Here is a 144,179-nt window from a genome sequence, read left to right as displayed (position 1 = left end):
GACCATCATCCACCATGACCAAGTAGGCTTCATCCCAGAGATACAGGAATGGTTCAATATACAAAAATCTGTCAATGGAATCCACCATATAAGCAAACTGGAAAAAAAAACCACATGATAATCTCATTAGATGCTGAAAAGGCCTTCAACAAAATTCAACACCCCTTCATGATAAAGGTCTTGAAGAGAGCAGGGATACAAGGAACATACCTAAACATAATAAAGGCAATATACAACAAACTAACATCAAACTAAATGGAGAGAAACTCAAAGTAATCTCACTGAAATCAGGAACATGACAAGGCTGTCCATTCTTTCCATATCTACACAATATAATACATAAAGTTCAAGCTGGAGCATTAAGACAACAAAAGGATATCAAGGGGATACAAATTGGAAAAGAAGAAATCAAACTTTCACTCTTTGCATATGCTATCATAGTATATATAAGTGATCTCAAAAATTCTACCAGGGAACTACTACAACTGATAAACACCTTCATTAATATAGTGGATACAAGGTTAACTCAAAAAAAATCAGTAGCCCTTCTATATAAAGATGATAAATGAGCTGATAATGAAATCAGAGAAACATCACCCGTCACAATAGACCCAAATAGCATAAAATATCTTGGGGTAACACTAAACAAAAGAGTGAAAGACCTGTAAGACAAGAACTTTAAGTATTTGAAGAAAGAAACTGAAGAAGACATCAAAAAATTGAAAGATCTCCCATGATCTTGGATAGCTAGGATTAACATAGTAAAAATGGCAATCGTACAAAAACCAATGTACAGATTCAACACAATACCCCTCAAACTTCCAGCAAAATTTTTCACAGACCTTGAAAGAACAATACTCAACTTCATATGGAAAAACAAAAAAACCCAGGATAGCCAAAACAATTGAGCATAACAAAGAAACTTCTGGAAGCATCCCATCCCTGACATCAAGCCCTACTATAGAGCAATAGTAATGAGAACAGCTTAGTATTGGCACAAAAAAATGGACAATTGATCAAAGGAATCAAATTGATGACCCTGATATCAAGTCACACACATGTGAACACCTGATCTTTGACAAAGAAGCTAAAACTATAAAGTGGAAAAAAGAAAGAATCTTTAATAAATAGTTTTGGCATAACTGTATTTTGGCATGTAGAAAATGCAAATAGATTTGTATCTATCACCATGCACAAAACTCAAGTCCAAATGGATCAAAGACCTCAATATAAAATCAACTACACTGAACCTCATAGAAGAGAAAGTGGGAAGTAGCCTTGAATCCTTTGGCACAGGAGACCACTTCCTAAATATAACACTAGTAGCACAGACGCTGAGAACAACAATTAATAAATGAGACCTCCTGAAACTGGGAAGCTTCTGTAAAGCAAAGGACATGGTCAACAAGACAACATGGCAGCCTATAGAATGGGAAAAGATCTTTATTAACCCCACAGGTGACAGACAACTGATCTCCAAATTATACAAAAAACTCAAGAAACTAGACATCAAAAGACCAAATAATCCAATTAAAAAAAAAAAAAAACGGGGTGGAAAGCTAAACAGAATTCTCAGCAGAGGAATAGCAAATGACCAAAAGACACTTGAGGAAATGTTCATCTGAGCATTAGTCATCTGAGAAACACAATTCGAAACAACTCTGAGATACCATCTTACACCTGTCAGAATGGCCAAGAACAAAATATCTGATGACAGCTTATGCTGGAGAGGATGTGGAGTAAGGAAAACACCCCGCCATTGCAGGTCGGAATGCAAACTTGTACAGCTGCTTTGGAAATCAGTATGGCAGTTTCTCAGAAATTGTTAATCAATCTACCTCAAGACCCAGTTATACCACTTTTGGGCACATACACAAGAGATGCACACTCGCACCACAAGGATATTTGCTCAAATATGTTCACAGCAGCATTATTTGTAGTAGCCAGAACCTGGAAATAACACAGATGCCCCTCAACAGAAGAATGTTTAAGAAAAATGTGGTACATTTACACAATGGAATGCTACTCAGTTGTAAAAAACAATGACATTTTGAAATTTGCAGGCAAATAGACAGGACTAGAAAAAGCCATTCTGAGGGAGGTAACCCAGACCCTGAAAGACAAATATAATATGTAGTCATTCATAAGTAGATAATGGCCATAAAGCAAAGGACAACCAGCCTATAGACCACGATCCCAGAGAACCTAGGGAACAAAGAAGACCCTAAAAGAGACATACATGGATCTGCCTAGGAAGGGGATAAAAGACAAAAACTCCTGAGTAAATTTGGAGAGAGGAGGGCAGGAGTGAGGATGGAAGGGTAGTGAGGAGAGTGGAAGCAGAGTGGGAGAAAATGTATAGAACATTCCTATCCAAACAATTAAGATGAGAAGGAAGAAAGAAAGAAAGAAAGAAAGAAAGAAAGAAAGAAAGAAAGAAAGAAAGAAGAGGGAGGGAGGAAAAAAGAGAGAAAGGGGGAGGGGCATTCTATTATATAACAATAATACTGACAATACCACAATGTGGTGTGAGGGCCATGGCAGATGTGAATGAAATTCCATGGGCCACAGAAGGAGAGAGAAAATGACAACAGAACAACTCTCACTTTTCCAGAATATCAAGGGCCAAAATAGGTGCAAGGGTGTCAGGCTAAAGACCGAGGCAAGAAGTTCTCTCAACCAGATGTGGTGGCATGAGCCTGACATCCCAGCTATTTGAGCTGATGCAGGAGGATAGGAAGCTCTACCTGGACATCAGAATGTGTTTAAGGTCAGGCTGTGCAAACTAATGAGACTCTTGTCTCTAATTAAAGAAACGCAAAGGGTGTTTGAAGCACAGATCAGTGGTAGAGTGCTTGCCTAATATGCAAGAGGCCATTGGCCAACCAAATACCACTATGGAAAAAGAAAAACAATCCAATGGAGACAGAGAGAGGTTAAGATGAGAAGATACACTTGTGTGTCTAGAAATGATGAAAGAGTCCAATGAGGATGCAGTGTACTTGACTGTTCTTCCAACCCCAGCTCTATTGGCATCTGAGGCTGTGTGATTCCTATTGTGGGGTGGAGAGTACTTACCAGCATCCCTGGACTCTATCCCCTGGATGCCAAAGGACAGTATAACTCAGAAATCCTGGATTATAAGACCAATGCAAAGAGAGGGGAAGGCGAACAAAATAGGAGGCAGGTATGAAAAACCAAGGTACATTCAAATATCTCAGATGACTGCTGTAGTGTGTGCCTGTGATCCCAGCATGCAGAAGACAAAACGATTGTGAGTTAGAGGCCAAACTAGGTTATATTACATGATAAAAATATAAGGTGTGGTAGTTTAAATGTAATTGGCTCCCATAAGTTCATAGGGAATGGCACTATAGGGAGAAGTGGCTTTGTTGGAGTAGATAGAGCCTTGGTGGAGAAAATGTGTCACTGTGAAGGTGGGCTTTGGGGTCTCATATATGCTCAAGCCATGCCCAGTGTCTCAATTCACTCTCTGCTGCCTTTGGACCACGATGTGGAATTCTCAGCTCCTTCTCCAATAATTTGTCTGTCTAAACCCTGCCATGTTCCCCATCATGATGATAATAGACTAAACCTCTGAGCTATAAGCAATCCACTCCAATTAAATGTTTTCTTTTATAAGAGTTGTCATGGTCATGGTGTCTTTTCACAGCAATAGAATCCCTAAGACAGTAGGGCTGTGGGGTGGGGTACAGCATAACCCCATAATATGGGGTTACCATACATATGATCTTGGTTCCCATCCCCAGCCCCACAAAAGAATCTTTAAAACTTAACTTCTATTACACTTAAGCCTTTAGAAGACTGAAGCTCATATCTGTGGTTGCACTTGGTCTTTTCACAAGGTTTGGCAAGGTGACTTCAGGAACATAATTAATTATTCTGCTTAATGGAGATGCCTACTTTTGACTTTGCTTTGGTTTCTTCTTAAATACAGGTTTGGGAGCTAGAGGGACAACTCAGTATGTGGTCTTCACAGGTCACAGTGAAGAAGAACAAGCAACCCCAGTGAAGAGTTCCTCATGAGGGGCACTGACACCATGCAGCCACATGCCAGCTCAAAGTCTGCTAGGAGAACAGTTTTGGATCTTGTTTTAAAAGACCAATACAGGAAGAGGCTAGACAAGTGTCAATATATGTCACACCCATGATGAGTGACATTTCTGTCCCTCCTGGTCCCACAGCCGTTCTGTCTCAAAGAAATTCACAGAGGTCTACAATAATCATAAACTGGTTGACCTAGTAGCTCAGGCTTCTTATTAACTAATTCTTACATCTTAACCCATAATTCTTGCCTGTGTTAGCCATGTGGCTTGGTACCTTTTATCAGCGAGGCATTCTCATCTTGCTTCCTCTGTGTCTGGGTGATGACTGCAAACTGACTGTTTCCTCTTCCCAGAATTCTCCTGTTCTCATCACCCACCCAGCCTCTACTCCCTGCCTGGCTATTGGCCAAACAGCATTTTATTAAAATAATAAAAGTGGCAGAATAAAAGACCATTGTCCCACAGCACACCCTGCCCCCAAGAGGAGGCACTTTCTTCTAGCTATGCATCTTGACAACAGCCCTCTACTGACAACCCACTACTTCTATCTGTCTGTCTTGCATTCCCATGTCCACAGTCTTTTGTTGATCTTTGTGCTACTTCAAACTGTCTGCTATGTCTCCAAGACTGACCCCACTATCTGCTCACAGCAGCTTCTTTTCCCAATTGACTTATGCTTACCTCTTGTGTCTAAGATTATATTTTGCATTCTCTAGACAGCCTTCTTCACTCTCTGACCTGCTTGGTAATCAACTCAATGCTATTTTATGACTTACCCAGCTATGGATCTCTTGAACTAGAGAGGCAGTCAGAAAACCACAGTTGGAAACCAAATCTAGCCTGGAAAATCTATCCTGGTAAATCCCACCGTGGCCTCCAAATCTATCCTGAAAAATAAAACCATGCCCACCAAATCTATCCTGGTAAATACCAACATGCCCACTCTTCCACATATCTATCACACTTTCCAGATCTTATCAAAGTCCTCCCAGCCTGCAACATAAAAAGAAAAAATAAAGAAGTTTGTTTCCCAGCCCACTGCAGGGAAATCTGGCTAATCCTTGCAGTGGAATGGGGGCGTTCTAAGGATAAGCACCCTGTCTTGTTCCTTGCTGAACTGTCTTTTGCATCTAGCACTTCTATCTGAACGATTGAAGCCTAATGAATATTTGATGAATAAAATATTTGATGACTGTTGAGCACATGAGTGTCAAGTTCTTTGACAGTGTGACAATGGCAGCAACTAAGAGACACCTTTGGCAAGATAATTCCAAATGGAGCAATCCAGTTGTATGAAATAACATTAGCTCAGAAATGTATATACACACAGGCTGGCTTCTCTGCAGCATGAATAAGTGGACAGGATATTGAAGTCTGACTTGCACAGAATGTCATCCAGAGACAAGTTTGATTAAGGCAGCTTCCTGCTATGAGCTGCTACTTTTTTTTCTCTCTTTGAATATTTCTTTTTTTTTTCCATCCAGTGTTTTGAACAAGAACAATCAGTTGTTGAATTAAACCTGAATTTCATCAGGCTGGTGTCTGAGATGAATTATCTAGACTTTTTTTCGGCTTGGAAAGAGAAAGAAATGAAACCGGAGAATAGAACTAATATTGTCGACAAAGAGTAAACACAGAGTCAGACATGGTGGCATACACCAGGGATCCTCCAGGGACTGGGGCAGGAAAACAGTGATTTCAAGGCTAACCTAGGCTACATGGTGAAACCTTACCTTGAAAAATGAGAAAGAATAGATGTTGCTTCCATTCTTCAAACTAGAAACACCCCCAGGAAGCAAAGTCTTACCCCCACATCCAGTTCATGAACCTAAACCCCCCACCTTCGGGAGCTGGCTGGTAGAGCAGTGCCCCTTTGATCCCCCTCTCTATAGCTCTCTCTTCCAAAGCAGGAGCTTTGCTCCCTGAAGCCCCTTCCTCCTCTGTATTCCAGACAGAGGAGGGTGCAACAAAGGTTGATGAAACAACTGAGAGGCCAAGTAAATAAGAGGGAACATGGAAGATGAAGTAACTAGTTTGAGCCTGGTGGTGCATAGTTGCAGTCTCACCTACTCCTAGACTGAGGCAGAAGGATCACAAGTTCAAGGTCAACCTGAGCAACTTAGCAGGACCCCGCACAAGATGGAAGACTCCAGGTACAGTCCCCAGTATACAGGAGGGAGAGACTGGTTTAACTAAATGAGTGAATGCATGAATGACTCGAGGAGTGAGTAGATAAATTAATTCAAATCTATAGGCAGATGAGTGGATGGTGGATGACTAGGTAGATTGGGGAAAGATGCAGTGATAGGCCCATGAATGCATTAACGGGTGAGTGGATGGATGGATGGATGGATGGACGGACGGACAGACGAACGGATGGACAGACAGACTGACAGAACAGCTAAATGATTGGATGAGTGGCTAAGTGGATGATAAATGAACAAAGAAAGGAGTGAGGGTGGATGGATAGGTGAATGAATGGGATATCTAGACAGATGAATGGATAAGTGGGAAGGATGGCTGATTCTGAATGAAGAGCTGGATGCATGGATGGCGAACAGAGACCCACAATGAGTAGAAATGACTAAATGGAAGTAACAAAAAAAGCCATGAGCCAGTGTTGCCCAGAGTATCAGCCCACACATCTACCCACCTCTTTAGGACTCTGTCCTCCATATATGACCATTCCAAGACCTTGTGTTTCTCCACAAACCTTGTAGCATCCGTCCACTGTTTTCTCATTCCTCTTCTCTGAAAGCTTCCCCAGTTGTCTTGAATTCACCGAATCAGATTTATGCAAAGAAACAAGAGGACAAAGGGGACTTTGTCAACGGGGGGCCAGCAGATGGCCAATACCAGGAGAATGACGCCAAGGCCACCTGCTTGCCCAAGAGCCATCTAATGGCAGCAGATGTTTTTCTCAGTGACCTACAGAACTCAACGCCCTCCCTACCTCTGACTACAGCACAGAAGCAGTAGGACTGGGGTGGAAGGTGAGTGCCCTGGGCCAAGGCTGCGGGTATCTACATCTGGAGTTCTTTCTTGTCCTCTACTCGTCTTTGCCCCACAGACAAGTGATCCAAAGGACCTGGCCCTTTCCTCGGTGAAAACCCCTGGAGCCTCAGGCTCAACACAAATTGGAAACCTTTACCCCCAGCTAGGAGTACCACTTTGCAGATCAGAAAACTGAGGATCGGAGAGAGGAAATGGTGTTCCCAAATCCATCCACAGACTGGAAGCAGGAATGTAGGCTTCCTTCACAGACCAATGTACTTTCCTCTACAATACCTTATCATGGTACATTTGTGCGGCTGCCTGGAAGCGCCTAAATAAGACCCAACAGCAACAGTGAAGTCCTTGCCTCAGCTCACCGAGCACCATTCGGGGCTGACTGCGGCTCTGACCACGACCTGGAATCATTTGTTTCCAAACAATAATAATTTAGTGCTAGGGGGCACTGGTTACAAAGACTAAAATACAATGGGAGAGACCAGGGAGTTCAGTCAATAGTGTTTTATACAAGGGCTAGGAACAGAATTTAACCCTCAGCACACATATAAAGTCATCGGGTCTAACTGCCAGCCAGCCTATCCACGTCAGAAAACCCCAGGTCCCACCAGAAGAAATCTCTCAAAACAAGATAAATGGCTATAGAAGAACCACACCCAGCATTGACCTGCATATACAGACACCCACACCTACACACACACAGATTCACACATATCTTTCTTCTCTATTAACTAGGCTTAATAACTATTAAATGGAAAAGTCCCAGACTCAAAAATAATAGCTTTGTATGATTGTGAAAACTACTGGTTTTTATTCAAAAAGTGAAAATTTAGAGATAAATTGAAATAGTAATTGGAGTTCCCCTGGCAATAACAGGTAGGCAAAGACCTTTATTAAAATCAGAGGCAGTCATTGACAAGTGTGGTTCAGTTGGGAGAGTTCTTGCCTGGCACATTCAAAGCCTTGGGTTCCATTGCCAGCACCACACACACCAGACAAGGTGGCTCACGCCTGTAATCTTAGCACTGGAGAGAGAGGCAGAAGTGAAAAGGTCAGGAGTTCAAGGTCATCCTTTACACAAAAAAATCTGAGGATGCCCTGGGCCACATGAAACCCTGTCTTCAAAAGCAGTAGCAATAGTAGTAGTAATAATAATAACAGTAATAGTAATAACAACAACAACAATAATAAAAGAGAGAGCAACCGGTGTTGTTGAGACAAACAAGCACACATTCTAAATTCCATTGGGCTCCTCATTCCTTGGCTATGTCTCTTTAGGCAGTTTAACACCTTCTCTGAGTCTGCACACATATCCCACTCTGGTGGATTGAATAAGATGAGCCCCATGGGTTCACAAGGTTAAGTCCTCTGTCCCCAGTTAGTGGAACTGTTTAAGAAAAGATTAAAAGATGTGGCCTTGTAGGAGGAGATGTGCCACTAGGGCAAGCTTTGAGGTTTCAAAAGATTCCATTCATTAGGAGTCTCTCTCTCCCTCTCCTTCTCTCTCTCTCTCTCTCTCTCTCTCTCTCTCTCTCTCTCTCTCGGCTGCTCCTGCTGCCTTGCTTGCGCTCCACCACCATGGACTCTAACCCTCTGAAGGACTAAAGCCCAATTAAACGCTTCCTTTTCTCGTTGCCTTGGTTACGGTGTTTTGTCATAGGAACAGAAGCGACACCCACCTCATAACTCAGTTCTTGCTAAATAGCTAGATTTTTTTTTCCAAAATAAAACTCGATCTAGGAAGTCATCTGAGGGAAAGTCTTCAGCATCTTTCCATGTACATGAGAACAGGTCCCACACACCAGAACCCGATTGCCTGCCTTCTGCGTTATACAGTACAGGTTAGGATTTTGTTCTGTTGAGTATAACAGAAGCCGAGGGCTTATGACTATGTAATGGTGCTTGCCACCAGGCCTGACACCCGAGTTCAACCCCAATGACCCAATGCTGGAAAGGAAGAATCAGACTCTGAAAGCTGCCTCTGACCTCTGCAAGCACACGTGCACACATGCGCGCACACACGCACACACGTGCACATACAGAAAATGTAACTTTAAAAAATTTATAAGAAATATAAGTAACCAAACAGAAGGTTGTTTCCCTCACATAGAAAAACGCCACTGGCGAGCTGAACTGCTTCTATTGCTCTGGCCTACCCTAGTCAGAACCTCATGGTCACAAGATGGCATCCTACAACTCTGGACTTTGTGTCTAAGTACCATGTAGGAAGAAAGAAGAGAGGCCAAAGAAGAAGCACAGGCCAGCTGGGTCTGTTTCTTTTTATCAGAGCAGGACAAGGTTTCTTTGGACCGTACTTTCAGGTCATTGTATAGGAATTTATAGCAAGCTTCTTATCTGAATTCTTGGCTTCCATAGTGACAAGGAAAAGGTCACACATGGGACTGAAAGAAAAGGAGAGAAATGAAGAGACCTCTGTGGTCAGGATTTCAGGTCATCTAAACTGTGCTCTGCCCTGTGGATCTGACATAGCCAAGTGAACTCTCAAAGAGGGTGCTGGACTGCCTTAGCTTCCTTTCCTGGTGCTATGAAAAACACGCTGATCAAAGCAACTCAAACGAGAAAGGGTCTATCTGGATCACAGTTCCAGAGGGATTCAGTAGGTTGTGGTGCAGAAGGTATGGCAGCAGCAGGAAAGACATGGTGACAGGAACAAGAAGCCGACTGGTCACATTGCACCCACACTCAGGAAGCAGAGTGTGAACAGGAAGTGGGGGATGGACTAGCAGCCTCAAGTTCCCATGCCACTCCCCAGCCTCCTCTCCCATGATCCTCTCCTTCCAGATGAGCATGTTTCGACCTTCCCAAACAGCACAAGCAACTGGGGACCTAGTGTTCAGAGGGAGGTATGGTAGGACGGGGAGGCGGAGGGGACACATTTCCTATGGGATAGCCAGGAAACAGTGTACTGAGACAGTTTGCATGCCGAAGGACTATGGGAGAATTCTAGGAACTTCAAACTCTGGGGCCCAGCAGAGATCTATGGCTCTCAGTCATGTCCACAAGAACTACGACTGCAAACCAACAATCCAAAGGGGCTCCTCGCCAGGTGAGCCTTGAAGTGAAAACACCCTTGGGCTGACACCCAGCTTACAGTTCTGCGAGAGTCTGAAGCAGAGCCCCCAGCTAAATGTGTTCAGATTCTTGTCCCACAGAAGCTGAGGTAATAGGCATCGACAATTGTAAGCTGCTGCCGCACTTGGGATGGTAGCTTGTATGTGTACCTGGCTGGGGCAAGCACCACTCTCACTGATTCAGCCAGCTAGGTGGGGGTCAGCTTCCTTCCTCGGCACTCCCTAGGCTTCCCCAGTAGAAGAGGACCATTCTTCAATCAAGGACATGTGCTGACTGTTATGCCCAAATCCGTGGGTCCCCACAAAAGCCAACAAAGGAGACCTAGTCCCATATGCAAAAGCAAAGAGCCTTTATTTTAATCAAGTTTGCAAACTCAGTGTCTCCACACGTCCAACATATTGGAATATCCGGAGAGCCCCGAGCTCAATTAGAATTGGGTTTCATAGTAGTAAAGGTGGGGGTGACAGAGTCTCTGAGGTTCAGGACCCCTGATTGGCTGACATTTGTCTAGGGATGTCCTGATGAAGTGCTGGCAGCTGTTTCTATTTACAGTGCTTGGGATGCCAGAAATTTCCTTTGAGTGGTCTGCTCTTGGGTGGGGGTCTGGCAATCTCGGCCTGTCAGGCATTGTCTCAGGGTAAACTATTGAGACTCCAGATTCCATTTAAATTTATTGACGGCCAGAGTCCCAGGTGATAATGGTTGAAAGTAAAGAAACTTCTTTTGGATGACCTGCCCAGACTTAGCTTACCATGGCTGGCCCTCACTCTGACTGTCTGCCATACCCCTGACAGAACCTCCAGACAAGCTCTTCTTTCCCATACCCATCTCCTCGTGAGGAGGCGGCTCGAGAACAAGGGTCCAGCTGCCTCAGCCTTGTGCTTTGTGGATGTCTGTGAGCATCAGAAGAAGTTCCTGGGTGGTTCTATACCCTCCCCACGGCCCTTCCTCTCCACATGGAGATGTTTGCACTTCCAGAGCCTCTGTGGGATCTGCTCCTATGTCCACCCTTGCTGCAGGAGCCCTTCCTTACCCATGGTTTCACTTTCTACAGCATTCATTACCCATGGGTACCAACAGCCTGGAAATAGTAAATGGAAAATTCTAGGAAGAAATCATTCATAAATCTTATATTAAACATCATTCTAAGTAGCATAATGAAATCTCATGCCATCCTGTCCAGGGCGTGCACCATCCCTTTATCCAGCTTATCCATGCTGTATACACGACCCTCCCATCAGCTACTCAGCGTCCACCTCAGTTGTCAGGTCAACTGTCCTGGTATCCCAGAGCCTGTGTTTTAGTAACCCTTATTTTACCTAATAATAATGGCTCCAAATCACGAGAGTAGCAAAGCTGTCCATTTTGCTTCAGCATCGTCAACAATTATTGTTTTATTACTAGTTATTACTGATAATCTCTTATGGCCAGTTTATAAATTATGCTTTCTTATAGGTATATACAGACAAAATCAACATAGTCTATATCAGGTGCAGTGCAATCTGTGACCTCAGGCATCCACAGAGCCTTGGCACACGGCTGTAAGTGTAAGCGACTGTCTCTAGGGTCAGCAGGGATGCACTGTGGCCAACAGTCAGTGTAAATGTCTTAGAAGCACAGACAGTACTCACTCAGTACAGTTTGTCTACAAATTGTGCTCTATAAACAAGACAATCTACCAAAGGAAAGGGGGGAGGGCAGGACATCTTATGTATCTTAATGTGATCTGCAACATTTTAGACCTAATCTAGTCCTTCTAAAGATGAGGAGGAGAAAACACACAGCGGTGTTTGCCTGCAGCCACACAAATAATTTATTTGTGTGTGCACACAGTCATTAATATTCACACTGGTGACCCAAGAGAAATTTCGAAAACAATGAATTAAAATGTTAAAATGACAAATTCTCCCTGGAATAAAGAAAAAGGCCCCTAACAAACAGTCCCCTTTGGAGAAACAAAAATGCCTCCCAGGAGCTCAGCTCTCCCTGGAAGGGTGGCAAACAGGAGAGTTGTCCCCTGTTGTGCTCAGCAGCAAAATGTCAGCAAGCTATGGGGGAGGGGCAAACATCAAATCCGAGCTCATTTCAATGAGAATTGATCTAAGGCAGGCTTCATTATATCAAGTAATTTTACTAACAGAACTCTGAATGTGTCCCCCAAAGATGGTTAGAACCCCTTCTTTGGCAGCTGAGGTTGTGGGAGGAAATATGTATTTGGACAATACAATGATTGTTCTGACAGAGGAAGGGTAGAGAGGACTGGGACACAGATCTGGGCATTAGGGGTTATTTTTTTAATAAAGAATCTAGAATCTAAATCATTTGTTTCTGTGAGCTACATGGAGCCTTAAACACCTCCATTTCTTCATCAGCAAGAATTCCCGTTCTTTCATGTAATAAGTAAAAAAACAGATAGGAGTCACTTAGAAAAAGCGTCAAAAGCGTCAGTTCTTCCAGAGAGGTAGTGAACACACTCCAAACTTAGCCTAGCCTGCAACCCTAAGAGATTAGCACCTACTGGCCAGGTAGCTTTAGAAAGAAAGAAGGAATGAGCACATGGGAGGTGTGGTGCTTTTGGCTCCAATCCACACCCCTGTGAGCAGCTAAAAGGAAATCCTCTGTGTCTTGGCCCCTCTCCAGCCTGGCATCTGACTGACCCCTTCCCAGCCTGGCAACTGTCTGACCCTTCCCCAGTCTGGCATCTAAATGACCACAAGGAAAAACTTTCATCAAGAACTTTTTTAAAAAGTATTTATTTATTTGTTTATTTATTTATTTATTATGTATACAATATTCTGTCTGTGTGTATGCCTGCAAGCCAGAAGAGGTCATCAAGAACTTTAACATCTGCCAAGGGATGAACCAAAATATCCAAGTCTCTGAACACAAAAAGTCCCCAAAGAACAGGTCTCTGACCAAGTTTAGAAGTTCTCAACTCTACAATGTGATTATGTGGGATTAGAGTATTGAGGGCTTTAAAAAAAAAAAAAACCTATGCCTGGTGTTATGCCCAGTCCATGGGGACCCCAAAAGACTACCAAGGAGACTGACTCACCAAAATCAAAAAGCAAGGTTTATTGGGTGCACAGTACAAGCCAAATACTCGTCAAAGCAATTGGTGCAACAGTGGCAAGAAGAGATACCCACCCTTCTAGAGGCAAAAACCAGGAGAGTTACATTAGCAGGGCATGTGGTAACAGATTCAGTCCTGATTGATTCAAGTCTAGGGGTTTTTCAGAAATTTTATTTTTGAACCTCACCTCTTGCTTGTCAAGTTCTCTTATCTGCTGACCTTCAGGTGGGGACATTCTGCGGTTGTCTGTACTTTCCAGAAGACTGCCCTATTACTTTTGCCCCTAGCCATTTCTGAAAACTGGAATATTTTACGGGAAATAGCTTACACAAGACACAAGATAGAGGCAGAAAACAAAATGGAGGAACTTTGGTTCTCCCCGAGAGCAAAGGACTCACATTGTAATGTGACAAAACCCTGGGCACAGCTGAGAAATAAAAGAATGAAGGGAGACTTATTGCTTGCAGCAAATAAGGAGACCAGTGGTAATATTTTCCAAAGCAATGGAGAAAGCCTGGTATTTTTTTCATTCAAGGTCCACATCCATGTAGGAAAACACAAATGAGGGTGGGCACATTTCTGAACATATACAGCTTATGCTATGCCAAGATCATGAAGTCCCCCCAAAACCAACTAGAAGACCAAGTTCTATATGTAAAAGCAAAGAACCTTTATTCTTACACAAGTTTGCAAACTCAGACTCTCCATATGTCTATCATGGCTGGAGTCCCCCAAGCTCAGCTGGGACTGGGTTTTTGTAGTAGTACAATGGTTGGAACATTAGGAATTTTCTTTGGATGATCTGTTCCTAGGTGGAGCCTGGGTGGTCTAAGTTTGTGGTCTTTCTTGGAACCAGAGTAAACTACTAAGACTCAGGCCTCTATTGAGCTTGTCATGGCTGGGTCCTGCTCTTAAACTTGCACTTTTCTGGGCATGCTCAGTTACCCTAAACTGCACTTTTCTGGGCATGCTCAGTTACCCATCAAAAGTCACATGTTCAAAAAGATGATCAACAGAATCTGATAGGAGCAGACCTGTAATTTCATCACTGGGGAATCCGAAGCAGGAGGATTTTGGAGCTTGCTGAGAGTCAACCTACGTTGTAGAATGAGACCCTGTTTCTAAGGAGGAACAAGAAAATGGATGATACAAATTGCTTCTGGGTATGCTCAGGTCTATATTATAAGGAGTCGCGTCAGGACACCTAAAAGAATGAGTAACTCAGGAATGGGGTTTGGTGCCTCCTGAATTTATTCAAAGAATTTTAGCTGCAACAAGAAAGAATAATGTGGAAGGGCTTTAACGTTTTTTGACAAGGGTGACAGCTTTCTTTCCTGCAGATGTCAGAATTTGCCCCTAACAGCACCTATGCGCTGTTATTTCAAAGGTAGGGATGGGGGTGATGGTTGTGTTCTGTGATTTTTTTTCAGTGCTGAGGACCCAACATAGAGACATGGCTAATATAGGTGTGGGACCCAGGGCAGCTGCCATAGCAGACAGCACCAAGTTCCAGGAGAAGCCAAAAGCTGGTACCACCCAGGAACAGACCATCCAAAGAAAGTTCCAAATGTTCCAACCATTGTAGATGATAGGATCACCTGCCAGTACACACCCATCGCTTTTACCAGGACACCCCTAGACAAATGTCAGTCAATTGGGGTCCCAAACCTTAGAAATCCCTCACCCCCACCTTTGCCACTATGAAAACCCAACCCCAACTGTGTTCGGGGCTCTCCCATCACTCCAATACGTTGGACACAAAGACTCTCCGAGTTTGCAAACTTGTGTAAGAAGCTCTTTGCTTTTACATACAGAACTCCATCTCCTAGTTTGTTTTGGGGGGACTCCGTGATCTGGGCATAACAGCAGGCAATATTCAAAAGCAACTAAAACATAAAGGGGCATGGAACCCAGGGTAAAGTTTTTGTGTCCCGACAAGCCTCTCCACCAGTGAATAATTCAAATCAAACTGAATTAGAAAAAGTTCAGATTTAAAGGATGCCAGCATTCCCCGCTGGCCCTGCAGTCCCCACCCCACCCCTCACCAGGAGGAAGACCAGGAAACCAGGAGAGGTTGACCCTCCCTGGGGTCACGGTTTGGTGGGCTTTTTCGGAGGTGGCAACTTCCAGGGGAGGGGACCTGGAATGGAAAGTTCCATTCAAACATTCTAGAATGGATGATGTCAGGGTCTGGAGTGAAGCCCCACCCAAACATCCAAATGTCAGCTTTTTTTTTAAGTGCTCAGTTGCAACAATAGAAAAGAAAAGTAACTCAAGCAAAAGAGCTGGACATGGTAACATGGCCAGCAAGCACAGGCGCTGGACGTGGTGACGTGGCCAGCAAGTACAGGAGCTGGACGTGGTGACGTGGTCAGCAAGCACAGGAGCTGGACGTGGTGTCGTGGCCAGCAAGCACAGGAGCTGGACGTGGTGTCGTGGCCAGCAAGCACAGGAGCTGGACATGGTGACGTGGCCAGCAAGCACAGGAGCTGGACGTGGTGATGTGGCCAGCAAGCACAGCACCAGCACAGAGAAGGCTGAGTCAGGAGCACTGTAAGTTTCACGCCAGCCTGGACTACAAGAGCCTTTATGTGATGGAGGTCTACATGAACAGACAATCTTCCAAAGAACTTATAAAATAATCAAGTAAATAAAAACATGCTTAATATCACTAATCATTAGGGAAACGCAAATCAGCATCACAAGACACTACTCCACACCCATTAGGATGGCTACAGTTTAAAAACAAAAATTAATAAAAACAAGTGTTGTCAAAATGGTAGGATTATAAAATGGCACAGCCACTATGGACACTGTGTGCCACTTCCTCAAGAAAATTAAGGATTAAGTCATCATGGGATCCTCAGTTCCATCTGTGTAATGCTAGAGAAAGAGCTGCTGCCAGAGCCTCGGAGAGGAGCTTGTGTCCTGTATTCATTTACACAGCTGTGTAGGGGGGTTGCTTTTGCCTCTTGATAAGCCCAGCCAGCAGCTCCAATGGGAGCTCCCAAGAGCAAGGGCTTTTTCCCAGAGCATGACAAGCCAGACACTCTGGCTGGATGCTCCATCTAAGTTCGCTGAAGGTGGACTACAGGGGCCTTGGAGGGAGAGCTTCCACAGCGTGAAGAATCCCAGTGAAGCAGGCAAGAGCTTTGGGAATGAAGTAGCCTTCTTCACAAGAGCCTGGGGTAATAGCAGCCCACAGACCTGCCAACGGATGTACACATAAAGACACACAAAGTATGGCATGCTAGCTAGCAACTTAAGGGAGAAAATGTTTATATTGGCTTGCAATCCCAAAGGATAAATTCCAACATGCAAGGCATGGCGGTGGGGGGAAGGGGGGAGAAACAAAACAAAACAAAAAAAACAACCCTGGGAAGCTGGCTGGTCACATGGCATCTGCTCAGCAACTGAACAGGAAGCTTCTGCAACCCACTTCCTCCCGTGAGGCTCCACTTCCTAAAAGTTCTACAACCTTTCCAAGCGGCAACAGGAGCTAGGGTGCATAGTGTTCTGACACAGGAACCACTCCAGGCACTTCACATTTCATATTCCAGCATCAACGTGCAGTTTACTATCCAGCCTTTAAAAGGAAAGTTCCGGGAAGGCCTGGCCCAAGGCATGGAGCTGCCGCTGCCACTGCTTCAGCCACAGCTAGCACTGCTAGCCTCCTGGGGGAGGAGAGCACAGTGCTGTCTGCAGACGACAGGCCTGACAATCACACCACGGCTTTAATGGCTGGCGCCAAGTGCGGGGTGGTACACAGACTGCAGCCTGAAAGTCTCTCAGGCTTGCATTACCGTTTCAGAACCGTCAGTTGGACAAACCAGTCTGAGGCATTAATGATGCAAGGTCCACATGTGAAGGCCAGCAGGAAGAGGACCAAGGGCCCAGCCAAGGCCAACAGGAAAGGAATTAATCAGGTTGATCAATTGAGTAGAGATTCATACCTTCCCTCTTTGTTGTTGTTTCCTTCAGGTTTTTCTTTTTATCATGAGCCTTTTTCTGATCAGGTTCATGGAGTCTTTCATGACTTCTGAGTGGTTAACATGAAACCAGCATGGCTCTCCCAGAGGCAGACACAGATCCCCTGTTGACGGAGCAGTGAGTCTAGCCCCTCCTATCCCGGAGGACCACCTCAGCTGGAGAGGAGAGTGATTCCTCTAGATGAGTAATGGATTGTCTAGGGTGCCTATATCTGATCTATGGCCATGCTCAGAATCCTATAGTGCTGGCCTTGGAGGATGAGGGCTGAACATCTAACCAGAAGGTGGATAATATCCCTGGGTCTTTTCCCATTGGTCCTCTGATTTGGCCATATAGCCTTAAATCCCAGATTTTTCCTGATGCCCAACTGGATGTCTTTTTACCAGCATCAGTGAATTGAATACTGGGTTGTATGTCCCTTTTCCAGCAAATTTAGGCCATCAAGCATCCAGACATTCTGTTTCATTCTACCTCTTTTCCTTGGCAAAGTCTCCATCCTTTGGGGCCTTCCACCAGATATGACCTGTGGAGACACAGCTCCATGGAGCACAGAGATAGTCACTGACTCCCCATAGGTTTCTGTCTGTGCCTTATCTCTATCATGTCCAGGGCAAACATAAAAAGGGTGACTTCTTGTAACTTCACATCAGATACTTTAGTCCAACCATAACACATGGAGACCAGGTCCCTAAAGGGACTGCATGGGAAGGCTGGTTCAGGATCTTTCCAGAGTCAGTGTTGATGACCCTCCATGTGAGATTAAGAGGTAGGTAGGTGTCGTGATCGCCCATGGTGACCTGACAGGAAATTACCTGCCACGTGTTCTAAGGAAGCATAGGGACAAGCCCATCACTTAGCTGGGGCGGTGACTTTCTGGATTCTCAGTTTTAGAGGTTCCTGTGGCTGTGCAGTGGTTCTCCAAAGTCCAAGGATAACTTCCTCTGGGGCATAGTTCTAAGGATCAGCGTGTGGGTCTATGGGTTTCATCCGTGGGAATGGTGAGTCCAAGTGGGGACCCCATCCACTTTGACAGCCGTGTGTGTCAAGGTCCCTTCCTACCAGGTTCCGGGGTTTCTTTCCTGTTTCTCTTGATAATCGCCAGGTCCCCTGGCCAGAACCCTTGGGGTATAGGAGGCGGTGCCTTCTCAGAGACGGCACATGGCTGAGGCCAAAGCTGTTTCTACACCTGAGACAGAACTCGTAGAGAGGAGAGAAATCTTTGGTCAAGTTCAGCTAGTAGTTACGCCCTGAAGTTAGGCAGAATGGGTGATGGCCTGCCAAACATGACCTCAGTGGGACCAGGCCTAGGGTAAAGGGAGCTTCCCTTTGGCTCAGCATTTCAGCCTGTTAAGGGCAGGGACACAGGACAGTGTACTTGTCTCTCTTCTGTAACTACCTCCAGCTGACACTGGGCTGTTATGGTCAGGGCCCAGGAAGGCTGAAAAACCAGTCAAAGACTGGACAACAGGACATTCAGCAGAAGCATGTGATTGTCTGAGCCAGCTATAGAGACAGGAAACAATCACATTGTCTGAACTGGTCCACATCAGCTTTCAGCAAGTCCAGGGCTTATTATTTGGAACAGGTTGTAGTCAGCAGATGATGCTTGGATGTGTCTGTCAGCCAAGTGGAAGTCTGTTGAGGCAAGCATAGACTAGAGAAAGAAGTTAAGATTTAACTTTTGGATCCACAGTATTAGTGACTGAGGGAGGGGAGGATGCCCAGGACCAGGAGAGAGAGAGATCATCCTCAGAAGCAGACAGGTGGGGAAACTTAAGCTGTGCTTATCTGGAGTCCCTTTGACCTGTGAGAAGTGGATCCAAATTGTATGACTCTCAATTCTCTACAAATCTTTGAGTCCCAGCAAAAGTTATAGATTTGGGTTAAAATCGTGTACATTTTCCTTCTGTTCAGAGAGTCAGGCATATTAGGAAGACAACCAAAAGAAACCTAAAATCTTGAGCTTGTGACTTAAACAGTAAACAACCATTGCTCTATCAGCTATCAGAACTCTATTAATGTTAAACTCTTGAATTTTTGAAGCCTCAATATAACAACATCATAGAAGTGGAAAGAAATCTGAAACATTTTCCATATTTTAAATCATCTATTTATACCTTTGCAACTTATATTTATATGTTAAAACATTTCCTGAGACCCTAGAATGTATTCAAGCTTTTATATCTTAAGTTTTTGTATCTTCAGACCTTTATCTTCTCGGTCGCAGACTCTCATATCCTCAGACCTTACGTAAACTTTACATTTTAAATTACTTTCTCAGACCCATAAATCACTTGCTCAAACCTTCAGAACTTACTTAAACTTTTATATCTTCGAACATTTTCTTAGATCCTCAAAGATTGTGCAAACTTTTATATATTTTTTCATCTAATTATTTATCAGAGACATAAGCAGCTATTATTGAAAACAGTCATTTCGGGAGGGGAGCAGAGAAAGATATATAGCTCAATAAAAACATTTAAAAAAAAGAAAAAAAGAAAGAAAAGAGTCATTTCAAATCATGTCCCTTTAGTGGGAAGTTACATCTGAAATCTGGTGGTTTTATCTCTTCTGGAATCTGGTAGTGAAGCAGACTGTTTTTAGACCTAATCGTAGTTTTAGGGAGTCAAGCCTGTGGCCTGATCTTCACTTAAAAGGAGAACTGAGGAGGAAGCTGAAGCCTTCCAAAAGGAACTGGGTGCTGATTTCTCTCAAAGCTCCAGTCAGTCAGTACCCTCAGAGATCTGAGAAGGATAATTTATACCACAGTGCAGACCAAGCAGCTTCCGAATCTATAAAAAATGACAGAGCCTAGTCCACACCCAGACGGCCGTCTCAGGTCCCCGTGGTTTCCACAGCGCTGGAGGCAGAGGCGGTATCAGGACAGCAGCTTCAATCCTCAGCTGCCAGGGCCCCAAAACTAAGAGTTTTCCTGTGGAGGGGTGTTAGACCCCGCCTTCCAGTGGATACCCACACCCGATTCAGGCTCGCGCCTTCCCGAACTCGGGCCCACGAGAATGGACGATTGTCCTGAGGGTTTAAAACAGACACACACAAAAAAGAGACCTTTGCTCATTTACCAAGAGTAAATGGCAACTTTATTAAACTCAAGTCGGGTATTTATACCAGTGGGCAACCGGGATCAAAAGGGCAAGGCCTCCTCCCATCCAGTAGCAGGAAGGAGAATAAAGGCCCCAGTAAAGGAAAACTCCTCCCACCCAGAGGGGGCTGGGGAAACTGGCCTTTGTGGGAGTTTTTCCCCAGGCAGGTGGTCGAGGGTTCAAGGCAATGTCAGACAGGTTAGATGGGCCTTGGAGCCTGAGCTTCTTTGAGGCAGGTTGAGAAATTACCATTTTAAAGTAAAATAGATCCCTCAGGCTAATGTACCAGGCTGTAGCAGAAATAATAAACATTATTTGCATCCAGTATTTTGGTCTCAAGGATCAGGGAGGACAGGGTCCCACAGAGGGGAACATGGGGAATACAGATTTTATTTTGTCTAGGCAAGGGCGGGGGAGGGCAATCAATTCTACCTGTCCTGCTTGTCTATGTTCCGGGCAGGGTCCTGGCTGCAGGTGTTGTACTCATGGTCGGTGTTATCAGGTATTATCAACAATCAGGGTGTGTCACTGTGTTGCTCCACATCTCCTTTGGAGACCTTGGGAGTCATTTCTAGGAGCTGGGAGTCCCTGCCTGCTATAATAAGCTTTTTAGTAAACATTTCAAATGCCATGTTCTGCAGCTCTCTGATGCATCTGAGGATTGTCTATCTATTATTTATATCTGCACAAACAAACTTTTCTTTTTTTCAGCTGCTTCTCTTAAGCTTAACTTGGAAAACACATACAGGGGACTGAGTAAGGCTTATCCTTGTAATCAGTTATATCCGTACTTAGCGTGACTACAATGAAAGAAGGTGATCATCTGTAAGAAGACTGGCCACTAACGTGTACTCCTTAACAGTCTCCAACAAGTTAGCAGCCTTCATGATTCTAGAACTTTGCATTCCATTCCTGTCAGGTTTAACCTTGAACATACTGATTTTGAATTGAAACTCTTCAAGCAAAACAGAAGTTTTAAGCATAGATAATGGGCTCAGTAAAAAATCCAAAATAGCTGTTTTGTGCGTGAAAGCGAAGCAAATCTGCTTCAACCTAAGGCTATCTCCTGAGAAGGCAGGGAATAGTGACAGGAGAAAGACCCCTCAGGGCCAAACAGGAACCGGAGAAAGGGGCTTGTGCATTGCGGTGAGGCCCATGAACAGAGACTGAGGGAGCCTAGGTCAGCACCGCCCTTGACAAGCTACTGGGGGCACCTGCCCAAATGCCCAACCCTGAGAAAAGGACCCTCTCTGGGAAGCAGAAACTCCATTATAGAATATATATCTTATTTATCAAATACCTTATTTATCAAACATATATTTCCATTAATCTAAGTTCTCTAGAAGCTTGGTGTTGAACATTTTGTAAAGACATAAGTACCTAGGTGTAAACCTCTGAGTCAGCTTTTGTTAACCTGAATAGACCTTTGATGGTAACCATTCCTACACCAAACACAAAGTTAGAGCCATACTTCCCGGAAGCTTCCTTAGAAGCATTGCTCTTTGCAGGCCAGAGTTCTGCGTCTGTTTTACTTTCAGCTGATAAGCACTTTTCTTTTAAGAAACGGGTTTGAACTTTTCTATGGAACTCTGAGTAGCTAAGAGCGCTAGTCTTGTTATTTTATAGGAAGCCAATCATATAGAACCTGCAACCCAGAGGGCTGTGACATGATGATTAATTATTAACCTGTGTCTTTAATTATACATTATATTCTTTAAATAAGCCTGACATGGCCCTCAGTCCTCCTCTCTCCTTTAGAGAGTGTGACCCCATTCCCAATACAAACATTTCGCTGCAAGGAATCTTCAGCTTTGTTTTCTTAAGTGAAGAAAACCAAGCAGAATTAACATAACATGGTCACATTTCATACTCCCTCTGGCTCAGCCATACATTTAGACAGCTCCTCTTTCCCTTCCCTTCTCTGTATTATTCCGGTCTCCTGCCTTTCCTCTTGCTTCCCAGATAACATGAGAACTTTTATCAAAGTCCTCCTTGTGGTTTCTGTCAGTAGTATAGAATACTGATGGCTGTAATGCTTTAAACAAGAGCAGACACATAAATATGACATAACAAAAATAACTCTAAATGTGCATCAACACATAAAAACCTGTGCCAACATGAAACATCTAAGATTAACAATAGGTTTTTTTTCTTTCTCTAACCAATAGTAATTTGTAACCAACCCCTCTAAACGATGACAAATATTTATAACCTATTGGGTCTGAATGACTAAAAACCATGCAATTTTTTCTATGGAAAGCATTATTTTCCCAAACATAATATTTTAGAGACTTACTCTGGCAGTTTCTTAGACAGTGTCAGGACAGGAAGGGGTGAAGGGGAAATAGTTTCTGCAAGGACCTTGGTCCATAGTGAAGAATTTGGCTCAGAAAGGAAGGGGGTAGGCACAACAGCTACACTGTGCGTTTGTGGGCAGAAAGCCTGCCTGGCAGCCCAGTATCCTGCAAAGAAAAGATTGCCAGCTTCCCGAGCTGTAGACCCCAGAAAAAGTGTCACAATAGGACCCCACAGGTTAGCCACCATAGGAAGTTTCTCTCCACCACTCCACCATGCCCTCTCAAGTGTGCCCCTATGCCCTCCAGACAATGAGCCCCAAGTCACTATCTTGAACCCGAAAGTCCTTGGAATGGTCCAAAATAAGACTCAAGGGAGGGAGTTGAGTTTGACTGACCCATTCCGACCGGAAGTCACAAAGTAACGTTACAAACAGAAAAGCGTAAAAACAACACTGACAGAAAAATACCAGCATGGTGCACAAAAAAGAAACCAGAAATGGACTGATGGGAGTTCCGTTTGCCACGGAGCGAGCCTCTGTCCCAGTTCAACCATGAGGGACCCTCTGTCCCAGTTCAAGCAAGAGCGACCCTCTGTCCCAGTTCAACCAAAGGAACTCTCTGTCCCTCCCAGGTGGATTCGGGATGCCTTTCGGCCGGCATGAAAGGGGTGCCTCTAATGTGTCCATCAGGCAAAACTCTAGTCTCCAGGGTCATTTATCCCAAGCCTTTTGGAGAAAACAAACAAACAAACAAACCAAAAAAACACAGGACACGGACAAGAACAGCGACAGTCAGAACAGAGTCCGCAAGAAGTCCCATGAAAGATCACCCGTCACGTATGCCATCAGCAAGAGTGTTTTATTAACAAAAAACTGCCAACAAGTTGGGGTGCCACACGGCAACAGCCAGAGGCTCAAGGGCCCCACTTTAATCTGGGTTAGGAGAATTCCAGGGAGGAGAGATTAGTCTGGGGGCTGATGGGGCAGGGAGATTAGCCTGGGGGCTGATTGGTCGGTGGCTTTAGTGGCTAGGGTAGCCGCTTTCCAGTAGCAGGGAAGGGAAAACTGTCCTTAGCTATCAGGAGACCATGGTCATCTGCTGAGCTAGCAGAAGGCTATCAGGTGCTTGTTGATTGGTTGCCCCTGAGTTGTGGTTTTCTGTGAGAACTGCTCAGCTCCAGCCACCTCCAGTAGACTGAAACTAAGGCCTGGTCCCTGGCAGAGGCTATTGGAAACCTGGCATGGCTCTGGTCTGGCTCCCTGGCCCTCTCAAAGACAAAAATCCTTGAAAACTGTGATAATGATGCTGAAGTATAGCTCCTTACAGCTGATGGCTTCTGGGGTGGGGAGCAGATTCAGTTTTCTTTAAGGGACTGGCCACCTGGAGTTTAACCATGCTCCAATGAGTAGAAAGGCAACACAAATTGGACTTGGTGGGTTTCTTTTAGGGGGAAAAGAATGCAAGGGTGGGAGGGTGAGCCTGGAAGGAATGGAAACCCTGTGGAATCAAAGTGCACTGTATGAAATTCCCAAATAATTAATAAAAATATTATGTTGGGGAACAAGAAAAGAAAAACATTGGAGAAGAGAGGAGGCAGAAAGAATTTAAAAGCCGGAGGATGGAGAAGGAGGTTGCAAATGCTGTTCCCTGGACCTTTTGTAGCTATTATTCTCATGAACTCATAGCAGCTGTGGTTAACTGCTCACGACCTGCATGAGACCAAGCTAACTATGGGGCTATTAGCAGTCGATAGCTTCTGGGAGAGGGAGAATCATTCTTTGGGGATGTGGCCACTGGTGAATTGTCCATACACCAGGGGATTGTTCCCAACTCATGCACGTATGGGTAGCATAAATAATAACAAAAGTAATAGATACTTTTGTTTTATCCTTAAGAAAAGAAAGTCCTAGTGTGCTCAAGCATCGCAGAGCCCTGGAGACATCAAGCATGGGAAATAAATCAGGGACAGAAAAGTAAATAAAGACTGTGCTGCCACTTGTAACAGGGACCTGGAAAGTGAATCTCACAGGTTTGGAAAGCAGAATGTATAGCATGGTCTGGAGGGAGAGGACACAGGCAGGGGTGTGCAAAGCACAACTCAACTGTACACTTAAAGTGGCTAAGGTAGTAAATGTTGTGTGCTGTTCTCCATTCTCTCTCTCTCTCTCTCTCTCTCTCTCTCTCTCTCTCTCTCTCTCTCTCTCTCAACTGAGTGATCCCATAAGCAGATGAAATTATGAACTTCTGATACCAATGAAATGCAGAGAAGAGGAAAAGTAGAAGACTTGTGGTCCCAAGGTTGCAGACTTCTTCTCAAGCGCATCCCCAAAACTTCTGCTATAGCAGCTGGAACAAAAGGCGATAGAGGGCTGAGGGGATGGGATGGTTCAGTGGAAGAGAGCCCTGACTGCACAAGCATGAGGACCTGAGTTCAAACCCCAGGACTTACATAAAAAGATAGACATGTCTGTGTCTATGTCTGCAACCCCAGCACTGTGGGGGAGAGACCCGACTGTCAGTGGGCTTGCTGTTCATTAGCTTAGCTCCAGTGTCAGTGAGAAGCCTGCCTCAGAGGAATAAAACGAACCAAGAGAGCGATAGAATGGAACACTGGCATCCTCCTCTGGTCTCTGTGGAAGTGCACAGACATACACAATTATGCCACTCACTACACACACAACTCCTGCTCACACTCATGTGTACTCACACATATACACACAGAAATGAGGAAAATCACATATACACACAGAAATGAGGAAAATTTAGGAGAGAAATTGAACCAGCTTTATGTGTGGATTTTTCTTTTTATCTTTTTCTGTTTGGGGAGGGGGTCGCCACCATCATTGTCACTCTTGGCTTGCCTCAGATTTGTGACAATCCTCAAGTATCATCTACCTGGCTTGTTTAAGATGGGTCTCTCCTTTGCCTTGGCGCTCTTCAGTCAGGCTGGGGGCTGGCAGCAAGCCCCAGAGATACTCCTCTCACAAACCACAGAAACTGCTAGACCCATCAATCGAGAGTAAGATCACTACCACAATTCAATTTTTGAGCCAAATTTGAAGCAAGCAATAATAAATACTGGCCAGGATAATGGACCCTGGCCAGGTGCACTCCGGGGTTCCCAGAAAATAGCAACAAATCATTTTGAAGAGGCTTAAAAAGGCAATCCCATAAGACTACCATATTTCCCATTAGGTCCAATTAGAGGCACACGTATATTCGGATGTACTCCCTGCCTGCATACCTCCAGCCTACATTCAATCATGGGCAAGCATACTTCCTGACCTATTTCCTGCCCACTTGCCTCCTGTCTACATGTGATCAGTACATCTGGTGCCGGTGGGTCACACAAACTTGTTTAGAGGAATGAAAACCAAACAAGTGGCTTGTTATCTTAAGTAAATAGCCTCCAGAATTTCAGGAAGTATCTATCCTCAGGCAAGAGAGTTTACAGGTTAGAGACATTTTTGTCTCCTGGATCTCTTAGGCACAGTAATTAAATGTTAAACCATAACTTTGGGTCTCACAGAAGACATTTCAGTAACTCTCTTAGTTCATAGGCAAGAGCATTTGACAGAATGGCAACAGCTTCTCCTTTTGCCTCAATGTCTCCTTTTTAGATTTCAATTACATCTGTACTTCTTTTGGGTGGGTTACCCCCATGTCACTGGAAGTAACTGAACTTGGAGCAGTAGGCACCTTGTGATCTTCTGAGTGAGGACGGCCCCTATAGGCTCAGATGTTGGGATGCTTGGTCCTCACTTGGCAGAGCTGTTTGGTTTGAGAGGTGTGGCCTTGCTGGGGGGAAGGTATGCCACTGAGGGAGGGCTTTGAGGTTCAAAAACCTCATGTCCTGTCCAATGTGTTTCTTCTGCCTCTTGAGCCTTGTAACCACAAAAACTATGAGCCCTTGGTTTCTGCTCCAGCTGCCATGCCTGCAGCCTCCGTTCTATATCATGGACTCTAGTCCCTAGAACTGTAAGCCTTTCTTTTTTAAGTTGCTTTGGTCATGGTGTTTCATCCCAACAGAAAGAAACCTGTGCCTGCTGGGCTGCCCCACTGGCCCCCAATGCCTCTCTTTCTGTTTTAGAGATTCAGCACACGTAGACATACAGATGAGAACAGAATTTCTGGAAGATTACCTTCACCACTGTCATCCAACATGCAAAGCTTAGTAGAGTTCTCACCTTAGAAGGAAGAATAGGGATTATTCTGAAGGAAATCTGGGGGACCATGGTCCCGGAACCCAGATTCAGGATGCCCCAAATGCAATGATTCATAGTGGTAACTGTTATTCTTTTGCTCTGGTTCCTTTAAGGGCAAGCCACGCCCACTCCCAGTCACTTCTGACCTCCTGGTGGCCATCTTAACTCTTTCTCTTCTATCCCTGTCTCTTGGCGTGTGCACACATGTTTTTCCTCTCTCTGTTCTCTTTTCTATTTCTGCCTTTCTTCCTCTCCTTCTTCTTTAAGTAATAAATGTTTACCTTTATGTTTATTTACTATGTCCTGTGAGCCTTTTATACGCCGCACCCACCCGCCTGACTCTCCGGGCCGCATGGCGGGACCAGCCTGCCACCCTGGGGACCTTGCAGGGACCCACAGCCGTCCTTGTCGGACTAGGGCTGCTCTGTGAGCCTGCCAGGGAACATGCCAGCATTAAACAACAACACTAACTATTTCATAATGTCCCTATAACAAAAAAAGTAATAAAACTAGGTCATTTACAGGTAGTAATGTAGGCAGACATTTCCTGTCCTGACTACCTACTCCCAACTAACCAACACAGAGACTTAATATGGTCGTTGGCCAGCCAGTCTATCCTGTTCAGAATGATCCTGGCCTAGTGAGAGACCCTGCCAAAAAAGATAAGATGGATAACACCTAAGGAAAGACACACCAAAGTTAACCTCTAGCCAACTCACACACACTCACACACACGCAGGCAAACACACACACATTCAAGCGCACACACACAGAGTCAGGCAAACACACACACACACACACACACACGTACATGCACACTACATTAATGGAAATAGGCAAGCAGTTTACAGAAAAGCAAGAAATCTCTGCCTCGGATGTTATCTGATGACATTCTTAGCCTTTTGGTGTTTGGAAACCTGGCGTTTGTTTGTACATTTCAAAAGGGATCTTACCTAATAGTTGCAAGAATGTTAGGTCAAACACGGATGGGCAATAAATGGCTTTGAATGGGGCTAAAGACAGCCCAGGGCAACTTGTCTCCCGGCAATCACAGTTCTAATCAGTGAGCTTTGGAGAGCTTTCTCAGGGCAGCACAACTGGTTTCCTAGGACCTTTAGCTCACATCACAAAACAAAGCAGTGGATGAACTATGGCCATGGACAAACAGGCCAGTTAGCAGGAACGACGGCTCCGGAGCACACACCGATAAGATGCTGGTTTCTATGTGTGCTTTGGGAGGCAACATGGACTTGAAACCATATTGCTGGACCCTGCTCCTAATATTTCTGATTCAGTAGCTCTAAGGTGAACTCGGGAATCTCTATGTCAGACCAAGTCCTGGGGAGCAGCCGAAGCTGCTGGTTTGAGCACTTCCCTTGAGAGCGACTGCTCTGGGGGCAGTGGTGTTGGGAAGGGGTTGCTATTTGTAAAGCAGTTTCACAGCCTTGAGCTATTGGTTCTCTGTCAGTTTCATTCTAGCTACACTTTCAAATCCTTTGGAGAAATTGTCCACATCGCCACCCCGCTTATTGACTCAGGAAATCTAAAGTAAGATCCAGGAATGAACATTTAAGGATACTCCTCGATTATCAAGGGAAAATGATGAATGGTAAATATGAACCTGGTTACATCTCTTTGATAATCGTGTCTTGAACTAAGACATGTCAAGGATAAAAAAGAATTCCAATCCAGCCCCTTGTGCTAATGCCCAAGAGGCATTGCCATCCTCCAACAACCCACTGTTGGTCCAGCAGGGCCTCTTTACCCAGCAGGTACTCAGACTGAATTTAAATGCTATTTAAATGCTTTCAAATGCAGAAGAGTCACTGGAAGAGTCACTGGGAGGTCATAGTACAGGCAAATGCCAACTCTGTGGGCCTGGATGGAGCCTGGCATCTCTAACTACAACCTGAAGCTTGTAGTCTGTGGGCCACACTATGAAAAGCAAGAATTGGCTGCCCCCTAATTTCACCCCAGTCACTTGGGGGACCTTTTCCCTGTTTTTGTATTAGCATGTGTTGATTATACAAAATAAGGGAGGAAGAGACTCAGTTAGGAGATATAGTGACGGTCCCAAAGTTGGACCATGGAAAATTTAGGCAACAGCAAAGAAATAGAAAATTAGGGTGTGAGAGACATTTAAGGTGGCCAATGATGAGGAAGGCAAGAGAATAGCCAAAGCTGTTCACTTTCCAGTCACTAGGGACAAGAAGGATGCTTCAGCTAGAGGCCAAGAAACAAGCAAAATCTGCAGGCTGAAAGCTCATGGAGGCAGAACACTCAACAGAATGTCCTACAGTGAGTCACCCTGACATGCCTGTGCGTGGTGCAGTACATCACCATGACACACCTGTGCACAGTGCAGTGAGTCAGCCTGACACACCTGTGCATGGTTCAGTGCATCACCTGACAAACCTGTGCATGGTGCATTGCATCAGCCTGACACACTTGTGCGTGGTGCAGTGCATCACCACGACTCACATGTGAACAGTGCAGTGAGTCAGCCCGACACACTTGTGCATGGTGCATTGCATCAGCCTGACACACTTGTGCATGGTCCAGCACACCACCCTGACACACTTGTGCATGCTGCAGTGTGTCAGCCTGACACACCCATGCACAGGCAAAGGCAGTTAAAGATGTTTGGGGAAAATGAGAGAAAAAGTTATAATGGAGAGCCGGCTGTGTTTCACAGAGTGAGAACCTGGGAGTTGTTTCCCAGAGCCGGAGGTAAAGCCTTGGCTTGGAGCTCCTCACAGCTTCCATGCTCTGAGATCCCTGAAGGGATATCCAGGACGGTTCTGCCTCTGCCTGAGATGGCGGCCAGACAGGAACTAGAATTGACATTTCTAAATGAGTTTCCCTGAGGCCCACATTGGGCACCATCCTGGGTGCCATTGGCCCATCCTGTCCACCTTCCTCTGTGGCCCCAAACTAAGGTAATAAGCCTCCCTAACCCAAAAAAATCCAAAATCTAAAACTTAGAACTTTAGGCCACCAGTGGAAAATTCCACATGTGACCTCCCATGACAGTTGCAATCAAAACACAGGTGCATGGAAAACAGTGTAGAAAATTGCCTTCTGGTTATGCAGAAAAGGTATACACAAAACATAACTGAATTGAGTGTTTATCTTGGGAACCTTTCCCGAGATACCTCACTGTATCTGTGCATATTTCAACGTCCTAAATCCAAAGCACTTCTGGTCCCAAGCATTTTGGATGGGAAAACTTGATGTGTAATGCTGAGCATTTACTATATACCAGACCAGAGAGACACTGGAAAAAAAATAATAATAAACAGTCAAATAAATAAATAATGGGGCTAGAGAGGCGCCTCAGTGGGTTAGGCACCAGATGAGGAGAATGAGCAGGTCGCCACAAGTGTCTGTCACCCCAGCAATATGGCGCTAACTGACTGGCCAGATTCAGTGAGAAACCCTGTCTCAAAAATAATAAAGGGGAGAAGATCTCCCTCCCGTCTCCATTTAGGATGTAGGATATAATACCTCAGCCGCCTGGGGAAAAGACAGCCACACTGCCTGCACCCAGAGAAGGAGGCAACTGGTTTCTACTCCCAATTCGCCCCATCCCCCTCTAGTCTGCCGTCTCTGCTGGAACGTTCGAAAAGAAGCCACACTGACATGGTGAACTTGAGGGGTTAGGTAAATTAGGGTGTCTGGTGTTTTCACCCAAGACCTCATGGGTCGATTCACGCACTTTCAGCTTTTGTTTCCAAACCTTTAATATAGCCCCTAGAAGAAGTACTCCGTTGGAACTCCTGTAATGCAAATGCATGTCCCAAAATAAAAGCAAGACGTTGAGTTGCGAATTTTGCACCAGTAAATGTTCTATGGGCCTCACTTGCAGAAGAGCTCAGTTATCAGACGCCTGGAGCGTGTTGCCGCGCCGCACGTTGCGATGCCGCCACCTAGTGACCATGCATGAAACAGCTGCGGAAGCCTGGGCGTCTAAATCACCAGATCTTAGGGTAGGCTGCATCCTGTTAACACCAGCCTGGGCGGTGGCTGTTTTTAGCTGGGTCTCTCCTTCTGTGCCACTTTCATCATGGAAACTGGCTCTCTAGGCCCAAAAAAAGCTGCGGCGTGCTCTGCAAAAGCTGTTTGAGGGCCAATTTTAGCTGCATTTCTTAGAATTTGGGCTCCGAGGAGGAAGGAGGGATGTGCGGGTCCCAGGAAGTTCTGCATCTTCCTTCCGGGGAAGAAGGTGAGATCATCCACTCTTTGGCTTTCAGCTTCTGCAAAGAGAAGAGAACTTTGGAATTTTTCGAGCCGTTCAGAAAGTTTTACCACGTTCCGTTAGAATTTTCTCTACTTGGGTCATCACACCTGAACTTTAAAAATAATAACCTCTCAAGAAAGCTTCGAATTATGACTATGAAGAAATTATGACTTGAAAAAGTTAAGTGACTTGCTAGCTAGTGTCAAAAAGCCGTGATATCACCTCCAGTTTGTGCTCTGAACCCACAACCCAAACAAGGCATCCATCTGGAGTTGAAAGTGCCGGGGCTGAGGAGGCTGCGCAGTTGGTCTGCTGTGCCTGGCTTGCGCCAGTCCTGGGTTCACACATTAACTGGGCGGAGGGCACACAGCCTGCCATCTCAGCATGCAGAGAAGCGGAGACAGGAGAATCAGAAAAAAAAAAAAAAAACAGAGATGGGCGTCCGAACATCACATGTACTCTATGTACTCTGCAGCCAGCTCACTGGGCTGCCTTGGACAAGCCAATTTCTCTGGGTCTGTGTCCTCTACTGGCAGAATGGATGTAAGAATCACAGAGCCTGCCTCATAATGTTGTGAAGATTCACGTAGAATTATGAACCCCCATGACTCAGTAGCTCACTTCTTGGCTTGAGTACCTCCCGAGACTCCCACACTCTCCTACAGATTCCAGAAGATGGATGGAGTTAGGTTCTGCGCGCACGCGCGCGCGCGCACGCACACACACACATACACACACACACACACACACACACACACACACACACACCAGGGCTGTAAACAGCTCCATCTGCAACTCTAGCGTTTGCTATTGTCCTCTAAGGTCGAGTTTCATGCCTTAGGATCTGTAGCAGGAAGAGTCCCAGATGACTCATTTAATCCCAGCCAAGTGGCAGCTCCCCTTTCCCATCACTTTCTTCCCTTGCCTGTGACTGTCACCTGGCTGGGACCTGGTGGCACAGCTGTTCAGTGAAGTTACTGTAACCCAGTTCTCCGGGGACACTGCTGTCCTGTGGGGAATAGCTGAAAGCGGCTCCAGGCATTTCTACTGTCACAGCTGGAAGGTTGAAGGTTGCTAGGGACATCGAGTAGGTAGGGCAGGGATGCCACTAAGTGCCCTGAAGTGGCCAGCACACCACCACCATGCCCTTCGGTCACCCACTGTTACCTGGCAGGGATCAGCAGCAGCACTGCTGCTGAGACCTCGCTTACACCATGATGTACTGGTTTAGGAGTAAGCGACTGAGAGAGCCACTGGGCAGCTGCTGGACCCTTTCAAGCCCTCCTGGATGGAGACCAATGAACAGAGCGTGGCTCTGAGTTTTTCTGACTTTATTTCTGCTTTATTACATTCATCTTCCTGTGACTTCAATCAGTTACTCCATCGGTGACCCTGAGCCTCAGCCATTCCCTGCTTTGTAATCTGACTACGTTGGTGTAGACCCAGTGTGTGTCAGGTGCTATGTAAGGCAATTCCCTGTTTTGCAGTTTGACTACGTTGGTGTAGACCCAGTGTGTGTCAGGTGCTATGTAGGGCAATTCCCTGTTTTGCAGTCTAACTACGTTGGTATAGACCCAGTGTGTGTCATGTACTATGTGGGGCAATTCCCTGTTTTGCAGTCTAACTACGTTGGTATAGACCCAGTGTGTGTCATGTACTATGTGGGGCAATTCCCTGTTTTGTAGTCTGACTACATTGATAGAGACCCAGTGCGTGTCAGGTGATATGTAAGGCAATTCCCTGTTTTGCAGTCTGACTACGTTGGTGTAGACCTAGTGTGTGTCAGGTACTATGTGGGACAATTCCCTGTTTTGCAGTCTGACTACGTTGGTGTAGACCTAGTGTGTGTCATGTACTATGTGGGACAATTCCCTGTTTTGCAGTCTGACTACGTTGGTGTAGACCTAGTGTGTGTCATGTACTATGTGGGGCAATTTCCTGTTTGGCAGTCTGACTACATTGGTGGAGATCCAGTGTGTGTCAGGTGCTATATGGGACACTGAGCACAGACTGGTGAATAAGACACAGTGTCTACCTCCAGGAAGGTTTAGTATACAGGAGAAGGCAAAATTTGTTCCTCTGGTGTAACTAGACATAGGACACCAGGTGACACAGCTCTGGAAAGCCATTTCTCACTGTATGATCTGTGACATGTGTCCCTGCAGGACAGCTTCAGAAAAGCAAGAGACTATGTGGCTGCTCTGCCATTGACTAACTTGGTAGCTGTGAAACACCAGAAAACCAAACAGGGGCAGTTCGTTCAAGAGGAGGCTGCTTCCTGTCCCCTGAAGAGAAGGGAGACAGCCAGGAAGAGACAAGCAATATGTCTCACGGTGGAAAGGACGGGCAGGTGTCTAACAGAGAAACAAACACCAGTGGCGGTGTCAATCCCAAACAGTGACAGCAGATGTCACAGTGGGAGCCAAGACCTCATTAAAGGCCTAGTGTGAGCTCAGGGACCCGGTGGGGCAGCTGGTTCTGAGCTCATGCCAGCCCCATGAAACACACACTGTTATCATGCAGACTGTGGAGGAGGAAAGTGGACTTTCTCATTAAATGGTCAGAGTGTCCCAACTGAGAAGCTGCAGCAGAGTGGGAATCCAATGTATGGCACCAGAACTATGTGCTTAACAGCTCCTCCTTAGTCTAAGGAAAACACTTAGAAGTCAAGAAGGAATAGGTGATCTGGAGTTCATAGCACAAGGAGACAGACTCCAGAAACAACCAAATGCCAAGCTGTCTGCTCCATCCTTGCCTCTGTGGAACTAAGAAGGGACATCAGATTACTTTGTGACTAACCTCAGCTGATAGCTCACAGGACAACCACAAAGAAGGAATATGAGGCATGCTGCAATCAATCAGTAATGTCTGCATGGGGAAGAGTGGCACACTTAAGCCTAGGCTTGCATCTCTGCTGTGACTGATAGGGAGCCACTGAAAGTATCTAAATAGGTTGTTTCTTCTTCCTGTGATAACAGAGTACTACGGAGAGGATAATTTGTAAATAACAGAAGTTCGTTTAGACCACAGTTCCGAGTCGAGTCTGGCACTGCACCTGAAAGGGCCTCTGTGCTGTGTGAGCCCTAGGAAGCATGCAGAAGTGCATCAGGGAATACAGTGGGCTAACTCACCTTTTCATCAGATCCACGCTCTTGTGATAATTAACACACTAGCTCCGTTCACCAGGGCAGAGACCTTCTGGCCCTAATCAGTCACTCCTCAAAGTTCCCACTTCTTACTGCTGTTACAATGGCAATTAGATTTCAATAGGAAAGCCAGGAAGATGGCTTGGTGAGCAAAATGCTCACCACACAAGCATGAGGATCTTAGTTCAAATCCCCAGGGCCCACATAGTGATGTGGGATTCCCCTCTATGCTGTGAATATGTTTTATTACCATCGGTTAATAAAGAAGCTACTTTGGCCTATGGCAGGGCAGAATATAGCTAGGTGGAAAAACTAAACTGAATGCAGAGAGAGAGAAGGCAGAGTCAGACAGACACCATGTAGCTGCCCAAGAAGCAAGATGTGAGGTAACAAACCATGAGCTTCGTGGTAAAATATAAAAAAATAAAAATGGGTTGATTTAAGATGTAAGAGTTAGTTAATAAGAAGCCTGAACTAATAGACCAAAGAGTATGGAATTAATATTAAGCCTCGGATTAGTTATTTCATAAGTGACTTAGGGAACAGGTGGGTGGAGAAAACCCAGTCCAGGGGTACAAACGGGATGGAGAATATTTCTAGCTACAAGATGGCTACCAAACAAATCTGCAATTTCAGGGCTCCCATAGCAGGATAGGAGGCTCAGGCAGGAGAATTCCTGGAATATCACACAGCAGGAATAAGAACCCCTGTTTCAAACAAGGTAGAAATCAAGGACCACTCTTGATTTCTATGACGGACAGAATTGATAGAATCTGATTGTTACATTGGTACACACAAACACATAGGAATGCATGAGGGCACAAACACACACAAAGACACATAGATGCACAGAGAAACGTAAGCACATAGGGCATCCAATCAACGTTGTCCTCTGACCTTCACAAGCTTACCATGTGCAAGGACGCATGCACGCACACGCGCGCACACACACACACACACACACACACACACACACACACACAGGAGAGAAAGAGAGAGAGAGAGAGAGAGAGAGAGAGAGAGAGAGAGATCCTGTTTAAATTCAAGATTAGTTTTTGAAGGAGACATGCAAGCCCTAGGAATGTACCTTAGCAGAGTACAGGCTGTCGATGCCCACTCACAGCAGAAGCAGATCTAGGTTCTGTGGGAGGAAGCATTGCCTTCCAAATATGAACCCGGAAAATGGTGACCTGTTTTATCAGGCAGACTTTGTAAAATATTGTTACAGCTCTCACCACTTGCTCAGTGGCCGTTCAACCTCATTTAGGGTCCATGAAATCCATCAGTGGTTTTTCCCTGCCAAGCATTCCTAATTTTTTAGTTAGGATTTGGTTCTGATATAATATGGATTCATTAGTGAATAGTTAAGTAAATCAGAAAAGTGGACTCTGCTCAAGAAAGAACTAAAATACACACAAGGTATATTTACAAATCAAAAACATATATAATTGGACAAATACATAGACATAAGTACCAATGCGTGCTCACAAGCATGCACACATATATTGCACTATACACATGCATGCACAGAGGTACAAGTGCATAAATTCTTAGCACTTGCACACATATGTCTTTATATATGTATAGATAATATGTATATACAACTACTTGCATATGCACAAGGATATATGCACATTGATACACACACACACACACATAGGAACGCATGAGGGCACAAATACATACAGAGACACATAGATGCACTGAGAAACATAAGCACATACGGCATACACACAGACCTACAGAAATACTGGTACACAAGAACACTTTTAGACACTTATGCACGTAAGCACACAGGGACACATACAGACATGTATATTCACTAACTCACAAACACACAGGCACATACACACACAGACCAACAGACATACAGGAACACATACAGATATATGCACAGAGCTGGCAAGGACGGCCTGAGCAGCACCATTTACTTATTAACCAGTAGTAAATTTGCCTTCTAAACAAGCTATTTGCTCTGCAGACAAATAACTCCTCTGTGCCTGTTTTCTCCTGGCAAATAATGAAAATTAAACTATAGTCTGCAAGAAGCTGTTACCACAGCTACTCGCAAATTCTGAGTGCTCGGCAAATGCTGGATGATATTAAAACATCCGTGTAGGGGCCAGCAAGATGGCGTGGAAGGTAAAGCACTCACTGCAGTGGTTTGTCTGCCTACATTTAATCCCCAGAATCCACGCAAAGATAAAAGGAGAACTGACTCCACACAGCTGTCCTTGAGTCTCCTCCACACTCGTGCCGTGGCACACGTGTACCCACACTCTCACACGGAAATGCATATACACACACTTGCAAAATAATAATGAAGTTTTAAATATAAGTATTTTACATAAACCGCACACACAGACACAAAAAGACATATGTACTCAGGCATGAAGAAACATGTAGACACACAAGGACACACTGGAAAAAACGCAAACATGCTCACATACAGAGAAAGAGCGACAGACGTACAGACACACGGGCATGATCATTGCAGGAGCTGCTGAGGACAAAAAAAGCCAAGCTTGCAACTCGTGGGACAAGGACTCCATACGTCACACACATGGCTTCCTCTTCACTGTGGCCAGGATCTCGAGATCGATCGCTAAATGTATTCTCAGTACCACCTCCTCCCACCTGCAGGGCTGATACTGGCTTCTCCGTCACCATGGAGACAGTGGGGATCCAGCACTTGCCATTCTAGAATGCCAAGATGATGCAGATGAGGCGGATACTTTCCACACAGGTGCCCCTACCTCTGCTGGGGTTGGATGGACTCCTGAAGTAGAGAATTTGGGGTGACTTCACTGCCTGGCAAGAGTTTCCTACCTTCCAACTCCTGATCTGGTCCTGCCCACAGAGAGGAGAAGCAGTGCCCCAAAGGAGTCTCTACAGCCCTGCTTCACTTTACGCCCTGAACAACAGGAGCTCAGCTCCCTCTCCTGCTCTGAGTCAATGCAGCAATTTACAGTATGTAGCAGGACTCAAGAATAAAGTCCTGATTGATAACATGGTGTTTCTGCATGAGCTCTGAGACTCAGAGAAGTTAAGTAACTGGACAAAGCTCACGCAGCAGAGTAAGGAGGTGTGTGTGTGTGTGTGTGCGCGCACACACATGTGCATATCCACGTGCTCTTGGGTGCATGTATGTATGTGTGCATATGTACATACTGGTCAGAGGGTGACATCAGACATCTCCCTCGGTCACTTTGCACCTTATTTTCCAAGGCAGGGTCTCTCACTGAACCCGGTGCTCACAGATAGGCTAGATCAGCTGATCAGGCTCCTAGGATCCTCCTGTCCCTGCCTCCCCAACATGGTGGTCACAAGAGCAGGCCCCCAAGCTTGGCTTCTCCCATAGGTGCTGGGGATCCAACCTCGGCTCCTCGTGCTCACATAGCAGATGTTTTACAGACTGAGCCATTTACCCAGTGAGCTGGGATTTGAACCCAAGTCTGACTCAGAGGCCCTGGACCCCTAAAACTAGGGATGCAGCTCAGTGGTCCAGTGTTCTAATGAGGACTTTCTACGGTAGACATTTCCACACTACAAACCTCCCTGCTATAATTGGGCAGGTGATGTATTGAATATCATACAGGCCCTCCACCCTGTGTTTGCTTCCTTCCATCTCTTCCTCTATACTCTCGAAGTTGCTTGTGTTTCATTGTCTCTTCCTGGCCGGGGCTAAAATAACAAGTTCATACAATCCACAAGTTTCAACAACAGAAATGTCTCTCATGCTTTCCGTAGGCCAGAGCTCACAGCACCAGGAACGGGTTCTGTAGGGGCTGTGGGAAGAGGCTGTGGGAAGAGGTTGTTCTGTGCCTCCATCCTGACCCCTGCTGGTTTCTGACCATCTCGCTGCTCCTTGACATAGTCAAGAAGTACCCTACCTTCACCTTCCCTACACATTGCTTCCTGTGCACTTGGGTCTCTGCCAAACTTTGTTTTATATAAAGAGGCCCATGAGGATGGTAAAGTGCTGGCAGGCCTAGCCTGTTCCAGAGGCTCTGAGGGAGAACCTGTTTCCTGCTGTAGCCATCCTGACTACAGGAGAGGCAGCACTCCACAGAGAAGCCATGGTGCCTCTCCCAGAAGCTATCAGACCCAGAAATGACTAGATTTCCCCAGAAATCCCAAACAGGGAAGGCTGGAGACTCAATGTCAGCCAGGGGAGGAACTTTCCTCCCAGAGAGAGATTTCACAGTTCTGAGGGACGCGAACAAGACAATGTTGGTGGGTGCCCAGCGGAGATTAGTAGAAAATCCTCGTGTGTGACTGAGAAGCTTTCTAGAGACAGTTAGATAAATCATGAGGGCTCTGCCTTGCTCAGTGGTTTAAGCCAACAGAGGTTTCAGACTTCAAATAGACTAGCAGAAGGCAACACAACTCACAAAGGCAGGGCATGATTGACAAAGGTCAACCACTGGACACAGGTCTTTGTTCCTTGTGGCGCTCTCCTGCCCTGGCACCTTCTTACAATGGCTCTGTTCTTCTTCCTACATGCCGTGAGGTGCTTCCCTCTCCCCTTCCGGTCTACCATGATGTGAGCTGCTCCATCCTCAACTTCCTATTTGTTACAATACTACAGCTCTCCTCTGACACAAGTTAACACTACCATGATGCTTGCCTAAAAGCAGGAGTCCACATGACCATGGACTGAATCCTCTGAGACCAAGGTAAATCCTTCTTTTCTCAAGTATTTTAGTCATAGAAAGAAAGGAAAGAAAGGAAGGGAGGGAGAGAGGGAGAAAGGGAGAGAGGAAGGAAAGGGAGGGAGAAAAGGAGGGAGGGATAGAAGGAAGGAGGGAATGAGGGAGGGAGGGAGGAAGGAAGAGAAACAAAGAGCTAAAGTGTTACATAGCCAGAGACTGAAAGTGTCATTCTGCCCTCTGTGGGTACCACATCACCCCAGGTTCTTGACAACTGCTAAAGGCCTTCTTCAGTTTGTAGTTCAAGGAGTGCTCTCTTGGGGATACCTGGGGGAAAGCCCAAGTGACAGTAGAAAGAAATCCCTTTCAGCCCCCAAATCAAGTATTCAGCTGTCGAAACTATAGAGTGTCTAGATCAGGGATTCTCAACGTATGGGTCTTGACCTCTTTGGGGGGTCCAATGACACTTATAACATGAGTTACCTAAAACCACCAGAAAACACAAATATTTGCATTAGGATTCATAACAGTAGCAAAATCACAGTTACGAAGTAGCAACAAAAATGATTTTATGACTGAGGGTCAGCACAGCATGAGGAACTGCATTAAAGGGCTGCAGCATTAGGAAGGTTGAGAAACATTGCTCTAGACACAGGTTGATGGGTCAGGGTGGAATAGCTTGTGGCCAGGATGTAACCACCTAAGAGTAAGGAAGAGATTCCTCCCTCTCCCTTCTCTCCCACTTTCCTTCCTTCTCTCTCTTCCCTTGCCTTTCTCTCTCCCCTCACCTCTCCTCTTTCTTTCCTCTCCCTACCCCTTCGCTTTCTCATCCCATCTCTTTCCCTACACCTTTTCTGCCAGCAGTTTTCCAGCAAGGTGTAGCATATTGCAAGCAATTGCGAGGTGTATCACCAGGTGATCAGTTGCTAATAATAAAGTGTTGAATGCTGCAGATACATGTACAAGTAGGCTCAAGGTTATTCTCATAAATATTGCTTTCACTCGCTGAATTCTGATGAGGCTTCTCCAGAGGGAAAGGAACGAAGGGAGGGCACAGCAACCAATGAGGAGGGGAGGCGTGCAGATCAGGGATGATATGACACTGGGGCCCCTTCTCTGTGCCCAGTGCTCTGTGAGATATCTGAAGGCATTTGTCACCTCTTTCTGGACACCAGACACAGGTACATCCTTCCAGGCCTAAAGACTAGGAGGAGAAATGCAAATTAAAAGGTGGGGTCGCTGTTCATCATTCAATTGGCAGTTCATGCTGAGTTTGCTCCAACAGATATTATCAAGACAGCAAAGATGGAGAGAAAAGGCCTCCCAGAAGTTGCTGGAAGTAATGTAATTGCAATTGTCATGGGTCTGGATGCCATGACTTTTCTGACCTCAGTTCTAATGTACTCCTCCTCCTCGTCCACCAGTGGGGTGAAGGGCACTCCTCTGCAGAAAGGATGTTTGAATAAAAATCCTGCTTCCTTTCTTCCTTCATATATTAATTTGGCAGTTTTAGAAACTTTATGTGTCCCCATTTCCTCTTCTTCAGAATGGAGATGATAATTAATGGCAACTACCCCACAAGAATTGCACACAGCCGGGCATGTGGCACACATCTCTAACCCTGGCACTAAGGAGGCAGAGGTAGAAGGATTGCCACAAGTCCAAGACCAACCTGCTCTCCATGAGTTTCAATCAAGTCAATATTGCATAGCAAGACCCTTCTTTTTTAAAAAAAAAAATGCACACACCTTTAGTCCCAGCACTCAAGAGGCAGAGGCAGGTGGATCTCTATGAGTACCAGGCCAGCTGATCTATTTACAGAGTGAGTTCCAGGACAGCCAGCACTGTTTCACAGAGAAACCCTGACTCAAAAGAAAGAAAGGAAGAGAAAGAAAGAAAGAGAGAGAAAGAAAGAAGAAAGAAAGAAGAGAGAGAGAGAGAGAGAGAGAGAGAGCCTACACACAAAGCCCTGAACACAGTGTTGAAATTAAGTTTTTTTAATACTTACTATTAAGTATTTTTTAATACTGCAGGGTGATAACTGCAGGGTAACCGCCTTCAGCATAAAACACCACCATCATTACTGCCACCATCACCATCTTCATCACCACCATCATTGGCATCATCATCATCATCATCATAAGTATCTTCATCACCACCTTCATTACCGTTATCACCACAATCTTTACCGTATTTTCACCATGACCTTCATCATCATCATCACCATTGGACTCGTATTCACCATCAGCACCAACCCCATCATTTTCATCTCTATTAACATCATCTTGACCATTACCATAACCACCACCATCTCTGGCAACATCTTCCGTCATCATTATTACATCTTAACTATTGTCATCGTTATTATTATCATTTGTATCATTACTATTTCAGCTGCATTGACAGAGTCTCCTTTTTCTGTGTGATATATGTCAGTGTGCCAAGATCTGGTATTTCTCTACATGACACTACTCTGCTATAGATAGAGATGTGGGATGTTTTCACGCTGCTGTTTATGTGGAGAAGGCAGGTGTCACTGAGAGCTGCATTCACACGGATCAGGCACTTACCCTGTTATTTTTAAGCCGGAATGTCTGGATGTTCTGTGTGTGGTAAGGCGATATGTGTATTTACTCCTCACAGTCCCTGCAGATCTGGCATGCTTAGGTTGGCTGCATATGCTTGATGGATGTTGCTGCCATATGCAGTAAGACAATCTCAGAAGAGATTGGAAAAGACTTTAGATATTACTAGAGGTCACTTTGGTAACCATTGGCCTGGTTGTGAGGGTCCCCCCCATGCAAAGTACTCAGTCAAGAGAGTCTTGAACAATCAGAGCAAGTGATCACTCTATATACAAGCCGAGGTGATGATCACACCAAAACCGTTCATTCATGTCCTAAGAGCAGAAGTACTTAGGACCATGGAGTCAAGTCAGGGGTCTGGATTCAAGTGTTGGATCCTTCACTGACCAGTCCTGCAGCCCATACAAGATACTGAGGCCTCCAAACCTCCACTTGCTCAATTGTAAAGTAGGGCTAATCACAGACCCAGAGTAAATGGTGGTGAGGCTTAAAAGTAAGCAGATGAATAGAAAGTGCTTTAGAACCACACTTGGCCTACATAAGTACTCAATAAACCTTTGCAATTATTGTTATTGCACCTGCCACCACCTCTAGCATGTGTTTAAGCATTTTTCAGATCTACACACTCTGAAAGAGTTTAAATGTGTTTATTGTAAAATTAAATCACTCCCCTAATTGGAAAGCTGGCCCTATGAGCCATTGATAGCAGGTGGGCGCAAACATGAGCACACAGCTGACACCAGGGAGAAATGACACATGCCCCAGGGGATGTGCACACCCTCTGAACACTCACTGCTGACCCTGCTAGCAGGGCCACACAGGTGGAAATGGGCTCAGAAAGGTTTCAGAACCATAACCCAGGTCCAAATACATCATCTTGGGCCTCAAGTTGTTAAGAAAGGAGTATTTGAAGATACTCATTTGGCCTTTCTGTAGGCACATGTCTAAGCTGTCTCTACAGGTTAGAATTGAAAACACAGTTGTGATAAGGGTTCGTGCTAAGGGTAGAACTAAACTTGGGTTAGGATTAGGAACGGGGTGACAGTGAGAACCAGGGTTAGCAATTGGATTTAGATTAGAATTAGGCTTTGGGTGAAGGTTCAAGCAGGGCTAGAGTTCAGGTTGGGACTAAACTTAGAACCAAGTTAAGATTTAGGGTCAGATGAGAGTTAAGGTTAGGAACAGGGTAAAATATGGGTGAGAGCTGGGTTAGGGATTAGGGTCAGGGTTAGGGTTGGAAGTAAGGTTACAGTTGAGATTAAGATGAGGGTTATGGGTGAGTCAAGTGTTGGGATTAGGATGAGAGTATGGGTTAGGGCAAAGGCTAGAGTCAGAATGTGGGTTAAAGTAAAAGTCAGGGTGAAGATTCCTACCAGACTGCCATCAGGCTGCTGCTAGGCTCTGAATTCCTCACACTTATTCAGGACCTGAGAGGCTGTCTCTCCCCATCTCTGACCCTCAGCTGACCTCTCTAGTCAGTGACCATCAGAATGATCACACCTCAGAGCTGCTAAGTGCCTCCAATAGAACAAAAGCAAGAATATCAAAGCACAAGCAAGGCTCCTGCCCCCACCTTGTCCTTTCCCAACACCGAGGCTTACTGCGCGACAGCCTTCTGCCCTCAAGAGGAAACAGGCCGCTCCTCTGTACTGTGCCCATACGGAATGTAGAATCCTAAAGTTCATGCTGGTCTTCCTTTATGAAAGATACTAGGGCTTCCTCTTCTAGGAAAATGTCCTCTCGCTCCCCCACCTCCTTGTACTGGAAAACCTGTGCTCCCACTTAAAAACAGTTCAAGCGCTGAGCTCGGGTCTCGGCGTGAGCCTCAAGTGGCAGGTGCATAACACAATTAGAGTCGCTGCCTATTATCTCCCATTACCGAATAATATGTTCATTAATAGCTCCTCTTTTCCCTCACCGTAAGAGTCTCCTGCTACAAAGAAACATAAACACTGAGACCCGAGGTGAATGAGAGTTGAACTTGACCCCAGAATAGCCAGTGTCAATGTCAATTCACGTACCCCAACCTGCCACAGTTACATAATCAAATCCCTGCCAGGGCAATTCCTTGATCCACTGATCCAAAATCCCTCACCCAGCAGCCCACGTGGTAATAGCAGGAAATAAAAAGCTATGTCATGATTACCTGGCACATCCTCACCACAGTTCTGCAAACCACATGGTGCTAGTTCGTCTCTCCTTTCACAGACAAAGAGACTGAAGGGCCAAGAGCTTCCTTGACTTGTTCAAAGCACATGGTAAGGGAATGTCTCCAGATGCCAAGTCCAGACTGGTGAGATGGCTCAGTTAGCAAGCATTCTCTTTACAAGCACAAGGACCTGAAGTGAATCCCTAGAACACAAGTAAAACGCCAAGCACAGAGGCCTGGACTCTATCACAAGCACTGTGGAGGCAGGGGAATCACTGGTGCTCATTGACCAACCAGTCCAGCCTGATTGTTGAGTCACAGGCCAACGAGAGACCTTTTTTCAGAAACAGCTTCTCCAAACATGTCCTCTGGCCTCTACATGCACATTCATACACACACATGTGCACCTGTATGTACACGTGCAACCACACTCTCACATACATAAGTGTGTGAAAAAATAAAATTCCTTTTAAGCCTCCAGCTTTTCTGGGTCCACTATAAGTCCAGTGCTTCCTGGGTCTTCCGTCACCTCTCTGGGACTGTAGCTTGGTGATGCACACACAATCTTTTCTCTAGTTTGCAAGTGTGTTTCTGAGTGCATCTCTGTCCACAGAGAAGGCATCATGTTTTGCACTCCTTCTTCCCCTGTTCTGCTTCTCCACTCCTTCCATCCAAGGTGAGAAAGCCAGCGTCTCAGGAGCTGGGAGGTTGGTCAGCAGTAGATGGCTTCTTAGCATCCTTGAGGCTGTGGACCCCATCCACAAGAAGAAGACTGATGAAGGAATTATCTCTGTGGGATTATTGGCCACCAATTGTTCACATTCTCAGGGTAGCCCCTTGGAGGGCTGGACTTTCAACTTCCACGTACTGAAGCATGCTTCTCTGAAAAACTGGAAGTCACATAAATAGCCCTGGTGTGTGCTAGAAGACCCCTCTTCATACCTTGATGTCACCTTCACTCCCTGAGATGACTAAACAGTTTAGGGAATCAAATCCTTTAATTTTCAGAGTCTTCTGTCCCATCCCAGTAACCATGACTAGATAGTATCTCCTTTTTTATGATTTTGTATCTTCACTTACTAACAAAGATGTGTGTGTGTGTGTGTAAAATGTGTGGGAATGGAGCCAGGTAGTGGTGGTGCACACCTTTAATCCTAGCACTCGAGAGGCAGAGGCAGGTAGATCCCTATGGGTTTGAGGCCAGCCTGGTCAGCCAGAGCTGTTACACAGAGAAACCCTGTCTCGAAAACAAAACAAATAAGAAAAGAAAAAGCGTGGGGATGGGGAGTGTGTGCATGTGCCAAGGCAAGTGTGGAAGACAGGAGAACTTGGAGACGCTGACTGCCTCTTTCCACTGTGGGCTCCAGGGTAAAGCTCATGCCTCCAGTCTTGAACAGTAAGCAAGTTTAACCACTGAGCCTTCTCACCAGCCCTGCAGGGCTTTCCTGGGCCTTTTGCACTGGCCCCTCAGTACACAACTGACCTAGCATCCCCACTTAGAGAGGTCCAAAGATGACAACAAACCCGCCCATCTACCAGATGCGGAAGCTGAGGTCTACAGGGACAGCGAGTATTCTGCTTTAATAGCTTCCCTGAACAGTTGTGTGGTCAAATACTTCTCTCGACACTGCCATAAAGGCATTTTGTGGGTGCGATTTATATCTATAATTGGTTGACTTTCAGCCAAGGAAATCACCCTCCGTCCACAGAGCTGTCTTGACTAATAAAGGTTTCCCTGAGGAAATGAAATTCTGCCTCCAGACTGAGCCTCAGAAGAACTCGGGGTGCAGCTGATCCATCGAACCCCTCACTTACTACACCTGTACATAGGAATGGTGGCTGGCCTCTCCTCAGTAGGCATCCAACAGAGAGTCTCTTCCCCTCTGTCCTTTCACCCCTCATCATAGCCCACTGAGGATAAGAGACTCTCTGTTGGATGCCCAGATCTGGTTGGAGGACAGATCTTACATGCATGGTCTCACCTGAAACCTGGACCAGCCCGCCTGAGTCACAAGGACCGAGGAGCCAGGCGATGAGTCTCTGGAAGAAATGGAATGTTCTGTTGGACCCAAGTGTGGAGACCAGAAAGCAGAAAGCCCACGCAGCCTCTGCCTCGTGCTGATGACACGCCACAACGCCTGATTATTTCCATTCCCTTTGGATGCAGAGCTAAGGTGGAAATAGCCTTAAATTGCGAAGTTTTTTTTAAGTCCTAATTATGTGCAAAAACACAATAGGATAGATCATCTTGTCTTGCCTCTGTCGCTCTCTTTGTGTTCTTAATCCACCAAAAATAAAACCAGCAAAATCAGACTGTTAAAATCCACCTTTGACTTCCTCCGTCACCAGCAGGCATGCCAGGAAGCCCGAAGGTGGCTCTTCCTTGAAGCTAATGAGGCACAAGCTTTGGAGGCCCACACTTAGATGAGTCCCTTCCAAAATCTGTTTTAGCTGGAGCTTTGTAATTCTGGATTCTTTTGCTTAAAGCATCTCCAGATTGCATAGGTCTCAGGCTTCACAGAGCCTAAGTTCACGCTTGGGAATTCCTGCTAAGTACAGGGGGAAGTTGTTCTGAAGATGCGGAGATAAATATAAGGTGCCCCTGATGAAACCAAAATTACACATGGTAAGTAAGCACCATACCGTCCCAGGAACTACCAATGTCAGAGTGAGTATTTTAAAAATGTATTAAGAGGGCAGATCATAGGTTAACTGTTCTTATGGCAAAATGATGATTATAATAATAAATAAATAAGTAGATGGTGCAGGAGGACACCTTTAGAGATGATGGTCATGTTGCTGGCATTGGTGACAGAGAATGGTTTTATGGATGTATATTCACAGAGTTGTATGCTTAGTACAGTATCTGCTATATATTTATCTTGGGGAGTTATTATATGAGCAATTATGTGTATGGCACATGAGTGTATTACTGCACCATGTTCATGTCTGGTGTCCATGGAAGTCAGAGAAGAATGCTGGGTCACCTAGAACTGAAGTTACAGACGGGTGTAATCCACTATGTATACACTGGGAACCAAACCCAGATCCTCTGCAAAAGCAGCAAGTGCTCTTAACCGCTAAGCCATCTCTCCAGCCCCACTTGCAGGGCAGAAGGGGTTGGTTGGTTGGTTGGTTGGTTGGTTGATTTCAGGGGTTCTTTGAGATAAGGTCTCATGTGGCCCAGATTGGCCTCGAGCTCACTGTGTTGAACTTCTGATCCTCCCGGTTTTACCTCTAGTGCTGGTTTTACAGACATGCACATAGCTAGATTTATATGGTGTGTGTGTGTGTGTGTGTGTGTGTGTGTGTGTGTCTGTGTCTGTGTTTTAAAAAGTACTGACTTAATAAATGGTGCTTACGCCAAGAAGCTGAGCTGGAAAGATGGTTCAGTTGTTAAAAGTGCTTACATCAGTAGCAGAGGCCCCAGGTTCAGTTTCCAGGACCTACATCAGGTGGCTCACAACTACCTATAACTCCAATTTCAGGGGATGTGATGCCCTCCTCTGGATTCCATGGGCACCCGCACACGTGTGGCATACAGACACACATACATATATAAAAATAAAAATAAATCTCTTTTTTAATGAAGGAAAGAAGTTGTCCTCCTACTATAGTTTGACTGAAATGTTCCTCAAGATGACAGTGGTAGAGGCTTAGATCCCAGCCCATGGTACTGTTGGGAACTGGTAGGACCTTTAAGAGATGGGACCTTAGCTGACCTGTGTCAGTGCATGCCTTTAAGCCCAGCACTCGGGAGGCAGAGGCAGGCAGATCTCCGTGAGTTCGAGGCCAGCCTGGTCTACAAGAGCTAGTTCCAGGACAGGCTCCAAAGATACAGAGAAACCCTGTCTCGAAAAAACAGAGAGAGAGAGGGGGGGGGAGAGAGAGGACATCATGAGAGATACTTAAATCTTTGGAAGCAGTCCCTCAAAAGGGAGGCTGAGACCACAGCCTTTCCTGCGATTTATTTTACTTGACAACTGCCCTGAGGTGAAGAGACCTCCTCAACCACGTACTCCTACTGTGACACAGTTCTACCTCAGACCAACAGAACCAACCAATCACAGATGGGAGGCTTTGGAAATGTGAGCTCAAATAACCCTTTCCTCCCCATAAGCTGTTGGTCTCGTGTGTTTTCTCACAGAAGCAGAAAGTTGATTGACATGCTTCCCCTATGGGAGACTGAAGATAGACATTGAAATCAGTTTATGAACATGTTGTTAGAAAGTGGTAGACACTCGGGGAGGCAGAGTCTAGTTGGAGAAAGGTGGGTTACCAGAAGAATGTCTCTGAAGGGTCTTGGTCTGTGCTTCTGGGTCACCATGATGGGGGCTGTTCTATCTTGGCATGCCCTCCCTGCCTTCATGAAAACATAGGCTGAACCTACATGTCCTTCCTTCAGATGCTTTTTGTGGTGATATCTTGTTTGTACACTAACAAATAAAGCTTATCTGAAGATCAGAAAGTGGAGCGCACCACTAGTTAACCATAGAGATCTTTAGGTCTGTACGGATAGACAGGAAGTGATATGGCTGGGCAAAGAGAGGAATATAAGGCAGGAGGAAGCAGGACCTTGGCCTTGTCTCAGTCTGTAGATTTCACAGAGGTAAGAACTAGTGGCTGACTGCTCTGCTTCTCTGATCTTTCAGCTTTCACCCCAATATCTGACTCTATGTTTTTATTATTAAGACCAATTAGAATTCCTGCTATATCTGGCACACAACTTTTGGGGTACAAATTCACGAAAAAGTTACTAAGCCTGTGGCTTTGCAGTCACCAACTGCAGGGCTCCTGCTGGAGTCCCTGCCTTGCCAGCTAAATTTTTCTCTCTTTTCTCCCTAAGCCTTTGAGCGAGTTCGGATTTTTTTTTCAGTCTCTCTGCAGCAAACTCCACATGACTCAACCTCCAGGACTGGGCTCCAATCGCTACAGCTGGACTTACCCACCCTAGACTGGACAGCTCTGCCTTTCGGGCAGCTCCCACCACATACACCGGCCACACGTGCTTCTTCCTCACAATCCCTTGCGTGCATTTTCCAGGCAACCGGCTCCCTCTCCCCCGTGAGTTGTGCTTCCTCTGAGTCCCCTCCTTGAGCTGCCGCCACACTAGGTAGCTTCTGTGACACCCACTAAGGCTTCCAGTGTTGTTGCCACTGCCACACACTCTCAGCTCACGGCTACACACCAGCAATTTGTAGCTGTCCTAAGCCACCAGCGTTCTCTGACCGGATATACCATGCAGCCTTATGCTCTGCCAACATTGGCAGCAGACTTGGTGAGACAACTGGGAATTCTTAAAGGGGGAATTAATTTTTTTAAAAAAAGAGAGAGGGTGTTTTTTTTTCCACATTGAAAAATAGGAAACACTATTACAATGAAGGAAGTTAGATCTCCATATGATAATACGCTGGATGGTTTGAAAATGGAACAAGTAAATAAGAGAATAACTAATTTAAATGGGGTGTATGTAATGTCAATTATGTTATCTGTTTTATCATCTTTGTTTTATCACTTTAAAAAGTGGGTTGATATGAGTGCTAATATACAAGTTATATAAAAACTTATTAAAACAGATCATAGAGATATTCAGTTACAGACAGAGGAATTTAAAGGAGAACCAATTTCAGAATTGTTTTATAAAGTTAGAGAGGAACAACTTAAGGTTTTCAAACAGCCAACTTTAATTTATCCAGTCACAGGAATAACTGCCAAATGATAGGTATCCCCAAGGCTGTGCAAGAGCTGAATGGACTCTGGTGGAAATGTTAGATTTAAGGAGAGTCAAGGAAACAATAGTCTCATGTGGCATGCATTCACCTTTTGGGAAGCAAATGTTAAACTCCAGGTCAACTTATAGTAGAATTATCCTTCAAAACTAGAGAAACTTGGTTATAGCACTCTTGGAGCCTGGTCCTCAATTACAATTGAGAACCTGGTGGAAAGGTGAGGCTAAGACCATTGAACATTAAAGAAAGGCTACAGGTATGGAAATCTCCCAAGACCAACTTCTTGGAGAGGGATATTATGTTATTGTACAAAGACAATCTCTATATAATGACCACGTACTGGCCTTATGCATTGCAACAGCTTTGTTTGAGACATAATTGAGGGAGTAGGAAAGAAAAATGAGTCATTTACTAAAGTTATACAGGGCCCAAAGGAAACTTTCATGTATTTCTTACAAAGATTGACTTCAGCAGTAAATAGAATAATACCAAATTCAGAAGCTAAACAAATAATAACTGAATCTCCGGCTTTTAAAAATGCTAGTATTCACTGCAAAAGGATAATTAGGCCACTAAAGGCAAGATCAGGAAAGGATGGGAGATACAATCAATATTGAATCTCATTACCATGATGTTGTTTGGATAGGAGAGGTAATTTCCAGAGGTTTGGAGAAAAATTGAAATGTCAAGTACTTTGATTGTGGTAAACAAGGTCACCTTAAAAGGTATTGAAAACAAAGCACTCCTAGAAACAATGTTTTTTCTTAGCGTAATTCAAACAGAATGCCTCTCCCTTTTGGATTATGTAGAAGGTGTGGCAAGGGCAGGTATTGGACCAATGAATGTAGAGCAACAAGGGACAGCCAAGGTAACCCTCTGCCATAAGGAAATGCCTTGAGGGGCCTCTTGCAGGCCCCCATGTCAAATTCGGCTCAGTCATTTCCTGTCATGAAGCAGGAAACTTCTTTCCTAAACAATTAGAGAACCTATTGCTTATTGTAAGAAACCATACTTCTCTGGACGATAGAACAGCTATAGAAGAGAGAACAAAAGATTCAAGAGAGACCATAAAGTGAGTATTTTGGCAAACTTCTATAAATGAACAAAGACCAAAATTAAAAATAGGAATAAAAAGTTCTAATGTAACAATAATTACACCAGAATTGTGGTATCCAAATTGGTCTCTGCATGAGGTAACTTTCAGTTTTTAGAGGTTGGAACACTGTCTCCGGTAAAACAGAGCATGAGATGGATTGAATATATAGGGCCAGAAGGACAGAGAGGAAAATTAAAGCTATATGTGGCTAACACAGCAATGAATTTATGGGGACATGATCTGTTACAGTAATGGAACACCCAGATTAACATTCCCCCAATATCATAATGAAACCATAAATTAATATATGTTTCTGGGAAGAAATATTAGAAAGTATTATTTAAAAAAAACAGTCACTGACCTTTCAGTGTACAAGAACAGGGCACAACAGCTACTGATCTTCCAAAAACACCAAGAGCCCTACCTTTAAAGTAGTTGACAGACAAACCTATATAGGTTAAGCAATGGCCTTTAACAACAGAAGTTGCAGGCCTTAGAACAGCTGGTACAGGAGCAACTAAATGCTCAGCATATTGAAGAATCAACCAGCCCTTAGAATTCTCCTGTATTTTTTTACTTAAAAGAAATCTGGAAAATGGAGAATTGTAACAAATCTAAGAGCTATTAATAAGGTGACTCAGCCAATGGGCTCTCTACAGTCTGGAATTCCTTTGCCTTCTCTATTGCCTAAAGGATGACCTTTTATAGTTATTGATTTAAAAGATTACTTCTTCATTATACCTTTATAAGGAAAAGACAGAGAATAATTTGCCTTCACAGTACCTACATATAATAATTCTCAGCCTGTTAAGAGATATCAATGGAATATTCTCCCACAGGGAATGTTGAATAGCCCCACCCTGTACCAATATTTTGTACAGCAGCAACTGGAAATGATACACAATTTCCTCAGTCCATAGTTTACCATTACATGGATGACATCTTACTAGCTGAGTCAAACTTTAGAAAGAATGTTTGAAGAAATAAAGAAAGGTTTGCCTTGTTAGGGATTACAAATTGCTCCTGAAAAAAATACAAAGAGGAGATTCTATTAATTATTTAGGAAATGAAAAGAGTCTACAAAAATTAGGTCCCAAAAGGTGCAGATTAGGAGAGATAGAACGTAGACTCCTAATGACTTCCAAAGATTGCTATGAGACATTTCTAATCTATGGTTCACTATTGGGGTAAAAAAATATGAACTGAGAAATTTGTTCAAAACCTTAAATGGTAACAAAGACATTAATAGTTCAAAAGAATTATGAGCTGAAGTCAAGAAAGAATTGACTTTGGTGGAAAAGAAATTACAGGATGCACAAGTGGATCATTTGGATCCAGAACTTGACTGCATTCTGGTTTTTTTACCCTCTATGCATTCTCCTATAGGAATATTAGTGCAGAGGGAAGATGTTATCATAGGATGGATTTTTTTTACCACATAAACTGAGTAAAAAAATTAAAACTTATGTGGGGAAGGGCTCTGAGTTGATTCTGAAAAGAAAATTGAGAGTCCATCAATTAACAGGAATAGACCTAACAGGAATTGTCGTACATCTTACTAATGGTGAAACTGACAGATCATAGGCAAAACAATGAATCTTGGCAAAGAGCTTGCAGTAATTTTTTTGGGAGAGGTTAAAAACAAATATCCTAAAAGCAAGAGAACTCAGTTTACAAAGAGGACTAGCAGGATCCTTCCTCGTATTGTATGGGAACAACAATATCTGGGGCCCCTACATTCTATACTGCGGGAAATAAGTCAGGAAATTCAGGTCACACATCAGAAAATGTAAAGAGAGTGGTTCAAAGCCCTTTAATACTTCACTCCAGGTTTTTAGTATCAAGACCAATTAGAATTTGTGCTACAGCTTCCTTTCTCAGGCATTTTGTCATGGTTTATGTGAGTGGCTTACACACTGTGCAGCCACTCACTGAACCATTATGTGTTGAAGATTATTACATACCAAACACTTCACATTCTATAATGAAGAAGCAGGAAGGACTCTCCTCACAAATCTTACACACAATCAAAAAAATACAAAAGTTGGTTGAAGAGATGGCTCAGCAGGTAAGAGACTGACACCAGCCTTTTCATCTGCCTTAATCACCAGGACCCACCCACACAATGGGAGGAGAGAACCAACTTCCTTAAGTTGCCCTCTGACCTCGACTTGTGGTTCATGTGTGCCTGTATATACAAACACATACAACAAATTAATTAATTAAAAATTTTGAACTACGTAATTTTAGTGTAAAAATGAGATGAGCTGGTAAAGAAAAACTGAGAGGTACATTGACTTGTTGGTGAGAAAAGGCTTTCTTGAGGACAGACACTGACATATACATACTAAAGTAACACTGTTACACAGAAAATGGGGAGAGAGCTAGAGAGATGGCTCAGAAGTTAAGAGCACTGGCTGCTCTTCCAGAGGACCTAAGTTCAAGTCCCAGCAACTGCATGGCGGCTCACAATCACCTATAATAAGATCTGGTGCCCTCTTCTGGCATGCAGGTATACACACAGAGTGCTCATATACATAAAATATTAATAAAATTTAAAAATAAAAAATGGAAAGAGCCAAGTAGAGGGAACACTGAACACCATACCCCAAGGAGTGACTTAGAAATGAAAGGGACAGACCCACGATCTGTGTATTCATTACTTTCCTCATTTCTATGACACAACACCTGACCTGCAGCAACTTAAGGGAGTACAGTGGTTGGAATGAGAAATGAGTTTGAACACTTGGCCTCCAGTTGGTAGTCCATGCATCCTTGTGGAGGAAGTCAACTAGTGGTACAGGCTTTGAGAGTTTATACTTCTGATTCACTCCCTGCTCTTTCTCTCCAGATGCTACGTATAGAGGAAATGTCATCAGCCAACTTCCTGCTCCTGCTGCCTATTGCCATGCCTCCCTGGACTCTACCTTGGGAACCGAGGGCCAAAATGAAATCTTTCTTCAATTGAAATTTGTTCTCTTGGTCACTGTGGGTTTTTTTTTTATCACAGCAGCAGAAAAGGACCTAGCATAGAAGTTGGCAGCAGGAAGTGGTGGTGTTGCTGTGAAGAACGACTGCTGGGTTGGGGGAATGTGTAAGACTCTGGGACTCTGGGCTACAAAGTGAATGAATGCTGAAACCGAGTGTACTGGATTGCTCTGTTAGAAACTGGGAAGACAGTAGCACCAAGAGAAGTTCAGACAGTGGAGGCCCATGCCAACAGGTTTGGTGGCAGGGAGATTCTGTTAGCAACTGGTCTAGAAGTTATTCATGTGATATTTTGGCAAAGAATCTGGCTACATTCTGCCCATGTTCTGAGAACTTGCCTGAAGCTAAATTAAAAGGCACTGAACTTAGGTAGAGGACATTTCAAGACAGCATTATGTTGAGTCTGTGGCATGGTTATTACTGATTCATCTTATCCAGGTTTACAATGAACAAGAGCAATGAGTGGGCAAAAAGAAAAAGTGCACAATTTAGAGAAGAAAGAATACTAGGAAGCATAATGTTCAGCCAAGGTATGTGAGCTGAAAGAGAGGTTGTAACTGTTAAAACAGAGTGGTCACACACACACACACACACACACACACACACACACACACCACATACACCACATACACACACATGCCATATACACCACATATACACACATACCACATATACACATACCACACAAACCACATACACACATACACCATATCTCACACACTCACGCACACCACAACCCTTCTGCTTTGCCTTGGAAAGATAAGAAAGGGGCCCTCAGGGCAAGACCCATGCACAGCTAGGCCAAATTGTGCAAGAACCTAGAGGGTTTTGTGCTCCTGGAAACTAGGCAAGAGCTGCTGCTAATGGGACTTGAAGAGTTAAGGGTTCATCCAAAGCCGGTAGCTGAACAATGCCATCCACATGGTACTGGCTTTGGTGGCATAAAAGATGCAAGACTGAGGGAGTTGTGGATTCTTCTGTGGTCTCAGAGCTACTGAGGCCAGACAACCTGTGATAGGGCTGAAATCCCTGCAAGGGCACCAGGAAAGGCCACTGCATGAAGCTGTGTGAATATGAAGTCTGGGTTGTCATGGAGACGTCTGAGTTGTTGAAGATGCCACAGTCATGAGATATCAGTCTAGAAACAGTCCAAGTGCAGCCAGTCCTAGAAAGAAATGTACGTTGCATGCAGAAAATCTGGAGAGGTAGCGTCATCTATGCCCTTGGAAACTAAAGCCCCTGAGAGCAGACACAGTGCTGTGGGCTTTGGGGTTTGCTCTGGTGGACTTTGGTCTCACTTTGGTCCAATCTTCCTTGACCTCTTTCTTAACCCAGTCCCCATCCTTCCCTTTCAGAATACAAGTAACGTATAATATATGAGGGTGTATATTGGAAGTATATATGTAATGTGGTTTATGTTTTGTGCTTATTTTATGAACGGGTCACAGTTCAGAGATTGTCTAGAGTCCCAGAAGAGGCTTTGACTCTTGAACAGTGTTGGGACGGTCAAGAGATTGTGGGAACTTTTGAGGTTGAACTAAATGTATTTTGTAGCATGAAATGGCCCTGAGCCTACAAGGGCCAAGGAGCTGAACGTGGTGGTTGAATGAGAAATGCCCCCTAGAGTCCATCCATGCATTTGAATATTTGGTCCCAGTTGGTTACATTGTTTGAGGAGATTATGGAACCTTTAGGATTTGCAGTCTTTTTGGAGGAAGTATGTCATTGAGGGTCAGCTACAATAAAATGTAGTGATATTTCATTTGTATTTTAATAAATAAGGCTTGCCTGAAGATCAGAGAGTAAAACAGCCCCACTTGTCAGCCTTACAGACCAGGCAGTGGTAACACACAGCTTTAATCCCAGTAGCCACACTAGTTTGCTATAGAAATTTGGTGATGCACGCCTTTAATCCCAGTGGTGACACCTTTAATCCCAGAGCTAGTGAGAACTATTAAACAGGAGACAGTTCTCATGCAGTCTCATTCTGAGATTTCTGGAAACAGGATCGCCATTTTGGACTGAGGTAGAGGCAAAAGTCGGTGGCTGGATGTTTCACTTTCCTGACCTTCAAGTTGAACCACAATTTCTCTCTCTTGAGTTTTATTATTTGTGCTACAGGCTTTGAGGGTTTATTGATGTGGGACTTCCCTCTGTATGCTATGAGTATGTTTTATTACCATTGGTTAGTAAAGAAGCTGTTTCAGCCAAGAGTTTAGTAGAGTAAGGTGGGAAATCCAAACAGAGATATAGAGATAACATAGGTAGAATCAATGAGATGTCACGTAGCTGCAGAAGGAGAGAGACATGAGCCACCAGTCAGAACCTTACCTGTAGGCCACAGCCTCATTAATTCACAGATTAATAAAAATGGGTTAATTTAAGATGTAAGCGTTAGCTAGAAACATGCATAAGCTATTGGCCAAACAGTTTTGTAATTAATATACTTTCTGTGTGATTATTTGCATCTGGGCAGCCAGGAAATGAAGGAGCAGTCTCTGCCAACAGTTTATAACTTTGCCCTACTTCATGCTTTCTCTCCATTTCCTGGATGTGGTTGAGATGTGATCTCCCAATTTCCTGCTCCTGCTACTGTGCCCACCTCCAGTGCTATTAAGGGATTCTATTCCTCTGAAACCATAAACTAGAATAAAGTTTTTCTTTAGTTGCTTTTGCTCATGGTTGTTGCAGAATATTTGCACACCGTATGAAGCTGTGTGACTATGATTGGTGAGATAAAAAGCTGTGTTGCCAATAGCTAGGCAGGAGAGCTAGGCAGGAGTTCCAGGGAGAGAGAGAGGAAGAGGAGGAGAAAACATTACAAAATGAAACCAGGGGATGTCAACAAGACACAGATGGAGTAGGACATACAAAATGAAAAGCAAAGGTTAAAAAAACTACATGGTAAAACATACATTAATAGAAACAGGTTAAGTTATAAGAGCTAGTGGGACAAGCCCAAACTAAGGTCAAGTTTTCATAATTAATAATAAGTCTCCATGTCATTTGTGAGCTGGTAGCCCAAAGAAAAATCTAACTACACATGGTATTTTTCCAGAGCACCAGGAAAGTAACTAATACAGGAAGGAAGGGAATCCTTCAGTTTAAAGGAATACAGTCTACTGGTATGGGAAGTCCTTCTGTCTATGTTTTGTTTTTATTGGTTATGAATAAAGCTGTTTTGGCCAGTAGCTTAGCAGAATAGGGCAAGGCGGGAGTCCCAAGCAGAGAGAGGAGGAGAGAGTAGGCAGAGTGAGGGAGAAGCCATGTAGCTGCTGCCAGAGACAGACGCCTCCACTGGAGCCCACCAAAACTTTGCCAGTAGGCCACAACCTCATGGTGATACACATATTAATGGAGATGGGTTAGTTTAGGATATAAGAGTTAGTCAGAAATATGTTTAAACTATTGGCCCAACAGTATTGCAATTAAAACAGATTTCTGTGTGATTATTTCGAGTCTGGGTGGTCGAGAAACAAACTAGCAGCCTCCCCCAACAGTCTACCATGGCAGGAAAGGTGTGGTGGCAGAGCATGGGACAACTGGTCACAATACATCCACAGTCAGAAAGCAGAGACTAGACAGGGAGTCGGACCAGGCTTTGAAACCTCAAGGCCAAACCTCAGTGATCCACTTCCTCCAACATAGTTCTACATCACAAAGATTCCAGCACTGAAGGGCGGTAGTGGTGCACACTTTTAATCCCAGCACTTGAGAGACAGAGACGGCTGGATCTCTGTGAGTTTGAGGCCAGCCTGGTCTACAGAGTGAGTTTCAGGACAGGCTCCAAAACTACAGAGAAACCTGTCTCAAAAAAGCAAAAACAAAAATAAAACAAAAAAAATCCAGATCCTTTCAAAAACAGTGTCACCAACTAGGAAGGAAGTGTTCAAACAACACATCTAAACAGTAACAGCTGGTATGGCCAACACAAGGAAAGAAGCAACCAAGATCAGAGAAATACAAAGGTCCAGATTGTGTAGGGCTCTAACACTGCCATGGGAGGGCTGGATTATGACATTGAAAGCCAGCAGGGTGGGGGCAAGGCTAGATGATGTCTCAGCAGTGAGGAACACATGCTGTTTGTGTAGAGGACCTAAGCTCATGGCTGCCAGGAACTCCAGCTACAGGGAGACCCCACTCCCTCTTGTGATCACTGCAGTCACTTCAATTCACATGCTCGTACTTAGACACTAACACATATGTACACACATTCTTTTCTACCAACAGTCCAAAATTATTCTATGACAAGAGGTCCTCTGCGTTATTATGGGTGAGAACACAAAATGGCACAACACTCATGGAGTGAAATTTATCAGAATTGCCTTACCTTTGGCCACTGACTCATAAGTTGCAGTATAAAAGTGTCTTCCAAGCATGCTGACAAAAAGACAAGCATCGGTGTGCCTGCATGGCTGGTATCTCTGCAGCTTTGTCTGTAGCAGCAACGGTCTGGGCGTCACATGTGCTGGTACCTGCCAAGTTAATATGACTTGTTCATCCACTATCCAGCTCACAGGAAGGGGGAGTTCAACACTGAGCTCTGAAGTGATCATCCAGAAATATCACTAAATGAAAAAACACAAGGTAGAGACGTGTGTACTTTATTTTGACATTTACCTAAGAAAGATGTGGTATATAAACACACTTAAATGGAAAAATAAGCAGGCTTGGTGGAGCATGTTGTCACCCAACATCTTGTAGAATAAAAAGCAGGAGGAACAGGAATTCAAGACCAGACTGGACTACACAGCGTTCAAGATGAGCCTGGGCTACATAGAGAATTCAAGACCAGCCTGGAATGCATGAGAACCTTATAAAAAAATCATTCACTAAGTAGGTAGGTAGCTAGCTAGCTAGGTAAGTAGGCAGGTAAATACTTACATACATACATACATACATACATACATACATACATACATACGTACATGCATGATAGAAAGATAGACAGACTGATAGATGATAGATGAATGGATAGATGTAGATGATAAATAGATAGATAGGTAGATAGATAGATAGACAGACAGACAGACAGACAGACAGATAGATATGTAGAGATTGGAAAGCTGATAAATAGAAAAATATTTAACAATAGTTACCTTCTGAGTAACAAAAAGTTAAAATTCAGTTCCCACCCAGTGCTCAGAAAAAGGAAATCCTGACAATACATTATGAGATAAAGAACCTCCAATACCACTGAGTTTGCTTTGTGTTGACTGTCTACTGCTTGGCATGTGGCCTGCCCTTAAAGTGTGGTTCATATACACAGGGAGACTCCACTGAAGAAAACTAATTTTTTCTTTGTGAGCAGTTGTCAACTGGAGATAGCATCAGGTTAGACAGTGTGGAGGGGTGATTATCGTGAGAAAGAGAACATCATTTGTACAAGGTGTAAAACAACTCAGATTTACCTCTATTTTGCTAGATAATTCTTGGACATGGGGAAAAAGCATTGTCCAGATATCAACAGGTTGCTTCTCTGCAGTTGATTAGTAGTGATTCCCTGGAGCATTGTGCTAAAATTAATTAACATCAACAACAGAATAGGAACACACTGTGTGGAGACACTAAGAACCACTGCCTTGGTACAGAGGGAAGGAGGTCTGAGCCCAAGACCCCTAGGAAGCAGGAACAACTTGTCCTGCTTCCAGTACAGAAAAAAAAACTCCATAATACTGTGGTCTCTAAATGTCTCTGAAGCAGAGCCTTTCTCTGGCAGTCATGTTCCTACAGAGGACAAGTCACAAAGAAATCATTCACTAAGCCCAGGACTCTGCAGAGTTTAATTAGTGCATATAATCAGCCAGCTTCTAGTTTCTGTTGAAGCAAAGAAAACCTTGTGACAAGTGCCCCATCTCCACTCACACAGTTGAGAAAGTTTGCCCAACTCTTCAGTTTGGAGTATTTCATTCTATAGTCTATAGTTTGACTTTCTTTTGGGACTGCCAGCTCCCAAGCAATGACACAGAGACTTATTAATTATGAAAGCTTGGCCTTAGCTTAGCCTTGTCCCCAACTAGCTCTTATAATTTAAATTAACCAATTTGTATTGATCTACATTTTGCCACATGGCTTATTGCCTATCCTCTATATTGTACATCCGACTTCCTCCGTGTCTTGGCATATCCCCCCAAGCCTAGATTCACCTCCTGAGTTCCCTTCCCTTCCCAGAAATCCTGCCTATCCTCTCCTGCCTAGCTACTGACCCTTCAGCTCTTTATTAAACCAATTAGAATAAGACAGGGACATATTTTCACACAGTGTGATCAAATATCCTGAAATGATAGCAAAGTTAAAAGAATAGTCTAATGAACACCTAGACTCTTGTATGTTTATCCAACATTAGCACTTTGATATATTTACTTGTCTCTGTACATCTTTCTCCTGAAATATCTTTAAACAACTTGTATCATCATGACAGTTTTTAGCCCTAAAATCCTCAGTCTGTGTTTCCTAAGAATAAACACCTTCTCTAGAACAAACCACAGGACAGTAATACAATTATCACATCCAAAAACATTCAAGACAGGCAGTCACACCACCCTATTTACAGACCGTATTAAATCTTCCCTGGGACTGGAAAGATGGCTCAGCAGGCAGCAGTGCCTCCTGCTCTTACAGAGGACCCCAGTTCAGTTCTCAGCACCCACATCGGGCACCTCACAACTTCAGCTCCAGGGTGTTGACTGCCCTCTTCTGGCATCTACAGGCACTGTACTCACTACACACACTCACATTTTAAAAATAAAATAGAAACCAGGCATGGTAGCACACACCTTTAATTCCAGTCCTTGTAAGGCAGAGGCAGGCAGATCTCTGAGTTCAAAGCCAGCCTGATCTACAGAGAAAGTTCCAGGACAGCTAGAGCTACACTGAGAAACCTGTCTCAAAAAAGCAAAACTAAATAAATATATGAAATAAAATAAATCTTAAAATCCATCCCGATGGCCCAGTAATGTCCTTTCGGCTACTTGTCCTTTACTTAATCCCGGGTCTGGTCCAGCTCATATCCTCCCCTGCATTGTCTTTCCTTTGACTTCCTTCCACCTAGAACAATCTAGAACAGCCCTGCTGCTTTGTTTTTCTAACATTCTTTTTACTTATGTGGTTTTAGGAACCAGCTGGCCCACCAGCAGGGGATATCCTGCTTGCAGAAGAATCCTATCTTCTTGAAGGACATCTCTGTCTTCTGAATGATTTACCATTTATATTTCTGTATCCTTCCACCTGTGATGATGGGACTGCAGTGAGCATGCTCAGTACAGCAGACATAATTCTGACTCTGGTTACAAATTGACCCAACAAGGCAGGCCTGGTAGCTAAGGCCTATCATTCCAGCTACTAAAGCTACTGAGGCAGTAGTATCAAAACCTGAAGGACCTCCTTGACTACTGAGTGATTTCAAGGCGGGTTAGAGCAATTTAGTAAGATCCTATTTCAAAATAAAAAGGGTTGGACTTTTTGCTTCGCTTTTTGCTTTTTTCATAACAGAGGGTATAATTTAGTGGTGGAGTGTTTGCATAGTGTGTACAAAGCCCTAGATTCAATCTCCAGTCCAAATATCAAAAATGAAGAATCCAAGGCACACGACTCTTTTTTAAGGGTTTCATTCATTAAGTGTAGTAGCCAGCTGCAAGGAGAGTCTCAAGTGTTTAGTTCAAAGTCAAGTAAAGGTCATGGGTAGGCCACTGCCTAGCCTGAGATGAGAGAAAACATCGTTTAAGGCTGGCTGTTGACACAGTTCCCACACCGAGCTTCACTCCGTTATATTAGCTCCTGTTCATCTTTCATAATGGATGACAGCTCTGCCCTTTAATTGTTGAGGAATTTTAATTCTGCACCACTGTCTGCTGTTCAAAATTATTTACTTTCCTTCATAAACACTAGCCTTTCAGGGCCTTCCTCCATGGTAAGAAAAGTAAACATGAAACTGAATGATCTGGACATAAATGTGCTCATGCTTTCAGTGTGGCCAGCATCCTCACCCAGAGCTCCGTGCATGTCCCCTTCACCACCTGTATCATTGTTACCGAATGCTTTTCCTTACATCAAATCCCCCTTTTCTCTGAGACAGGGTCTCATGAATCTCAGTCTAGCCGTGAACCAAGGATGCAACCAAGGATACGTCTGAATGCTCATCCTCCTTTGTCTACTTCCCATACCAGGATTATAGGATGCCACATGATGTAGTAGTTAGGAGTGCTGGGAATAGAATCCAGGCCTTCAGAGATGGTCGGGTAAGCAGTCTCCTGACCAAATTATATCTACATTCCCTCAAGTTTATTTATTACCTAAATAACCTTTGTAAAAAAAAAAAAAAGATTACATCCATGTCTAAAAACAAACAAAACTGGCACTGTTTTACAAAGTCTGCTGTAAAAATAAATACACGAAGACCTAGACATTAAGATATTCAAGTTCTGAGCTTCATCTTTCCACTATCTTACCCAAATAAAAAGCAAAAGTCAAACAAAATTGGGAAGGTGGCTTTGGTCATCAGAGGGCAAAGAAACAGGAGGCAGATGATCTACAAGCTTTCAGCGTGTCTGGTGTTGGCTTGAGAGGCTGCCCACAGTGAGCAGGCACTCTTCCATGGCCACAGCAGCACACACCCAACACTTGAGGAAACCCTGGATTTTGCCTTGCTGTTTACGTTTTTCCCTTTCAATATTCTGTTCAGGGATAACTCCATGTTAGTTTGATTGGAAAACGCGTTCATTGTGTTGAGCCAGACGGATGGCTTCCTGCCTGGTAAACTCTCTAAGAGAAGCAAACTGAAACCCTGCTGTCCTCGCTGCCTCCACTTCCCACCCAACAGCAGCATCAGCCCATAACTACTAAATTAACAGGCTGAGGAGATGCCTCAATGGATAAGAACACCTGCTGTTCTTTCGCTGGACTAAAGTTAGGGTCCCAGAACATATGCCAGGCAACTCACAACTCCCAATGCATCTGCAAAGGATGTAATGCCCTCTTCTGGCCTCCAAGGGTATCTGCACTCATCTGTGCATACCCATATACACACACAAATAAAAAAATAAAATAAATTTTTAAAATATATTAAATGGAAAATTCCAAAAATACACAGCTCATAAAATTTAATCAACTTTCATTACAACGTATTTTATAATTGTTCTCTCTTCTTACTAGTTCATGTTATTTAATGTTGTGTCAAATTTATAAATTGACCTTTATCCTTAGTAGGAACCTTTGTTTTGTTTTTTTTTTAAAAAAAAAGAAAGAAAAGAAAAGAAAGTCATAATATATGTAGGGTTTGGTTTGATGTGGTCACCAATTCCAGCAGCCACTGAGGGTTTTGAAACATTTCCTGTGGATAAAAGGATATAGAGCAGATTGAAATTGCTATTTTTGTTGGTTGAAATGGTCTAATGCCAGTCATTTCATATAATGGAGCCCTAATCGCAGCCAGCAGCATCCTTGCAGTAGTTCCCATTTACAAAATGTCTGCATAAGAATTACTTTGCTTGCTCCCAACAGAGAACATGGACACAGGCTTCTTTTCCCTTTGTTGTGTCTCTTCCAGAGTCAAAAACACCTCTTCGAGAAGATGAGCTTCCCAAGGGGGTGTAAGTGGAGGTCCAGAACTGAAGTCTGGGTCTGTCCCTACCACAGCCCTTCTGTCATTGAGTTATTGCTGTGGCTGCATTATTAAAGAGAGAAAAGGAAGCGAGTCAGTCCTGGCTCCGCACCTGTGACTACAAGCCCTTCCTGCTGGGCTATTCCTCACAGTTCAAAGCTCTACTTTGTTTCTGTCTTGATTTTCATTCCGCCCTGCATGAATCAAGTGAGGAAAGAAGGAAGTGGAAAGGAATGGAGGGAGGGAGGGAAAAACAAAGCAGGTGAAATAAAACATGGGGAGAAAATGGGGAAGGAGAAAGTCAAAAGACAGGAGGTGTGTTAGCGACTCCTCTCAGCGCTATGGCTCGATGCCAGTGCAGAAGAGATGAAATTGAAGGGAGTGATACATCTCACAGCTCCTGAGCTCTATCACAACACAGTCATATGACTGCCTCCTCCCCAAATCGCCTCTTCTTCCTGTAAAAATGACTGTCATTGGATTAAGTCCCATCCAGATGCTGTTGTCCCAAGATATTTTTTTCTTGTATTTTGTGACAGGGATTCTCTGTCCTGGAACTTACTCTGTAGACTAGTCTGGCCTTGAACTCAAAGATCACCTGCCTGTGCATCTTTAGTGCTGGAATTAAAGGCATGCACCAACACCGCTCAGCTCAAGATCCCTTTTTTTAACTTCTTATTTAGTATTTATTTATTTTTAAATTACATGTGTGTGTGCATGCACACACACGCCTCAGCACTCATGCTGAAGTCAGAGGATAAACTGAGAGAGTGGGTTCTTTCCTTCTACCCTGCGTGTACCGGGATCCAAACTCAAGCCCGGCAGCAGCGAGCACCATTTCTGCCTGAGCCGTCTGTCTCACCACCTCCAAGATCCTCAATTTCATTATATCTGCAAAGTCCCTTTTGCCAAATATGTCCCCAGCCAATGGTTCTAGAGGACCGTGTGTTGGAAAAGCCACCAGGTAACACAGGACAGGTGTACCACAGCCACCTCAGGCCGCAGCACGTTCCACTCTGCATGTGGAGGGCAGGTTGCAGCTACCCAGTCCAGCACATGCGGACACTATGCTAAGTGAGTTCCACCGCTAGCCTAATGATCGCACCCACGGTTTGCTCCATCTCCGCCGACGGAAGTGTGGCCCTCACGGCCCCAGCTCTAAGAACCTGCAGAACAACATGTAAACTGATAAAACGCACCCTCTCGACGGCCATGTGCTCTCTCTGATCTCTCAGAATGGGGTCCTTTTAAAGCATGTGATAGCCTGGCCTCAAAAGAGGATTTTGCTCATCTCCTCCTGGGCTTTCATGTGCGGGGCCAAAGCTTCAGAAGTGAACTGTGGTTTGTTTCTTTAAAGAGAGTTTGCCACCGGGGGAAAACACAAGCAAAAAAGGAAAAAACAAACAAAACAAAAAAATCCAATAATAATTGGTGCCAAGTAGAAGTGATAGCAATTAAATAATCATGAAAGGGACATAAGGGCCAGCATTTGTAAATTGGGGTGAAGGAGAGTATGGAGTGTGGTGTGTGTGTGTGTGTGTGTGTGTGTGTGTGTGTGTGTGTGTGTGTGTGTGTGTGTGTTATACTTGCATGTGTATGCTGGTACAAGCAATCAGACGCTAGTAGGGTTATCAGATGTCCTGCTTACTGTAAGCAGTCTGTCTTACTCCCTGAGACAGTTGCTCCCTGAACCTGGAGCTGGGCTGAAGGCCAGCAGACGCCAGCAGTCCTGTTGTCTCCACCCCTCACAGCACTGTGGTTACATGTATATGTGCAGCCATACCCAGCTTTTACATATGTGCTGTGGATTTGAACTCAGATCCTCACGTTTACACAGCAAGTGCTCTTACCCACTGAGCCATCACACACACACCCCGTGCCATTTTGTGTTTGACTTGCAGTGATACTCATCAAAATCTATGGGATACGGTGTGCTGTTTTATACATGCATTGTGTAAGGATCATCTTGAACATGTATCATCTCTTCCTGTGAGCACATTCAGCGTCCTCTCTACTGGACCGTGGAAATGGCAGCCAAGGCTGACAACTGTTCAGTGTCTGGAGCTCACAGGATAGAAGGAGAGAACTGACTCCCACAACTTGACCCTGCATACACATGGTACACAATCATAATCATACACGCCTAATCATACATACATACGTAAAGAGGAAATGAGTTCATAAGAGTATAGAAAGTGTCATTCACTGTGTAGACAGAGCATAGCACTGTCACCTGCAGCCTGAGCTATCCCCTTCCCACTTAGGGACCTTCTCTCAGATAAAATTCTTGACCATGACACAGAAAAGAATTTCAGTGTGAGTCAGAGTCAAGCAGAGTTTATGACAATAAGGAAGAATACTCACTTAAGTGTGAACATTGCAGGGTGCTTAGGAAAATTCTGATAGACATCCAAGTCAGGCGCAAGTTTCTCAGGTCTCTCTTAGATTTCTTTGCCCGCATACCAGGGCCCTAAGTGAGCGCAACTGGCCTACCTGAGGCAGCTAGGAAAACCATGTTACCTCTATTGTAATCTGCTGGCCTGGTCTATCACCTGGGTTCCCTGTCCCTTTAAGAGACAAGCTCCTAGGTGGTGGTGCATGCCTTTAATCCCAGCACTCAGGAGGCAGAAGCAGGCTGGTCTCTGTGAGTTCAAGGCCAACCTGGTCTACAAGAGCTAGTTCCAGGACAGGCCCCAAATGAATGGAGAAACCCTGTATTAAAAAACCAGAGAGAGAGAGAGAGAGAGAGAGAGAGAGAGAGAGAGAGAGAGAGAGGAGCTGTGCCCACTCCCAACCTCCCTGTCCCCTTCCCCAGACAAACAGATCTCCAGCCTCCCCACACTCCCCCCTCCTCTCTCTCTCTCTCTCTCTCTCTCTCTCTCTCTCTCTCTCTCTCTCCCCTTCTTCTGAAGAGGCAGCTTCTGCCTCTCTCTCCTCTCCTCCCTTTCTCCCCTTCCTCCCACCCTCTCTCCTCTCCCCCTTCATAACCCACTAAATAAACTCTATACCCAAGCTCTTTCTGTCTGGCATATCTGTCTGTCTCTCACCCACCATGGTCTTCCACCACCAAAGGAACCCTGAAGCCTGTTGCCAACCCTCATGGGATTAACATCAAGTCCCCAAGTTTTATGAATAACAACCTCTGCAGACAATCTTGGCTTTATTAGTTGTGTTGAAGTTTCTTGACTTTCCGCCAGCAGGAATGCAAACCGGATCCTAGAGCAGGTAGCTGTGGCTTCTTTCCACACAATGTTCTTAATTCATTCTCTTATTCTGTTTCGTTCATTCCGGCACACTCTGGACGATTACCGCAGTGTGCAACATCCCTCATCCCAGTTGTTTGCAGACCGGTCTGTTTGAGACAGGGTCTCATTCTACAGCCCAAACTGGCTTGGAACCCACCATATAGACCAAGCGTGGCAAGGACATAGAGACTGTAGAGAGTTTCCTGAAGACAAAACATAGAAAGGAAACAGGAGAGAAAGACTGGGCTTCATAGGATGAACAGAGCATGCGCAAGAAAAGATGTACATTTACTACATGGGAGAGTTGGAGATTAATTAAATGTTCTATGAAGGGTCACATGGCTCCTGACCCTGTACTTTTAAGCTTTGCCCTGGGCTCTTTAGTCCACTCTCATTCCCGGGAGTGTTTCTCGTGTGTTAATAGACTCTTTCTAACCGTGGGTCCAATTTGTTAGCGTGCCACACGAGGCCACCCTGGCAATGCTACTGCCTCAGCCTCCCAAGGGCTGGGATTACAAGCATGAGCCACTATGACCATGCCAGGCAATTTTTTCATCTGTTGACACAAAAAGGCAAATGTTTGCATCAGACTTACTCGGGGTCTGACGCAGTTCCAGGCACTTGGCGTCCACCATACATCTACCACGCACCCGGCCCTTGCCCCAAGCCTTATAACAGCAATTCCCACGTGACTGTGTGCTGTTGCCACGCCAGCTGGTCTCTGCAGATCCACCATTTCGGGCTAGCCGCCAAAGACCCCATTGTGTGGTCACCACAAAGTGAAATATTGAAAATTCTGGTCTTCCCATATTTCTCCCGAATCACATCTCTGGTGCCACGGAAAATATTGTGACACCTGCTCGTACTCCCGCCGTAACAGTGCCTTTGTTCTTCGCGCTACAGAAAATGTGAATTAAGCTTCAGAAGCGGATCCCGGGGCCGAGCTGGGAGGGAAGTGGAGTAAAAGGATTGAAATCTTGCCTCAAATCAACTGGACACAGTGTTGGTCCCAGCTAGACAGTGTGACCTCCAACAAGCAACTTCCCTCTGCCCGGGTGCCCCGTCTGGTATAATAGAGTTGAGAATAAAGGCCCTAATGTAGTAAAACAGGACTCAACAATTTTTTTTACATAAAGGTAGTGAATATTTCAGCCTTGTAGATCACTTGGTCTCTGTTGCCACCAATGGCCTCTGCCCCTGCAGTGGGAAAGCCGCCATAGCCAAATGACTGGGTAGGTCTCAGTTTCAGCTACTCCCAGAGAGCTAGTTCAGCAGGTAAAATCGTCTGCCACCAAGCCTGATGAAGTGAGTTCGATCCCTGGGCCCTAGTGGTTAGAAGCAGAGAAGACTCTCAAATATAGTGTGTGCCTGAGGACTTGGTGTGGGAGTCAGTGCTTTGATGGCAATGAGCCTGGTTTCCGATCCCAAACTCTTAAGGCTGTTACTTGAGTCGAGTTATTTAGCCTCAAAAGCATGCATCCAGTGACCCACTTTCTCCAACCAGACTCCACAGCCTAACAGGCCACTCGGTATGAACGTAAAGACTTAACTAGTTGGTGAAGTCAGCACCTTTGAGATCCAGTAAGTTCTCAATACCACCTGCCAGGGACCAAACCTGCACCACCAGAACCTTCTCAGCTAAGACCAAAGTTTAACACTTCTGTTGCGAATGAAGGAGCCTGCACACGACATACTGATTTATGAAGTCCATTTAGGTTTTAAGCATTGACGTTTTGAGCCTATCTGAGGGAGAGATGAGTCCTCCTGCTTCACAGATAGAAACACTGGGGTGTAGCAGGGTTAAGGAAGTGCCTAATACCCAGGGTTCTCTAGAGAAATGGAACGATTGTAATAAAGAGGGATTCCTTGGGCTGACTCACATGACAGATTCTATCCAATAAAAGTTGGTGAGGCTAGAACCCTAAGCTGATGCTGAAGGCCTGGAGGATTCTGGGAAAGCAGCCAGTCTTAAGTGCATGTTGGAAGTCCAAAATCTGGATTCTCATGTCAGCCAAAAAAGGTGGAGGCAGCTATGGATGGATGCTAAGCCTGGGCCCCTGCATAAGTGCCTCCCACTCTCAAGTGATTGGTTCCCCTCAGTTAACCACTCCTGGAAGTGATGTCTATCACTCGATTCCAGATCCTAGCAAGTTGACCATCAAGATTCACCACCAGTGTCCAAGCATTCGCAGCGATTCAAGAGGCAATGCTAGGATTGGAACAGAGGCTCATCTCATTGAAATGTGACTCTCGGCCCATTGGCTTGGAGTCACCCAGCTGTTCAGTATCAACAAACTACTGAACAACCCAAGCTTCTTAAACTGGTCCTCCCTAACTGACTGTGAAGTCTTCCACATTTTGGCAACAGTACGATGTGTATAAAGAAGAAACAACAAAACGTTCATGCCAGGATGGGGTGTGGGTTAGCTGGAGAAACAAAGCCCTGGGTTTGATTCTCCACACCCCATCATCTTCTCTGAAGGTCCTCCTGCCTAGATTTGGCTTGGTTTTGTTTTTGCTTGTTTTTGTTTTTTTTTTAATGTGTCCCACTGAGTTTATTACTCTGTGGCTTCTGGGAGCAGAATTATCCACCCAGTAGGGCACCTCAGTTCAAACTCCATTTTATTGTTATATTTTATTATTTTATTCTATATTATATTTAATTTAATTAACTTAGAAAATAGTACGCTTGCATGTAGGTCTTTTTATACTTCTTTGGCTTGAAAACAAATACTTAATAGTTTTCTACCATCATTCCTTAGCCTCCATCAAATCCATGTGTCTTTGAATTGCATCGCTAGAACGTTTGATGTTAAAATTGCTGTTTGAGTTGCTGTCTTGAGTTTCATTTTTTTTTATCATTGCTTTTGGATTGAAATTTGGACAGAATCTCCAACAATTTCTGAAATGACCCTAAGCATACTTTTCTTCCATTTTGTGCTGTGCATTTATGTGAAGTGACACCCTCAGCAATGATTATAAAAATCAAAATACTGATCAGCTCCACAAAGTGTTGAAGACACGCTACATCCTGCATTATCAAATATTCAGTCAAGAACTAGTTCTTTATGTAAAAATAAACACGTACATCAGTCTCATTAGCATAGAAATTTGCTTTTGTTTTTAATAAGTAGTTAGATTTTGTGCAAAGCAGAGAACTGGGTTTGTATGTTCAGTGTACACTGGTGCTGCGCTGCTTAAGAACATGCTGTGCATTGTGTACCTCCTTCCAGGTCCCTCCCGCCCCTTCCTCACCCGCTACCTTTCCCCTAGATGGTTTGATACTTACGTATCATATAAACAGTCACAATTTTACATATCTATATAAAATCTAGGATCCATATAGCACAGAAAGCATTCAATATTTGTTTTTGTAGAACTGCATTTGTTCACTTAACACGATTATGGTCAGTTACTTGCATTTTCCTGCAAACAACATAACTTCTTTCGTTTTGTTTTGTTTGAGACAAGGTTTCTCTATGTAGTCCTGACTGTCCTGGAACTCACTATGTAGACCAGACTAGTCCCAAACTAACAGTCTGCCTGCCTCTGCCTTTCAAGTACTGGGTGTGTGCCTCAAATTTCATTTTTTCTTGTAACTAACATTTATTTTCATTGTGCATACACACCACAATTATGAGAAATTGTTTTGTTTGTTTGCTCAATATTTGTTTATTTTGCATATCTGTGTATCAGAGGACAAATTTCAGGAGTCAATTCTCTCTTTCCACCCTGAGGGTTCCAGAAGTAGACCCCAGGTCATTGACTTGACGTGTGTCTTAACCCACAGAGCCCTTTCACTTGCCTCAAAAATTGTTTTTAAATAAATTCAACCAGTATTAATTGTTATTAGCACATGCTTGATTTGGGTCCTTATTTTAATATGCCCAAGGTTGTATAAAAATTTCTCAGGCAAAAGGAGTCACCAGTGGACAAAGTATAAGGAGCCCTGTTATGGAGGAGACTTTGTATGTAGCCTCTGTCCCTGCAGTGGCAGGGCCTTCATGTCACACAGGGCCACCTGTCTCAGGATGGGGCCCCAGAGCATATACAAGGACTCTACTACAAGCAGTTTATGCAGATGACTTCACCGGAAGCACCAGTGAGGGAGTTGGAAAGATGAGACAGCAATGAGGGATGGGCAGCCAAGCATGTGTATCAAAAGACCCATGTGCAAACTCCAGGCATGTTGTGAGAAACACAGTTTAGCTTCCCACATAGGGAAGAGGACTCGGCAGTACCGGATTCCCACCAATTCCCAATACCCTGAACCAAGAACTTTTGGCAATGCATTCACTCCCTGACACTTCCAGCCTTCCCAAAGTACACAGAGATGGTGCTGTTTGCCAGGGGAGCCCTTAGGCCAGAAGCACAGACACAAAGGTAGATCCTCCGTGGCAGGACAGCTCTGAGTGACAAGCTGGCTACCTCCAGTCCATTAGAACTGATGATGTCAGCATTCATTTCCAAACCACATCCACAACCCCACCTGGTGGCACATGCCTGTAATTGCAGCATCAGGAGGCTGAGACTGGAGGATTGCCAAGAGTTCAAGAGCAACCTGGGCTAAATAGCGAGTTTGAGACCAGCCTGTATAAATAGCAATATCCAGGTCAACCAGGGTTGCGTAACAAGATTCTGTCTCAACACAAGATCCTGCCTCAACACATATGCTCATTTATGGCTGGCTGGGCGTCTTGAGCATGAGGTCAGCCCAGGCTACCATGTAATTTGGTAGGGGGAGGAGAAAGAAAGAAAAGACCTGGCTATGGAGATAGTTCAATTGGTACAGGGCTCTTCTGACAAGCCTGAAGACCTGAGTTCAATCCTCAGAACCCATGTGGAAAATCCAAATTGCGGGTGCACGTTTGTCTCTTAGGGTTGGGAAATTGGGAGCAGGGGGATCTCCGGGGCTCACCGGACAACCAGACAAAGGCAGTGAGAGACCCTCTCTCAAAAAAATAAAGGTGGGCAATCCCCCAACAGCTACACATGTGCACACATATGAACATACACACAGAGAAAGAAGAAAAAGAGAAATTAAGGAAGAAGAAGAGGGGCTAGAAAGATGGCTCAGTGGTGGACCTAGGTTCAGTTTCAGACACACATAACCCTCTATCCAATTCCAGGGGATCCGATGCCTTCTTCTGGACTCCTTGGCCATCAGGCATGCATGTGATGAACAAAAACACATTTATGGTTTTTTTGTTGGTGGAGGTGGTGGTTTTTGGCAAAACATCCATACACATAAAATTAAGTAAATAAAAATTTTAAAAAGAAAAGAAAAACCACACTTATTTGGTTTTTAAGATGCAAAGACCCCATTACCTTTAAGATGGGCCCATACAGAATTACATTTTCTCCAAACTCCAAAGAAAAACTACATTGAACTCATACCCAAGGCATTCTGACCTCAGAGATGATAAGAGTTTAAAAGAAAGTGTCTCAAACCTGACAGGAGCCGGCTCTATGCTGCTGCCCCGTGAAAAGCGGCTAGGTCTGACCTCTGTCCCAGTCTTAGAGAACCGGGCTATTCTGTTTAAGTCTGGTGCGACTCTGAAGTTCAGTGACTTCTGCTTCTCCACGCTGTCTTTGTAATAGCAATACAATGCTAATTTCCATTTCAAAAACTATCTCTGCCTACTCCACAGCTTCAAACAAAAAATCAGATCCCTGCTTAATATTAAAAATAAATAAAGAAAAAGAGCAACTTTCTATCCAGGCACCCACCTAAAAGCAACAAAGGAAGGCACAGTTCTTCCTCCCCTGAGCCGCTCTCATTAAAATGCACATTTATTAATTAGATGCCTCAGAGGCTGGCTAATTTTGTTACAAGGAGAAAGGAAGAGGCCTAACATTTATTAATGGGATCCCAGCAGCTGTGCTAATGGCAAGAGATTCAGCATTTCACGCAATCCCAACTGCAGCCGGGAGCGGAAAACAAGACTGTCACTTGCCCTGAGTCACTTCTCTGGCAAGCCACAGATTTGAGAGGACGCTGACAGAACCACCTACCACCACTCACGCTTAATAAATACAGAGCATGGCTGAGAAGGGCGAAGGAGAAGGAAAGACCTAGGAAAAAGAAGGGAAGGTAGGAGGATTCCACCCTCTAGAGTCCTACCCACTCCTAACGCTGGACCACAGGATGTTGCTAGGAAACAAGAGGCTTCCTGATTCCTAGAGATGGAAGGTGTGTTATCCCACAAGAAGAAGAAGAAGCGGTCCCTTTCTTCCATCTTTTGCCCTGGTTTTTTTTTTTTATTTATTTACTTATTCACTTATTTGTTTTTATTGTGTGTGAGAGAGCATGGCACAGCGGTACTGCTGTACACGTGTGGAGGTCAGAGGACAACATTCAGTAGCGGTTCTCTCCTTCCGCCACGGGCTCTGGAGAATGAACTAAGGTCATCAGCATTGCTAGCCAAGGGTCTTTTTTACCCACTGAGCCATCTCCCCTGCTCATCTTCCTTGGATTTCAAGATTCACTTTAAACCAGTTCTTCATTCACTTAATCCAGCATCTTGTTTTCCTTTGTATTTTTCCTTCTTTATCCTCAACATTTCTTAGAGCATAATAAATCTTGCCACTTTATAATCCTACATGAATCTCTAAATCTTAGTTTTCCAACTCCAGTATAATAAAATAAAAGCTCTAACTACACATAAGCTCCATTAATACAGCTGTCAGGAAAGTGTGGTGTGTATAGAGGATCTAGGCTGTCCCAGAGCGTCATAATTCCATCCTTCCAGATTCATCTCTTTAGCTATGTGAATACCAGCTGAGAAACTAGAGGAACCTAAGTCCTTTGGAACCTTGCTATGGTTTGAGAATGTGAGGGAGGGCAGAAAGACGCATGGTCCCTCTTCTTAGAAAACTGGGAACAAGAGTCCAAGAGAGTAAGAAGACATGAGGACCTGGCTTTGTTCCCGGCACCTGAGTTTTAAAAAACAAAAGCTGGGAGGGCGGTGCATGTTCATAATCTCGGCACTGGGAGGCAGAGAGGTGCACCTCTGGAGCCAGCTGGCCAGCCAGCCGAGCCTACGTGATGAGTTGCAGAATAGTGAGAAATTCTGCCTCAAAAATTAAGACGGCTGGCTCCTGAGGAACCACGCTCAGGATGATCTTGGGCCTCTACACATACACACATTGACATAAATGTGTCTGCATGCACACAGAAATACAAACACACACAAAGAAAACAGGAAAATTCAGACAACACTAAATTCTATACATATTTGATACCCCAAAGTGAGAGCCAATATTTGAATGGCAGTGCCTAAACCTCTCTGTACTATAGTTGAGGCATCAAGATGTAGGTTACAAGACTGATGAGAAGCTTGCAGCCAAGCCTAAAGACCTGAGTTCGATCCCCAGAACCCACACAGTAAAAGACAAAACCCAGCTCCAGAGTTGTTCTCTGGTTCACACACACACACACACACACACACACACACACACACACACACACACACACACCAAGGCAGACACATGCCCACACACTTACCCACAAACACAAAATAAATGATAAATGTAATTTTTTTAAAGAAGTGGGATAAGGGACATAAATATCTACCATTAATTTACAGTGGACTGATTGGAATTCAAACATGCTTGCAATGCCTTCAGGCTCACCTAGAAGCATGGTTGGTGAACTAGCAGTGTGCTGGCCTAACCAAGACGATACATTAGGCTATCAAGTGCTGCTGGTGTTTCTGTTCTGCTTTGTTTCGTTTTTCTATAAGGTGCAGGGGAGCATTAAATTTTCCCTCTACTCTCTAAAGTTCCCCTCATTTGAATCTCTGGAATAAGCTGACAGTAGGCAGATTAACTGGAGAAGGGGCAGCTAGATTTACCACAGTACCAGAAGCCTCACAAACATAAGCCTCAGAGGACGGCCAGATGGTTGGGTTTACATAGCCCATAGAACACAGCGGAGCAGAATGGGTGCTTGGGAATCTCTCTGTGTATCCCAGGCAGGCCTCAAACGTGTGGCAATCCTCGTGCCTCAACTTCTCAAACGTTGGGATTATAGACATGTTCCACCACACTGGATACAGGGTCTGTTTTAACACACAGAAAAGAGTTTGTCAAGAGCAGCTCCTGGGACCTAGGAGAGGGAAGAGCTGTCCCAGAAGGGTGAGCCACTGGTGTGGCCACGCCTCTCAAGGCCATAGATTGGACTTTTCCAGAGACGTGAGCTTTGGCTGATGGGATTCCGCAGAGGAGACATGAGATGACAATTCCTGCTCCAGGAACTTCCATCCATCAGAGAATCAGAGATAGATCTGTGTGCTCAGGGAAGCCAGAGGGGCAGAGACAAGAGGGCAGGCGGAGGTCAGAGGGGCTGCGCATTTCCCTTAGTTCAAAGCGCTCAGCGTGCCAAAGCACTACGCTTTGAGAAAGCAGAAAGGGGGATAAAAGGGTTGAGTGGTCAGAACCCAGGGGACTTCGATGGTAAGAGTTCTCTGTCAGGCGCTAGGGGTGAGTTACCTGCCCGGCTAAGTGTATCTCTCTTTAGTCAGCTCCTCCAATGAGGAATGGCGGAAGTAGGCTGGATGTCATGTCTTTTCTACCCTCTCATTGCCTGGGAACAGCCCAGACCCCCAGTGGGCACGCCTGCTGCAGAATGAGGAAGGCTCCCCTTTGCGGTCAGTTCAGATGGCCTGTAGCCTTGGGACAAGTGTCTCTCCACTGAAGTGCACAAGAGCACAGACATGTCTAGGGCTGAGGGTAGAACTCAGTTTGGGAGACCGTTTTCTTAGCATGCATGTGTTCAATCCCCAGCACCATTTAAACCTTGCTTAGCAGGGTATGCCTGTAACCCCAGTACTCAGGGAGTAGATACAGAAAAGAATATCAGAAGTTCAAGGTCATCTTGGGTTACCAAATGTGTTCAAGATCAATCTGGGCTCTATGAGACCTGTCTTAGGGAAGAAGAAAAAAAAAGGAAAAAATACAGAAGCCATTCTGGATGTCCTGCCCCACTGAGCTCCCAGAGAGTTCCAGCCCCAGTTGCAATGCTCACAACACAGCAGAGCCCAGCCAGAGCCCCCACTGAGCCCAGTCAGCACACAGAAGCCAGAGAGAGAACTGCAAACTGATGTTTTAAGCTACCAGGTTTCACAGCAAGGGCTAACCAGAACGAGCTGTGCTAATTAAGTTCTCGCTGTCCCACAGCAGCCAGGGTTCCATACGTGTCAGCAAATTCGCTCCTGCTGTGATCAGGCCAACTGACAAATGAAGAAATTGGGATTCAGAGAGAACGGTACTTAGCTGGGATGCTGCAAAGTTGGACACAGCGGCACCGCCAGACACAACCCCAGGTCTGCCGGACTCAGACAGACTCCTGCTTTTCCCTTGGACCTGGACCAGTTTCTACCCATCAAAGCCTGCTGGAAATGGGGCTAGTTGCAGTCCTCCCTGGCAGCCCTGTTTGTGTCTTCCTTTCCCTGGTAACTCGCTAGAAAAGGTCCACTGGCCATGGATGGCACAGATAGCAAAGATGCTGCTCCCTGCTCAGTGCTGTCCCCCACCACGCCAGCCACACTCTGGGAGGAGTCCTTTCCACAGAAGTCCTAGCATGCACCTTCCTGACAAAAGAGAAAACATAACCCAGGTTGGCCAAGACTGGGCTATCCTATTGCCCAATCTCCTGGGTGCTAGGATTACAGGCCTGCACTACCAGAACTTTCACACTGGTGCTGGAGGGAGGTCATCGATTCGGGTGGAGAAACCAACAGGGGGATGCTGGGAGTTGGCTGCAGCTCACACATAATGACTGGATTCAAACTTCGGTCTATCCAGCTCCAAACCCACATGCCTACCTCTGTCTCGGCAAGCTCCTCACCAAGCCTGCGCTGGCCAGCGCTGCTTGGAACCTAGAGATTTGTCCCAGAGCCAGAAGACAGATGCAGCTAATTTCCATTAGGACTAATGGAAGACAAAAGAGACTGCTTTTCTTACCCTTAGAAGAGAGCTCAGCCTCCACAGCCAACCAGTCTAATAGCTCAGTTTATGTAACAAGGGAAAGAGATGGCAAATGGATACAATTAGGGGAGAGAAGAAACAATTTGGATTACTGGCCTCGGAAGTGATGCAGTGAGGATCTGGTATAACTCTAAACAGAAACGTCCCAACTGCCTTTCCAGGTAGATTTCAGATCTTCACGGCCAAGCATAAGGCAGTCTCTCACTGGCCTGGAACTTGCCGCTTTAAACTAGATTGGCTAGTCAGAAAACTCCAGGATCCTCCTGTGTCCCCATCCCCGGGGTGGGGATTACAAACACAATCTCCATGCCTGATTTTAACCTGGGTACAGGCTCCCATACATGTGTGGCAAGTGCTTGTGTCTCCATTTCTTCCAGTGTTCTTAAGAGTCTGGGTTTCAGTTGACTTTGTGTAACACAGACTATCCAGACGAAGTATTTATATAAACCTAAATCCCAATTCTGTCCCTTGGTGGCTGCATGACATTGCACAGGGGTTACCATTCCTGAGCGCTGTTTTCTGATCTGCACAAAAGCTGCAGTAACTTCTCCAGGGCTGTCACAAAGGCCCTAGGAGGAATGCTTGGAGAATGCATGGCACATCCCTGGTCCTTATTAGTCGTCCTTTTCCTTCCAGATCTTATCCCCAGGAGGAAAGGGGAGCCCTGGAAGAGCCAGGAGGATGTGCTCTCCTCATTTTCTCTTCTTGGCTATCGACTGCAGCAACACCTGCATTTTCTGCTTCTTATAAAATAAATCAATATTCCATTAGCTAGCATGTCTCATAGCTGTCCAGCACAGGCAGCTAGCTGGTGGGAGCTCACTGGGGCTGCAGCGCCAGAACTCAGGTTCAGCCCTAACAGATGCAGCCCTTACTCAGAGGCATGGGTCGCAGATGTGAGTCAGTCAGCCTCAAGCCCTCAATGTTCCGCCACCAGATCTCATATCAATCACAAAGAAATAGCTGCAGAATTAACCCTTTGAAGGGATCTGTCCATTTGACAAACACTGATGGAGTCTTTGTCTGGCATGAAGCCCTGGGTCCCATAGTCAGCACTGCATAAACCAAGTGTGGTGCCCACGCTTGTAATCTCAGAACTCAGGAGGTTATTATCCTTGTACTCCCAGAATTCAGGAGTTTACCATCCTTGGCTATGCAGCAAGTTTGAGGCCAACTTGGGCTGTGTGAGATCCTGTGTCAAACAACACTAACAACAACAAGCAAACAAGGGCTACGAAAATGACCCAGTCAGTAAAGTGCTTGCCACAAAAGCATAAGAACCTGAGCTGGATCCCCGAAACCCATTGTAATCCCTGTGCAGAAGAGGAGGGTCCCTGGGGCTCACTGGTCAGCCAGTCGAACCAAAATTGCCAAATTTCAGTCCAGTGGAAGATTGTCTTAAAAAACAAGAGCTTCCAAGAAATAATATCAAGGTTATCCTCTGGCCTCTATGTAAACACACATACATGTACACTTGCACACACATGAGCACACGTACCAAGCACTGGAGATCCAGGTGTAATAGAACACACGTGAAGTCCCAGTATTTGAGAGGCTGAAGCCGGAGGACTTCGAGTTCAAGACCAGCCTTGGCTGCATAATGAGACCCTGTCTCATAAAAACTTATAACAGGGCTGGCATGATGGCTCTTCAGAGAAAGGTGTTTACCACCCGAGCCTGATGTCCTGACCTCAGTCCTGGATTCCACATAAAGGCAAGGAGAAAGAGCCAAACACACAAACATATATTAATAACACATAGAAATTTTTAAATTACATTTAAAAAACCCACAAATGCCTTGAAATGACAAAAGGGATCCACAAACATTGCTTCCTCGGTGGCTCACCCTCTTGCCTAAGCACTCACTCACTTACCCCTTCACTCACCCCCTCAGGTGTGCCTCTCCTTCCATCCCTTCAGACAAGAGAGCCCACGGAAGTTAAAGGGAACTTTCCTACCTGTTCTCTGTCCTTAGGAGTGGGAGGTCACAAGCCAAGGCACTTCCAGTAAAGGGTGTGAATTAAGCACCACACCTCGTTTTTCTACAAAAAGAATTCCATCCATGTCCAGACAATGGAATCCCATTAAAGCCTGCGTGTGACAAAGGGCTAAAAGCATGCATATCCTCAGAAGTCACTCTCCTAGGGGTCCACCAGACTTAAAGAAATGTCTCAACCTCACAACACAAGTCCAGCCAGCATTCACGAACAGCCATCCCTCCACCAGCACACCAGCTGGGCAGGCTGATTCTCAGGCACAAGCTGTGGTGCAGTCAGGTGTGACGGCTAAGGGATGCCACTCAGCACCTAAGAGGCTGAGACCTGAGGATTGCTATTCTAAGGCCAGCCTGCTGAGGCTAAGTGCAGGCAACTTGACAAGATCCAAACTCACCTGGGAGACAGCCAGGGGGCATGTAACATGAGGGCTGGCTTGTTTGTTGGAGTTTTTGTCCTGCCCATTACCCCACAACCGGCAAGCCCCAAAGAAAATCACACAGAGATCTCCATAAGATTATAAACTGATTGGCCCATTAGCTCAGGCTACTTATTAGCTCTTATAACTTATGTTAGCCATTTATTTTTTTCTATGTTAGAAAGGCTCAATACCTTTCTCAGCGGGGTTGCTTACATCTTGCCTCTCTGGTGGTCTGGGCAGAACTGTGGAGGGAGCTTCCTGCTTCCCTGAATTCTCCTGTTCTCATCACATCACCTCTACTTCCTGTCTGGTTTTCCCACCTATACTTCCTGCCTGGCCAATTAGCGTTTATTTAAAACATGATTGGCAGATTACAGACATATTGTTAGTCAACTAAGAACCGTCCACATTCCAGAACCATGGACTCTGTGATAGGTACTTGTGATGCTGGGAGAGTCTGAGGCCAGCACTTGCTTAGTATGCTAATAGACACCAAGGTTAGCCATTGTTTCTGGGTTTGTTTTAGGAACTGACAATCTTAGTTAGGTTAATTGAGGTGGGAAGCCCCACCCACTGTGGGAGGGACCATTCCCCAGGCAGGGTACCCTGGACTGCACTAAAGGAGAAAGAGAGGCAAACAGCAATAAGCTTGCATTTATCCCTCAGTTTCCTGGGACTGCAGATATGATGTGTAAAGAGCTGCTTCAGAGCTGGATCAGGCAGAGCCCACTTCCCGACCCCTGGTCCATCTTCAGGGATCTGACGTAAGATTTAAGTTTAAATAGAAGTCAAGAGGTCTGCCAAGCTGAGCAGTCTTGGTCACTGTGTGGTCCTGCCCATTGCCACCAAGCTGAGACGTCACAGTCACTGTGTGGTTCTGCCCATCCCTTACCCATCACTGTCAGGGCTCCTGTCTCTCAGGCAAGATGATCTGACAATTGATAGAGCTCTATGAAATCTCTTTCCAGGAGACAAATATGTCTTCTGGCTGACACCAGGCTTCAGCCTTTTCCTTTTTCCAGCACAATTCCAATGACTTGGGGTCCATTGTCTCAAAAGTCTGACAGCCCAAGGGAAGAGCAAAGCTATCCCCCTTAGGATATCTTCACTCCTGCCAGGGTGGTTATAGTTCGGTGCCTGGTCAACATGGAGGGATGCTGACATTTAAACCCAGGGCTTTTATCTCAGTCAAAACCTCCAGAGCCTGAAAGGAAGCTGACACCAATTCTATTGGTTGCTGGTCATTGTCATCTGTCATGACAAAAAAATGCCTGGCAGAAAGGACAAGTGGGTCACCTTGGCTCACAGTCTGGGAGTGATTCCTGTCACTCAGATGGGAGCGACGTGCCTGTGGGAACTCCTCCAGCTATGGTGACAGAAATATGACGGGAAGGCTGGTCACATGACAGACCATGACACAGAGAAAACAGGCTGGACCCAGGAGCATGTGTCACCTTCAGTGGCCTACCTCTAGTGACCTGCTTCTGCCAGCCAGGCTCCACCTCCTTAATGGTTCAGGAGCCTTCAAAATAGGGGCACCGACTGAGGACCAGTCATTCAAAACATGACCCTGTCAGGGATGTTTCAAATCCAAACCACAAGAGCGGCTTATTCTAGAACCAAAAGTAGTGCATAGGGTTCTATGCTGGGCTTAGGGGTGCAGGGTTAGGAACGACCACTTGAGTTTCCTATGTGAGTGGAGACAAGTCACCAGCTCCTGAGGTCCTTTAGGTGTGACTCCTGTGACCTATCCATCCCCACACCCCACCCTGCCCCTTCCTCTCACATCCCAGCCGCTCTAGGTCTCAGTGTCTAGGACCTTCCATGAGCTGCATGCAGTTCCTTTGCCCACGCACTTCCTGTTGCCTCCAATGCTTCTCCCCTCATCCTTCGCCTGAATCCATTGTTCAGGTCTCCGCTGAGAACTATTTAGAATCAAGAGGAGTTCTAATTTTAAACAGAATTAGAAGCGCATGCAGTGGGGCAGAAAATCTGAAGGGTGAATATCTCCCCACACAAAACAAAATACCCTTGCTGGGACGTTCATTAGTTATGATTATCTCTTGCCAAGTGACAAACTATTTCAAAACTTAATGGCTTACAACAACAGTGATCCATCTAGTCACAGACATGTAATTTGGGGAGGGCTTGGTGGAAGCAACTCAGCTCTCCCAGGCAGTCATCAAAGAGGCAGCGTAAGAGAGCCATATCCTAACTTACAGGATGCTCCTCTTGTGAGCTGGGACCTTGGTGGGAGCGGAGGAGAAGTGATCTCAGCCTCTTTTTATACAGGCCTCCCCTGGGATGCTTGCAACATGAAAGTTGGTTTCAAAGAGTGTGCTGGTATTTCATTTGTATTCTAATAAATAAAGCTTTCCTGGAGATTTAAAAAGCAAAACAGCCAGCTACTGACTCTTACCTCTACCTCAGTCCGAAATGGCCATCCTGCCTCCAGGAATCTCAGGATAAGACTGTCTCTGAAAGTTGTCTCCTCCCATTTCATAATCCTCTCTAGCTCTGGGATTAAAGGCTTGCACCACCCAGTTTATATAGCAACTAGTGTGGCTATTGGGATTAGAGGTGTGTGTTACCACTGCCTGGTCTGTTAAGGCTGACCAGTGGGGCTGTTTTACTCTCTGATCTTCAAGCAACCTTTATTAATTAAAATACAAATGAAATGCCGCTATGAAAGAACAAGCATAAGCAAATGTGTGGGGTTTGTTTGTGACTCCACCCTCATAGTCATACACCATTACTTCTGCTAAACTCAAGGAGTAGCAGGCTCATGCAGGGAACAAAGAGTTTAACTGCTAGTGATGGTAGGAAGTTCTAGAACAGCATGTGAGGCAGGAGACGTGACTGTAGCCACCTCTGAAAAGCAGCATCTGCCATAATAGGCACAGTCGCTTTGCTCTGGCCTTCAGATGATTGCTTTAGAATTTCCAATCATTTCTCCAACTTTTGCAAAAGAAACCATGCAACAGAGAGTAGAATCCAGGACCTGGGACATCAGCCCACTATGGCCAACATCCTGATGGTGATAGGTCTCAGAGCATATCAAAGGATGTAGACAAGCCCCAGGCAACACAAGATCAAAAATCTTTCCTCCTACCCTCTTTATATAATTGATTACAATGGTGATGAGAAAGCTAGAATTAAGAAGCAACTGGAGACCTCAAACTATTAGAGTAATCCTTTAAGAGCTTTCTCAAAGATCATACATGGTTGGCGATTGCTCTGTGGATAAAGACACTTGCTGCCAAGTCTGATGACCTTGGTTCAATTACCAGGTCTTTCATAGTGGAAGGAGAAAAACCTACTCTCAAAGGCTGTTCTCTAGCTGGGTGATGGTGGCGCACACCTTTAATCCCAGCACTCAGGAGTCAGAGGCAGACGGATCTCTATGAGGTTGAGGTCAGTCTGATCTACAGAATGAGTGTCAGGACAGTCAGTGTTACACAAAGAAACCCTGTCTTAAACAAAAAAGAAGAAAGAGAGAGAGAGAGAGAGAGAGAGAGAGAGAGAGAGAGAGAAGAGGAAGGGAGGGGAGGGGAGGGGAGAGGAGGGGATGGAAGGGGAGAGGAGAGGAGAGGAGAGGAGAGGAGAGGAGAGGAGAGGAGAGGAGAGGAGAGAAGAGAAGAGAAGAGAAGAGAAGAGAAGAGAAGAGAAGAGAAGAGAAGAGAAGAGAAGAGAAGAGAAGAGAAGAGAAGAGAAGAGAAGAGAGTTGTTCTCTGGCCTCCAGGTATGTGTATATGCGTAGTTTGAAACATTTCATGTCCCAGAGAAGCTACTTAAGACAAAAGGTAAGCAATTCAAAAGAGATTCAGGAAGTCCCTGAAACAGATCAGATTTACTTGGTCTCTCCCTCCCTAGAGGAAAGACAGCTGAGAGTTCCTCTCGACAAGACAAGTTTCAAAGACTCCAAGACCAGATCAGCTGCATGGATGAAACATAAACCAGCTGAGCTTTCAGGAAGAGCCTGGAGGAGGTTTAGAGAAGCTGAAGCCCTTGGAAAGGACCCTCCAACATATTGAGCTGCTTGCAGGCTGTGCAGTTTGCTCTGTTTTCAGCTTTTGTGAGCTGTCATACATGCTGGGGTGGGCTTTGGGGGTGCAGTTGCCTTTGAGTATTTCTGCTCCTGTAAGTAACCCCAAAACAACTCACCATTTCACAGAGTTGGACTTCAGTGTTATCTGTACTTTTACGTGTCATGGACTCCCTATCTTCGGTGAGTAGATGTGTGTGTTGTGTCTCACCATGGAAAAACCACAAGACAACGCACATGCTTGCCCAGAGAAAAACAAATAAACGCCAACTTTTTAAAATATTTTTTTCATGAGACCACATGAAAGCACACATCCAGGCCCATGGTCGGTCCACAAGAGCCCAAGGTTAAGAGCTTCACACATACCATGGACTTTGCACTCGTGAATTCACAGCAGTTGTGGCTGCCTGCACAAGGCCTGTACAAGATCAAGTCAGCCCACATTCCAGAACAGATGCAGTCCCAGGCGCAGCTAAGAACTGCCGGTAACTGATGCCTGCTGAGGTAGGAAGAGTCACTTTCTGCAGGGATGTGCCCCTTGATAGCTGCCCATGTTCTAGTGGACGGTGCTACACCCAAGCAAACCCAGGCAGCACTGATTAGACTCAGTGGTTATTGTCTTGGTTTGCTTCCTGTTGCTATGATAAAACAGTCTTAACAGGAACAGCTTGGAGAGAAAAGAGTTAATTTCAGCTAACAATTCCAGGTCACAGTCCATCATCAGGGTCAGGAGCTCAATAAGGAACTGAAGTAGAACCCATGGAAGATTGTTGCTCACTGAATCCATCGCTGACTGGCTTCCAGGATGTCTCTTACAACCCAGGGCCACCTGCTCAGAAATGGCACCTCCCACAGTGGGCTGGAGTCTTCCATATCAATCAACAATCAAGACAATACCTCACAGACACGCCCACAGGTTGCCCAAGTCTGGACAACCCCTAGTCAAGTCTCCCACAACCAACTCTGGACGAGCTAACTCTGTCAAGTTGACAGCTGAAGCTAACTTACTGAAAAGGAGAAAGGGAGACTGCTGAGATGTCTCAGTGGGTAAAGGCACTTGCTGCTAAGCCCAGCAACCTGAGTTTGATCCTTGGCACCAACATCATGGAAGGAGAGAATTAACTCCCACAAGCTGTCCTCTGGCCTACAGTCTTAAAACAAATGTGGCTTTTTAAAATGAGGATGTGAATTGAAAGGGGGACATAGTGTGGAGACCTAGGAAGAATCTGAGAACATAGGTGGTGGTTATTATCAAAATACACTGTATACCTGTATGATTTTTTTTAATTTTTAAAGATTTTTGTAGTTGTTGTATTTTGTTTTTTGTTTTGTTTTGTTTTTTACAATAGGGTTTCTCTGTGTGTAGCCCTGATAACCCTGGGACTCACTCTGTAGACCAAGCTGGCCTCAAACTCACAGAGATCCACCTGCCTCTGCCTCCTGAGTGCTGGGATTAGAGATGTGTGCCACCACACTCAGACTAAAGAACTTTTAAAGATTTCACACATGTCCACAGCCACGGCCCGCCACTGGACAAGTGCCAGCAATGAAAACTGAAAATCAAAAGTCTTCAAGAATTTCCCAAGAGTCTTCTGGCTGGAAGTCCTCTTCTTGTGGGTCCCCTGTCCTCTCAGTGTGCAGCAGTGTCCCCCAGGGGTCTTTCCCAGTCCTGCAGGTGAGCCGGTGTTCAGCCTCCCCAAGGATGGAGACAATGCTTCTGAAGAGGGCTGGTGGACTGTCAGAGGTCCTTAATCCCAGGCCTTGGGAGTCTTTAGGAAGATGACCATAAACTAGATGCCTTCCTGGAGTACACAGAAAGTTCACAGACAGTCTGCGACCGATAGGAATGTACTGCCTGAAAGAGAGAGTGGAGGGAGGGAGGCTGAGACCTTAGCGTTACTTCACCTGTGACGTAATGCCTGGTCACAGAGTCAACCATCTCCACCTCACCCTACAGAGAACTGTTCACAGCCAGAATCTCCCATCTCTTTGAAGCCTCCAGGAAGATTGGAGCTGCTTCGGGGAGGGGTGAGTGTTGTGGTGTTCATGCTAACTCAATTTGCCCTGCGGTTGGGTGGTTATTTCTCTTTTTAAGTTTTTTTCCTATCAAAAATGATGTCATGAAATATGGATGAATCAAACCTTATCTCCATTTCAAATGAACCCCTAAGGCTGAATTCCAGGTTTGGAAACTACTGAATGAAAAATTGTGAAAATACTAAAGGGTCTTAATTTAAAACAAAAAAAAAAACTTCTTTCTCCATAAGGGAGACAATTTTCATTCTTAGCTATGTTCCCGTACAACAATGGAGCTCACAGCAACAGTTTGTAGCAAAAATGGCTCACTGTAAAATAGCATCTCTCCCGAGTGCTATGCGCCCTTCCGAGCTCTGGGCTTGAATCATTTCATCCTCTTGACCTTGCAATAAAGTGTTGTCATTGCCACCATCTGTAGATGAGGAAACTGAGGGACAGAAATTTCTCTTGCCCTCAGACAGAAGCAGCAGTGAATCACGTCCCTCCTTCTCAGTGACCCTCCAGAGAATGTGAATCTCATTCCCCTTCAGGAAGTCCTAGGAGCAGCTGCAGAAGGAGCTCAGTTGGTAGAGAGCTCACCTATCATGCATGATGCTCAGGACTCAATCCACAGCGCTGAATAGAATCAGGCAGAGTGGTACATGCTTGTAACCCCAGCTTTCTGGAGGAAGAGAAGGACTAGAAGTTCAGGGTCATTCTGAGCTCTACCGCAAGTTCAAGGCCAGCCTAGAAAACTCTGCGAAGCTCTTCTGCAACGTCCCATTTTCCTTTCCTACAAAACAAATCGGATCTTTCCAGCCATGTGAACCCTGTGCTTAGGTTCGATTCACTAGCAGTAGAGTCTGAAATCAGGAGGCTACAGAGCGTGGTGTATGAAGGGAGCCCTATAAAAGGAGAAAAGGGCTTGTCAGGCAGGGCTCAGTGGCACAGCACCTACCTAACAGTGGGGAAGGCCCCGAATTCATCCCCAGAACCACAACAAAAGAGCCGGAGAAGCTGGAGAGTGTCTTGCTGAGTGTGACATCCACAGAGCAGTGACTGGCTAGCTGTGAGTAGATTTACCAACACGGAAAAAGGCAGAAGTAGTTCATTCGATACGTTGCAGTACAACCACAGGGGACAAGGGGAGAGGATGTCTCTGCAGAGGCATCCTAAGGGGTTTATTTTGTGGAGGGAAAGGTCTATGTGTTTTTTTGCCATGTTTCCATACAGCAATGACTCTAACAGCAGTAGTATTTAGTGAAAAACCACACTAATGTAACTTAGCGTCTCTTGAGAGTGCTGGGTGCCCTTCCAAGCAACACACAGCTCAAAACATAAGGTGGAGAGTGATTGAAGAAGACACCTGTGGTGGTTTGAATGAGAATGGCCCCCATAGGCTCATATATTTGAATGCTTACTTATCAGGAAGCAGTACTGCTTGAGAAGAATTAGGAGGTGTGGTCTTGTTGGAGAAAATCTGTCACTGGAGGTGGACTTTGAGGTTTCAAAAGCCCAAGCCAGGCCCAGGGTCTCTCTCTTCCTGTTGTCCATGGACCCAAAGTAGAACTCTCAGCTACTTACTGCTCCTGCACCCTGTCTGCCTGCATGCTGCATGGTCATTGCCATGACAATAATAGACTAAACCTCTGAAACTCTAAGCAATCCCCAGTTAAATGATTTCTTTTATAAGAGTTGTCACGGTCATGGTGACATGCATGGTTGCATGTCTCCACAGCAAAAGAGCCCTGACCAAGATAACACCCAGTGTTAGCGTTTGGCTTTCACATGCTCATGTACCTACACACATGTGCACCAACCCGTGTGAGCACATGTATAGACCACACACAAGGAAAATAAAATCAAAGCTTCATTAATTTTTGTTATGGGAATTCCGTCACCAGTCCACCAGCCTCTTGAAAGAAGCACTTTGGTCCCATAGGCAGGGTTTTCACTGGGAATGAACATGACCCAAAGGAAAGGAGAGGCCAAGGGATGTATGGCTGGTGACTTGATTCGGGTTCCCCATTTGTTCTTGTGATATTTTGCATGAATTTTTATTTGATAATAAATAGTAAAGTAAGCTTTTATCTTCCTTTATCAAATTTTTAAATTTAATATTAAAAAAGAAATGGAGTCTGCTCTCTTTGCTTCATCAGAAAGCACCCAAAAGTAAAATAAATAAATAAATAAATAAATAAATAAATAAATAAATAAATAAAAGATTTTAAATAAAAGATAGGGATCTAAAAGATCTAAAGATGTGAATCTCTGCATTCGAGGCTAACCTGGTCTACAGAGTGAGTTCCAGAACAGTCAGGGATAGTTTCAAAAAAAGTGGGGGAGGAGAAAAAAAAACATACTTCAGTTTTATGGGACAGAAGGGCAGGGTGCCCTTCCATGATGCTGGGCTGAGACCCAAGCCCCAGCTCCCAGCCAGTTGTGCAGTCAGGAGAGGAAACAGTTGGCCCTGTGTTGCTAAACCGAGACACTCAGTAGATTATGTGGACTCGGTGCAGTAGCAACTTGTGCTGCTTCCACTTACGATGTCTGTTGGGCAGAACCCCAAGCTAAGGCAAGGAGTTTCTGCAGCTACTTGGATGAAAGCAAGGAAAAGAGAACTAGGGGACAGCTATTAAGCCTGGTGACTTGAACTTATGCCCCTGGAGCCGTGTAGAAGGAGAGTCTGTCTGCCTGTGCATGGTGGTATGCATCACACACACACACACACACACACACACACACTGAATACACTTTTAAATTAAAAAACAAAAATAGATATAAAGTCTATAAGCAGATGACTGACCACTCACACAGGTTTAAGAAAACTATGATCCCGGGAGCTGAGTAGAAAAGGGTTTGTCTGCAGTTCACCCAGCATTGCCCTCTGTGCATAGCTGAGATGAAAGAACGCTCAGCCACGTACAGAGGATCGCTCCTGTCTACTCCTTTCCCACCTTTCGATTAACAGAGGAAGAAAGGCCCTCTCAGGGTGAGGGTTTATCTCTGAAGGCTCTCTAATCCTTCTAATGCCTTTTCTCGGAAGCAATGATTCTGAGGCTTCATGGGAAATGCATCATCTGTAATCTTCACTGCTATTTCCCTTCCAGTGTATTTACTTCACTCCTGCCGGGGTTTCATATAGCTTTTAGTTTTCCACTCACAAAGCTGTTTTGAACGTTTAGTATTTACATACCTGTCAAGAGGCTGAGAGATGGATCCATGGGCATCTACATGATGGCTCACAATTATCTGTAACTCAAGCTCCAAGTGTCCTTTTCTGACTGTTACGGACTCTACATACATGTGATGTACAGACATACATGCAGGCAAAACACTCATATGCATGAAATTGATCTGTTACCGAAGACAGGACTCACTTTGGCTGCAGCACATGAGAAATCACCCTCAAACGGAACAAGAATCTCTGTCCATACTTTCGTAGCACTGAAAGGTGCACTCAGGGAAGAAAAGACATCAGTGGTCTTACCCAGTGCTGTATCCTGCATGCTACAATATCAACCTAGCCAGCATGTTGTGCCCGCTGGTGCCATAGTGGCATGACAGTTATTAGGTGCGATGTTTTTAAAAGAAAATAGGCCCACATATGCCCAATGAGAGTGGCACTATTAGGAAGTGTGGCCTTGTTATAAGAAGTGTGTCCCTAGTGGGTAGACTTTGACATTTCAGAGGCTCAAGCCAGGGCCAGTGTGGCTCCTTTTTCCTGCTATCCGCCAATCTGGATATAGAACTCTCAGCTACTCCTCCAGCACCATGTCTGCCTGTATGCCACCATGCTTCTCACCATGATGATAATGGACTAAACCTCTGACTTGTAAGCAAGCCACCACAATTAAATATTTTCCTTTACAGGAGTTTCTGAGACCATGGTGTCTCTTCACACCAATAGAAACCCTGACTAGCAGAAATTAGTACCAGGAACTGGGGTGTTGCTGTGATAGGCCTGACCATGCTTTAATTTGAAGGAATATAGACCTTGGGACTGAAAATTATAAAAGCAGTTGAATATTTTAAGTGCTGCTTAATGGGTCATCCTAGTAGGAGCATGGAAGACAGTGGTACTAAACGTGATTCGCACTGTGGGCACCCGGCTTAAGAAGTTTCAGAGGAGGAGAATATTAACATGTGGCCTTGAGACCTGTCTTGTGAAATTTTGGTGAAGAAAGGGGCTGCTTTTTCGTCCCTGTCCAAAAAGTCTGCCTGAGGCTAAAGTGAAGAGTTTTAGATTAATTCCAGTGGTAGAGGAAATCTCGAAACAGCCTAGCATCAGCTCTGTTGTGTGGTTATCAGTGGTGACTCTAATGAAGATTTATAATGAAAAGGAGCAAGCCGAGCATGGTCAATCGCAAAATGTACAATTTGAGGAGAAAAGGAGCACCAGGAAGTAGAATAGAGATAAATCTTGTATTCAAAGAAATAAACAGATTAAAAAATAGAATAAAGATATTGGTGACTGCTAAGTAAAAATAATAAGAAAGAGGCAGCTCCGCCAGTGCAAGAAATCAAATTAGGTCAAATCAAACCGAATCAAAATGCCCATCATTTTATTAAGAATGATGCTCTCAGGTGGCCGAGCACATGGCAGGGAGACAGAAAAGCAGGGAGCCCATGCAGACCCAAAAACCATGTGTTTCTCCTCTGGGAGCACACTTAAATACCCTGTGGGAGTGGTCCTGACCCCTCCCTGGGCATGCTGGGATTTGGAGTCCAGATCAAAGCAACTCCCAGGTCAGAGAGGCTGGGATGGATGCCAGGGGCTGGGGGGGGGGGGGCTATGCTCCCAACTTAACAGTGACCTCAGGGAAAAATCCTACCCAACTAAATTTCCAACTTGTGAAAATTAATTAAAGAAAGCTTAAAGCAGGGTGTAGTGGTGCACACCTTTAATCTCAGCACTCTCGAAGCGGAGACTGGCAGGCAGATCTCTGAGTTTGAGGTCAACCTGGTCTACAGATACAGTTTTAGGACAGTCAAGCTTAGGTGGTGAAGAAAACCAGGGAAAACAGAAAGTTGGAGAGGATGAAATTGAACTAGGGGGCTATCTATGTTCCAGCCCCAGCAAGCAGCAGAACTTGGCAGCTTTGGCCCCGTGTGTCTGGCTTTAGAGTCAAGAATAGAAGAGAGAAGTTATGAAATCTCCCTCTGAGACTAAGGAAAGTCACTGAGGCCAGACGTGTGTCAGGGATGTCCCTGCCCAAAAGACCTAAAGAACCTACTGCATGAAGCTGTGAAGGTGCAGCCTGGGTTGCCTTGGAGACCCCAAGATGTTAGCGATACCAGAGCCAAAAGATGCCTGCCAAGGAGAGCTGCTATCAGGGAGGGTAACCAGCCCAAGAGAAAGAAGTGTGTTTCCATCAACAAAGCTGAAAGGAATTCGAGATCTGAAAAGCACTTTGACATCAGACATGGAGATGCAGAGTTTGGAGTTTGCCCAGCTGATTTCAGTCTTGCTTTGATCCAGTATTTCTTCACAATGCTCCCTTCCCTACATTTTGGAACGATAATGTGTATCCTGTGTCGTTATATGTTGGAAGTAAGTGATCTGGATTTTTATTTTAATTTTATAGGGAATTACAGTTAAGAGACTGCATGAAACTCAGAAGAGGCTTTGAACTTTTAATAAGTTTGAGACTGTGATAGACCGCGGGGACTTTTGTGGTTGAGCTGAATGTATTTTGCATTTTGATATGGCTACAAGCTTTTAGGGGTCAAGGAGTAGAATATGGTGGCTTGAAAGAAAATGGCCCCCCAAAGGGAATGGCACCATTAGAAGGTGTGTGGCCTTGTTGGAGGTAGTGTGTTACTGTAGGGGTGGCTTTCAGGTTTCCAATGCTCAAGTCACTCCCGATGTCACAGTTCGCTTATTGTTGCCTTTGGATCAAGATGTAAGGACTCTCAGCTCCAGCACCATGTCTGCCTGCATGCTGCCTTGCTCTCCGCCATAACAATAAGGAACTAATCCTCTCAGAGGTAAGCCGCCACCACAATGAAGTGTTTTCCTTTATAAGAATTGTCGTGGTCACGGTGTCTCTTCACAACAATAGAAACCCTCAGGTGCCTGGTCAAAAGCCCATGGATAAGAAAGTCATAGGCACTAGGAGAAGCCTGCTGGTGGTGTCTCACCACAGGGTGATGCTGCAAAACTACCTTCTAAATATTTGTGTTTATACCTGCGGATTTGGGCCACTCTCAGCCTTGGTCACGGAGGCATTTTATTGCAGAGGGCAGCGGTTAATGCAGAGACTCCTAACTGCTCCAAGTGCTGAGAAGTGACCATGAGTGCTCAGCCATAGATGGTCACCTGCGTCAACTGCCCCCTCCAAGACTCAGGGGGCATTGCAGAAGAGTGGAAAGAAATAGGAATGTAAGAGCCAGCGGAGAGGAGTGTACTGTGGAATGCTGTCCTCTGGACAGGATGACCTGGCTATAACACACTTGAGCTCACAGCAGCTGGAGTCACCTGAACAAGATCAAGCCAATCAGAATTTCAGCATGGGTGTTGGGGAGATGACTTCTGAGGTCTCGGCCCTGTCAAGGGAGCTATTGACAGTTAATGATTGCCAAAGGAGAGACAGTCATCTTTCTGTGAGAATGTGATCACTGGTAAGGTTGCCCATGGCAGAGGTTAGCCCCATTTCAAGGTACATATGGTTAGCACAAATCCAACTCAGGGGTGTTGTTAATAGTAAGGATTTTAAAGGAGCACACAAAGTTGGGAGGGAGACAGGTCAGAGGCTTCCAAGGAGTGAGTTGGGGGGAGGTAGGTATGATCAAAATACTTTGCATACAAGTATGAATTTTTAAAGACTAGTAAATGAAAATACCACTATAAATAAAATTTTATATATCATTCAAAAGCTTTGCAAACCTGTACTTAACTGCACACCCATTTTATGTCCATTTTAAAAGGAAACGCGAAGCACAAAGCCAGGAGTGGAAGATAAGTCATCAGACGTCGCTAAGACATGTTCATTTTTATACTCAGTGTTTATTTCGTCTTTGTGATGTTGCTTTCTATTTATAGTGGGTGATGCAAGGCTTCCTGTTTGTAATTGCTTAATTCTAAAACTGAGTTTATCTTTATATTAAGTTTTTTAAAAACTAAATTTTTAAAAAAGGAGAGCATGAGAAGCCTAGCCTAATGGAATGCACACCGTAACTACGGCACTCTGGGGCTGGAGGCAGGAGAATCAGGAGTTCAAAGTCACCTAGACTACAGGAGACTGTGACTCAAAGAACTAAACACAGACAGACATAGACAGACAGACAGATGACAAGTGTTTAAGGAACACACAGGTGGTATGTAAGTAACTCAAGTTTGGGCAAGGCTGGGAAGCTTGAATCTTCTATATTCTGCTGGAAGGCGGGGATAGTGGGTGGTTGTGGAAGCAGTCGGAGGCAGCAGGGCTGAGGAGGTGTTGAGATGCATCTCCAGTTCCAGTAAGTTTGTAGCTCCTGGGAGCCTGCAGCCAGCTTGTCAAGGTTGCTCCTCTTGGCTAATAAGCCGGGAACACATGAGAGCTATTGTGTAGATCAAGATGGGGTATTTTAGAGGAGGCAGTTTAACAAGCAGCGGTGTGAATGGAGACCGATTTTAGTGTCTTTTGGGTTTGGGTTTTGTTTCCCAGCAACAGTCACAGAAATTGCTGCAAATGAGGCCTTGATTCTGTCCCCTAGCGGGTCTCTGATATGGCAAAGGATGAATTTTAAATCGCCTGATCAGAATTAGCAACATTAGTCACTGCAAATAGCCTCTTAATTTCCACAGAGATGCCAAGCCAGGCAAAAATAAACCTGGCAAGGAGGTCTGCCCAGGGCAGGTGTGTTCCCGTGGAAGACACCGGTGACCTCACGGCTGGGGCCTCCTTGGGGCTGGGGCCTCTCCAGGTGCCATGGCGGACTCTCAGCAGCTGCTTTGGGCTTCCTGTGGGTGGCAAGGGTTTGTGCTCCCATAAAGCTGTGGATCTGAGAGTGGGACCAGAACTCCAGGCTCTGGTCACATCTTGCCACTTGTGGTCACCCAGTCATATGCCGTGAGCCCCCAATGGGAGCTTCTATTCTCCCCTTGTACCTACAGAGTGTCCTTTTAAATTGGATGAGACAGCTCTCCAAAGGGCTTTTTATGCTTGAGCTGAATGTGGAGCCCTTAGCACTGGCCCTGTGTGCCTCATTCCCCTTGTCTTCCTCCTCCACTCTCAAGTTATGCATATTTGTTCACTGTTTTTTCTAGACAGGATCTCATGGAGCCCAGGCTGTCCTCAGATTCACTATTTAATGGAGATTGATCTTGAACTCCTGATCCTGCAGTGTCCACTTCCTAAAGGCTGGGATTACAGGCACGCACCACCACCCATCCTGAGACAGAGTCTTGATTTGTAGCCCTAGCTCATCTGGAATTCATGACAATCCTATGCCTCAACATCCACAGGCCATTTAAACAGTCCTCACCAGAGAGAGTTTTTAAAAACTGTGAGTCGCCTCCTTCACTTTTCCTTTTCCTGAAGCTGGGCTTAAAATCCACCACCCCTGAGAGCCACACAGCCAGCCTGATGGCACCTCATCTCTAGACCCATACGTCTGATTTGTTGGGAGGGGGGGCTTCTATAGATGTGTTGGTTTGTACTGTCGCTTCTTTCCTCAAGCCTGATATTTGTAAGAAATACAAAAGAATTGCCCATCATCAAAAGTACCTTGAGTTGGCTTAGATCCAACTAGAGATGAGCAGGAGGCCCGGCTAGTGCCAGTTAGTCTAGCTACCCCGACCTAAACTAAGAATTTACAGTAGAAAATTAACTGCAGGACTTTCCTAATGACCTGCAGAGATGACAAGGTCACGCACCTGAAAACATTTAAGCTCTCAGAATGTGAAGATGTAAAAACAAAGCCGCACATGGTCTTTGTTGAGAAATAGACAAACATAACGGCAGATGACATGCGAGACCGTGCCTCACCCGCGCACTCAGCCAATGAGGGCTGCTCAGCATTCGAGACTGCAGAAGCTGTGCCTCGCTCTCCTGCAGTGCCTGAGTTTGCTGCTCTGAGTCGCCAGTGCTTGTTGTTACAAGTGGGGTCTTCATTCCCCACACATTGTCGAGACTTTATGCCGTAAAATGAACACTAACCCATAATTGGAAGAAAGGTCAAGTCCTTCTGACTCTACCATGAAAGCACAGCCTGCATCTTGAACTTGATCTGCCAGTCTCCCTCCGTGAGCTCCCGAAGAGTCCTGCCACCTTTCCTCCCAAACTGGACAGGAAGACCTGGTCCTGGTAGGGTCTTGCTTCCTCCCCTCAGGGCCACACACTGGACACACTCAGCAGACAGAGTGTGCTCTGTCTTTTTAAAAACCAACTGGTCATGACATAGCATATCTGTAACCCCAGCACCAGGAAGCTGAAGCAGGAGGATATGCAGTTAATGACCAGCCTAGGCTATACAATGAAACCCTCTGCCCACCACCATCACTGCCAAAAGAATGCAGGGGTACAGTTCAATGGTAAAATGCTTGCTTAGCATGAGACCCTAGTTCAATAGCTAACACAGCAAGATTAAATAAATAAATTTCGCTGGACGAGGAGACACATACCAATAAACTTCAAGAATTGAGAACTAGAGGTGGGAAGATTGGGTGTTCAGAGTCATCCCCAGCTTCACTGTCAGTGTGAGACCCTCCTGGGTCCCTGAATACAAAACAAACAAACAAAAAAAATGACTTCCAATCTTAACATTCTACCTGCTTGAAACCTTTCCCTAGTGTCCCATGAAATCGAAACTCCCGGAAAGGAAGGACAAGCCTGTTGAACTGTTCCCTGCCTCAGTGTCCCTTCCATAAAGCTCTCCTCTGACCCTAGGGCAAGTTCAACTTCCACAGCCCCAGAGCCTGGGTACTCTCTGTCCTCCTGTTGGAAAACCATCCCTGAGGGAAGAGAGAGACCGTCAAGTTCAGGAAGCCCCGGAAGCTCAGGGCTGACGAGACCCATTCCCAGCTCTGGGTTGACGAGGGCCCATTCCCATGGCTGCCAGTGCAGCCAGCTGTCACAGCGAGGAGACTCTCCGCAAGAACGACACCATGTGACAGCTCCCAGGCGGAGGGGTTTTCTATTGGGAGAAAGTGAGTGGGAAAAGCGGAGAGAGGGGAGGGGAGGGGAGTCTGGCCTCTGGGGACAGGAATGGCAGAAGAGAAGAGAGAAGAGACAGAGAGGGAGGAAGAGAGAGAGAGATGGGAGGTGGGCAGAGCCCCTTTAAAGGGGAACATAGTGAATGTACACAGGAGGTGCTCTTCGTGACTGCTGCTGAGGACGGATCCTGTCAGGACCCCAAGGGCAGGCCAGTGCAGATGCCTGAATGCTAACACCCACGTTGGTGTGGGTTTCCCAATGATGCAACCACCCTCAAGTTAGCCATGCTTCCGTCAGTAATGCTTCTTTGTTCCTCCCTCTTTCATGCCATAAACAAATTAAAAGTCACTAAGTGCCAGCTCTTGGGCATTAAGAATATGCAACCCCGCCTCTGTGACAGGAGAGGCACCTCCTGGAAATGCCGTCATTTCTCTCCCTTTCCCAGAAACAGTGGCCTCAGCGAAGCTTGCTCTCTGTGGGGGCAGCTGCTGGCGGCTAAACTGTGGCAGTTCCGGCTTGCACAGCGACAAATGGGAACATCGGTCTCAGGCCCTGACAGAGAGGGCCCTGCTGCCTCCAGCGCCGTCCGAGACCAAGAGCAGAGATGAGGCCATGGCTGGGATTCCCGCCAGGGCACTGAGCTCAGGGCTCCCCAGACACCACCCAAGGACTCAGAGCCTTGGAATTACAGAAACCAATGACTTGGCTTATTGATTTGACTCTGGTCTGGTGTTTACACACACACACACACACCCCAAACACCTCTCTCTTTTGAAAGCATTTATTTTTTATTATTTTTATTTAGCTGCATCTGTTTCTGTATAAGCAAATGTCAGGTGTACAGGTGCCTGTACAGGCCGGAAGAGGGTATAGGGCCCCTTTAAGCTGGAGTTACAGGTAGTTATGAGCTGCCAACTGTGGGTGTTGGGAACCAAACTCGGGTCTTCTAAAAGAACAGCAAGTGTTCTTGACTCCTGAGCCTCTGGTTTCCCCTCTCTTAAATGTGAGTTCCATGAGATCAGAGGTAGTATCTACCTCTGCTTCTTCAGAGGCCTATCCATGATGATACAAGCCTCGGGAAGTCTGGTGGGGGGGAGGCTGAGGAGATGACTCAGAACTTAAGAGTAGTGACTCTTTTCTAGAGGACCAGGAGCTCAATTCCCAGAACCTACACGGCAAGTCACAACCATCTATGAATCCAAGGATCCAACATCCTCTTCTGGATTCTGTGGGTACTAGAGTACACAGGTATATATATATATATATATATGCACACATAAAATAAAATAGAAATATTTCCCAAATAAATTAGTCTCCACAAACACCTAAGCTAGAGAATATCTATCCAGAACTATTCACATGCTTCCCACATACCCTGCAGGTTACGTGGGGGTGTCACTTCACAAACACAGTGTCTGAGGGTTTCTATTGCTGTGAAGAGACACCATCACCATGGCAACTCTTATCATGGAAAACATTCAATTGGAGTGACTTACAGTTCAGAGGAGAAACATGGAGGCATGCAGGCAGGCATGGTGCTGGAGAAGGATATAAGAATTCTGCATCTTGAACCAAAGGCAACAGGAAGGGGTCTGAGGCACTGGATGTGGCTTGAGCATATATGAGACCTCAAAGACCACCTCCCACAGTGACACACTTCCTCCAACAAGGCCACACTTCCTAATAGTGCCACTCTCTATGAACTTATGGGGATCAATTACATTCAAACTACCACACACAGCCTCCCCAGAAAATGCAGTGAGGCTCCAGGGAAGTGGTGCCATTTGTATGTATGAGACTGGGTTTCAATTCCAGCGCCCCATTCCCCACTGTGATCTCTGAGCAAGGCACTTACCATCTCTGGATTTGGATTTCCTCTTTTTTAATAAAGCAGATGTGGTAGGCAGAGTCGTATGTGTCTTAATGTGATCACTTTCTAATCCTTAGAATCTGAAGCTATGTTAATTTATATATGCCTAAGGGATTTACAGATGTAATTATGTTTAAATGTTTATGATGGGGTACTACCTTGGGATAGCCTGTGGCCCCATCAAGGCATAGGGGTTCTCACAGTGGGGAAAGGGAGGGTGGTAAGAGAGGAGAGGTGGGAGGGGAGAGTTAGAGGAGATTTGGTAATGCTGCATCACTGACTTGGAAGAGCAGGAAATGTGAAAGAGTTAAAGACCACATGTCATCTCTGTATGCCAGAACAAGCAAAAAGCAGTGAACTCCACCGCAGAGTTCAAAGAAAGAGCCTTACCAGACAATAATCCCAGCAGCAGTGGAGCCAGCGGTCCTAGAAGGGAGTGAGTCCCAGGTGTGTAGAAAGGACCAAACTGTTCATCCATGGGAGCCCAGGCTGAGACAAAAGACCAGAAAAGAGGAGGAAGGAAGGGAATGTCTTCACAGTTGCTGCCTCCAGCCCCTCCCTCACTTCACAGGGGGATAAACGAGGCTCAGACAGAAGTGGAGCTCCCTTGACCATCTCTGCCTATCACCAACGTTCTGAACTCCCAGCAGACTTTGTGCCCACAAAAAACTCCCTCACCCCTGCACCTGCAGCCAACTGTCTCCTGTTAATGTTAGTAATAAGAGCTAATAATAATGTTCACAGGAGACCGTTGGCTCCAATTAAACCATTCTCAAGGAGCTGTTTTCTGGCCCACGACCTTTGCTTGTGCAGGGGGCTCCCTTGCTGTCAGCTTCCACTGACTGAAGACTTAATGCAGAGTCACAGCTCTGATAGCTAACCAGGCTGAGGGGAAGTGAGAACCCATGATAACTGCATGCACCAGGAAAATATGTGAGTCCTAGTCCAAGGCGCTGTGCTTGCCTGGGGAGAGCCCGCTGTACCACCGTAACTGTTTGTGCCCGAAATCCAAGAATTCTATTTCACTGCTGCTATTGACGCCACCATTATTATCACCATCAGCACCTTCATCAGCACCACCACCATCATCACTACAATCCTCATCACCATCTTCACTGTTATCCTCATTAGCATCACCATCACCCAAACCATCACCGTTAGAACTGGAGCATCAACAACAAAACATCATGCCAGCCTCTCCTTCAAGGCTCACTATTCGGTATGGAAGACAGAGATCCAAGCAGCATACCCATTAGGAAGGGTGAGCCCATGGAGAGAATCAAAGACTACCTGAGGGAGCTATGCAGATCGTTCTCAATTAGAGAGCGCCTGACATGTACTGGCATAATCCAAGAGGAACAAGTGACCACTTTCATCAGTGGGATGAGCTCTATGCCCATAGTCTAGGACCAAGACTCAAGTCCTGACTTAACTTAAAACACATCTCCTTGAGGCAGGATTCTTCAACCCTGGGACTACTAACATTTAGGGCTGCATCATGGGGCCCTGACCTTTGCCTTAAATACCAGGTGCATCCTCATTTCCCTTCCTGCTATAACAATGACAACTTCTACGTCACTCTGAGTTAAAACCTATAGCCTTTGTCAAAGGAACAGCATAGATTTTTAGTCTTGATTTCTTAGTCTATTAGGTGATGCTGAGAGCTCAGACCCTAATCATCAGCCAGTCTAGGTTTCCATCATACCGATTGTCTCTGCATCCTTGCCCTTCTGTGCCTCAGTTTTTTTCTCAGTTCAATGGGGACAATAACAGCACCTACCATGTAGCCATTACAAGAATGAAGTAAATGATGCATGGGGATGCTTTGCACGGAGCCTGGAACATTAGAAGATGTTCTGAAGTGCAAATTGCTTTTGTCGTTGCTACCCACGCACTCACAGATGAAGGGAGCAAACGGACGAGGCATACAGATAGTCCAGACGTAGCCTTTCACTTCACACTACTTACTGTCTCTGTCCCTGCTGCTCTGACGAGCCTTACTGTAATGATGAAGCTCCCGAGGAGCCGCCACAGCACAGGCAGGCTCTGGGGATAACCTTTTGTGTCTGGGAGACACAGAAGAAAATACCCTCAGTCTAATCTCTGGAACTCAAGCACCCAGCAAAGTTTATACTCTGCAGTGTTTCAAGTCTTGGCTCACACCCTAGGAAAGAAGGAGCTGGAACAAAGAATTTAAGAATCTTATTCCTCTCTGCCCACTCATTACTATTTCTAGGGCACCTCTGGTCAGCATATTACTTTCTGTATATACACATGTTTGGAAGTGTGTGTACGTATGTGCATGTGAAGGTCAGAGGTCTCCCCACCTATACCTTGAGATGAAATCCTTCACCAGACTTGCAGTTCACTCCCTAGCTAGACTGGCTAACCAAGAAGCCCCAAGAAGCCTCCTTCTCTATTTTCCCAGGACTCAGATTACAGGTATGACTGTCCATTCAAGTTCTAGGGTGGGAACTCGGGTCCTCGTGCTTTTATGACAAGCTTTTTACACTGGGCCCATCCTCACCAATCCACATAAGGCTGATCAGAGTCTTGCAGTCACCTAGGCTGAACTCAGCAAATAGAGCTTTGATACCAGCAGAAAGTGGGCATTGTAAAGGCGGCACCCCATGGGTTACATCTGTGTCCAACTCACCATTTTGTACGTCAAGTTTCTGTATACCAAATGAGTTCCAAGAAAGCTCCTGTTTTCCTAAAGAGATAAAAAGAAGTGAGAAAAGGAAGAAAACACATTCACTGAAAGTAGGAATTAGTATTCCCAGACCCCAACGTTCCAGGTCTCAAAGAGATATTCTCAGACAAGATGGAGAAAGCTGGGTGGGGGTAATGGCTCACGCTTTTAATCCCAGCACTTGGGAGGCAGAGGCAGATGACTTTCTGTGAGTCCGTGGCCAGCCCGGTCTACAGAGCAAGTTCCAAGTCAGGCTCCAAAGCTACACAAAGAAACCCTGCCTCAAAAAACGAAAAACCAAACCAAAACAAAACAAAAAGAATGGATGGGGAAATGGCTCGGATGTTAAAAGCACAAGGCGCTTTTTCAGAGGGTCTGGATTTGATTCCCAGCACCCACAAGGCAGCTCATACTGTCTGTAACTCCAGTTCCAGGAGATCCGATACCCTCTTCTGGACTCCATGGCAATCAGTGATGAACATGGTACACACATGAATATAGGCAAGACATCCACACACATAAAATAATAATAATAATAAATCATTTTTAAAAGAGTAGATAAACATAGCAAAAAAGAAAATGACTTTGTACTTAGAATTGGATGATAATTAAATGAGTTTGGGTTTTTTTTTTTTCTGCCTTGGTTTGACTTTAATTAGGAGTTAAATGTAGACCAGGCTGACCTCCTTACTTTCTATGTAGTTGAGGGAGATCTAGAACTCACAATCCTTCTGCCTCCACCTCCATCTCCCAAGTGTAAGAATTATAAGTGCACACCATCACTCTAAAGTGGCTCTGGGAGTCTAACTTGCAGTCAGTCTCCCGACTTACAAAACAGAGGAAGCAGCCCCCACTCTGTGCTCCAACACAAGGTGTGAAGTGGCCATCAGGCACTTTGCACCCTGGCTGGGGGCTGGGGTCGGTAGTTCCCCAAGGTCCTACTAGGGCTAGTTGTGGATAGGAGGAAATGTGGAAAGAAAATAATAGCCGTGGTTTGTTTGTTATTTTCTAATTTCTGGGATAAAATACCTGAGCAAGCAGTTTGAAGAAATAAGGTTTGTTCTCGCTCCCAAACATATGGGGAAGGGATAGTGGGCTCCACAGCTCACAACTGTGATGACAGTGAGATGGGGCTGCATGTTCACATCCCTGGGATCAGAGAACAGAGATGTCAGGCTCAAACTGGGCAGAGTTTGGACTCAAAATCTCTTCCTCCCTGCAGATCCCTTCCTTCAGCTAGGTCCCACTGTAACATGAAGGCCGGCTTGTTTGGGTTTATGTCCTGCCCAGTTCCCCACAGTCGGCAAGCCCCAAAGAAAATCACACAGAGATCTCCATAAGTTATAAAACTGATTGGCCCATTAGCTCAGGCTACTTATTAGCTCTTGTAGCTTATATTAACCCATTGTTCTTATCTATGTTAGCCATATGGTTCAGTACCTTTCTCAGCTGGGCAGATTACATCCTGCTTCTTCAGTGGTCTGTGCAGGAATGGGGGGAATTGGCTTCCTTCTTCCCAGAATACTCCTGTTCTCATTGCCCCACCTCTACTTCCTGTCTGGTTGACTTGCCTATACTTCCTGCCTGGCCAATCAGCGTTTATTTGAAACATGATTGACAAAATGTAGACAATTCTCCTGCACCATTCCACATCCTAAAGACACCACCAGTGGAAACCAAGTGTTGAAAAGTATGATCCTGTGGGGAAAGTTTCAGATTCAAACCCTAGTAGGTGAACAAGCTCACTGACGACAGTAAGACTTTTCTTCGTGTGTGTGTGTGTGTGTGTGTGGTGTGTGTGTGTGGTGTGTAGGGGTGTGCTATAGTGTGTGAGGGGGTGGGGTGTATGTGGTATGTGGTATGTGTGTGGTGTGTGTGGTGTGTAGGGGTGTGTTATAGTGTGGGGGGGTGTGGGGGTGTGTTATGTGGTGTGTGTGTGGTATGTGCGTGGTGTGTGTGTGTGTGTGGTGTGTGTGGTGTGTGTGTGTGGTGTATGCGTGGTGTGTGTGTGGTGTGTGCGTGGTGTGTGCGTGGTGTGGGTGTGTGTGTGGTGTGTTTGTGCTATGTGTGGTGTGTGTGTGTGTGTGTGTGTGTGTGTGTGTGTGTGTGTGTATGTACACATATTAACAGAGGATCCGTGTGCCATGGGCATGTGTGGAGGTCAGAGGATGGATAACATTGTGGAGTTTGTTCTCTCCTTCCACCTTTGCATGGAGGTTACAGATTAAACTCAGGCTGCAAGAGCCTCTTCCCACTGGGACACAACACCAGTCCATAAACAGACTTTTAAGATGACATTCCTGTGCAGGAAAATGAACCTTCCCCATCTGCAGCCTTCCTGAACCTACCACCAGAGCTCAGAGAGTCTCTGCAGCTGTCACACAGAAGAGGTCCTTCTTGTGGTCCAGCCCAAAAGCCGTAGCCAAGACGCAGAAAGGAGGCCCAGTGCCAAAACTAGGACATGGAAGCCAATCTGGCTGCACAAACAGCAATGCCACATGCTCTTTTGCAAACTCCCCAGTGAACTCCATCCCTCTCCTCGACTTCTCTCTTCTACAAATTAGAAGTTTGGGACTGGAGAGACAGCGTGGTGGTTCAGAGCACTTCCTGACCTTGCTGCTCTTGCAGGGGACAGGAGTTCAGTTCCCAGCACACACATCCAGCAGCCCACAACCACCTGTACACAACTCCAGCCCCAGGGAGTGGAAGCCTCTCTGGCTTTGTATGCACCTGCATTCACACGCACATAACCCCACACATAGGCACATAACTGAAAATAAAATAAAGTCAAGTGTGGTGGTGCACATCTTTAATCCCAGCACTCTAGATGCAGAAGCCAGCAGATCTCTGTGAGTCTGAGGTCACCCTGAAGTACATGGAGATTCCAGACTACAATCATTTACCATACCCTAGGCTATACAGTAAGACCCTACATCAGAAAAATCTTGAGGTGGGGAGAGTTCTACCATTCTCTCTGAGCCTTGGTTTTCTCACCTTGAGAGGCATGTATAATACATAACTACTAATCTTGCTGAGATGTCTCGGGGCTCCCAGGAGTAAGGCACAAATCAATGTCTGTGCAAAGTGCTGCACAGACAGAAAGGTGAGGACAGCATCACCCTCAGACCTCTACTTTCACTGATGTCCCTCGGGCACTCCCAGAAGTTTGAGTCAACAATGTCCCAAAATTCAACTGCCTTTTACATGCTCTGCCTGGAGCCCACAAATGCTCCAGAAACCACCTGCTTGCACTTGGGACTAATTTATTTTCAGTCCATATCCTGAGCCCACTCTTAGAAATGAAGTCTTTCTGACACCCGGAATATTCATCAATAAAGCACCTGAGAACGGCACAGGGAACCCGTTCCAGCTGGACTGTGAGGCACCAACAGGCGCCAAGAGCCAACAGAATAGCTGGACTGACTCCCAAGTCATCCATTAGAGCCCTTCACTTGGCCTGTCCTGGCAAGGACTACAGGGGAGTTTTTATGTTTCAAAAAAAGTTATTAAAAAAAGAATTTCTGCTCTTGAGGCTGCAGATAAAGCTCAAATGGTAGATGCTGGCCTAGTGTCCACAGAGCCCTGTGTTCCAACCCCAGGACCACATGAACCAGGACTGGTGGTGCATACCTGTAATCCAAGGCCATCATTAAGTGTGAGGTCCATCTGGGTCTCAGTAATAATAATACTCATGGAGGAAACATCTCAACAGAGGAATCATTGCAGAAAACCACAACCAATCAAAATCCAGGATTGTGTAGCCCAGTCCCAATGAATACATCCACAAAATATTCCCACACTTAAGGCTCAGGGAACCCTGCAGAAGAGGATTAGAAAACTTGTAAGAGTCAGAGAATTGGTGAGTTTGTTCTGAGGTGTGTCTCCTAGTAACAGCAAAAACTGTACCCATAAAATCTCACCAACACGGCTGCCCAACATGAGCTGAGCAAGGAGGATGCCAACAGACATGTTGTTAAAGTGGACAAGGAAAAGCCCATGAGGCCTCAACACTGCACAAAATGCTCACCTCTAAGAACATACATACTGGGCAGGTTACATTTAGGGACATATATGCATGCATGCAATAACAATTAATGAGAAAATAATACACTGAATATGAAAGGGAAATGAGGGATATGGGAGAGTTTTGAGTAAAAAAAGAAAAGGGAAAATAGTGTAATTCTATTATAATATAATTATATATAATATCAAATATAATATAATTTAGTTATATTATAATAACTAAAACAACAATAAAAATGTATGTTCCTGAGACTTGAGGACTGTCCATGAGGGTACATGCTGTAGCTCTACATACTTAAGAGGCTAAGGTGAAAGGTTTGACCCCAGGAGTTTGGAGCTAACCTGAATATAAAGAGACCCTGTCTCAAAGAAAGTGCCTTAGTTAGAGTTTCTAACTGTGAAGAGATTCTATGAAGGTGGTGTTTCTCATCAGGACCACCAGCTCCCAAATAACTACACAGAGACTTAAATATTAATTATAATTGCTTGACCAATAGCTTAGGCTTTTTTTGAGACAAGTTTCTCTGCAGCTATAGAGCCTGCCCTGGAACTAGCTCTTGTAGACCAGGCTGGCCTTGAACTCACAGAGACCCTCCAGTCACACCTTCCTTTTCCTGGTTCTGGATTTCTGGGAAGAATCACATGGGAGGTAGATTGTGCCAGAAGTCAGGGGAAGGATGATGCCTATGAACAGGAAATCCTGCTTCAGGACCAAGGCCACAGCCTACGCTCCCACTCCATACCTCTCCCACCACAGTTCATTGCTACAGCTGCAGCTGCGACTCAGAGTCTTACTGCTTCCTGGGAGAGGGGGAGGGGGACAGTCAAGGCCTTGTGTGAAGGTGGGGTTCTCCCCCTCACCCTCTCTGTCTCCTAGTAGAGAACCTCGCTCCCTCCAATGTTGCCACAAAACAACTCTCCATGCAGAATCCTGCCCATAGACTGACTTCCTAAGGAGACTGCAGTCTTGACCTTCTGAACTCAGTCTCTTTCACAAAACCAACCTTCATGGTGTCCTACTGGCCTAATCTTTTTTCTGTCTTGGCACAAAGAAACCCTCAATGTTGCCTGACTTGTTGAGAGAGATCAACTAGATGTCTACTTACCCCCAGGGAGGGAGTCATCAGACCGAAGATTCCACCAAGTCCATCTTGGAGAGTAATTGAGTTTATTGAGGTTACTTACAGGAAGTTGGCTAACTCATGGGCAGCTGTGCGACCAAAAGTTCCACCTCTGGCCAATGTTTTGAACCTCTTATGTACAGTGACTGACTTTCTGCTCTGGCTGGCAGCCCCTTCCGAACTTTGATGTGACACCACAGCGTTTTAATTAACGAGTCGTGACTCTGTCCCACCATACATCTATTTAACGGCTCTATGCACTAAGCAAGTGTCTTTGGGGAAGGAGGAGAATCTTAAGAGGGTGGAAGGGGGAGCTGCTGGAGGGCATCAGATGAGCAGGTGTGAGCTTGTTAGTCACCCACGAATGCATAAATCTTGGAAATTAATTTCACTGATGGTTCATTTTTCATTAATGTTTTCCTGGTTATAAAATATGTAATACTCCATTTCCCAGCACCCCAGGGATAGAATAGTGATACATTCTCTGAGAGACGACTAAACTCAAACCCTACATCAGTGTACTCTTAAAAGAGTATTCCAAGGGAAGAACACACTAGTGAGGACAGTCAACTGAAGTATCAAAGACCTGTAGGGCCAGTGAGATGGCTCAGCAGGAAAGGTACTTGCTGCCAAACCCCAGAACCCACATGGTAGAAAGAGAACCAATTCCGCATGTTGTTCTCTGACCTCAGCTCATGCCATGGCATGAGCACACACACAAACCCCCAACACACATGTAACATAAATAAATGTGATAGAAAATATTTTTAGAGAGCTGGTTCTGATGCTTCAGACATCAATCAAATCCCCATCAACCTGGAGCTGGCAAGTCACTGGCCTGGCTACTCAGTGCCTGAGGAGGGAGAAAGCTGCTGCACCACAGAACTGTTGTTAGGATGACATTAGCCAAAGTCAAGGAGAAATGCTTAGTAAGCTTTTGAGTGCTGGCTGGAACTGGAGTGAGGCTTAGCAGAGCGCTAGCCTCGCACACATGAAGCCTGTTTGACACCCACCCCCCAGGACTCCGTAAACCGAGCATGGTGATGCATACCTGTAATCCTAGCATTCGAGAGATGAAGACGAGAATCGGAAGTTCAAGGTCAGTGTTCTCTAGAGTCACAGAACTTATAGAATGAATACATACGGGGATTTATTAGCATGACTTCCAACTAGTCCAACAATGGCCAGCTGTGAATGGAAAGTAGTGGCTTGGTCCCACGAGGCTGGATGTTCAGCTGGTCTTCTGTGTGTGCTAGAATTCTGAAGAAATAGGCTCCAATGCCAGTGAAGGAATGGATATCCTGATGAGGCCAGGGCAAGCAGGCAATGAATGAACATATCCCTTCATTCTTCCATTGTCCTTATATAGGCTTCCCGCAGAAGGTGTGGCCCAGATTAATGGTGTATCTTCTCACCTCAAGATCCAGATCAAAGGCATGTGCTGTCTTCCTCCTGCTGCCTCAAAATCCAGAAGACAGGTGTGCCCTCCATTTCTAGATTGCCATTCACTCCAGATGTAGTTAAGTTAACAACCAAGAATAGCCATCACAGCTACATAGCAAGTTCAAGTCTGGGCTATATTACATGAGACTTTTCTCCTTAGAAATATATTAATGCTGAACTCGTACATGCTACTTAAGATTCTCATTAAAATTAGAGACGTCTGGGTTGAGGAGATAGCTTAGCAGAAAAGCACTCAGCTCCCAGCTTGACCACCGGAGTTCAATTTCTGGAAGATACACGGTAGGAGAACTGGCTCCTGAAGAACTGATTCTTTGACCTACATGTCATGCTTTCGCGCTTACACACAGTCATGAGATAAAATTAATAATAATTAATAACCAAGTAAAAGTAATAATTTTTTCAAAAACAGAGGAAAAGCTAGGTGCTGGAGAGACAGCTCAGCAGTGAAGAGCACTGCCCTTGGAGAGGACCTGGGTTCAGTTCCTAGCACCCACATAGTGGTTCACAACTCCAGGGAATCCAACTGACGCACACATAGAGCACATACGTGCATGCAAGCAAAACATTCATATACAGAAACTAAAAATATATAAATCTAAAAGAAGAAAGAAAGACGTAACTGAGTAGACCCAAGGGCAGCAGAGGAACTGAGCAAACCTAACTTCATTTGTTCATTCATTCTTGCTTCCATACACCCATCCAACAAGTACTTTCTTTATTCCAGGATAACACCAGGAGAAGCAAAGAAGCCAAGTAACGCACCACAGGGCGGATAGCTGCGCACACACCAGCGGTCCTGAAAGGCTAAAATGGAGGGTCTGGGGGGGTATCAATAGCCCAGTGGGGAGAGTGCTTTCCTAGTACATGCGTATCCTGGGTTTGATCCCCAGAACTGAGCAAAGCAGGCATCACAGCTCACAGTTATCATGATGGAAGCGGGAGACCAGAAGTTCACGGTCATCTTCAGATACATAGAGAGTTAGAGCCTCTCATGGGCTACACGAGACCTGTCAAGATTGACATGGAGTTGAAAAACTCTCATCACCTAGTAACATGGTAGCTGTCATACCTTCACAGCACCACACACCACCCGTGTCTGTAGTGACAATGATACGAACCAACCTGCTGAAGTCATATAGAAATAAGTGAGGCACGAAAGCTGGGCTGGTGACGCAGACTTACAATTCCAGCACTCGGAAGGAGGAAGCAGAAGCTCTCTGAGTTTGAGCCTAGCTAAACTACATAGTAAAAGCATAGTAAAATCTTCTCTCTCTCTCTCTCTCTCATCTCTCTTACTCTCTCTTTCCCCCTCCCCTCTCTCTTCTCTCTCTCTCTCTTCTCTCTCTCTCTTCTCTCTCTCTCTTCTCTCTTCTCTCTTTTCTCTCTCCTTTCTCTCTCTCTTATCTTTCTTACTCTCTCTCCCCCTCCCCTCTCTCTTCTCTCTCTCTTCCTCTCTCTCTCTCTCTTTCCTCTCCTCTCTCTCTCTCTCACTCTCTCTCTCTCACTCTCTCTCTTTGTGCACATGTGCTCACACACATGCGTGTGCTCACACAGCTGGGATTGAGGAGGTTACCCAGTCAGTTAAGCACTAGCTATGCACACATGAGGACCTGAGTTCACAGATTCTTAGCACACATGTAAAGGACGGGAGTGGCTGTGGTTACTTGTAACACCAGCGCGATGCACAGAGACAAGGATGGACAGGGCTTGCTGCCAGGCTCACTAAATGATGAGTTACAGTTCAGTGAGAAACCCAGTCTTCAAACAAAAATTAATTAGTAGTAAAGTAAAGAGAGATAATGGAAGACACCAGATATCCACCTCTGTTCTCCACACACCACACAAGATGGATAGGTGGATGGATGGATAGATAGATAGATAGATAGATAGATAGATAGATAGATAGATAGATAGATAGATAGATAGATAGATAATGATAGATAGACAGACAGATAGATAGATGATAGATTGATAGATAGATGATAGATAGATAGATGTTATATAATTATGTTTAGTTTATAATATTTGGATTGGTTTATATACTCATCATCCTACACTTTTAATCATCTTAGTCATAAAAATAGTTTTTGCTCTAAAACTGTGCCCTACTGACCACAGACTTCCATGTCTCATGTTTACTGTGTCTCCCGATGACAATAAGAGGCCACAACAAAGGGCTGGGCTTGTAGCTCAGTTGGTAGAATGCTTCCCTAGCACACAGGAAGCCGTGGGTTCCATCCCCAGCAGCACATAAGCTAGGTGTGGTGGTACATAGAATTCCAGCACTCAGGAGGTGGAGGCAGAATGATCAGAAGTTCAAGGCACTTCTCAGATACACAGTGAATTCAGAATCATGTGTCAAAAAAAATAGATAATGATGCAAGCCCAGTGGTGATGTCGACCCACCTGCATCTGTGTGAGTGCAGCAATGATGCTTTCCCAGTGACAGGATCACCCTAAAACCACGTCTCTCAGAATGCTTCCCTGTTGTTACTGGCAAATGCCTATGGTTTCTGCCCCTTTAGAACATGTATGTTAGTAAAGATTTTAGAGAAGTAAATAGAATATTTAATCTTTCCTTATAGGAGTGATTAAAAGCACATGCATACAATTAATAAAAGCCCAGGAAAAAAATCATTGTATCAATCAGTATCAGTCAGTAACAAAACATCCCCACACTTGGAGGCAAAGGACATAGAGTTATCACACTCTCTGAGACAGCTCTGCTTCAGGTTCCTGGACTCCAAGGACTGCAAAGGCTCGTGTGACTCTGTCCCATGTACCTCATTCTTGAGGACCAGTAGCTCCTGAGAGCCCATTTTCATAGCTGTGGTAGAAGTCCAAGATAACGGGGCCTTTTGAGGCCTTTGCTCAAATCACATCTGTGAGCTCAATGCCAATCTGTTAGCTCTTTTTGCTCAATGTCAATCTCATAGCCAAATCCACCAGTCACAGATTAGGCGGTAAACTCTGCACAATTGGATGCAGAGTAATGTAGACCCTTGATAGGAAATAATCCAAACACTGCAGGCACTTGACTCAGAGTTCTAAGGTTTGGAGACATTTCATGGGAGCCTTGCTAATCCAGGTATGGTCCAGTGACATCTAGACTCTCACACCCGCTGCAGACTTAAAGAATATACAGCTTTCACGAGATGTGTCTAATTGGTTCATATGCACATGGGGAGTCTGAAAACCCCCATTCAGCAAAGCTAGGCAGATGAAGAAAGAGAACAGAAGGACAAGAAGCAAGTTGATGCGTGGTGATGGGGGGCTGAGGATGGTAGTAGAAAAGATGCAGGCAGGGACCAGATGCTTACACTCGTGGGCTGTATGAATTTTCCGTTTTAATTCCCTACCTCATTGCACCCCTCACGTGTCTCTTCTCTGTCCTGTTTGATGTCCCTACCTCCTCCAATACAATTAACCCACCTGTGCATTCACCTCTGTGATCAGGTCTTTGCTTCATCTTCTCCTGGACCAGGACCTGTCTTATTCTTCTGCCATCCAAATCCTAGCCAGACCTGAGCCTCCTTATCTTCTGGGATCATTTGAGATCAGGCACCTGCAAGGTAATGTCTGTTGACTAAATCTGCTATTTCTCCACATAGCAAACACCTCTACAATACACTGTGATCCTTCCTGAACATTCAGAATCCAAAGCTCCATCCCAGAGCAAGGTGACCTAAATGATTAGCACCATTTCCTTCACTTAGGAAATTTGAGGAGAACTAAAAGAAAAATAGCTCAGCAGTTATTCCGCTTTACAGTTCAAGATAATGTTGGAGGGCCAGCAGGAGAGCTCCGTTCCGCAGGTTAAGTCTGCGTAACCTGAGTTATATGCCTGAAAATCATCATGGAAGGAGAGAACTGACTCCCATAAGTAATCCTCTGACCTCACATGTATGGAGGTCGTATGGTATACGTGTGCCTGAAATCATAAATTTTATATGTGTGTATAATTTATATCATATAAGATATCTATAATATATTGTATATATTAAATGTATACATCACTAACAATAAAAATAACATAAATGATGCTGGACACTAGGCATCTAATCTCAGAGGCAAAAGGATCCAAAGTCCAAGGTCATCCTTAGCTACATAGCAAATTTGAGACCAGTCTGAACTACATAAGACCAAAGCTAAAAAAAAGTAAGATGGTGGCCAAGAAGAGAGCTCCCTTGCAAGAATAAAGACCTGAGTTTGCACCCCAGAACCCACATCAAAAGTTGGGTGTGCAGTTTTAATGTAATTAGCTCCAATAAACTCATAGGGAGTGGTACTATTAGGAGGTGTGGCTTTGTTGGAATAGGTATAGCCTTGTTGGAGGAAGTGTGTCACTGTGGGCGTGGTCTTTGAGGTTTCCTATACTCAGGATATTGTCAAGTGTCTCTGTCAACTTCCTGTTGCTTGCAAAATGTAGGGCTCTCAGCTACCTCTCCAGTACCATGCCTGCATGCATGCCATCATGACAGTAATGGACTGAACCTCTAAAACTGTAAGCGAGCCACCCCAATTAGATGTTTTTTCTGTAAGAGTTGCCATGGTCATTGTATCTCTTCACAGCAATAAAAAGCCTAAGACACTGGTCATGTTGGCACATGTTATAACCCCACCATTGTGAAGGTGAATCTTTGGGATGTGATGGCCAGCCAGACTAGCCTACTCAGAGATCCCCAGGTCAGTGAGAGACCCAGTCTCACAAAAACGTGGTTGACAGGGTCAGTGAGATATCTCTGTGAGTTAAAGTACTTGCTCCAAACCTGTCAACCTGACTTAGATCCAGGACCCACACGGTGAAAGGAGAAACCAACTCCCAGTTTCCTCTGTTTTCCACATTCTTGCATGGTTTATAGGCATGAGTGTCCCTGCAGATACATGCACATGCACCATACACATGCAAGAAACATAACTGAAAATTGGGACAGGGACTGGAGAGATGGCTTAGCAACTGAGAACACTTGCTGCTCTTCAGAGAACCTAGATTCAGTTCCCAGCACCCACATGGGGCTCTCAACCATCTGTACCTTGAAGAATTTTGGAAGTTGTTTGCAATGTACTACCTCTTTACTTAGGTAATATTATCTCCTTCTGGAGTCTTTGATGGAGTTGAAGAATAAATAGTTATAGTTTTTCTTAGTTATGATAAAAGATAAAGTAGATATAAATATTTTAACTATAATTCTTGTGTGATACCTGTTTTGTTATATGTAATTTTACTATGTTAAAGTTAAAACTTTCCTCTTTATTTAAATAGAAAAGGGGAAATGGTATGGGAAGTCCTTCTGTATATATGTTGCTTTTATTGGTTAATGAATAAAAAAAAACTGCTTTCAGCCAATGACTTAACAGAATATAGCCAGGCTGGAAGATTAGATAGATAGATAGATAGATAGATAGATAGATAGATAGATAGATAGATAGATAGATAGATAGATAGGAGAGAGAGTAGGCAGAGTTGTAGGCAGAGTTATGATAGACACCAGATGGAACTTTACCCAGTAAGCCACATCAACATGGTGATACACAGTTTAATAGAAATGGATTAACCAAAGATGTAAGAGCTAGCTAGCAATATGCTTAAGCTATTGACCAAGAAGTAATTTAAATAATATAGTTTCTGTGTGATTATTTCAGGGCTGAGCAGCCAGAAACAAACAAGTGACCTCTGCCTACAAATGGCTGTGGTGGTTTGGATAAGAATGGCTTCCATAGATTTATATGTTTGGATGTTTGTCCCGAGATGGTGGAACTGTTTGGAAAGGATTAGAAGGTGTGGCCTTGTAAAGGCGGTGTGTTACTGAGGGTGGACTTCAAGGTTTTAAAAGCCCATGACAAGCCCAGTCTCCTCTCTCTCTCTCTCTCTCTCTCTCTCTCTCTCTCTCTCTCTCTCTCTCGTAAGTTCTCAGCTACTGCTCCAGCACCATGTCAGCCTGCCTGTTGCCATGCTTCCCATCACAATGATCATGGTAATGCACTCACCCTCTGAAACTGTAAGATAGTCCCCAGTTAAATGCTTTCTTTTAAATGTTGCCTCAGTCATGGTTTCTCCTCACAGCAGTAGCACAGTGTGGTGATTTAAAATAAATGGCCCCCATAGAGAGTGGCACTACTAGGAGATGTGGCTTTGTTGGAATAGATACGGCCTAGTTGGAGGAAATGTGTCACTGTGGGGTGGGCCTTGATGTTTCCTATGCTCAAACCATGTCCAATGACACAGTTCACTTCCTGTTGCCTGTGAATCAAGATGTAGAACTCTCAGCTCCTTCTCCAGCACCATGTCTGCTGCATGCCACCATGTCCTACCATGATGAAAATGAACTAAAGCTCTGAAACTGTAAGCCACCCCAATTAAATTTAATTTAAATTAAATTAAAATTTTCCTTTATAGGAATTGCCGGGGCTGGAGAGATGGCTCAGTGGTTAAGAACACTGGCCGTTCTTCCAGAGGACCTGGGTTCAATTCCCAGCACCCACATGGCAGCTCACAATTGTCTGTAACTCCAGTTCCAGGAGATCTTATATGATACCTTCACACCAGTGCACATAAAAGAGATGTGTGCTACCAACCCTGATGACGTGAGTTCAACTCTCTGGACTCATATGCTCAAAGAAGAGAACCGATTGCCACAGTTATCTTTTGACAGTACACAGTGGTTTCTCATCTCTTGCCATGATCATGGTGTCTCTTCACAGCAGTAGAGACCCTAAAATAAACAGTGACCTTTAAGACAATGGCTCACATGTGGAGCTCTTAGGACAATTCTGAGGAGGCAATTTTCACCTTGTACTTTATGTGGGCTCCAGGAATTGAAATCAGGTCATAAGGTTTGAGAAAGAATATCTGAAGAACTAAAGAAAGTTTTGCCTAAACGGGGATCACAAATTGCTCCTGGAAAAATACAGAGAGGAGATTCTGTCAATTACCTAGGTTATAAAATAGGTTTAGAGGAAATTAGAACACAAAAGGCACAAATTAGGAGAGACCAATTGTGAACTCTTAATGACTTTCAAAGATTGTTAGGAGACATTTCCAGTCTACAGCCAGCTGTTGGAATAGCACCTGATCTAATAATTCATTTAAACAAAACCTTAGATAGTGACAAAGACTTAAATAGTCCCAGGGAATTAACAGTTGAAGCTGAGAAAGAAGTAACTGTTGCTGAAGAGAAATTACAGGAGGCGCATTTTGAGAGGGTGGATTCAAATCTTAATTGCATTCCAGTCATATTGCCTTCTAGAATTTCCCCTACAGAATTTTAATATAGAGGGAAGATATTATTTTAGAATGGATCTTTTTACCACATAAACCAAGAAAAAATTAAAAACTTTTGTGAAAAAAGGTCTCTGAATTAATTACAAAAGGAAAAATTGAGACTTCATCAACTAGTAGGTATAGGCCCAGCAGAGATTATAGTGACTTTTATGAATTCATAAATCTTGTATACTTCCAATATCCAGAAGGATAACTACATGGTTTTTTTTGGGGGGGGGTTCAGCTTCCTATTTAGCTTCTCTAGGATCACGGATTATAGGCTCAATTTCCTTTATTTATGACTAGAATCCACTAATGAGTGAGTACATACCATATTCATCTTTTTGGGTCTGGGTTACCTCATTCAGGATAGTGTCCTCTATTTCCAGGCATTTACATGCAAAATTCAAGATGTCATTGTTTTTTACCACTGAGTAGTACTGTAATGCGTATATATTCCACACTTTCTTTATCCATTCTTCCATTTAGGGGCATCTAGGTTGTTTCCAGGTTCTGGCTATTACAAATATTGCTGCTACGAACATAGTTGAACAAATGCTTTTGAAATATGATAGGGCATCTCTTGGGTATATTCCCAGGAGTGGTATGGCTGACAAAATGCACAGTGACCAGACTGGACAAGAAGGATATAAGACCAAAGACTGTCAAACCCTGCCAAGACAGAGTAAAATGGTTTTGAAAATCTTCCTGTCTCTGAAAATGGTCTGTCAGGAGGCTGGAGAGATGTCTCAGAGGTTAAAAGCATTGCCTGCTCTTCCAAAGGTCCTGAGTTCAATTCCCAGCAACCACATGGTGGCTCACAACCACTGTAATGAGGTCTGGTGCCCTCTTCTGGCCTGCAGGCATACACACAGACAGAATGTTGTATACATTATATATATATATATATATATATATATATATATATATATATATAAAATGGTCTATCAGTTACTCTAGGCTTAGCCAAAGTTGGTTGCTTCTGAGACTTTGCAAATGAGACTTTGGGTGATTGCCCAGGTAGTCAGTTGTTTCTGTCATCTACTGCACATTTTAGAAGCTGTTTGATTGCACTTTCTGCCTACTCGAGTATTATTATCTCCCTGTTCAGGCCTTTGATGGGGTTGAAGATTAGATAATTGTAGTTACCTTCCTCTTATGAGCTAGCCAACCCATTTCTAATACATGGCTTAGACTCCTTATGATAGAATGATCATTAAAACATTTAGCATATGCTCCTTGCTTAATATTGTTTATATTGGTTGTAATTCTATTTTTTATATTTGATATCTCTTCTTATTGTCTATAGTTTTATATTGGTTTTGGAACTCTCCTATTTAAACAGAAGGGGGAGGTGATGGAGAACTTCCTTCAGTCAATGGCCTTTGAAAGGCTGGACCAGGTTAGGCGTGGCTTTTGGGTACCAAAAAGCCTGAGGGTGACCTCTTCCTGCTTACCACACCTGGATGTTGAACCCCGTTACTGTTTCCTCATTGTGATCCATTAGTTTCCCTTTCAATAAAGAAAAAAGCATAGTACACCTTATTCAGAGCTAGTGTTCCCCCATCTGATGCATTCCACTTCACTGGCTGGAACTCTCTACTCAGTCAGGAATGACCTTGAACCCTTGGTCTCCACACCTCCACCTCGCAGGTGCCAGGATTGCAGGCAGGCACCTTCACACTCACCTGGCCTTCACCTCTAACGACAAATGTGTCTGTACAGAGTAAGTTTCCTTCCTGTATCACTGGCTCAGTTCTCAAAAGTCAAATGACCCGGAGGCCAGGTGTGCCTCTTAGAGATCAGGGCTTTCTTCCCACCCCCTCATAGTCCTCACAGATACAGCTCACAGTCCTGTATCTCTGTATGAAGCATAGTTTTCTGGGTGCTCTGTTCCATTTTTTCTGTTTTGTTGAAGCAGGATTGTACTGTGCAGCCTGGACTGGCCTTGGGTTTGCAAGCTTCCTTCATTGGTCCATTTTATAACAATACCGGGAACAAGAACATTCGTAATGCAAAGAGACACTGTGGGGCTGGAGAGATTGCTCGGTGGTTAAGAGCTCTGGTTGCAGCTGGACTGTTGCAGTTCACGCCTTTAATTCCTGCACTCAGGAGGCAGAGCGGGGTATCTCTGAGAGTTTGAGGCCAGCCTGGTTCCAGGACAGTCAGCCTACACAGAAAAACCCTGTTCTAAAAAACCAAAGAAAGAGAGGAGGGGAGAGAGGAAGAGAAAGAGGGAGAGAGAGAGAGAGAGAGCACTGACTGCCTTATAGAGGATGTGGGTTCTCTTCCTAGCATCCACATGACAGGTCACAACCATCTGTAACTCCAGTTCCAAGGGATCCGAAGTCCTCTTCTGTCCTCCCTGGGCACAGCACATGTGTTACACATACATGCAAGCAAAATATCTATACACATAAAATAAAAATAAATAAGTATTTTTTAAAGGAAGATGGTATGAGGAAGACCAGACAACACAAAATGTATTTGTCATCAGATCTCTGTGAGACCCTCCCCCCAGAAAGACTAAGAATCTTGGAGATCACCCACTATCCTTGCTCCTGGGCTACATGGGAGCCATTACCCTTGTCTTAGTTAGGGTTTCCGTTTCTGTGATAAAACACCATGTCCAAAATCAACTCAGGGAGAAAAGGGCTTATGTCATCATCGGGGTTAGTCAGGACAAGAGCTCGGGGCAGAGACCTGGAGGCAGGAGCTGATACAGAGGCCATGGAGGGAGCTGCTTACTGACTTGCTCTTGGTGACAACTTTCTTAAAGCACCCAAGGCCACCAGACCAGGAATGCCATGGCTTACAATAAGCTGGGCCCTCCAACACCAATCATTAATCGAGAAAACATACCACAGGCTTGTCCACAGGCCATTCTGGTGGAAGCATTTTCTCAAAAGGTTGTGTCTCCTGAAATGACTCCAGCCGGTATCAGGTGGGTACAAATCTCCGTGAGTTTCCAGGGCTACCATACTTAGTACTGCCGTGAGTCAAACAGCAGGACTGTGCTGTGTTGAGAAGCCGGAACTCCTGGAAATCTGTCCTGTGCCTCTCTTCTAGCTTCTGATGTCTTGGCTGTTAGTTGTCTTGGTCAGGGTCAATGAAACACCATGACCAAAAGGTAAGCTGCAAAAGAAAGGTTTTATTTCACTTTCACTTCCACCCTGTGGTCCATCACTGGAGGAAGTCAGGACAGGAACTCCAGCAGTTCCTGGAGGCAGGAGCTGATGCAGAGGCCATGAAGAGGTGCTGCTTACTGGCTTGCTCCCCATGGCATGCTCAGTCTACTTTCTTAGGGATCCCAGGACCACCAGGCCAGGAAAGGCACCACCCACAATGGGCTGTGCCCTCCCCTATCAATCACTAATTAAGAAAATGTCCCACAGGCTTGTGTACAGCCTGACCTTACGGAGGCATTTCCTTAACTAAGGCTCCCTCCTCTTGGATGACTGTAGTTTGTGTCAAGTTGACAGGAGTCTAGTCAGCACAGAAGTCAAGGCCATGCCTTGGTTTATTGAGACATCGCCTCCATTTCTGCTTTCATCTCCAGACAATCTTCTCCCTGATGGAGGAGGATGTCAATCTCTGGGTTCAGTCTGCCCCCACACAAGCAATATTGGGTTAAGACTGACACCAAAGACCTCATCTCAATTTGATCATCTGCCAGGACCCTATTTCCTAAAGTCGTGTTGACAGATACATGGTCTGCGATGGGAGCATCACTAAAGAAGACACAGTGCCCCTGCCCCCACATGTCCCCAGCCTCCCACCAAGGAAAGCTCAGGCCAGATCTGCAGATGCTCCAGGTTTCTGCAGATGGGACCAGGGGGACAACAGGCAGGCACCTGCTGGGGCTTCTGAAAGCCTGAGGAAGGCCCTCTTGGCTGTACTTACAACACAGAGCGGATTCAGTTAGAGCCAAAGAAGTCATCCACACTCCCCACCCTCAAACATGCCTAAAAGATTAAGAGTCAGCTCTTAGTACAAAAGGGGAGGAGGGCTCTTTCAAGCGCTTGGCTCCCAGGAGCCAATGAGCAGTCATGGCAATGATGCGGACAGTGTCAAATGCTCACAGCACCAATCAGCGCTCCAGCCCCAGAAGGGTTAGGAGTTCTTACCTGAAATGAACTTATCCGTCTCCCATGCAAATGGGTATGCTTCAACTTAGATACAAATTCTGCCTGTTTCCCAGAACTAAGGGGTATCCCGAGATGTTGAAACTTCATTGCCCAAATCAGAAGGCCCCCAGACAAAGCAGGACAGTTGGTGCCTCCAGTTCCATGCGAGCAAGTGGTGGTCTGTTTTATTGCTGACTGTATCTCCTTCACTGTGGCAGTTGCTGGAACATGGCGGGACTTCATCAGCATTACTGGAATGAAGCCGGGCAGAGAGGTGGATGTCTGGAGTCTCGGATGCCCTAAAGAACGGCTAGGGGAGGGTTGCTTGGGTCCAGGAGTTTGGAGTCAGCCTGGGCAAAAGAGAAAGACCGAGTCTCTTATAGTAAAAATTACAATAAAGGCTGGGTGTGGTAGCTCATGCTTGCAATCTCAGAAGATTGAAGCAGGAGGATCGCTGTGAGTTCAAGGCCAACCTGGGCAACGCAGTGAGATCCTGTCTTTCATAACAAAAATAATATTATTATAGCTGGCCATGGTGACACAGTCCTTTTTAATCCCAGTACTGGGGAGGCAGAAGCAGAAGAATATCTGTGAGGTCAAGACCAGACTGGTCTACAGAGTGGATTCCAGAACAGCCAGGGCTATTACACGAGAAAATCAAAACAATAATTATTATTAATTATTATTATTTATTGCTATTGTTATGTGTTATTTGAAAGAAAGCATGACTGACTCAGGGAATGAGCCTCTTTCTCCCTCCAGTCCCACACACAAGGTAAACAATTCAATTCTGTTTCTTTCCACACTATTCCACTGTTTGTCTTTGAGGTCTGATTTTTATTGTTGTATTTTGCTGAGGGGTTTGTGTGGTTTGATTTTTTTTTTCAGCTAGAAGAATGAACCTAGGATCTCATACATATTTGTCAAACCCTTTCATGCCAATCAAGTGCTCTGCCACGGAAATATATATATCCTCCCCAGTATGTTTGTGTTTCCTTTTTTTTTTTTTTTGGCTTTTTGAGACTTCTTAGCATAGCCTTGGCTGTCCTAAAACTCACTCTGCAGACCAAACTGGCCTTGAACTCACAGAGATCTACCTGTCTCTGCCTATCTCAAACACACGTGCAGAGAAATCTATTTTTAAAATACAAAAACAAAAAAGTCCTGGACCAAGAATGATTCGCCAACTTACTTTTTCTAAGTTTTGTTTTTGACTTTTGATTTTTTGGAAACTGGATCTTGTTATAATTGCAATTATAATTATGCTGGTCTGCCCTGTCACCTGAGTACCCTGTTCCTTTAAGAGACAAGCTCCTCCCACACCCAATCTCCCCTTCCTATGCCTCCTCTCTTCCTCTCTCCCTGTCTTCTTCTTCTGAAGATGTTGCCTCTGCCTTCTCCTCCTCCCCCTTTCCTTTTTCCTTTTTTTCCCTGTCACTTTCTTCTCTCTCTCTCTCTCTCTCTCTCTCTCTCTCTCTCTCTCTCTCTCTCCTCCTACCTCCTTATCCTCCTTATATCCTCCCCATACCCACTAAATAAACTCTATACACAAGATCTCTCTGCATGGCCCATCTGTCTGTTTCCCACCCACCGCGGCCTCTCCCACCTGCAGTGGAACCTTCCAGGATTACCTGTGCCATAAATCACAACAGGTCTTACTATGTAGCCCTTGCTGGCCTGGACTCACTGTGTAGACAAGGCTGACCTCAGACTCACAGAGATCTCCCCAACTCTGTTCTTTAGTGCTGGGATTAAAGGTGCTTACCACCACACACAGTAATGATTTGTTTTTCAAATAATAATGCATAGAGATCTCATGTGTGCGTGTATTTACATGCTGTGTGTGCATGGGTGTTTGCATGCTGTGTGTGTGTATGCATTCTGTGTATGTTTGCATGCTGTGTGTATGTATATATCCATGCTGTGTGTATGTGTATATACATGCTGTGTGTGTATGTGTGTATGCATGCTGTGTGTGTATGTATGCACACTGTGTGTATGCATGTTGCATGTATATGTGTGTTTGTATGTTGTGTGTTTGTGTGTGTGTGCATGTGTGTATGCATGCGTGCACACTAGGTATTGAATTGGGCCTCCCATGTGCACACATGCTAGGCAAGCATTCTTCCTCAAAGCTACATTCCCAGATCGATCTAATCCCTTTTAAGGTTTATTTTGTTGCAAACTACTGAACAGACCATAATTTGTTCTATTATTTGCCTATTGATAAAGTTTGAACAAATTGTTTCCAATTTGTTTCAGGGCAAACAACATAGAAAAAATGTGTGCACATTTTAGCATGCTGGTTTTTGTGTCTATGTAAGGATAGTATTCGGGTGGAAGCTCCATCCCAAGCCCCCTCCCTCATTCTCTCTCCAAACCCTGCTGCATCTCAGAAAACTGGCCAAGCAATGACTGACCCCTCCCCCAGAGATGCTCAAGACCACTACCACAGGTATTTAAACTGCCCCCCAGAAAACAGACATGTGGTTTTCCGATCTCTTTTTCCCTGTCTCCTCTCTGGCGGGCTGGAAAATCATCTGGGAGCATTGTACTCGTTAAACCTGGGCTTTTTCTAATTCTGTTTGATTTGGTCCAACTTGGTTGTTGCATCAGTGGAGATGTTTATGGGGTACAAAAACTTTTCAGATAGGTTTCCAAAAGTTAGGGGCATTTTTAATTGACAGATGAACCTGAGCTATGACCAGGTAGGGAAAGACTGCCTTAATCCCTCACTAGCCCCAAACACTGATCCTGTAGTAGCTCACTTCCAACCCTATCTCCAGGGTGTGGCATGAACTATAGGTGCATTTGAGGCATTGTTGTTGTTGTTTTGAGACAGGGTTTTTCTGTGTAGCCCTGGCTGTCCTGAAACTAATTCTGTAGATCATGTTGGCCTCTAACTCACAGAGATCCACCTGTCACTGCCTCTCAAGTGCTGGGATTTAAGGTGTGTGCCACCATGTCTAAGAAGGGGTAAATTTGTGTTCTGGGGTGCAAAGAAACATATATAGCTCCTGTCCCCAGAAAGTTGCCCAGACCAACAAAAGGAGTGGGGAAGAGAACTATCAAATACTAATCACCCACCAGGAGCCAGGGATTATTCTCAACATTTCTGTAGTGCACACATCAATCCCTCCAACCTTCAACAATTCTGGAATGGGGAAGATCGTCCTGCTTTTATAAGAGAGACTATGGATCAGAGGAGTGAAGCGCCTTGCCCACGGCTAGCCAGACATCTGGCAAGTGCCAACCATGGGATTTGAACTTAGGTCAGGCTGGCTCCAGAAATCCCCTCCCAGGATACAGTGTGTTTGTTTGACTGTTAGGCTCATCATAGTGTTAAAGGTTTTTTAAAAAAAAAAAAATCCAATTATAGGCTGGAGAGGATGGCTCAGTGATTAAGTGCATTGGCTGCTCTTTCAAAGGTCCTGAGTTCCATTCCCAGCAGCCGCATGGTGGTGGCTGTAATGTCATCTGTAATGAGATCTGGTGCCCTCTTCTGGTATGCAGACATACATACAGGCAGAACACTATATACATTATAAATACATTTTTTAAAAATTGTGTGTAGTCATGCAGATTCTTCACCATTATATTTACTTATTAAAAAAAATAGTCCTGTCTTAGTTTTTGCTCCATTACTATGAAGAGACACCATAACCAATTCAACTTTTTAAAAGAAAGCATTTAATTGGGGAGCTTGCTTACAGTTTCAGAAAGTGAGCCCATGAATATCGTGGGGAAACATGTGATAGGCAGGCATGTGCTGGAAAAGTAGCTGAGTGTTCACATCTGATCCGCAGTTTCAGAGAGAGAGAGAGAGAGAGAGAGAGAGAGAGAGAGAGAGAAGAGAGAGAAGAGAGAGAAGAGAGAGAAGAGAGAGAAGAGAGAAGAGAGACTGGACCTGGCCTGGCTTTTGCTAACTGGAGACCAGACCGAACATTCAAATATATGAGCCTGTGGGACCCATTCTGGTTCAGAACACCAAAGGTTCCTAACCCATTTCTTCCTTTAAAAAAAAAAAATGTTTATTTGCGGGGAGGGTGGATGGCTGCCCAGTACAGCCCTGGGAATCAGCTCTCTCCCTATATCTTGTAAATCCATCAGGTTTGGTGGCAGCTGCCTTTGCTCAATGTGTCATCTCGTCTGCTCTCTTGTCTTTCTTTAAGGAGAAAAGGAACTGGTATTTTTGTTCTCTGGTTAATTCTTCTGTAGAAACACGCATGTAAAACAAACGATGTGACGCATAGAACATTCTGAAGCCAACGAGTGTCAGCAATGCGATCTTTCATTCTCTTCCACCTGCTGAGGCGGGGAGACACTCCTCAGTTGCTGGCTGCCAGTTAGCTCCAAGCAGTTCATCCCCTTACCTTTCTTTGCAGAAAAGAACGGGTTTGAACAACAGAAAAGACACCTGGAGGTCATCTCCCATCTCTCGGCAAGCAGCAGCACAGAGGCGCCTTAGGTACCCGGCACCCAGAGGAACGCGGTGTTCTGGCTCCCCCTGCTGGTTGAGTTCAGAACGGCTGAGAAACCAAAGCGGCAGGAATGTGAGAACTTCCCTGCTGACTCCTGGCTCTGCTTGCATCCTTTTCTAAGAAACAAATTCCCGGGAAAACTTTTCCGAAACCATCCCGAGATGCGGCTTCATGGTAGAATGGTCATCTAACACACACAAGGTCCTGCATGCAACCATTACACAGCATTACACAAACAAGACAATTGCTGGTCTCGGTGATGCACACCCTTAATTAATTCCCCAGAGACAAGCCCAGCCGGGGCTAAACCGTGAGACTAGTCTCAAAAATAAACATAATAAATAAGTTTTTTTTAAAAAAAATAAGGACAACTGCTTTGTCAAGTGTGATGGGACATTCCTGTAACGGAAGGAATTCTATTTGCACGTTCACGCTCCCTGACTGCAGAATAAGACCCAGTTTCAAATAAAAATGACAAAACATTTGAGTTTTCAGACATATTCCTACAAGTGCCTCACTAACAGACAGCTGTTCAATATCTAAATTATTCACTACTCTTTATATATATATATATATATGTCATATATATTTATATACTTATGTCATGTGTGTCTGTGTGTGTCATTGTCTTTCTTTTTTGGCACGCATGCCACAGCTCCAAGAAGAGCAGCAGAGCACTTTCAGAAGTCAGATGTTTCCTCCACACTTCAGCTCCTGTTCAAATGTTGAAGCCGCCTAACTCTTCAGGTTCCGTCGTACACGGTGACGCTAGTCAGTGGAATTTACTTTAAGGATTTTAATAAAAAGGGTATCTGGCATGAGCTCCTACCAATATCCCTAAAGCGGAAAGCTCGGGGCATTTCCACAGAAAACAGCATGAGGTTCAACTGTTGAAAAATGCCACATTCCCACTAATCCGGGAAAAAGCATTGCAGAGGAGGCTAGTGGTGCCTAAACAGGTAGCAGAGACTCTGCCTACGGGAAGTCTCACTGACCAGTACTGGTCGCAGTGCAGATGTTGAAGCAGCAAGATGGCCCATCCGGTAAAGACACTTGCCCCCAAACCTGTCAACCTGAATCGATCTCCAAATTCCACACGGTGGGAAGGAGAAAACCAACGTGACAAGTTGTCCTCAGACTTCAACACATTCTGACAGCACACGTGTGTGAGCACACATGCACACACACAAATAAATAAATCACTTTTTCGTGAGGGTTTGGACGGGGCATGGTTGTAGACTCCTGTAATCCCAGCACTCAGGAAACTAAATCAGGTGAATTACCAAAAGTTCAAGGACAACCTGAGTAACAAGGCAATTTCTAGACCAGACAGGGTTACAGGTCAATAGATAGATAGATAGACAGACAGACAGACAGATAGAAGATAGATAGGTAGATAGATAGATAGATAGATAGATAGATAGATAGATAGATAGATGATAGATAGATAGATAGATAGATAGATAGATAGATAGATAGATAGATAGATAATAGAAATGGCAATGCGCATTTTTACCACAAGCTTTTCAACTAGCAGTGTAACACAGCAAAACAGTCTAAATGAACCGACCTACACCATTTAAAAGAGAATTCTATGTATGTGTTACTTTTTTTCTTCCTTTTTTTCTTTGGGGGAGGAGCAGAGAGACAGGGTTCCTCTGTGCAGCTCTGGTTATCCTGGGACTACAGAATTCTCTCTGTAGACCAGGCTGTCCTCAAATTCACAGAGATTTACCTACCTCTGCCTCCTGAGTGCTGGGATTAAAGGCATGCACCACCACTACCATGCCTACAACTTTCTTCTTCTTCTTCTTCTTCTTCTTCTTCTTCTTCTTCTTCTTCTTCTTCTTCTTCTTCTTCTTCTTCTCCTCCTCCTCCTCCTCCTCCTCCTCCTCCTCCTCCTCCTCCTCCTTCTTCTTCTTTTATTTTTTTAAGAAAGAATGGTTTTTAAAAAGAAAAATCTGGGGCAGGGCGGGGGACATCCTGTTTCAAAGAAGAGGAAGCAGGCTCAGGCTCAGAGAAGTAAAGCGCTGATGAATTCTAGATTCAGTTAGGTGTGTCCATCCTCACAGGAGACCCCTTTCTGTCCTGCCACTCTGCCTCCTTCTACACCGACTGTAGCTCCCCCCAAAGTGTGGGCCTGTCACTGAAGGTTTTCAGAGGGAGCACAGTGAGGGTGAGGGAGCTTGTGCCTACCTCCAGGACACCCTGCTTGTTAAAACTGGGGACTGAGCAACCAGCTGGCCTTAATGATCACCTTGTTATGACTAGGACTACCTTGTTATGACTAGGACTACCTTGTTATGACTAGGACTACCTTGTTATGATTAGGACTACCTTATTATGATTAGGACTACCTTGTTGTGCCCTCCTTGCAACCATGCCTTTGTCTCGGGAGGGACTAACTAGTTATGCTCATGTTCTGATCCTGTAACCCTATTTTGCTCACCAAATCCCCCATTTGGAAACCCCATATCCCTGAGCTAGAGAAACCTTGTCTTCGTCACATCTAATGCTGACCTCTCGAACGCCGCCTTAGGAGGATGAGCCCATGTACATGAATTTTAAAAAAGCTTGTTTTAATTAATTTGGCCCTGATGATTTGGTTTGATGGTCGTCCTCCTCACATCTTTGGGATTAATCAAAGCCTGGGCAGGCTGAGGGCACAACACAGATGAGAGAAAACACCGGGTGATGGAGCAAGGACCTCGCACCTGAGATGGAAATTCAGCCAGTGATTACTGCGAGAGACTGAGTTAATGGAGCATGCAGAAAGGAGCAGAGCAGTGGTTCGAAAAGGAACAGGCATGTCTGCCGGGGACATTAGGCAATGTCTGGAGACCTTGTGTGGGAACAGCTTGGAAAAAAGGGAGCATGTTGCTGGCATCTGTAGAGCTCAAGGAGGCTGCTAGCATGAGTGTGGTAATTCATGCCTATGATCCCAGCAGCCAGGAGACCAAAGCAGGAGTGTTACAAGCCAAGGCCACCTTGGGGTGTGTATGAATACCCTGTACTGGGAAGAACCCTGTGTTCGATCCCCAGCACCACAAACACCAGGAGTGGCATTACACACCTACAGTCTCAGCTCTGTGGAAAGGTCTGGGAATAGCACGTGGTTGGCAGAGCACTTGCCTAGTATGCCTGAAGCCCTGAGCTGGTGGTGCACAATACCGGCACTGAGGCATTGGGGAGGAGAAGACAGGGGGACCAGGAGTTCGAGACCTTCCTCAACTATAGCGCAAGTTCAAAGTCAGTCTGGGCTACATTTTTCTCCGAAAAGGAAATGTTTTTATGAAGCTCAAAACAGGAAGGATTCAGCCACAAGTGTCAATACTGCTGAGGTTAGACATAGCAAGCACAAACACACACAGTGGCATCACTTGCCCACAGAACTATGCAGGAGAGGAAAGCAGGGAGGAAAAGGAGAAAAAAACCCGGCCCCACAGACTGTGACATTCAACTTCCAAGTTCAATAGGCTGACATTTTAAAGATTTGAATAATAATAAAAACATCTGTACTTGAAAAGAATATATTATCCACAGCCATCCCTAAGGCTGGCTGGAGTTCTGCCCATATCACTGCAGGAAAAGCAAATAAACCAAATTCAGTTGCCAATGGGGACAGGAAAGAAAGAGCCACATGCACGGTGGGGTTTAGTCACCCCTGGTGGGGAGGGTTAGCAGTCCTTTCTCGTAAGTCAGGCAGAGATATGGCTGTGTTGCTGCTTCCATAGGCTGTCAGAACTTGGTTCTCATCACAACCCAGCCTCAGGTGCAGCTCTGAGGAATTCCCAGAGTGCCCAGAGTGCGGGTTAGCTACTGACCCCAGCACAGGGCTGTGTGCACAAGCCTTGGCTTCCTTTAAGCTGGGGTGATACTGTAGGCTTGATCCCAGCAGAGCCAAGGAGTAGTAGTTCAAGGGAATACATAAAACCCGAGTCTTAGAAAAAAAAAAAAAAATAGGAGGTGGCCTGGTTTTACTTAACGCTCTAGCACATTGCCTGAAACAGAAGTATGCCAATAAATACACATGGAACATTTCCAAGGCTGTGCCCTGATACCTCCCCTTGCCCTCCCTTACTCTGGTCTGGCTACACTGGTTTCCTGTGGACCCTCTAACCACAGGCATCCTCCTGTCCCAGAGCCTTTACATTCCCTCACTCCCTGCAGGCCTTGTTCACAGTCATTCTATAAATGCATCGCTTCCTCTTTCCTGTTATGCCCACTGTGGCCTCAGTCGAGTACTCTCAAATCCATACCCCAGTGGGATGGTGAAGGAACTCTAACCAGCTTGAGCATGGCAAACATGGCTCTGGCAGGCCTGGCATTTCTCCCCCATCCCCTCTGCCTTACTACAAACCATTACATTGCATTCCTAAAGCTAGCCATTAAGGTCTATGCCCTTATTTGGCCACTTCCTCCTCCTGAGGCTGACTACCAAAGTGAAGCTATTCAAAAGTCCCCTTTAGGCCTGGCATTGGTGGCACACCTTTAATCCCAGTACTCGGGAGGTAGAGACAGCCTGGTCTACAGAGCGATTTCCAGGACAGGCTTCAAAGCTACAAAGAAACCCTGTCTCGGAAAACAAACAAACAAACAAAAAAAGCCCCCTTTGCCCCACCTGATTAGCTTGTCCAGTTAAAGCTAAACACCTCGTCCTGACACAGGGCGTCTCCTTCCACCTGTATAAACTGCAGTTTGCCTGTGTGCAGCAACTGTCTCCTCTCTATGCAAAGGCCACCCTTTCTCGTTACCATCATCATCATTGTGGAGGCCCAAAAATGTGAACCTATTTCCAGCTTGTCTGCCGGTCAGAGAGTCGGAGGCTGCTCAAAGTGGCCAACAAGTGTAGTTGCAGGTCCCAGCTCAGGATGTGATTACTTGATTCTTTTGTTGTTTTGGTTTGGTTTGGTTTTGGTTTTTGGTTTTTTGAGACAGGGTTTCTCTGTGTTGCTTTGGAGCCTGTCCTCAAACTAGCTCTGTAGACCAGGCTGGTCTAAAACTCACAGAGATCCGTCGGCCTCTGCCTTCCGAGTTCTGGGATTAAAGGCTTGCACCACCACTTAATTCTTTTGGCATTAACATAGTTCATACAAGTAGATCTATTTAATCCTGACAGATGGTCAGAATATGCAAATGTACTTCTGTTCCTTCTTTTGTAACTATGAGGTCACCAGGTGAGTTGGTGCCTTCAGGACATGTGGTCTAGAGCAGCTTCACTGCCTGAACAACAGAATGCTAATGATTTGATGCCTCCAAGTGGTAGAGCAACTAACTGATTGAGTTGTCCTTCGCAACATAAATGTAACATAAAGTTTTTTGCTACATTCTCCACCCATTTGTATTGGGTATAAAAACGTATGGAAAAATAAACATGGGCGATTTCAGTATTCACTGGAATGCCCTCCTGGTACTTTCTATGGTTTTTGTTTTTATTATTTTCACGCGTCATCGTATTCTTTACTTATATTTTTAATTCCCTATGCTCCTACTCTGGTAAGAGGTGTTTTGTTGAGGCTGGTCCATGACATATGGAGTCACAATGTGGGACTGACCAGTGAACCCCGAAACGCACAGAAGTGTTCCCAGGTATACAAGGGAGTACGTGAGGGACCTAGCAAGAAAACTGCACCACAGGTGGAGAGGTAAGTAATGAGCACTCAGAAATAAATAGTAGATTAGAAAAAAAAAAAGAGGTGGGGCAAAAAATTGGGAGTAAAACTGTAAATATTTGTAGATATGGGACAAGGAAATAGTGTTCAACTATTTGTACAGTTACTTGGATGTATTTTGATACCAAGAGGAGCTGAAGTGGAGCAGAAACAGAGACAGTGATATTTAGAGTTCGTAAATAGTATATTCCTGCCCCTGTGCCAGCGGTGTATCCACTGCTGCCTTCGGGCTGCTCCGGGTTTCGGGGGGCCAAACTGAGGCCTTGCCTTCACCCACGCAAGCGGCAGTGGGTCACCCAGTCGCAGTCTCTGTTTGCTGCTAAGTGGGTGGGAAGAGTGAAGGGAATTAGGCATTTGGTCTAGCGATGGCCTGAGTTACCGCTGAGAGTGTGGCAGTCCACACACACGCGCTGTAGCCAACTGACTCTGACCCACGCCGTGCGGTGAAGTCAGGAAAGGCAGGAGAGGAGTTTAAAGGATTGCCTATACCTCCCGCAGTCAGCGCCCAGAGTCCGTCAAAGCATGCCTAGGGGTTATTTGGCCCATGAGCCAAGGAAACTATAATGGGTAAAACTATGCCTTTTAACAGAGAAGAGCATTCAGGCATTCTCCTAATTCTGTGACTACAAGATTTAAACTTAAAAAGCAAGGATAGTAAAAATCGGCGCGGCTATACGTGCCTAAGCTTGTGACATCACACAGCAGTCTCCGAGCCGCTACAGTGGCAGACACCTAAGAGCCGCCTCTAACACTGGCCTCTGATGGGACTGTTAAACGTAAATAGCATGGCCTGTGTCCAGGCACAGCAGGCATTGAGGAACTGGCTGCCTGGGGCCAAGTCCCTAGTCGGACGGCCAAGCAGCTGAGGGAGGACGGCTTGTGTCCAGCCACCTGTCCCAGCTTCAGCTACAAGCCTAGCCTGACCTGACAGCCAAGCTGCGAAAAGGTAGCCTCAGGGAACTGGGGCTCCAGGCCACTCAAGTGTTTGCAAAACTGTAAATAAACAGGTTAAATATGTTTTCTTTTTTCCATTTTACACTTTTTGCTTCTTTGTCAAAAATCAGGGGTTCCTAGATGTGTGGATTGATATCCAGGCCCTCGATTCAGTTCCATTGGTCCTCCGGTCTGTTTTTATGCTAATACCAGGCTGTTTTCAGTACTGTAGCTCTGTAGTAGAGTTTGAAGTCAGGGATTGTGATGCCTCTGGAAGTTCCTTTATTGTACAGGATTGTTTTGGCTATCCTGGCTTTTTTGCGTTTCCATATGAAGTTGAGTACCGTTCTTTCAAGGTCTATGAAGAATTTTGCTGGGATTTTGATGCTCATTGTGTTGAATCTGTAGATTGCTTTTGGTAAGATTGCCATTTTTACTATGTTAATTCTACCTACCCAAGAGCATGGGAGATCTTTCCATTGTCTGGTATCTTCTTCAATTTCTTTCTTCAAAAATTTAAAGTTCTTGTCATGTAAGTCTGCAATTTATTTGGTAAGAGTTAGTCCAAGATAGTTTATGCTATTTGTGTCTATTATGAAGGGTGATGTTTCTCTGATTTCTTTCTCAGCCCACTTATCACCTTGTAAAGGAGGGTTACTGATATTTTTTTAGTTAATCCTGTATCCTGCTACATTACTGAAGGTGTTTATGAGTTGTAAACATTTCTTGGTAGAATTTCTTGGTCACTTATGTAAACTACCATACCCTCAGCAAATAGTGAGAATTTGACTTCTTTTCCGATTTGTATCCCCTTGATCTCCTTTTGTTGTCTTATTGCCCTAGATAAAACCTCAAGTATTATATTGAATAGATATGGAGAGAGTGGACACCCAGGAGCACTGCGTTAAACATGGACATCTTTTATTTGGTCTAATTTAATCAGATTGGAATTATTTGCGTCAGTGGAGAGGCTTGTCTAAAAAAAATTCCTAACACCTTCTACCCTCTCCCAGGATTCCGATGCTCCCAATTTACTTAGGAGATCTTGTACTTTCTACTTCCCATGTAGATTACATCTATGTTGTCTCTCTTAGGGTCCTCCTTGTTGCCTAGGTTCTCTAGGATTGTGAATTGTAGGCTGGTTTTTCTTTTCTTTATGTCTAAAAGCACATATGAGTGAGAACATGTTATATTTGTCTTTCTGGGTCTGGGTTACCTCACTCAATATGTTGTTTTCTAGATCCACCCATTTGTCCACAAATTTCAAGATGCCATTATCTTTTTTCCATGTATTATACTCGATTGTGTAAATGCACCACATTTTCCTTATCCATTCTTTGGTTGAGGGGCATTTAGGTTGCTTCTCTCAGTGTCTGTGCTACTGGGGTTATATTTAGGAAGTGGTCTCCTTCCTAAATATATATGCCAATGTGTTCAAGTGTACTTTCCACTTTCTCTTCTATGAGGTTCAATGTGGTTGGTTTTATGTTGAGGTCTTTGATCCATTTGAACTTGAGTTTTGTATATGGCAATAGATATAGATCTATTTTCATTCTTCTATATGTTAATATCCTGTTATGTCAGCACCATTTGTTGAATATGCTTTCTTTTTTCCATTTTCCCGTCAACTAGACAGACTTGCAACTTGGATTAGAAAGAGAGTTTACAAACTTTTAATAAAATATCTGATGGTGACAACCTTATTTAAAATGTCCTACAGGAGACCTTGGGTCACTAAGTGAAATTCTTAAAGGAAGCAGTGATCCAAATTCCAGTAGATAGCTTACAGAAGCTGCCAAACAGGTACTCAAGCAGGTAGAGAAAGCTATACAGAAACAGCAAATGCATTATATTAACTATGATCAGTCTTGGCAAACATGTATATTACCTACAAAACTTACTCCTACAGCAGTGTTATAGCAAAATGGTCTGCTTCTATGGCTGCACCTTCCCGTTTCTCCAATTAAGGTATTAAACCCTCATTTTGAAGCAGTAGCTTGCTTAGCACAGAAGAGCAGGATGGAATCTAGGAGATATTTTGGCAAGGAACTGGTTATGATCAATGTTCCTTATACTAAGTAACAGATTGATTGGTTATTTCAAAATAGTAATTCTTGGGCAATTGTGTTTGCACAATTTGAAGGCCAGATTAATAATCTTTTCCCAATTGAGTGTTGCTGTTATTCACACAACTATATTCCTTTAATTTTCCTAAAATTGTAGCAAAAGATTCCTTAAAGGGTGTTATACTAAATTTTACAGATTGTTCTTCCAATGGAAGATCTGCCTATGTTGTTAATGGTGTAAAGGAATTGTAGAGCGTGCCCATGATCTTGAAAACAACTTAAAAGGATAAAAACAGGAGAATTAAGAATCGCCACATAATACCTTAAGACATACACCTTTTATGAATGCCCATGAGCAATCTGCCATAGACAGATTTTGGCATGATGGCACCAAGGCGAATTTTGCTAAAACAAGGTGGAGAGACCCTTGCACTGGCATATTGAAAGGACCCGATCCTGTATTTATATGGGGTCGAGAGCATGTCTATGTTTTTTCACAGGATGAGGATCAAGTAAGATGGCTTCCAGAACGTCTGGTTTGATGCATCCAGCAGAAGGCTGCCAACCCTGATGACATCGTAGCTGCTAACAACCCCGCAAAAGAGTTGGAGTGAGAGCCCATGTTCCTGACTTCCTTGCCCCCATGGAAGAATTGGAGAGTCCATGACCCTGACTTCCTCGTACCCTACGCTGCAGGCCGAGGAAAGGGAGACCTGGACCAAAGACCCTGACAACAACTTGCTGCAGTCTGACGAGGGAAAGGAGATTGTGGTGACAACTGGTGACTGCCAGCCTCCTGATGGACTTGCTATGCAGACTTCCAAACCAAGTGAGCCTGTTTACCATGCAGCCGGACCAGAAATGCAGGCTGAACATTTGACTGTTTTACACTTTAGGACACAGAACTCATTTTGCCAGTACGGTATTCAGTCAGCTGTTGAAATAAAGGACCCGAGAACTGAGACCCCAATTTTCCCCTCACAAGAAAAAAGACTTGTTACAAAGAGTGACTGAAGCCCCTCTTCAAATATGAGGAGGGTAGCCTAAGGGATTTTCTGCGGCTCAGAGACTGGACAATTACTTAAAAGCAGCAATGCAGTTGGACTCTCAGCCATCAGAGAAACCTTTCCTTGTCTTTTGATTAGAATGGATTTAAGGGAATTGTGATGTGACTAATTGTGGGTTTATTGTTAATTTCCACTCTATAATTAAGGTATTGACCGGTTAATGTTTGTAACTGCTTTTGTTCACCATAAAATATTAAGAAAAGTTTGGCATTCCCTACGAGTGCTTGAATTCGACGTATTTGATGAGAAATTTAGATTTTGGCACAGCAAAAAAATTGTTAAGAAACTCTCAACACCAAATTAAAAGGGCATTCCCAACTCTGGTGATCCTCCTCTTCTTCAATTAGGAGACTGTAGCAATTAGGAGTCTATTTATTCACAAAGCATTATCTAATTGCAGATGAACTCTCTTGACAAAAATTGGCTCAGAGACACAGCACGGAAGTACTTTCTCCCTTAACCCTTTGCTTACAGAAGTCAGCAGTCAAAGACAGGTTTGATCCTTCTTTCTCATAGGTGCCTAAGATATGAGCATGTATGATTAAAATACTTGTACCGAAGATGGGTAAGTCTGGGAAATGGGAAAGTGTTCACATAGGGCAGACGTGATAATCTATCCTGTTGCAGAAGCTCAGGCTTTATTAAAATTAATAAAAAGGGAGGAATTGTGGAGGCCCAAAAATGTGAGCCTATTTCCACCTTGTCTGATGGTCAGAGTTGGAAGTTGCTCAAAGTGACTGACAAGTGCAGTTGGACGTCCCAACTCAGGATGTGATTACTTGATTCTTTTGACATTAAGCTAGTCCATACATGTAGGTCCATACAATCATGACAGATGGTCAGAGTATGCAAATGTACTTTTGCTCCTTCTTTTGCAACTATGAGGTCACCTGGGGAGTTGATGCCTTCAAGATACATGTTCTAGGGCAGCTTCACTGCCTAAACAACAGAATACTAATGATTTGATGTCTCCAAGTGTTAAAGCAACTAACTGATTGAGTTGATAAAGCCTTTTGTCACATTCTCCACCCATTTGTATTGGGTATAAAAACATATGGAAAAATAAATACAGGTAATTTCAGTATTCACTGCAATGCCCTCCTAGTACTTTCTATGGTTTCTGTTTTTATTATTTTCACACATCTTCCTATTCTTTACTTACATTTCTAATCCCCCATGTTCCTACCCTGGTAAGAGGTGTTTTTGTCAAAATTGGTCTACAACAAACACATTGTGATCATGTTCCCCCGGGACAAAAAACTCTTCCCCCTCTCCCTTGCTCCCTTCCCCTTCCCCCTTGTCCCCTGTCTCCTGTCTTTGTCTCTTGCTCTCTGCCCTTTGTCCCTGTTACTAACCACCCTCATTTTCGTAAGAGAGAGACATGGCAAGGTCTGTCTCCTTTTGCTATTCTCTTACTCTCTACCTGCAACCAGCTACCATCCTTGCAGGGGGCAGGAATAGGGCAGCAGGAAGTTGACTGCCTGCTAATAATAAACTGCTCAAATGCAGAACATAGTATCTGGGGTTAATTAACGTCTGCTATGTTCAAGACGTTAACAGTCTTTGATGCGGTGTTCTGTGCTGCCCCTACCATGCTGGTGGATGGGATTTCCCACAGCCTGCCCTGAGGGCTGCCCACTTGACTTCTGACCAAACAGGTTTGGTTCTGTGGCTGTGGGCTAAACTACTTGAGGGAAACCACAAGAAAGTTTTTGATAAAAGCTTTTATGTTAACTGGAAAGCAAGAAAGAAGGCAGGACACTGAAATAATGAAGAGAGGGAAAGGGAAAGAGAAATTTGTCTAAAGTATAAATGTTCAAGAAATCAGAGAGCCAGGCGGTGGTGGCGCAAGCCTTCAATCCCAGCACTCAGGAGGCAGAGGCAGGCAGGGCTTTGTGAGTTTGAGGCCAGCCTGGTTTACAGAGCAAGTTCCAGGACAGGCTCCAAAGTTACAGAGAAACCCTGTCACAAAAAAAGAAAGAAAGAAAGAAAGAAAGAAAGAAAGAAAGAAAGAAAGAAAGAAAGAAAGAAAGAGAGAGAGAAAGAAAGAAAGCAGAGAAATGGACTGAAGGTATATAGAAAGTTGTAGAAGGTCAGAGGGGATGTGAACTATGTTTGGTGAGGCTTCTAAAACCTGTAAATATTAAGCTTGAAAAGAAAAAAAACATAAAATAAGCTAAATATTTTATCATATTAGGTTAATTCTGGTTTTCTTTGGGGAAGGAGGCTAAAGATTTTATTTATTTACTTACTTACTTACTTACTTATCTATTATTAAATAAATAATGTACAGTGTTCTGCCTGCCTGTATGCCTGCATGCCATAAGAGTGCACCAGATCCCATTATAGACGGTTGAGAGCCAACATATGATTGCTGGGAATTGAACCCAGGACCTCTGGAAGAGCAGTCAGTGTTCTTAACCTCTGAGACATTTCTCCAGCCTCTTAGGTTAATTCTGGTTAAAAAGTTTTGTTTGTCTTATTAAAGAGTTTTGTCTATTTCTCAAGAAAACTGTGTATGCTTGTTTTGTTGAAAGTTTGCCTGTGTTTTCTTGTGTGCTCGTAAGTTTTGTTGTAAGCATGGAGCTGAGACAGAAATGGTTTGAATAGTTTTGCTGTCTCCGGATCAACAGCAGCTAGTTCACACCCACGGAAGCTATGGCTACAGTTATGGGCATGGCTTAGAACTTATCTCATAGCTCTGGTCACTGAATTTGTACTAGCAGGAATTCAGATGTCTTTTGATGTAGGTAATGTTAAAACTGTTTTATGCTATTCTTTATTGAAAAGCTGGCTCTAGAGTTGGTTTTGCCTCTTCCTCCACTAGACTCGGGTGTGCTTATTTAAAAGTTTCCTCTACGCTGCTCTATCAAGTCTGAGCCCCTGACACAGTGACAAGGAGAAGAAAACAAAGCAAAACAGCCAAAAAAGGTTTAGACTTGGTTTATCTAAACGTTATGTATCTTGAGATTTATAAATTTATCTTGCTAAATATGATTAAAAATCTGTTAAAATCAAAACTAGTTAAAAATTAAAAACTAATAACATTGGAAATTAATGATTTAAAATCTATGCATGGCTAATTTTAAAGGAATTTAAATGTATGATGTGTTTCCAATTTGGATTGCCACCATTTTTTAGTCAGTCACATGGTTTGTTGCCATTTAGCTAGAGTTTAAAAAAAAATGGATGCCACAGGATTTCACTGCCATCTTGATTAAAGGTGACCATGTGGAGTGGGCCTAACTAGGAGGCTAAAACAGATTTCCAAGATAGTTTGAATTGGGATAAATTTTTGTATGATGATTCATGTCCTGTCTTGAGAGCAAGGTTAACTATATATATATATATATATATATATATATATATATATATATATGATTTCAAGTATTAAATTAAAGTATTAAAGTATCAATGCTTTCTCTCTCTCTCTCTCTCTCTCTTTTTTTTTTTTTTTGTCCTGGTCTACCAAGTATCAATGCTTTCATACACAAAAGTGTAATTTGTTCTGCCAGATAAACTTTGTAATTTAAGAGTCACCCAGGTAATAATGGTTTTAAAAATATAAAGGAATCATAGGGAACAGCTGAAAGCCCTGTAACATTTTAGATAAAATGCCACAGTTCCCTGATGGGCAGCAGCGGGCCACAAGGGCAGCCAAGGGGCAGCTGGATCCCACCACCCGAGGCCTCTGTGGGTCCCAGGCAGGTGGGAGACAGCCCTCATTGGCGGGGCTGCCAGTTCCATGAGGAGCTGCGGCCGGTAAGAGACAGAGACAGACAAGTATGCCATGCAGAGTGAGTATTTATTTAGTGGGTTATGGGAGGAAAGGAAAGGGGGAGAAAGAAGGGGGTGGGAGAGGAGAGAGAGGGAGGGAGGGAGAGAGAGCAGAAGTTACCTCATCAGGAGAGGGAGAGAGAGAGAGAGAGAGAGAGAGAGAGAGAGAGAGAGAGAGAGAAAGAGAGAGAGAGAGAGAGGAGGGGGGAGAGAGGAGGCTGAAGCCTCCTCTTCCAAAAAGAGATGGGACAGAGAGAGAGCTCTCAGGCTGGAAGAGGGAGGAAGATCTGCTTGCGGGGGGGGGGGTGGGGGGGGGGTGGAGGGGTGGAGCTTGTCTCTTAAAGGGACAGGATAGACCATTACATTCCCATCTCTTTTTTATAATAAAAAGGCAGGAGGTTAAGCACAACAGGTTAAAGGAATTGGGATGGCAGATTCTCAAGACTGCTTCCTGTTTATTTGTGGGTGTCATCTTGGGGGAGGAACCTGAGAAGGCTGGGTGCTGGTCACATCCTGGAGTAGCTGGTCTCTTTGTTCCTGTTCAGTGTTTGTGGTATGGAAATGTCCAGTATCTTAGACCTGTTTAAGGTATTGGCAGAACAGAGGACAAAGTTTTAAAAAAAGAAACAATTTTAGGATCAGGGAATTGAGAGGGGTGTATCTGGTCTGTTTAAAGTGGATCCTTTAATTTGTCTCCCTGGAACTCACAAGAATTTTTTGGGTTTGTGAAAGCATAAGTTTTAAACAGCAGCATATTTATGTCAGAGTGACTGTGGCAGATATTTTGCATGATGAAAACTATCTTTAAGACCAAAAAAGGCAGCGTGAGAGAGAATTTCGTTAACTTGTATCTTATTGAAATTTGCTTGGTGAAGCTGCCTTTTAAACAACAAAACCTCTCAGCTGTCAAACTGCAACAGCGATCTTGAAGAAGAATAAATTTTTATTTGAGTTATTGATTTTAAAACGACAAAGAACTTCCTTGATTGGCACCTAGAGCTACTTACTATTCCTTGGGGTCCTCCGTGGTTGCTGAGGGTCATATTTTTCTTTTGCTGTTTAGCACATGGCCTGCCAGGCTCCAGAAGATCCTGTGGGCTGAGAAATCTGTATGAAGATTTCTACCTTGACCTGAGCAGCTAGCCTGTTGATCCCAACAATTCTGTTCACTGTCTGGAAATCTTCAGTTTAGATGAAAGTCAGTTTTTCCCAGTGGTTAGTGCTTGGCAGTTGAAGCAAATTGCAGATGGACGTTATTTTGTGCCCATTTGTCTTCTGTCCTCTTTGGAGGAAGTAGAGTGCTGCTGCTAGGCGCCAACCTGTCTTTTTGTGTTATGAAAAGTTTTTTAATAATTAAATATTTAAATGCCATATTTCCCAGATCTCTGAGCATTTGAGGGCTGTTTATTGGGTATAGATAAGTTATAACTACAGTATAGAACCTGATTGGAGAGTTGGATCCAAGCTTGACTATGCTGGCTCTCAACTTAAGAGGTAGAATTTACACTTGTAAAAGACAGAAAGAAGAAAAAACTGCTTGCAATAGAAAGTTAACGGCAGAACTAACAATAGTAGAGAACAGATTAATATATTTTAAAGCAGGGTTGGATTAAATACATAGTATTTTATGTAAGAGACTTAAAAGTACATAACAATTTAAAACATTAGACTTATTGATTTGTTAGTCTGGAATGAGGAATGATGGGCATGTAATTATAACATTTAACAATAAACATAGGTACATTTAAGTTACTTGTATGTGCATACACACACACACACACACACACACACACACACAGTGAACAGTACTTGGGCAAAGTGGATGCTCTTGGTGGGCCCTACCAAAGGCATGCCATTATGCAAACACACACGTAACAGAGTCAGCAAGAGGAATTTAGAGACAAAAACATAAATAAACTGGGGGACCAAGCAGGGTAAACCTCAGTAAAAATGGCAGGACTTGGTCACCTGACCTGGCCATCAGTTAAGATGGCAGTAAGGTCACCTGACCTCAGTTAAGATGGTGGTAAGGTCACCTGTCCTCAGTCAAAATGGCAGCAGTCACATGTTGTATGGAGAAGCCACGTTTTGAGCTGTGGGAGTTTTAAATATAATAACAAGAGAGACCTAGAGGTGTAGTCCACCCCACCCTGTCACCGAGTTGCTGCACCACAAGCCACGGCAGGGAGCAAAGGCTGGAATTGAAAACAGCTGCCTCATGGATCTGACTAATGTTGTCAGTTTCTGTGAGACCACCAGCAGCAATGGCAGGGATAGAATATAAGGAATGGGAGCATTTTTAGACAGGCGGGGAAGGGGCTGCTTAGCAGAAGGTAAAGCAGAGCTAGCGGGACACCAGCAGAGTGTTTACAGGCAGGTGGCTGATAGTTTGAGGGTTTATTCTCCATAGCTGAAAATGTGAAAACAGCAACACTGCAAGGCCTATAGGAGAACGTCTTCTCTCTACAGGTCAGGTGTTAATGAAGCCTGACTGGCCCAGTCCAGGTGACTTGGAAGCCAGAGAGTCTAGAGATCACTACAAGTGGTCTCTCGCAGCAGGGACCACTTATGAGTGCCCCCCCCCCGCAAAAAAGATTAAAAAAAAGAAAAAGAAAATTCCGAGGGACCCCAGGTTCCAAAGCAAACACACTACTCAATGTGTGCAGTGCTAGCATGGGAGGACTATCCTGGGTAGTCCAATCACATTTTTAGAGATAGGAAGCAACCAGAGATGAATGTCAGTGTAGGGCTCAACCGTAGCCATGAAGGCTATGGTTGGGGGCAATCCCCCCATATCTAGAAACACTATAGGATTGTCGAGAGCTCAACAGTCAATTCCTTCAGTTCTCAGAAATGGTTAAGCTGACTGGAAGAGGAAAACTCACCACTGAAGCCACTGGTGTGAGTAGAGGTTGGCACTCAGGCAGATACCCAGTTCCCGAGCCCAGGGTTCCACGTGTCCTCAGCCGGCCTGCCCATGGGCAGGAGGGAACATGGAGAGAGCATGACTGAGTCACAGAGTACAGCATAAAGGTTTAGATAAAATGCTGCAGTTCCCCCAAGGGGCACAGCAGACCACAGGGGGCAGCCAGGTCCCATCACCTGAGGCCTCTGTGGGTCCCAGGTGAGTGGAAAGCAGAGGGTAAGAGACCTTGGTGGATCATTAGCAGGGCAGCCAGTCCCACGAGGAGCCACGGTGGGTCAGAGACAGAGATGAATAGGTACACCATGTGGAGAGAGGGTTTGGGTATAGTTTATTCGGTGGGTTATGGGAGGAAAAGGAATGGGGAGAGAGAGAGAGAGAGAGAGACAGCAAGAGAGAGAGAGAGAAACAGTGAAGGGGAGGAGAGTAGAGCAGCCACAGCAGCAGCCACCTCTTCCAAAGAGAGGCAGGGGCAGGGAGAGCTTGCAGGCTGGAAGAGAGAGGAAAATCCTCTTGCCTTAGCTGATCTCTTAAAGGGACAGGACAGACCATTACAAGTCCAGTTGTAAGAATGAACCTTAACAGTTTAAGAAATGCCGGTACCAGGTGATAGTCACCAGAAGAACCAGCTACAGTGAAATGGAGCAGGCTATGGGACAATTGTGCTTATAAACTGTCTTATATTGTTAATATTTGGACTGAAAATAAAAAGCTAAAAATTAGGGTCACAGTCATAATCACCAAATGCTAACCATAAACTGAGATGTTCATTTCTTGTGATGCAGCAAGACAATGACCAAAGCAGTCTGACAGTGAGCTTGGAACAGCTTCTAAGCCTGTGGGTCTCAATTCTTTGGGAGGTTGTACAGGAGTTGCCTAGGGCCACCTGCGTATCAAATGTTTGAATTAAGATTCATAATATTGGCATAACTGCAATTGTAAAATAACAAGCAAAAAAATGTAATAGGGGGGGTCACCGTAACATGGAAAACTATAATGAAAGGTCAAAGCATTAAAAAATAATGAGAACCAATGACATAAAGAATGCATCTCCTTGCTCAAGGTCTAATCAGGCTTTAAAAATGTATGTCTAGTTCCTTATCTTTGCTAACTTTGTTAAGCTTAAGCTAATTGGATAAACTGAGTCATATATATTAAAAGGAGCTTCAATTGAAAAAATGTTGTTCTTTAAGGCTCATATATAATAAAAGTAACGCCACAAATATCTTTTCCCAAGGTCATGCATTCGTATAAAGCTTATACTATCTCAGGGAGCTTGGAGAAAGAGTTCTTGCTCCCTAAAAAGGGAGTAACTCTCCTTATCTCTGGCAAGAGGAATTTGTGGCCCTTCCATTAACATATGACTATGGTGTCTTAGAACTTGTCAAAGGCAGTGCTGATACCATTTCACCTTGGAACCTTTCCTTATCTTCACAGGAAACAGCATTAACAGCTGGATACAAACTTATTCTGTTCCGTAGCCTAATTAAGGAGGTCTACTGGGAGCTGCAAACTGAACTCTGACCACCAACCAAGTGATTAGGAAAAAGGGAAGAGCATGTTTCCTGTCTGTGCTTACAGTACCTCAGACCATGCCCTAATGAGCTGGTATCCAAAAGGCTATTGGCTGAATGAATTACCACAACACCTCCCTGCTTTGTCTGAGTAAGAAGGTTCTAAAGCTAAAACAAAACTATATACAATAAGAACAAATATTGATTGGCAGGCCAGTGACCTGGGCAAGAGCAGACCTGAGACAACAAACTCCACTGGAACAGGTACAGGGGAGAAACCACTGAGCAAGTGAACCAGAGCAGGAGACTGCCGAGAGTCTGGATGTGAATCTGGGACCTTCAAGGGAATAAACCTAAGCCAGAACCCCTGCGGATCTGGGCATAAATCTGGGACCTCCAAGGGAGTAGGCAGGAACCAGAGATCTCTTCAGGTCTAGGCATGAGTCTGGGACCTCAGAGGGAGTAGGCCTGAGCCAGGACCTCTGTGGATCCGGGCATTGGTCTGGGACATCAAAGGGAATAGGCAGGAACCAGAAACCTCTGCAGGTCTGAGCATGAGTCTAGGACCTCTGAGGGAGTAAGCCTGAGCCAGGTCCTCTGTCAGTCTGGTCACACCCAAACCTTGGAACTCTGAGGGAGTAGACCAGAGCCAGAGTCCTTTACAGAACCAATCCAAAGACAGGGACCTCTGCAGGAATGGATCCAGACCAGAAACATTTACAGAAACAGGTCTGAGCCGACAACATAGGCTATAACAAGCCTGAGACAGCAAACTCCAAGGGAGTGGAGCAAAGCCCAGGAGCACTGAGGGACCTCCAGGAACATGGAGTACTCAGTGGGGTAATTAGAACCGAGGCACTGACTGTACCATGGGGAACAACCATCTGAGCCTTGGATTAACTGGCACCTAGGAGATTAATCAACAGAATCACAGACTGTCCCAACCACAACCACACCTATTAGAGGTAAAGATGAGTAGAAAAGGTAAGAACACACGCAACACCACAAAGAGCAATACGACACCAGTAAAACCTAAAGACCCTACAATAGCAAGACTTGAAAAACCAAATATAGATGAAGCAGAAGAAAATTGCCCAAAAGATAACTTCAGGAGAACATTTGAAACTCTTAAAGAGGAAATGAGAAATTCCCTCAACGAAATGGAGGAAAAGACAAATGAAAAATTGGAAGACATCAGCAAAACTCTTAAAGAAAACCAAGAAAAAGCAATCAAACATATGAAAGAAACTATTTAAGGCTTGAAAACTGAAATAGAGACAAAAAGAAAACACAAGCTGAAGGAATTCTAAAAACAGAAATCATGAGAAAACAATCAGGAACCACAATGCAAACATGAACAGCAGAACACAAGAGATGGAAGAGAGAATCTCAAGTACTGAAGATACAATAGAGGAAATAGACTCATCAGTCAAATGAAAACATTAAATGTAACAAAAGCTTAACCCAAAATATCCAGGAAATATGGGACACCATGAAAAGGCCAAACCTAAGAATAATAGGTATAAAGAAGTAGAAGAAGTTCAATTCAAAAGCATAAAAATTTATTTAACAAAATCATAGAAGAAAACTTTCCCACCCTAAAGAAAAATATGCCTATGAAGATACAAGAAGTTTACAGAACACCAAGCAAACTGGATTTTAAAAAAAAGAACCCTTGCCACATAATAATCAAAGCACTAAACATACAGAATAAAGAAAGAATATTAAGAGCTACAAAGGAAAAAGGCCAAGTAACATATAAAGGCAGACCTATCAGAATTACACCTGACTTTTCATTGAAGACAATGAAAGCCAGAAGGTCGTGGTCAGGTGTTATGCAGACATTAAGAGACTACAGATATCAGACCAGACTACTATACCCAACAAAACTTTAAATCACCATAAAAGGACAAAACAAGATATTCCATGACAAAACCAGATTTAACCAATACCTAGCCACAAACCCAGTCCTACACAAAATACTAGAAGAAAAACTCCAACCCAAGGAAGTCAGTTACATCAACAAAAACAGAGACAATTGATGGTCTCATAGCAGTAAATCCCAAAGAAGGGGAAAATGCACAAATTAACATCACCAACAATGAAAACTAAATTAACAAGAGATAGCAATCACTGGTCATTAATATCCCTTAATGTAAATGAACTCAACTCACCTATAAAAAGACACAGGCTAACAGATTGGATTCAAAAACAGAATCCCTCCTTCTTCTGCATACAAGAAACAACCTCAAAGACAGACATCGTCTCAGAGTAAAGGGTTGGGAAAAAATATTCCAATCAAATGGACCTAAGAAACAATCCTGTACAATAAAGGAACTTCTGGAAGCATCACAATCCCTGACTTCAAACTCTACTACAGAGCTATTATACTGAAAACAGTCTGATATTGGCATAAAAACAGACAGGAGGACCAATGAAACCGAATTGAAGACTCAGATATTAATTCACACATCTTCAAACACCTGATTTTTGACAAAGAAGTAAAACATATCAATTGGAAATGAGAAAGCATATTTAACAAGTGGTGCTGGCATAACTGAATATCAACATGTAGAAGACTGAAAATAGACCTATATCTATCACCATGCACAAAACTCAAGTCCAAATGGATCAAAGACCTCAACATAAAGCCAGCTACACTGAACCTTACAGAAGAGAAAGTAGGAAGTACACTTGAATGCATAGGCACAGTAGACCACTTCCTAAATATAACCCCAGTAGTACAGACACTGAGAGAAACAATTAATAAATGGGGCCTCCTGAAACTTAAAAACTTCTGTAAAGCAAAGAATGCAGTCAACAAGACAAAAAGACAGCCTACAGAATGGGAAAAGATCTTCACTAACCCCACATCAGGCAGAGGGCTGTTCTCCAAAATATACAAAGAACTCAAGAAATCAGTAATCAAAAGAATAAATAATCCATTAAAAAAATGGAGAACAGACCTAAACAGAGAACTCTCAACAGAGGAATCTAAAATGGCTGAAAGACACTTAAGAAAATGTTCAACATCCATAGTCACCAGAGAAATGCAACTCATAACAACTCTGAGATTCCATCTTACACCTGTAAGAATGGCCAAGATCAAAAACACTGATGACAACTTATGCTGAAGAGGTTGTGAGATAAAGGGAACACTTCTGCATTGCTGGTGGGAATGCAAGCTGGTACAACCCCTTTGGATGTCAGGGTGGTGATTTCTCAGAAAATTAGGAAACAACCTTCCTCAAGACCCAGTAATACCACTTTTGGGTATATATTCAAAGAATGATCAATTGTGCCACAAGGACATGTGCTCAACTATGTTCATAGCAGCATTGTTTGTAATAGCCAAAACCTGGAAAAAAACTAAATGTCCTTCGACTGAAGAATAGATAAGGAAAATGTGGTACATTTACACAATGGAGTACTACACAGCAGAAAAAAATAATGACATCTTGAATTTTGCAGACAAATGAATAGACCTAGAAAACATCATTTTGAGTGAGGTAACCCAGACTGAGAAAGACATTTACCACATGTACTCACTCATAAGTGGTTTTTAAACATAAAGCAAAGAAAATCAGCCCACAAATCACAAACCCAGAGAACCTAGACAACAATGAGGACCCTAAGAGGGACATATATAGATCTAATCTATATAGGTAGTAGAAAAAGACAAGATCTCCTGAGTAAATTGGTATCCTGGGGACCTTGGGAGGGGGCTGAAAGGGAGGGAAAGGCAGGGAGGGGAGCAGAAAAAATGTAGAGCTCAACAAAAATCAATAAAAAAAATTTTAAAAAGAACAAATTTCAAGTATTGTCCAGAAAAAAAGAAAAGACAAAAACATACACAAAAACTGAACTATAACCAACATGAACAACATCAAGCAAGAAACACGGGTTAAATGTCCAGTCTGTTAGCGAAGAACAGAGATTATTTCAATAGTTGTCCTACAATGAGGAGTCTAAGTCTTATACTAACATGTCTCAGCTAAGTTATGAGAGGAACACAACTTTGACTATCTAGTCTTCAAATAGATAGGTCTCCATCAAAGACCTAAGAAGGAAAATAATATTACCTGAGTAAGCAGGAAGTGCAGGCAAGCAACCTCCAAAAGGTCAAAGAAATGAGAGACTGGGCATTGTTCTTAACCCTCAAAATGGCTAATTTAGTTTCTTTATTAGCTTCAATTCAAAATCATTATTTTAAAGGCTAAACCTGACAGAAGTCCAAGTCTTATGAAAGCTGCTTACTTATTACAGAATGTTAGGAAATACAAGTTAATAGTCAGTCATCCTTAAAGTACTGATATAATT

The sequence above is a fragment of the Myodes glareolus genome, chromosome 9, assembly GCF_982192425.1.
Source record: "Myodes glareolus chromosome 9, mMyoGla1.1, whole genome shotgun sequence".
Taxonomy (NCBI): domain Eukaryota; kingdom Metazoa; phylum Chordata; class Mammalia; order Rodentia; family Cricetidae; genus Myodes; species Myodes glareolus.
This window is presented reverse-complemented; position numbering follows the sequence as displayed.